Source organism: Mytilus galloprovincialis, chromosome 7 (assembly GCF_965363235.1).
Source record: "Mytilus galloprovincialis chromosome 7, xbMytGall1.hap1.1, whole genome shotgun sequence".
Classification (NCBI taxonomy): domain Eukaryota; kingdom Metazoa; phylum Mollusca; class Bivalvia; order Mytilida; family Mytilidae; genus Mytilus; species Mytilus galloprovincialis.
Genome location: NC_134844.1, coordinates 80,368,028 through 80,512,206, shown reverse-complemented (window position 1 = coordinate 80,512,206; position 144,179 = coordinate 80,368,028). Strand labels below are relative to the sequence as shown.

The following is a 144,179-nucleotide window of genomic DNA, read 5'->3' as shown; positions in this document are numbered from 1 at the left end:
TTAAGTCTGCCAATTGATATTTTATCGTATGTTTTTCTTTGTTGTGATGTTATGCTATTGTTTCAGAAAAAGGGAGAAGGTTTGGATCCATTAAAACGTTTAATCCCGCTGCAAATGTTTGCACCTGTCCTAAGTCAGGAATCTGATGTACAGTAGTTGTCGTTTGTTTATGTAATATATACGTGTTTCTCGTTTCTCGTTTTGTTTATATAGATTAGACCGTTGGTTTTCCCGTTTGAATGGTTTTACACTAGTAATTTTGGGGCCCTTTATAGCTTGTTGTTCGGTGTGAGCTAAGGCTCCGTGTTGAAGGCCGTACTTTAACCTATAACGGTTTACTTTTTAAATTGTTATTTGTATGGAGAGTTGTCTCATTGGCACTCACACCACATCTTCCTATATCTATATAAATATCCTTTACTCATAATACATGTAATAAGAGGGAAATCAATTTTACAAAAAATTGACTCATTTTTCAAGTAGTCTCTGAACCATGAAAATGAGGTCAAAGTCATGGGACTAAAACTTCATTACATAAGGCATCAAAACGTATAAAGCAGCCAGGTCTTCAACCTTTTAAAATGTCATCTACAAATAAGTAGTTAGTTAACTCTGCTGCTGGATCAATAAAATTAGCTCCCGGAATGCTATGATATGTATTTTTTCTACTTTAAATCCAGAATCCACTAGGAACAAATCAATAAGAAGAAATATACAAAAATAATTTATGTAAAAGAATAATGTATGATATCATCGAAATCATAATTTCTGTTTTGACCGACACCATTTGCTGTTTGGTTCAGGTGGATTTGAAACTAACACTTTAATTATTCTTCTGGTTTCAGAATTGCTGCTCAGTTCAATATTGTCTTTTTGACATCCGTCTCATGACCTCAGAAATATATCCATAGTTTTATTTTATGTTGTTCCTGAAAATAGCATATCCTAACAAAGACATAAGCATTTATATATCATGTCTTTGTATCTTGCGGTAATTTTTTAAAAATCCAGTAACCAGTAATTGACCAATATGCAAAAGCGAAAATTGTTAATTCTAAAACTTTGAAATTCTTCTCGGGTCATCAGGCTCTAGAATAGGTGCTCTATTTATCCCTATGGCAAGACGGACTATCGGACTGTCGGACTACTGGACTGTCGGAATTTCGTGGTGTCGGATTATAGCTACGCTCCATACAGTGTTGTGTTATTCCATCACGTGATTCATGTAAAGTGTGAAAAATAAATAGAAAAATAGAAAATAAATATTCAAATGATTGTTCTTAGTTAATCATGAAATCTTTATTTCTGTTTTAGTTAAATTGCCAACAATCTGTTAAAGATATGATAGTATTTGAAAAAGAAGTAATGCATGAAATTACACTATGTTTTGCTTAAGTAATGCATTACATTTCAATTACATGTAATGCAAAAATTGCTGCATTACACACTACATGCAATTAATTAGAAAAATGTAATTCATAACCATGCATTACAATTTCAAATTTGCATAATACCATGAATACCCCCATGGTTGGTTGTAACAAAACATTTAGATTTTTTATAGTAGAATAGATCTGTTGAATGTTGTAAAAAAAAATTAAAAACTGCCAACTTTAAACAAATTTTTCTTCTGTAAAAAGAGAAAACATGCCATGCATTTATCATATATTATCACTACTGGATTTCTTTTTAATATCAATATTAGTTTTAATGCACATGATGCATGGAGGTACAAAAGAATGATAGAATTAAAAAAAACTTTCAAATTCTGCAAATTTCCGAAAATATTGTCATTGTTAAATCTATTTATTTGAATGCTCTGTTTTCAAAGGTTTACGATAAGTTCTTTTATTTTCAGGACCAATTGCAAGAGGAGACCAATGGTAAACTGGCAGTTCAGTCCCGGTTACGACAAGCCGAGGATGACAACCAAGCCTTGAAGGACCAATTACAAGAGGAAAAAGCTAAAAATGCAGCATTCCAAAAACAAGTATCTGATTTAACATTAAAGGTTGGTACTAAAAATCTATTACAGTACATTATATCAAAGAAAAATATAAAGAATGTGATGCACTACAATATCAAAATTTAAAAAGAAAAGATATTATAAAAATCACCTTTTAAGTACTGTTAAAATCTTTAAATAAGCCGCAGGTTTTTGAAAAATAACGCTTTCACCGGCATGTTTCTATACTAGTGAACTGAACTTCCATTACATTTCTCTTCCTACCGTGCTTGGTTCGTATTTACTTTCCATTACATTTCTCCGTCTACCGCTCTTGGTTTCGTATTTACTATTTTACATTTAAACTGGAATTTGCTTTATTATGATTTTTGTGTAGTAATCAACCGGGAACCAGTTTACATACCTCCGGTCCTTCTTATTACCAAAAAGATCGAAGTGTACCAACCAATGTAGCCTGGGGTCCTGGCTAATCTTGTCCTTACGACGCGCAGCTAGATTGGGCCGGATGCCAGGCTACAACCAATGTTGTTAAGATACTCATAAATCTATTTTTATAACTTTAATGATTATGTGAAGTAAAACTAAAACATTGTTAAAACATTAAAAATCTATAATTAATCGGGGAAAACTTGATAGTCTTTTCTTTTTACAAACCACTGCCTTTTTTATAAGAAAATATAATGTGTCCGTGTTGGTCCACTTTCTATTGGTTATTAGACAGATCGAAGTACCGGAAATCCGACTCAATCTTTGTTTACAAAGTTACAACATTAGAGTCTGTAACAGACCGTATCTGTATAATATGTGACATGTGACATGTCATACAAATACGGTCTGTTAATGATGTGCATTGACATGTACATAAATTGTCGATATCGATGCTGGCTTTAATACAACGGTTTTATTGGCGGGGTGGGATCGTTCGCCCTGATCGGCGCGATCACTGTCTTACGGAATTCTAGTCAAATCGGCACTTGGTTAATTCGGCACCTGGTCTATTCGGCACCCGGTATAGTCAAATCGCATCTAGTCAAATTGGCACCTGGTTAAATCGGCACTTGATATAGTCAATTCGGCACCCATGTTAGATTTGTTTAATATATATTTTAACAGTATTTTAAGCAAAAACAGTAAAAATAAGGAATGGGTTCTGAACTTCCATTACATTTCTCTTCCTACCGCGCTTGGTTCGTATTTACTTTCCATTACATTTCTCCGTCTACCGCTCTTGGTTTCGTATTTACTATTTTACATTTAAACTGGAATTTGCTTTATTATGATTTTTGTGTAGTAATCAACCGGGAACCAGTTTATATACCTCCGGTCCTTCTTATTACCAAAAAGATCGAAGTGTACCAACCAATGTAGCCTGGGGTCCTGGCTAATCTTGTCTTTACGACGCGCAGCTAGATTGGGCCGGATGCCAGGCTACAACCAATGTTGTTAAGATACTCATAAATCTATTTCTTATAACTTTAATGATTATGTGAAGTAAAACTAAAACATTGTTAAAACATTAAAAATCTATAATTAATTAATCGGGGAAAACTTGATAGTCTTTTCTTTAAATTACAAACCACTGCCTTTTTTATAAGAAAATATAATGTGTCCGTGTTGGTCCACTTTCTATTGGTTATAAGACAGATCGAAGTACCGGAAATCCGACTCAATCTTTGTTTACAAAGTTACAACATTAGAGTCTGTAACAGACCGTATCTGTATAATATGTGACATGTGACATGTCATACAGATACGGTCTGTTAATGATGTGCATTGACATGTGCATAAATTGTCGATATCGATGCTGGCTTTAATACAACGGTTTTATTGGCGGGGTGGGATCGTTCGCCCTGATCGGCGCGATCACTGTCTTACGGAATTCTAGTCAAATCGGCACTTGGTTAATTCGGCACCTGGTCTATTCGGCACCCGGTATAGTCAAATCGGCATCTAGTCAAATTGGCACCTGGTTAAATCGGCACTTGATATAGTCAATTCGGCACCCGTGTTAGATTTGTTTAATATATATTTTAACAGTATTTTAAGCAAAAACAGTAAAAATAAGGAATGGGTTGTCCAGAAATTTTACAGTATTTACCCAAGAAAAGGTAGATAAGGAAGGGATTGGCTAGAAACATTAACCTAATTTTATCATGTTTATTCACATTTTTAAAGGTTGAATTATTTATATATATTATTGGATGCCTAATCGACTTTAAATAGGTGCCGATTTGACTAGATGTCGATTAAACCAGGTGCCGATTGAACTTGTACAATATCCCATATTATTAAGGCCCTAAAGTGAGTTTGAATATTGTACGGTGTTTTACTTGGCGGAATGTCAATACACTCACAGTAAAAGTTATTCTTTACTTGCTTTTCCACAATAATTGTTTCATGGTATTCTTTGAATTTCTCGGCAGTTATGGTTCTCTTCGGACGTGCTTTTAAGAGGAATTTGTCTGGTACAATAGCGTGAATCAGCCCCTCAACTTCTTTGTACATAAATACTAACTTTGGCTTGAACGTTTTGTTCGTCCTTGTCTGGAGATCTTGTTGTAGTTCCAGTTTGGCAAGCATTTTGGAGACTTATTCATCCTCTTTTGACTTGTAATCTCTGGTGATAAATATTGCCGTTTGACATGTTTATTTTTGTTACCGGGTAGGGGTCGCATACATGGCTTCATATTAAATTATGAGATCAGTTCCTAAAGGTCTAGTTCATTATCCAATCTGACACAAATTTCAATAACTGGAATGCCACCCAAGTTGAATATATGGTGACCCACTATAACATCATAATTACTTGGGATTGTGTTTAATACCATGATGGTTCAATGGCATACACTTAAATGGAGACAAAATTTAACATGAAAGATTGTGGATTAGTGTAAAATAAAAAAAAGCTAGCTTACTACAATATATGGTTAAAGAATAGAAAAGAATGAATATCAAATTATATGGGTCATGGGCAGAGTTGTTGTAAAATATCAATATGGCAGAGAAGTGGTTTCAAGTTTCATATAAAGGGACCTGACTGACATGAAATAAAAAAATCAAAGGAGTATTCCTGTTTGTCTAATCTTCAATGTGAAATAAAACAAGTATAACAATATTGTGTAAGTCTACAAAAATAGAATTTGCTTCAAGTAACTACATTTCTGTATGTCACTAGTAACTTATTTAATGAGTATGTGGGTAATTAGTCCTATAACATATGACCTCAGGAGCATTATTTACTATTTCTATTTACTGTTCTGATAAAAAAAAAAATACTATCAATGTCACACTTCGCATTCAAAAATTAAAAAATAATGAAAATATCAGTATAAAAACGTTAAAAATTGAATAAGAATGCAAAGTCATATGTTTATAGGACTAGTGGGGTATAAGAGCTTATTACAACAGGCTCTTCATAATCATTTGGTTTGAAAGGATACTAGTAGTCTGTATTCTTGAATTAGAAAAATGTAATTGCAAGAAAAAAAAATGCCAGAAACAAAACATTCACTCTGTGGTTTAAGTTTTTAAAATTTTTATAATGTTCCTAAACTATTCTGGACTTCTACCAAACTTAGACAAAAGCTTGTTTCTGATCATAAGATATTATTCAGAAGTAAAGTTTGCAACAAAAAAAAATCACTTTTTCCGTATTTTACTTATAAATGGACTTATTTTTTCTTCCAGTTAACATTACATAGAGTCTGCAGTTAAAGTTTATAAAACATTTATTTGATTCATAAACTATCCTGGATTTTTTTACCAAACTTGGAAGCTTCTTTCAATCAAAAGACAGTATCGAGAGGGAAATTTTTATTGATGTTTTTCCTCATTTTTGTTGAGTCTGCGATTAACATCAAAAGTAGTCGAGACACTGGGTTCCGTGGAACCCTTACGAATTTTTTTCTATCTTCATTTTTAAAACCACTAATACTTTAGGATTGCAATTTCTAAAAGTTGATTTCCTCTTTATCAGATTATGGCAGAAATGTCAATTAAAGATGCTGATATGCAGACAACACGTTTACAGAAACTGCAACAAGATTATGACAATCAGCTGACTAATTATGAGCAACTTAATGCTGACCAGCAATCCAGACTTTCAGAACTTAAGGTATTAACAATTAAATTATCAAAGACGGGCAAAAAATGAAAAAAAAAATAAAAATACTTCAATGTATTTGTGAAGACTTAACAATTTTTCTGCAACAGCTGTATTTTGAGTTTTAAGTTATTGAGAATACAACTATTTGACTTCAAGTATAATGAAATTGAATGGTGCACATGTTTTGGCGTGTTCAATTTAGTTCTGCCAAGTTTTACATAAATTTAATTAAAACAATGCACCTTGCTATTGTATAGATTTTTTGGTATCAATATGAGCCTCAATGGCAGGAGGACTCTAAAAAGTTAATCTACATTGATCACTAGCCTGTTAACTCTGAATTTAAGAGTTCTACTTTCCCATCACTTTGCGTCTGTCGTCCTGCGTCGTTAACTTTTACAAAAATGTTCTCCTCTGAAACTACTGGGCCAAATCAAACCAAACTTGGCCACAATCATCATTGGGGTATCTAGTTTAAAAAATGTGTCCGGTGACCCGGCCAACCAACCAAGATGGCCGCCATGGCTAAAAATAGAACATAGGGATAAAATGCAGTTTTTGGCTTATAACTCAAAAACCATTTAGAGCAAATCTGACAGGGTAATATTGTTCATCAGTTCAAGTTCTATCTGCCCTGAAATTTTCAGATGAATCGGACATTTTGTTGTTGGGTTGCTGCCCCTGAAATGGTAATTTTAAGGATTTTTTTCTGTTTTTGGTTATTATCTTGAATATTATTATAGATAGAGATAAACTGTAAACAGCAATAATGTTCAGCAAAGTAAGATCTACAAAGAAGTCAACATGACCAAAATGGTCAGTTGACCACTTTAGGAGTTATTGCCCTTTATAGTCAATTTGTAACCATTTTTTGTAAATCTTAGTAATCTTTTAGAAAAATCTTCTCCTCTGAAACCACTGGGCCAAATTTAATCAAACTTAGCCATAATCATCATTGGGGTATCTAGTTTAAAAAATGTGTCCGGGGCCCCGGCCAACCAACCAAGATGGCCCCCATGGCTAAAAATAGAACATGGGGTAAAATGCAGTTTTTGGCTTATAACTCAAAAACCAAAGCATTAAGAGCAAATCTGACAGGAAGTAAAATTGTTGATCAGGTCACGATCTATCTGCCCTGGAATTTTCAGATGAATCGGATAATCGGTTGTTGGGTTACTGCCCCTGAATTGGTAATTTTGAGGAAATTTTGCTGTTTTTTTTGTTATTATCTTGAATATTATTATAGATAGAGATAAACTGTAAACAGCAATACTGTACAGCAAAGTAAGAATTAAAAATAAGTCAGTATGACCAAAATAGTCAATTGACCCCCTAAGGAGTTATTGCCCTTCATAGTCAATTTTTAACAATTTTCTTAAAAATATGAAGATTTTCAATAACATTTTCCACAGAAAGTACTGTTACAGATAGAGATAATTGTAAGCAGCAAGAATGTTTAGTAAAGTAAGATCTACAAACACATCACCATCACCAAAACACAATTTTGTCATGAATCCCATCTGTGTCCATTGTTTAATATTCACATAGACCAAGGTGAGCGACACAGGCTCTTTAGAGCCTCTAGTTTTTTTTTTAATAATTTCGCTTTATTTCAAATACACTATTGTTATTTCATAGTATTTTAAAGGATATGTTTTTTTCTAATAACTATAATAAGTTAACTACCCAGATAGAATTTCACGGCAAAGGAAAAAATATCCCAGGGAAATATTTTCCTCCTGATAAAAAAATAACAACAACTACTGTGACATTTTTTCCTCCGGATCAAATTTCACCCGGATATAATTTTGCTTTACATATTCGTTACGTGTAGGTGTTATGTACTATTTTGGTGATGTCTATGAAGAATAAACAATAGCACCAGGCAGAAGCTAGCGAACAATAGCTAGCGAACAATAAGCCAGCGAACAGTAAGGCGATATATCGAGAAACCAAAAAACCGAATAAAACAACAACGGCCGTTCGATAAAAAAATATTCAAAAAGGCAGAAAATCGGTTAAAATATAGCAATTTTAACTCTATTTTGAAATGGTTTTTATCCAATCCATTGATTTAACAAGTCGCATAACTTTTTAGGCTAATATTCAGTACCACAATAACTCTGCACCTATCAACGAATTATTTGTAGATGTAGGGCCACCAATGTACCCACTTCAATTTAGAACGTATGTAAAAGTAGTCCTACCCTGTATATTATAGCACCTTTTATGTCATTGTTTAATTTAGAGCTCAAAATTTGAAAAAAATGTCAAAAAATTAGGGGGGTCGGCCTATTTCAGGGCTTCTAGAGAAAAATAATGAGGGGTGTCACGGGGAATAACAATATAGGTCTTGTAGAGGAGAAACAGGCGCTTCTTTTGCGCTAGGTATCGAAGGGCGCTATGTTCAAAAATCTGAAACTAGAAATTTGAAAAAAATGTCAAAAAATTAGGGGGGTCGGCCTATTCTAGGACTTCTAGAGAAAAATAATGAGGGGTGTCACGGGGTATGACTATACAGGTCTTGTAGAGGAAAAACAGGCGCTTCTTTTGCGCTAAGTATCAAAGGGCGCTATGTTCAAAAATCTGAAACTAGAGCTCAAAATTCGAAAAATTTGTCAAAAAAATTGGGGTAGGGTCGGCATATTCCAGGAGTTCTAGAGAAAATAATGGGGGGGGGGGGGGGTCATGGAATATGACTATATAGGTCTTGTAGAGGAGAAACAGGCGCTTCTTTTGCGCTAGGTATCGAAGGGCGCTATGTTCAAAAATCTGAAACTAGAGCTCAAAATTAGAAAAATTTGTCAAAAAAATGGGGGTAGGGTCGGCCTATTCCAGGAGTTCTAGAGAAAAAATAATGGGGGGTGTCACGGGGTATGACTATATAGGTCTTGTAAAGGAGAAACTGGCGCTTCTTTTGCGCTAGGAATCGAAGGGCGCTATGTTCAAAAATCTGAAACTAGAGCTCAAAATTTGAAAAAAAGGTCAAAAATGTAGGGGGGTCGGCCTATTCCAGGGCTTCTAGAGAAAAATAATGAGGGGTGTCATGGGGAATGACTATATAAGTCTTGTAGAGGAGAAACAGGCGCTTCTTTTGCGCTAGGTATCGAAGGGCGCTATGTTCAAAAATCTGAAACTAGAGCTAAAAATTCGAAAAATTTGTCAAAAAAATGGGGGTAGGGTCGGCCTATTCCAGGAGTTCTAGAGAAAAATAATGGGGGGGGGGGGTGTCACGGGGTATGACTATATAGGTCTTGTAAAGGAGAAACTGGCGCTTCTTTTGCGCTAGGTATCGAAGGGCGCTATGTTCAAAAATCTGAAACTAGAGCTCAAAATTTGAAAAAAGGTCAAAAAATTAGAGGGGTCGGCCTATTCTAGGACTTCTAGAGAAAAATAATGAAGGGTGTCACGGGTTATGACTATACAGGTCTTGTAGAGGACAAACAGGCACTTCTTTTGCGCTAGGTATCGAAGGGCGCTATGTTCAAAAATCTGAAACTAGAGCTCAAAATTCGAAAAATTTGTCAAAAAAATTGGGGTAGGGTCGGCCTATTCCAGGAGTTCTAGAGAAAAATAATGGGGGGGGGTGTCACGGGGTATGACTATATAGGTCTTGTAGAGGAGAAACTAGCGCTTCTTTTGCGCTAGGTATCGAAGGGCGCTATGTTCAAAAATCAGAAACTAGAGCTCAAATTTGAAAAAAAGGTCAAAAAATTAGGGGGGTCGGCCTAGTCCAGGGCTTCTAGAGAAAAAAAAATGAGGGGTGTCACGGGGAATGACTAAATAGGTCTTGTAGAGGAGAAACAGGCGCTTCTTTTGCGCTAGGTATCGAAGACCGCTATGTTCAAAAATCTAAAACTAGAGCTCAAAATTCGAAAAAAATGTCAAAAAAATGGGGGTAGGGTCGGCCTATTCCAGGAGTTCTAGAGAAAAATAATGGGGGTGTCACGGGGTATGACTATACAGGTCTTGTAGAGGACAAACAGGCACTTCTTTTGCGCTAGGTATCGAAGGGCGCTATGTTCAAAAATCTGAAACTAGAGCTAAAAATTCGAAAAATTTGTCAAAAAAATGGGGGTAGGGTCGGCCTATTCCAGGAGTTCTAGAGAAAAATAATGGGGGGTGTCATGGGGTATGACTATATAGGTCTTGTAGAGGAGAAACAGGCGCTTCTTTTGCGCTAAGTATCGAAGGGCGCTATATTCAAAAGCTGAAACTAGAGCTCAAAATTTGAAAAAAGGTCAAAAAATTAGGGGGGTCGGCCTATTCCAGGGCTTCTAGAGAAAAATAATGAAGGGTGTCACGGGGAATGACTATATTGGTCTTGTATAGGAGAAACAGGCGCTTCTTTTGCGCTAGGTATCGAAGGCCGCTATGTTCATAAATCTAAAACTAGAGCTCAAAATTTGAAAAAAATGTCAAAAAATTAGGGGGGTCGGCCTATTCTAGGACTTCTTAAGAAAAATAATGAGGGGTGTCACGGGGTATGACTATATAGGTCTTGTAGAGGAGAAACAGGCGCTTCATTTGCGCTAGTCATCGAAGGGCGCTATGTTTAAAAATCTGAAACTAGAGCTCAAAATTCGAAAAATTTGTCCAAAAAATGGGGGTAGGTTCGGCCTAAAAAAGTTTGTAAAATGTGTTATGTAAATACTGATAAAAAGAATGCTGATTACTGGCTGATTTTCCTTTTCAAGGTTATGTTGAAAAGAAAACAACGAAGATGAAAGAACTTTAGTGCGAATACCAGCTGGTATATAACCAAATTGGAATTGAAATTAAAAAAAAACACTCTTTATTTTTTTCTGATATAATTTGTTAAAATTGAACTAGTTAAACACTATTTAAATATCACCTGAGTTTGATCAATAATTATCGACTCGATAGGCTCTTATCTGCACATGCAGCTACTGTACCCGTACACAGCAAAACATGTGTTTTTATCCTCATTGTTTTCAACACTTTAAATAACCAAGTTTATAAAGCTGTGTGATTGACACCTTGAAATAGGTCCTCCACAACTCTTAACCGCAAGATGGCAGATTATCAGCATGAGAGAGGCAGGAATGTCGCTGTGACAATTGCACGTATTGTCGGTCATCACTTTTCCACTATAAGTCGTTTAGATAATAAAAATTAGGCAATACACGATATAAAAGACTATCCGAGATCAAAAAGACCCCCTATTCCACCTGCTAGGGAAAATCAAGCATGATGAAGCTTAGTCAGAAAGAATCCCATTGCCTACAATACAATCCTAAAAAGAGAGGACTGGGCATACAGGAGCCTTTTAACAATAATTGTTCGAGATTGAATCATCCCTTCTGGTTATTGTGCGATAAGACCATATCAGGGACGTTTGCTTACGAACAGACACACAGTTATCCGTATCCAATGTAGTGCAGAGCTCGCCAAAATTGGAAATTAGCATCGTGGAGGAAGATCCATTGTTCAAATTGAATTCGGTTTATGTTCCTTGGCCAGATCGTAGCCCGGATTTGAACCATATCGAGCATATTTGGGACACTATTTGGCGGAAAGTGCACAAAAAGACACACCAGTTCAAACACATCATGACATAAACAATGCCCTTCATCAGAGATGGTTGCTGCTACCTTAACAACATATTAGCCGATTTATGGCAGGAATCAGTAGACGGTGAGATGCGGTAATCCGTTTGATTGGAGGCTGCGCACAAAGTACTAATTCTTTGGCGTATAACGACCAACCATGATGCGAACAGTCATGTGAAGATTAATTTTGAAATACCTGACATTGTAAATTTCGAATACAGTAAAAGTTGAAAAATGCATTTTTTGTACAAAAAAACACTACATTTTGTTATTAAAATTGTTGTTGCCAATGTTATCATAAACTATGTTTCAATAATATCATACACATTTGTTATTATATGTCATCCAAAAAAAGAGGCTGATTTTTCAAGTTTTAAAAAATCAAGGTGTTGCAATACTTTTTTCTATGTGTATATATAATACAGCCGTGCGTAAGATGGGTCCATTAGGGTTGTTAACTACGCGTCTTTTTGAAATAAGTCACTCGCCTATTGCAAATAAACAGTCGATGCTCAACATAAGAATACAACGACTCGCAACTATGTGAGTTAAAGAACATGGGTTGTTAAATATGCACTATATAACCGACTTCATCTAGTCAACCGTTTAACAAACCTCATCTTCACAAAAGTACAAATCGGTCTAGGTGTCTCCATAGAAAAGTTTGTTAAACGGATAAAATATTTCGACGTAAATTCGAGAAACGATGCTTGATCGTTGCTCGTTTGAGTGAAACTTGGAAACTGGTACAGATTTATTTCCCCGAGGGTATCACAAACCCAGTAGTCAACACTTTTTGTGCTGACATGAATTGTCATTGATATGGTTATATTTATAAATTTACTGTTCACATATTTTTGAATTGTTTGAAATACTAAGTCTTTTCTACCCCAGGCACAGATTAACTTAGCAGTATTTGGCAAAACTTTTAGGAATTTTGGTTCTGAATGCTCTTCAACTTCGTACTTTATTTGGCATTTTAAACTTTTTTTGGATTCGAGCGTCACTGATGAGTCTTTAGCAGACGAAACGCGCGTGTGGCGTATATACTAAATTTAGTCCTGGTATCTATGATGAGTTTATTTACAGTTCTGTTTCAACAGAATAAAGAATTCACGTTTATTCTTCGCATCATTTATGTTTTACTTGCCAATATGACTAAGTGCCGCCCAAGACCAAGAAGTTGTGATGATCCAGATTGCTTTTCATACCATATTCAAGTCAAGCATTTTCATAAAACTATGGACGGAAAAGATAACCGAATTCATCAACAAAGAGATCAAAGTACTATGTATAAAACACTGCGTTGATGTCTACTCTATTGATCCCGCAAGATTTGAGGAAACTCGAGTTTTTCTCGACCACTGAGATCATACCATGATGGGGAAGATGAACAAATACTTTAAAGCCAAATATATTCGCACTTGCGTGATTGGTACTTTAGAAGATCTCATTAACCAACTAAAACACCACCAAACAGCAATCGACTTAGGACATGTGGCCGCAACTTATAAGAAATATGAAAGATAATAAGTTGAAGTGTAACTTGTATGCAGACATACTAACTATACAGCAGGGTCAGTTCCGCGTGATTACCAATTCCAGAATTTTAACAATGAGGAAAAACAGGGTTCCCGAACTTCCGAATACCTCGTATCGCATCTATAATCGTATAATTGGGGTGATGTAAATGATCTCTTGGAGGAACGGAAAGGTATTCTCCGTCATTTATTTCTTGGTTCAAACAACAAGACATGGAATCACAACCTCTATTTTCAAACACAACGGTTCGTGGTTTTATCTCCGTTTCTGGGAGACAATTTCAGGGACCAAATTTTCGGCTCTTCCTTCACACCATTTGCGAGTATTGTCCTCTGGAACAACGATAGTCTGTCAGATGGATACGCGACTGATCACGTGTTAAAAGAGAGCCATACCACTTGCACGTAAAAGACAACGTGTTAGCTTCCAAAAAAAGAGCAGGCTAATGGCGCTACAAGGCAGCACTCGCACAATAAAAGTAGAAAGGGTATGATTAATTTAATTCATAATAACTTGTTTCCAAATACACTAAAAAATAACTATGCTTAAACTAACATCTCTAGAAGGTCTATATTCTTGATGATTCTCCAGAACTGTAAAGGTTATGAGAATGTAAAGGTTACTACTAGTAACCAATGATTCAGCGGTTTTCTCTGATAAATCAGAGTAACTACTATGAATATATGCTGCATTCTATTAAACAAGAGATGTCGACGTGCATCAATTTAATTGGCGTGCCGGTGCTATTGAGAGGGGTGACTTGCGGGTAGACATTGTCTCTAGGTGAAATTATGATATGTCTTGGTGTATTAGAGGCAGTAACATGGCTACCTTAAAAAACGATAGTATTGACGGGTAAGATATCACTAGATGATTGTGAGGATTGAATAAAAAAAATTCTAATTTAACGGATTTCTTAATCTTAACGAACATTTACTGATTTGTTTGCTAAATCTCTTCCACCACCTTTTTATATGAGCAATCTTCTGCAATTTTATCATGATGACCTATAAATATCACTTTTTTGTGAGTATGAATCTAAAATTCCTCAATTTTTATATCGAAACTATCCAGTTTTATATATGTATCCAAAATTCTTCTAAAGTCTTGTAAGTGCTCGTTCATTTCCGGTACAAATGGCTTTAAGCTTTGTCTTACTTTTCCTTTCTTAAAATAGAAATAAAGGACTTCTTAACTATGGGAGAGATGTATTAATCATAGAAAGATGTCAAAGTGACGTGACATTACATTGAGTGCGGCACATAGTAAACGCCATGTGTGTGGTATTTACGAGAGGTATGAGTATGATGCAACGTTTTACCATCAATTTTTAAGGTTTCGATATCTACTCTAGTTTGTCTCAACACATCTCACTCCGTGAATCTATTCAATTTCTCTTTCTTGTTCTTCTTGTTTTGCTTACCAAACATTCATCACCTGGATCTCAGCTGCCGTTTTATTTTCGTGAAGTTAACAAATCAATGGTTCTGCATGTTTGAATTTGTGGTCATACTTGTCCAGCTTGTTCATTATTTTTTCTCACGTTCTTTTATTGCTGCATCATATTCTATTTGCATCCATTTTATATCCGTTTCATACGTGCTTTTGAATGAACCAACATTTCATTACAGCATCCGAAATGGCCCTCAGAGCTTTCAGGATGGTAATATTGTGGTCATTCATGTTCCAGTATCTGAAGAAACTACACTTGATCGTCCCGTTTTATCAATGACCCTTTCTGTTGTTATTTTCCCTGAAAAGTGTTATTCAAGTTGGATGACCTTTTCCGATGGATTTGGGCTTTTTTTGGTGAGTCTTCCAAGTTCGCCCCAAAGATGTCCCATTGGCGATAATCTGAAGACATTACTGGCCACGGCAACACTCAAATGCGATTTTTCTCCAAAACTCATTAAAATGTGTTTACAACGGGCGTTTTCTGTTAAAAATGTAGTTTAACGATGCCTTCGGAGAAACGGGAGAACTAGTGGAGCCAGAAATTCGTTCCTATACCTTTTTGCATTTAGGTTTCCTTCACTAATTGTCAGATCGGGGCATTCCTGGTAGGTTATCCATCTCATACCATTAATTTGCCTCCCTAAAGCCAATTTGTTTCCTGTACGCATGCATCAAAAAGCATGCCTTGCACCTGCGGCAGACCATGTCCCTGTCGTCGATAAATGTCAAGTTGAATTTCGATTCAGCGGTAAAAAGGATTTGTCTCCATGTTAGTCTATGTCATCGAATCAGTACCCTCTCCATTTAACTCGCGACATCCTTCGATTCTGCTTAAGGATATGTCACTTCAACGAACGACGAGCTCTTAGACTGCCTAGATGAAGTCGGTTACAAACTGTTTGCGCATATAGCCTATTTTTGTTTCTTCCATGAGTTTCTCCAAATCCATTATGGAGATGAATAATGCGGATTTGCCAATCTTCACACAACCTCGTTTCACGTGAGTTGCAACCTCGGGGACGTTAACATGTATCTCTAAGACAAGTCTTTAGCGCCTTTCAAAGTCATTCTAGAGACATTGAATAGTGCTCGATACATTTAATGATCAAAAGGAAAACTCAGTTCCATCTCTATAAAGGTAAATGGTTGACAAAATGCGTATTTGTTTGAAATCGGAAAATGGAGTAAAGTTATCTTCGAATTTAAAAAAAAATACTAAATGATCATGAATAAATTATTCAGATCATTAGTTTTAATTGTGAAAATATTACAAACTAATATATTAAATATATTTTACTCAAAAAGCAAAGTAATGTTGTTTTTTTTTTATATATATACACATGGAAAAAAGTATTGCAAAATATTGGTTTTTTTAAACTTGAATAATCAGCCTTTTATTGTGGATGGAACATGATAAAATATTTGTAAAATAATATTGAAACATAGTTTATGAAAACATTGGCATTTTAACGAACAAAAAATGATTGAAAAAAAATTATTTATCTAACCACAATTCTAAAAACAAAATGAGGTGTTTTTTGTACAAAAAACTGCATTTTACCATTTTTTACTGTAGTCGAACTTTACAATGTCAGACATTTCAAAATTAATCTTAAGATGATTGTTCACATCATGGTTAATCGTTATACGCCAAAGAAATAGTACTTTGTGCGCAGTCTCCATTTAAACGGTCAACCGCCACTTAACGTCTTATGATTTCTGCCATAAATCGACTAATTTGTTGCTTAGGTAGCAGCAACCATTTCTGATGAAGAGCATTGTTTATTTCATCACGTGTTTGGACTGGGGTATCCTTTTGTGCACTTTCCGCCCAATAATGTCCCAAATATGCTCGATATGGTTCAAATCCGGGCTACGATCTGGTCAAGGAAGATAAACAAAATTCCATTTGAACAATGGATCTTCCTACACGATGCTTATTTCCAATTTTGGCGAGCTCTGCACTACATTGTAAAGATAACTGTGTGTCTGTTCATAAGCAAACGTCCCTAAAATGGTCTTATCGCACAACAACCAGAAGGGATGATTCAATCTCGAACAGTTATTGTTAAAAGGCTCCTGTATGCCCACCCCTCTCTTTTTAGGATTGTATTGTATGCAATGGGTTTTTTCTGACTAAGCTTCAACATGCTTGATTTTCCCTAGCAGGTGGCATAGGGGGTCTTTTTGATCTCGGATAGTCTTTTATATCGTGTATTGCGCCTGATTTTTATTCTCTAAACGACTAATTGTGGAAAAGTGATGACCGACAATACGTACAGTTGTCACAGCGACATTCCTGCCTCTTTCATGCTGATAATCTGCCATCTTAATGGTTAAGAGTTGTGGAGGACCTATTTCAAGGTGTCAATCACACAGCTTTATAAACTTGGTTATTTAAAGTGTTGAAAACAATGAGGATAAAAACACATGTTTTGCTGTGTACGGGTACAGTAGCTGCATGTGCAGATAAGAGCCTATCGAGTCGATAATTATTGATCAAACTCAGGTGATATTTAAATAGTGTTTAACTAGTTCTATTTTAACAAATTATATCAGAAAAAAAGAAAGAGTGTTTTTTTAATTTCAATTCGGTTAAATACCAGCTGGTATTCGCACAAAAGTTCTTTCATCTTCGTCGTTTTCTTTTCGACATACCCTTGAAAAAGAAAATCAGCCAGTAATCAGCATTTTTTATCAGTATTTACACAACACCTTTTACAAAATACTTTTTTCCATGTGTATACATCTATTTTTATCAGACAACACCCACACGTGGACGAGGGTACTTATACCGTCTTAAAGGTTGAGGCGCTTGTATTGTCATTGATAAAGTTAACTGGTCTGTATGTAGTTTTACAATCATTCTTTTTAACAATGCAGTACTCTTTGCTGATTTTTGTTATCTGATACAAAACCTTTGATATGAAAAAAACTGTTGAAAGAATAAAAATTAGACTGTCTATTAAGTCTGTAAGTGTATATAGAACTTTAGGTTATATACCGGCTGGCATTCGCACTAAAGTTCTTTCATCTTCGTCGTTTTCTTTTCGACATACCCTTGAAAAAGAAAATCAGCCAGTAATCAGCATTCTTATTTATCAGTATTTACATAACACATTTTACAAACTCTTTTATCATGTTATTCGGATGGGGAAATTATGACTTTATATGACAAGATTTTGAAAATTAGTTTTTACTGACTCCGATATGTTGTTTTTTTTCTTTGGTTTTCGCGTTCTCGTCTGACAGTTGAGTTTTTCATTAATTTTTTTAGTTCCTTTCGACAAAATTGAACATAGCACCTTTTGAAGTCTTACGCAAACGATGCGCCTGTTTTCCCTTCACAGGACATTCACTGATATATTGTAGACGAAACGCGCGTCTGGCGTAAATATAAAATTAAAATACTTGTATCTATGATGAGTTAAAACTTAAAATGCAACCACTGAGTCGATGCCACTGCTGGTAGAGATTTATTTCCCCGAAGGTATCACCATCCCACAAGTCAGGACTTGTGTTGACTTGACTTATCATTAATATAATCTTATAAATTAACACCGCTTTGAATTTTTGAAAAAAACCTAAGGTTTTTCTACACCAGGAATAAACTGTCTTACCTGTATTTGACAAAACTGCTAGGAATGTTTGGTTCTCAATGATCTCCAACTTCGTCCTTTATTTTGGCCTTTCAACCATTATTTTCATTCGAGCGTTACTAATGAGTCTTTTGTAGACGAAACGCGCGTCTGGTATTTATGATGAGTTTTTTTTTGTTATGCCGCTGCTGGCTGACCCCCCTAATTTTTGACATTTTTTTCAAATATTGAGCTCTAGTTTCAGATTTTTGAACAAAGCGCCTATTATACCAAGCGCAAAATAAGCGCCTGTTTCTCCTCTACAAGACCTATATAGTCATAAGTCGTGACACCCCTCCTTATTTTTCTCTAGAAGCCCTGGAATAGGCCGACCACCCTAATTTTTTTTAACATATTTTCGAATTTTGAGCTCTAGTTTCAGATTTTTGAACATAGCGCCCTTCGATACCTAGCGCAAAAGAAGCGCCTGTTTGTCCTCTACAAGACCTATATAGTCATACCCCGTGACATCCCTCATTATTTTTCTCTAGAAGCCCTGGAATAGGCCGACCCCCCTAATTTTTTGACCTTTTTTTCAAATTTTGAGCTCTAGTTTCAGATTTTTGAATATAGCGCCCTTCGATACCTAGCGCAAAAGAAGCGCCTGTTTCTGCTCTACAAGACCTATATAGTCATACCCCATGACACCCCCCATTATTTTTCTCTAGAACTCCTGGAATAGGCCGACCCTACCCCCATTTTTTTACATATTTTTCGAATTTTGAGCTCTAGTTTCAGATTTTTTAACATAGCGCCCTTCGATACCTAGCGCAAAAGAAGTGCCTGTTTGTCCTCTACAAGACCTGTATAGTCATACCCCGTGACACCCCTCATTATTTTTCTCTAGAAGTCCTAGAATAGGCCGACCCCCCTAATTTTTTGACCTTTTTTTCAAATTTTGAGCTCTAGTTTCAGATTTTTGAACATAGCGCCCTTCGATACCTAGCGCAAAAGAAGCGCCTGTTTCTCCTCTACAAGACCTATATAGTCATTCCCCGTGACACCCCTCATTATTTTTCTCTAGAAGCCCTGGAATAGGCCGACCCCCTAATTTTTTTACCTTTTTTTCAAATTTTGAGCTCTAGTTTCAGATTTTTGAACATAGCGCCCTTAGATACCTAGCGCAAAAGAAGCGCCAGTTTCTCCTTTACAAGACCTATATAGTCATACCCCGTGACACCCCCCATTATTTTTCTCTAGAACTCCTGGAATAGGCCGACCCTACCCCCATTTTTTTGACAAATTTTTCGAATTTTGAGCTCTAGTTTCAGATTTTTGAACATAGCGCCCTTCGATACCTAGCGCAAAAAAAGCGCCTGTTTCTCCTCTACAAGAACTATATAGTCATATTCCGTGACACCACCCCATTATTTTCTCTAGAACTCCTGGAATATGCCGACCCTACCCCAATTTTTTTGACAAATTTTTCGAATTTTGAGCTCTAGTTTCAGATTTTTGAACATAGCGCCCTTCGATACCTAGCGCAAAAGAAGCGCCTGTTTTTTTCTCTACATGACCTGTATAGTCATACCCCGTGACACCCTCATTATTTTTCTCTAGAACTCCTGGAATAGGCCGACCCCCCTAATTTTTTGACATTTTTTTCAAATTTATAGTTTCAGATTTTTGAACATAGCGCCCTTCGATACCTACACTAGTAGCACGATTTCAGTCTGAAACGGTCATTTTGGTCTGATCGCATCTTGATTGACTGGATTTACCGCTAGAGAAATTCGTCAAGATATTTAAGGTCGTTCAGTCGTCGTTCAGATCGATAGCCTCATCAGGTAAATCAGTTCGTTAAGGCATGTCAAGACGGAAAAGACTGAATCGTCTAGCGGGCTGTTAAGATCCGTTACGACTGTGTCAGACCAAAACAGACTACGGATAGAAAATTACGTTAAGATGTTGTCAGACCGTGTCAAGGCATGTTCAGATTTTTAAAATTTGGATAAAAAACGGGTGAAACTTTCACAGTGATTATCAGGGGTTGCTCCCCTTTTAAGAATAAAATAAAAATTAGAAAGAAGACGGTTTATGTTAACTGAAAGTGTGCCATGTCCCCTTAATTAAATAGAAAAAATAATCAACTTTAATTCTTGCTTCTTCCTATTTAATTAATTAATATTTTTGATATTAAAAAAAATAAGTAGCTCAAAGTCAAACTGCTGCACAAACCGCTGCGACTTGAGTTAAAAATCAAGATTGCCGAAGTATTATTTATTTATTGAATATTAAAGCATCTGAAACTTTTTAAGTGATTGCAAATACATTTGTGCAATTACTGACTGGTGCCGTGGTGAAAAATTTGTCAACTTGACTTATCAGTTATAAATTAAAGAATTACAGATGTTCTTAAAAAAATACGGGATGTCGGGATGATCATAGTGACTTGAAAACGCGTAATCATGTTTAATTAAATTTTGATGTATTTTTTTTTTAATATTGGAAATGAAAAAAAACCATTATCACTTATTTTCTTTATGTTTTCCATATAAATTTCATTTTGGGTAAATTTGAGGCAGGAAAAATCTATTAAATAACGAAAGTTTCCAATCAATCTCGCAGTGCACAAATTATTCGGAAGACTCTTGCAATACTCTACGTAGTTTAAGGTGACCCCAGAGGAGTATCGATTGAGGCACGCTATCGTTGGCGCCATTTTAGATGCTGAAGCCGAACAAACTACAACCTGTAAATTACATCGGAAATAGTAGACACCCGTAAGTAGATTTTTCTAATAGAAAACTATCTTATATTGCCACCGGCCTTATAATATCATTTATAAATGTAAAAATGTATAGATATATTGCAATTTGCAGAGTAAGAGCCTAGAGGCTTTCAGTTTCCGCACTCCATCATAACAAATTAAAATTGATAACTTGGCAGTGAATTCCGTGCTAATAAATGTTTGAAACATCACCACCTCAGTCTTACTTGAAAATCCCTTGTATTCACACAAAAGTATATTTCTGAACTTTCTATTTAAAAAAAATATATGGAATGAGGGGGTGGGGATGGGGGTGGGGGAAATATACCTTTTTGTGTTAACCTGTTATGGCCCTTTTCAAGGTGCTGGTAACTGTTATTTGAGATCAAGTTGTTCGTTAAATGTTATCAGCATTTTTTGTGACCTGTTTTTGCCAAAATCTAGGTGTTGTTAACCTGTTAACAGACCCCTATTGCCCCCCCCCCCCCTGATGAAATATTCACTGACAGAATTCACAAAGTAGTGTATTGAATATTTTTCTACACACTGTTATACATAGATATATAGGAAGATGTGGTGTGTTTGCCAATGAGACAACTATCCGTCCAAATAACAATTTATAAAAGTAAACCATTATACATGTGGTCCAAGGACACAGTTATCGTCCTTTGGTTTTCGTTGTCTACGAATATAGTCCCTAGTGTAAACAGTGTATAACTTGCATGTTTTATTTGATACACTTTCCCAATTTATTTCTTGATATTAAATGCATGCAATATTAAGTAGGGGGATGTAATTACATGTCAAAAAAAATTGGGTGCTGAATCTTTATGTTAAGAAGTAAATTAGTCCAGTTCTAAAAGGTCAAATTTTAGCACGTCTGAAGCTGTCAAACTGAATTTTACACCCCCTTAACATAGATTTGTCAATATTTTGAGTTAGAGCTGGTAGAAGTTTGTATAATTTTGATATTATTTGTCTCACTGGTAGTACACTACACTGTAAAATCATTTTGAGAAAGAGCAGGTGCAGATTTTTTTAATTTGAATTTATTGTCTAAAAGAAATGCACTACAAAATAACTGTGTTCTCGGGCCTAAGAAGGTCAAATTATGGCATTCAACTGGGAGCCTTGTTGACATTAAAAGAATGAAAGGAAGTATTGTCCACTGTCATTGATAATTTTTTACAATATTTGAATAAGAAACTTTCTTAAGGTGCAAGTGTAATTCAGAACATATGTGTGACAAGGCAATGAATATGAATAAATTATTTGAAAAATAACTAATCTGTACTTCTACTTAAAACTTAATGTATTTTGAAAAACATGAAAAATGTATTCTTAAAAGTACATGTATTAACACAGACTTTCAATTTTTCCTGAAGTTTCATTGGTGGAGGTTGACTTTTCACAGTTTGGTGGTCAAGGGGTCTCTAGTTCTGAAGTTTGATTATTAACTTTTTTCTACCCTTTATATTACATTATAAGAAGCATAAAAAGCAGTAGAAAGTGCTTGCCTAAATAAAAAAATCCCTTTCAGAAAGCTGTAAAATATCGTCATACATGTATATGAAAATCATTATTTTCTTTAATTTAAGAAAGGGAAAATGGGGAATTTAATAGCAGAGTCTTAAATACTTAGCTATTACTCAATTGTGTTCAATTTTAAACTATTTTATTCATCTCAGCTTTTTTGTACATGTAATATTCATTTGGTGACACTGACATGACTGATAGTTGATTTACATGTATAGATATCAGTAATAATAATTATAACAAGTTACATTTTTGTAACTAACATCTAAATCACACCCAGCTTCATATAAACCAGTACTGTCCTTATGCAAATTAAAATGTTACAGATTAGCACCATCACTCAGTTGAGAAAATATTGTTGATATATATTTGTACATGCATTGATTTTCTCAGATTTAAATTTTAAGTGGTTTCTATGTATTACATTGACCTATGGTTAGAGGAATGGTTAGGATCCGGCTTAGATGTTTAACCCCGCCACATTCTCAATTTCTGTATGGTGTCTGTGCCATGTATCATGTGTATATTTGTTTGTTATTTTTTTGTACATAATTTAGGCCAATAATTTTGTTGTTATATGAAGGATTTCACTAATATACAACAGCAATTTATACCTGAAATTTCAACCAAGAAAAAAAGGTGTATAAATGCTCATTATTGAAGTCTGTTTACCATGTTCACCTATATTTGCTAACTGCTACAATATTTGATCTAGTGGAGACTTGTATCAATAGTAATCATACATATACATTTTTGTACATGTACACGTACCACGTAATTAATATATTAAAAATAGCTGGCCATTTAGTTATGGAACATGAGAGACAAACATTGTCATTGTAAGACCTTAAATTAAGATTTATTTAGAGTCTGATAAAACCGGGCTGTACTGGAGATACAAATGTACATGTAGGTGTAGAGTGGTCATTAAGGAAATGAATTGCAATGACCATAGTCAGAGCAATTTACATATTTTTGTATGTATAGTGCATGTAGTTGTTTCGTGGTAATAAGGGGAAATTGAAAAACCATCTAGTTATTAAAATGTATAGCAACACATCCATAGCATAATTTATAAGAAAACCACTTCAGATAGCATCACATTAAAAATTGTAAAATCACATTACCATGAAGTTAAAAGGCCCTTGGGAGAATACTGTGAGTAACTATAGAAAGATGAACAAAAGTTTGCTCGTTTATGGTTTTATGCTGTTCACCTTTACATTTACCTGATTTATATTCAATGTCCTTTGGTCTGTGATGGCATTGTCATATTGTAAATCATACTAGATATCTTTTAACTATAAAATTTAAACACACTGATAAAATTTAATAGCTGGCATGGAGACAGGGCTCACATGCTTCAGAATCATAGGGATACATTGCAAGTGACTCTCTTTGAAACAGATAGGGAGAAGTGGAGATTTGAGAGAGAAGTGCTCTAGTACTATAGTATTAAGTGTCTACTGGTATGATGAGTTTATATATGTAAATAATGTTCTTTTTGTATTGTTCAATTCAAGTTGGAGTATACAATTTAAGTCCAAATCTTTTAATTATCATAAAAATAAATTATGTTTCATTGACTTGTTAAGAATGATCCATGAAAGCAACTAAATAGAGAATGGTCAGGTGACAACAGCATGACTAGATTTCACTTTTGATGGTTAGGCAAAAGGAATTGATTGGAAAGCGACTTGAACACTGATGTCGCCTGCTAGCATGAGCCATGAATTAGACATTGTATTTTATTTATTTTAGAATCTGACATACATGACATATATGACTAAGATTTACTTCTAGTCAATTAGCAAAAATCTTCTGGAAATCTATTTATGCATGGCACTCATTTAGGGAGCTACCATTTGATTTTTATGGGGGGGCTAGGATGAAATTTGAAAAAAATAGGCAGGACAGGAGTTTTGCGTAAAAAAAAAGGCAGGATGAGACACTTTGCAAAAAAAAAAGGCAGGATGACAATTTAGGTAAAAAAAAGTCAGGATAAACTATAATAAAAAAAAAGGCAGGACCGAATAGAGTGAAAAATAAAAAGGCAGGACAGAGATTACAACTAAAAAAAAAGGCAGGACAAAATTTTTCATCCTAGCCCCCCCCCCCCCCCCCATAAAAATCAAATGGTAGCTCCCTTAAGACAATATTGTATTTTATCAAACTATGGCCACGTTCCTAGCTTTAGTTACAGCTAAGATAAAGAGTGACGCAATTTCACCATCTCTTATAAGGTTACCATAAGAGTCTTGTATTTTCATCACAAAGAAGTGTTACATGTACTCCTTTAAGTTAACATCAGTAAATTAAGTCTCAAATAAACTTTATTTCATCACCAAACGTAAAATCAGGACCATTTTCCCCATTTCAAGCCTCTGTAAGTTTTCTTCTATTTTCACCATGTACACACATGCGCAAAGTCAACTTTCGAATACACATCCTAATTGGAATTTTGCACATCAGGAGTTTGTAAACATTGACCAATAAGACAATGATTTAAAACATAATGAAATATTGGCAAGCTAAAAAGGTAAGACCAGTTCGAGTCTATGGACATTTCATGCTTTTCTTAATCCCACTGGCTTCATTCTTTTTTATACGGCCGCAAAAATAAAAAAAAATATGGTTGTATATTGGTATCACATCATCCGAAGACGGATTGTTTTCGAATTATAACTTTTGTATTTATATAAGTAAAAAGAAATCAAAAAATTTTAACACAATGTTTATAACCACAAAAGAGGGGTTAAATATCTATTTTTTGTATGTTAAATTAACTCACATAAACTCTTGTAATATGATAGGGGGTTAGGGGGGATATTTGTAGATCATAACATTATGTTGAATAACAACATAAAAAGAAATTTGTCTAAATATATGTAAAATTAATTCCTAACTTTTGTCTCATTTAGGTTAATACGTGTACAAAGTGATGGTTACATTACCTTAGATGAATATGGATTTTTCTGGTTATTTTGATATATGTGGTAAGTACAATATACAAATAATTAAAAATGTTAATTCGTACAACTGTATTTTTTTATGGTCCTGGGGCTGGCCTGTTATCATTTTTATACCCCATGGAAAGAAGACACAGAGAGTATAATGTTTTTGACCCGTCCATCCGTCAGTCCTGTTTCTTGTCATAGCAACTCCTCTGAAACTACACTGTAACAGAATTTAATGAAGCTTTTTGAAGATAATAAGGACATACTACGTAGATGTGCATAAAGACAGGATTTTTTTTTATATTTTTCTTACCATTATTTAATTTCTCCTATAAAGACAATGTGTGGATGTGGGGTATGTGAGGTTGTTTAATCTTGCATGAAGAGATATTTCCTGTATCACAATATTGGGTAATAAAACAAATGAAATGAAATAAAAGGGAAGCCCCTTGGGGTCATACCCATCCCCTCTTGGTTAAAAAGTTGTAAACAGTCCCCACCCTTAAACCATATATATTCTTGCATGGAACAATAAAACACATCAAATGATGAGAGTCCATTGACTGTCATTTAACCAAAACTATTCATGAAAAAAATAAAATTACGTACTTGAGGTTACCATAGTATTGTCTGTTGACTTTTGACCTTCTAATAGCACGGTTTAACTTTTTGTTGGTTTTTGGTGATGAGCGTATCTCTGGAAACATCTCTCTAACAATTCCAATTGTCTTGTGTCTATTGTCGGACACTTCATCTAGGGTTCTTATGGCTCTCTGCAAGTGTAAAATGATTTTAATTTAATTTAAACTAAAAACAAACTGGAGAAAAAATGAATGACTACTAAACATATGGCGTTTTTTTTTTTATACCCCAGGAATAGTGCAGTAGGATTACTTTTTTCAGAGATATGATTTTTGGACTAAAAATAGTCACTTAAATGATAAATTTTCAACACTTTTGGTCTTCTTTCTTGAGGATGTTGATTTGATATAATTTGTCAAAAAGTATACACTGTGACAAGTTATAAATCAAGTTCGGATTTTGTTCCAATAAAATGAATTTGTAACAGGTACCAGGGATCTCCATGGATGAAAATTGAACCATGGAGGAACTTTCATCATCATAAACTGTATCATACGCCGTACAGTGTAGCACGATGTAATGTATTTCATCCCTCCACATAAGTATGGGTGAACATGCTAATTTATTTTATTTGAATTATATTTATTTGAATTTTCATTATAAATACTATATAGAAGTATATATTTTCAATGATTGCCGTTTTTATTAACCCTTCAAAGGCCAAGCCCTCATGCCCCTACCTTTCCCTAAGTCGAGAATAACCAATAGCTGTCACGAAGGTCCCAATGCATTTTTCTTGCTATTTTTTTGTAATTGTTATGGGGGTTAAAAATCATGTGGAGCTTATTTTTCACGGACACTGTCAAATTCAGTAGTCATGAACCCATTACCAGTATGGCTGGTTTGCAGTAGTGCGGATGTATCAATTTGATTATAAAATACGAAATGTTTGCACCTGTCCTAAGTCAGAAATCTGATGTACAGTAGTTGTCGTTTGTTTATGTAATATATACGTGTTTCTCGTTTCTCGTTTTGTTTATATAGATTAGACCGTTGGTTTTCCTGTTTGAATGGTTTTACACTAGTAATTTTGGGGCCCTTTATAGCTTGTTGTTCGGTGTTAGCCAAGGCTCCGTGTTGAAGGCCGTACTTTAATCTATAATGGTTTACTTCTTAAATTGTCATTTGGATGGAGAGTTGTCTCATTGGCACTCACACCACATCTTCCTATATCTATATATTATTGTTACAATACAGCAGTACTCAAGTTATTTCTGATGAAATAACAATTACTGTTCTACGCCTTATTTTGTACTTCTTAAAAAAGGGGGATGCTGATTGCGCAAGTCAAAATAAAAGCATGTGTTCATCTTGTTAAAACTTTGTAACTGGATTATCAATTTATTTATTTGATCTCTGAATTATCATAAGCATTTGCGGAAACTTAGTTAGATAATTCGACAAATAAATCGTTTATCTTCAGATAATATTCTCCTGTCTGTTTTGTTGATCTATCTGTACAAGCTCAGGTACAAGTGATTAGCGATCTTAATCTGGTTATCCCTAATGGATTATACTATAAAAACAGCCTGAGGGTTATGCAATAACATGCATTTGATTAAAATTGCTAATAAAATGGTGTCAGGCTATAAAAACTTTCCAGTTTTGAACCATGGCAGAAGACAATTGAACGATGGCACAAGTCATTTGAAGATTGGGCAAGACATTTGAACGTTGGCGGGGCGCTATCATTAAACAGGCCATGGAGATCCCTGAGGTACATGTAGTGATTTGCAATACTCACAGAAATCAGAATGCTAAATGTTTATATATTAATTTTTTCGTTATAATGATCTGAGTTAATATCAATCACACAATTCCAAATTCACTAAAATCTGTCTTTTCTTTCAGAACTTGGGAAAAGTAAAAGGACTCAAAGAAGACAACAACAGAATTATTTTAAAACCATCAGTAATTCAATTAAGGAATCTTCATATCTGAAGCCAAACTTTTTACCGATAGAGAATAATGATGATTCACTTAGCGAAAAACTTCAAGAACCACTATATCCAGGTTGTCGTACAACACTACTTGACTCCTTGTTTAGACACTTCATAAATTTCAGCGCTAACAATGGAATGTCTAAAACAGCACTGAGCATGTGCCTAAAAAATGAGAAGACAGTATTACCAACTCCCAACTGCCTCCCTGAATCTTATAAGGAAGCATATCAAATGATAAAACCGATGATTATAGAAACAAAAAGATATGATGCATGTGTCAATGACTGCTTACTTTTCTGCAAAACAAGTGACAATGACCACTCATTAGACAGAGAATGTACAAAATGTGGAGAGCCAAGATACAAAGCAGAGTCCTTAAGTGCAAAACCACATGAATAAATATACTCTGGACATGTATAAAAATGACAGAACAAGCCTAACATATGTTTTTATATGAAAGAAAACAGTTAAGGTGGTACCTAACCCAACAGGGAGATAACTCTGTAAAATTTGAGTTATGTTGTTAAGGGAAAAATTAGTGTTTGTCAAACTGCTAAATATATATAACCAGTGTATTTTTTCTGAAAAAAAACGGTTGCTTCAAATTCTTTGTATTTTTATACAACCGCAAAAATTGAAAAAAAATTTGTCAATTATTGGTATCACGTTGGCTTCGTAGTCGTCTGAAGACATTTGGTTTTCGCACTATAACTTTAGTATAAGTAAATAAGTATCTTTGAAATTTGAACACAAGGTTTATGACCACAAAAGGAAGGTTCAGATTGATTTTGGAAGTTTTGGTCCCAACAGTTAAGAAATTAGGGTCCAAAAGGGCCTAATTAAGCATTATTCTTGGTTTTCGCACAATAACTTTAGTATAAGTAAATAGAAATCAATGAAATTTAAACACAAGGAGGACTTTCAAATAACCATCTTCAACAAGTTAACTCATACAAATAAGGCAACATCTTTAATTTTTTCACAAGATTCATTACCATGATGCATCATGAATATGCATGAAAACATTTCCACTGTAAGTAAAGCAAACAACTAATAAGTCAATACGAGATTCACAATCAAATATGGAACAAATACACATATTTAATATGCACGCAATTCAACACAAATCTCACATGGTAAAACAGGATGTAAAACAATGAATGAGAGTTGTCTCATTGGCATGCATTCCACATTCCTCTAAATACCAGTAATTTCAGATATTTCCTATTAATGTGGTACCTAACACTACAGGGAGATAGCTCTGTAAAATCAGCTAAACGTTTTAATTACGTTGTTTTGTTAAGGGGAAATTCAGCTTCTGAATGATCAAAATTACTGTCTGTCAAACTGCTATATAACCAGTGTAATTTTTCTGATAAAATGGTTGGTTCAATTTTTTTTATATTTTTGTAAATACTTCAAAACTTTGTGAAAATTAAACGAGCCAAATTAATTTTAGTGAAAGTGGTGTGTACCACCTTAAACTTATATACATTTATATTTTATGTGGTGTACTCACATGAAGCAATGAATGGGCAACATTGCCCCTGGTGAAGTAACTGTCGGAACTGTATCCGTAGCTAATGCCTGGATCTGTTTGTGTTGAGATTGTTGCTGTGGCGACTGGTTTCCAACAGCTGCATGGCTCATTGTGGGCGATGAGTTTGGCACAACATAAACATCCAATAGTACATATAGCGCGATTATAATGAGCAGGTTGAGAACCGGGTTGGCTGAAGCTAGTATCCATGATTTATGAAATAATCACGTTTGAAAATGATTGTTTATATATGAGGGGGGCTTACATCAGAGAGGCCATACCTCTGTCTTGAGTGTACGGCAAGGGGTGCAGGGTATTGTCATAAATTCTCTGGAACTATGGAACACTTACCTGTCAGTAGATGTCAACCCTAATTAATATACTTTGTGTTGTTGTAACTATTACCTTGTGTTTGTGTACACATATTAATCGGACATTCTAAAAAAGAATACTTTTAATAAACTACATTTCATAGTAACAAAGAAAATATATATTTACAATTATTAATACCATGCACTTAGGTTGAAAAAAACTTGATTTAACTTGCATGTAGCTTGCAGGACTGATTTACCTGTAACATTTGTAGGAACTTAGATTATTTTTTGTATATAAGATGACCGATAGTGCTGTCTCAATTCAGAGTTTTAACTTTAAAAACATGATTAAGTGTGTATTAATATAGTACAGAATAGTATAGAATGTCCATCTATAGCTACATCCAACGCTTTACATGTCATGATATAATGATATTCGTCACCGATATCTATTGAGCCGCAGAAATGACAAAGTCTGTCTTGAAAGGGGTTGGTTATAATAACTTTAGGAAATTATACTGAATATTAAAGAGAATTTAAAGTAGGGATTTTGCAAATTGTTGAAGGCCGTACGTGACTATAGTTGTTAATTTCTGTTTCAGTTAAGTTAATCTCGTTTCATGCTTTTGGGGAGTTGTCTCTTTGGCAATAATACCACATCTCGATCTTTTTTTATCTTTTTTATCTTCTTCTTCTTCTTCCAGGTAAGGAACCGAATTCAAATCTTGAATGTATGAATCCCGCGAAAACTAACGCAATGTCGGACAACACAGAAAGTTTTCTCTTGGCTATTTACAGGATAAAACGTTCTCTATATATATACAATTAAAACTATGTACAGGATGTTACTGTCTAAATTTTAGCAGAGCATGCCTTCAGGGCAGCTCTGAATCCATCAACTGTGTCAGATGATGTTGCGGATGTTGGCAGTTGGTTCCAGTCTCGAATGGTCCTTGGAAAAAATGATTGTCCGAAGGCGTCTGTTGTGGCCCTTTCTTGGAAGAAGCGGTTTTAACCTCTGGTCCGGCTATCGTTTGGCGTTAGATTAAATTTACTTTTCATGAAGTTAATAAGTTTTGTATATAGAGCCCGTTTTTAAGTATAGAAAGCGTACTGACCAAAATAAATTTTTCAAACAATAAAAATCTCATAAAGTTAGATTCTATTTCTCATTTTTATCGGACTTGTCCAGTAATTTAATTCCCGAGTAATACGAATGTTTGAACAAATCCGCATTTAGTAAGATTTTATTTCTCATTAAAGTCGTTCTTGTCCAGTAATACAATCCTTGAACGAATTACGATGTGAAAATAAATTTGCAACCAAACTAATGGACATTGTACATGTACAACTAATCGATTTGAAGCGTTCCCTGTATGGAATGGGAAATTATGAACTTTTCGGTCCATACAGAAGACATGTCGTATCGTACCAATGTTGGTTTTCGAAAGCACAAGAACAGCGAGAAAGACTATTTCGGAGACTGTTGATCGACACAAAATCCATCCAAACCACGACTAAGTCTTCATGCTCAGATTTTGAAGTGCCAAAACCCCAGAAGCTTGCTCGTAAGCCTAACAACAGGAAAAGACCAAGGACAGCACGCACACAGCCAAGATATTAGACTTATTTTAAAATTGTAAATATTATTATTGTAAATATTGTACATACATGTACATTATCACTGGACTAGTATATATTTGTTTAGGGGCCAGCTGAAGGACGCCTCCGGGTGCGGGAATTTCTCGCTACATTGAAGACCTGTTGGTGACCCTCTGCTGTTGTTTTTTATTTGGTCGGGTTGTTGTCTCTTTGACACATTCCCCATTTCCATTCTCAATTTTAAATGTCATCTCTTTAACTATGTGTATTGTTTATTGAGAATAAAATTTGATATTTAGTAAACATTGATTGTGTTTATTATGTTGAAATGGAGAGAAAGAAAAAATAACAAAGAAAAACAAAAATAGAACTTGTTACAGATTTTTTTTATTTTCTTTATTCATAAACTGCAGAATACAAAATATAAATTTAGCCGTCAAAATGAAAAGTAAATTGAAAAAGAACATCGAATGGGTTATCTTATTTTTTTTCCATGAACATACAATTCACTATTTTCACAGTGCATAATTTAAATTTAACTACATTAAACATGTTAAACAATCTCAACTATTTTAAACGCAACATTGTACAAACAATTCATAAACATCAATAAAGATAATCCAATTAATTTTGTTGATTGGATAATTCACGGCTCAGTAGTTGTGTAATCAGTGACACGTGCCCTCATTATTTTAAAAAAGTTAACATATCTATCTAAGTTCGATTTCAAATTCTACAAAAAAATTAATTCTTATATAAGCAGCATGTAAGGAATATATACATACATCCTGTGTGCAAATGCGACGACTATAAAGGGTCCTGAGTGCACGTTGTATGTCCTGAGTGCACTCAGGAGGTCCTGAGCGGTGTTTAGACGTATCCGACTACCGCTAGGCCATTTCAACTCAAAATATATAAGATATCGTTGCATCAGTAAAACTTTGAATCTTTTTTGACAAAAACTATTAGAATTTAAGGCTGCCCTGTTTTTACAATAACTGTTTACTTGTTATCATTTCAATGAATATCAAGTAATATTTGTCGATGGACGGTTGTTGAGTTAATGCACGGTATTGTGAATTTTTTTTTCACAATTGAATTTATAGAACCTTTTGTTAAGATTCATTGTCCTATGTATCAAATTAAAATAGCTTTCTATTTCCAGTTCTTTGGCGTTTCAACACCACTGCATGCTCATCCAATGAAAAAAGGAAAGTCATAATATTTATTTTATTAATAATATAATCTTTTATTCCTAAGCAATACAACTTACAAAAAAAAGTTATTACAAATATTCAGTTACATCAGTGAAATATATTTACATTTAAACAATTAGTCAAATAATCATATAAGTAAGTATACCCATGCATATAACAGTACAGCAGAGTATGATCAAATATAACACATTTTTAAATGAATTTAATTTCGTGCCTTCTCAGTCAGAAATAATAACCTCCCTTGAATTGTTAAGTTGCTTTATATTATGAACAGATACTGGTGAGCACCCAGCCACTTTAAAAGGGGGTCCCATCCCAGCACAAAAAAATGGGCGAGTTCCAACTATATGTCCCCATTCAAATACATTATCGTCTAAACAGTTTAAGATTCGACGGTTTTCTTCAACAATATGGTTTGATAAATTTCTTTCGAAGTTCATTATACTTTTCACATACTAAAATAAAATGATAATCATCTTCAATTACTCGTTTATCACACATATTACAAAATCTCGGACATCTCTCAATATTATGAAATCGACAAGTTTCTATATCCAAACAGTGAGCAGATATATGCGGTATTTACCATTAAATGGTTTTATCAATATAATTTTAAAACAGCTTGATCTAAACAAATTGTTGTTGTCAAATACATCTATGCAACATACATTTAGGCGAGATTTCAAAAAAATTAGTTCATTTCACTATTAAAGCTACCGTTTAATCTATCTTTGAACTCAATTAAAAACAAATTCACATTGTTTACACCCTGATGCATAACCGTACTTGTAAAACGTAGTCATCCGTATCAATAAATTGTTTCATATCAAAATTGAAGTGCATGAGTATTATTAACGTCTGGGATGAGCGTGAGAAATCTCTGTTGATGGAAATAAACAAAATTTAGCTGAATTTGTATTATTCAATTAATGAAAAGGCAAGCTAGTTTGTGTTTAAAATGATATTGTTGGAATGGATTTATAGCATGAAAAATGTGTGTAACCGATTTTACATTGACCAAGGATTTGTATAGTAAGGTCTTACTTGCATTGACTTGGACTGCGAATTTGAAAATCATATCTTTGTGAAATCACATTCTACAAGATGACATATTTTGTAAGTACGTTAACCTTTTATTCTTATTCTAGTATCTTTGAAATGCATTTTATAGCTGACTATGCGGTTTGAGATTTGCTCATTGTTGACGGCCGTACGGTGACATGTAGTTGTTAATATCTGTGTCATTTTGGTCTCTTGTAGACAGTGGTCTAATTCGCATTCATACCACATCTTTTCTTTTATATTTATATAGCTATATTTCTTACAACTGCATGTTATGTGTACATGTTCCAGGCTCGTGTCGCTGAAAGAGGTCTCCTTTCAAGTTTGAAAATATGTGAATAGCTCGGGAAAACTATCAGAAATATAGTATGATAAAAATTTTTTAGCAAAGTTCCCACTACTCTTTTTGTAAACTTTCTTGCTATTTCCGGGTGTGTTTTAATCGAAGAATGTTCTCTCTATTGACACTATGGTATATAAACTCATCATATATACCATGATTGACATTTTATATTGACGGAAGACGTGCGTTTCGTCTAAAAAAAATAAGACTCATTAGTGCGCTCGAATAAAAAATTTAAAAAGGCAAAATAAAGTTCGAAGTTGAAGAGGATTGAGGACCAACATACGTATTCCCAATTACATCCACCGTAAGGTCATCTATTCTATTCCTAAGATAGAAAAGCCTCTTGTTCAAAAATAAAAAATAAATTGTTAACTTTAAATTTATAATTATGAACATATCAATGATAACTCTTCCATCCTTCAATTGCAAACCACATAAAACCTAAACAATTCAAGTGAACTTATAAATTAAATGATGAAAAATCGAATGGCGAACAAAATAGTATAATAGATTTGGTTTGGCAATCTTCGTTTTGAGACCTTATTGGTGGGCTAGCTAGCATAAAGAATTACATGTACTTTAAATGTATACAATACATATTTTCTACAATGATATATAATTAGGAATGGCAATTAAAAGGCTTATTTAAAAACATAAAAAGGATCTTTATTTGTATATTTGAATATCCTCGAAAATATCTTTGCGTTTGAAAGCTCTTTTAATATATTTTACACGTATATCGAAATGTGTTCATACCAATTGTCCCGCTTTATACCGAACCCGCGTAACCTTAAAATTAGGACATTACACGAACAAAACATTACAATTTTGTTTATTACAGATATTTTATCATAACCACGGTTGAATGCACAATATCCCCACCAAGAAAACCGTCTACTGTTAGAGGAGGGACGACAGCCTAGATGTCGTGTGCAAAAATAATAATTACTTGGTACGGTTTCAGCTTGTGTATTGTAATTTTGAATAGTATAGATCGATTCGTGTTTTAAAATCAAATAAACGCTACTGCTTTCACTGATGACCGAAAAATTACTTTAATATATATATATAAAAAAACAATGTATTTGTTACATGTTTTTGGTATAAAATTATATATTTTGAAGATCATATTCCGTAATGTTATGACCTGAATTCTATTCGATGTCTATAAAGCAAATTAAATCTAATTGCAATGTCTTTTTCAATAATATATTAGAAAAAAAGATAAATTAAGGACTTAAATGAAAGTAATAAAATTCTCCTATACAAAAATATTAAGATTAACTTGAAACAAGAATTTTACCTAAAACATAACCATTCTGACTCCAGAAAACTATGAACAAAATTTATTATTAGCGAACTCACTCTTTTAATAGAAAAGGTCAAACATTCCTAGATATCAGAGATATGCAAATTCTGTAATGAGATTGAGGACGAAAAACACTTCTATCTCAAATGCTCTAAATATAATTTTTATAATTTTTTTTTTTGACTCAACGAAAATCAATTCGGAGTGGAAAAACACTGCAAAAGATGATACACTTAAACTTAGGATATTACTAAACGCCACATCTCGCAGTCAAATTAAAAATACAGTTTCCTTAATATGAGTCTTTAGAACTGAGGACGGGAAGACCCAAAACAATAATTTCAACTGCTACATTTTGTATTTTAATATTGTACTGTATATTTTTGTATATATGTTATGTTTGTCAGAGATCAGTTTTTTTTTATTTATATGACAATAAAAGTATTTGATTATAAAAATTCAAGGCAAACGTTTTGTTAACATTTCGTTAGAAATCATTGAAATATATAACAATTTTTAAGAATATTATTCATACACACAAAAGTCATTATAATAAAATTGAGAATGGAAATGGAGAATGTGTCAAAGAGACAACAACCCGACCATAGGAAGACAACAGCAGAAGGTCACCAACAGGTCTTCAATGCAGCGAGAAATAATGTCTGCATCAGTTGATGCATATATATTCTTACGACGCTAAAAACGGCGATTTTCCAGTAAAATTTCAAATGTAATTGTCAAATACGTGACAAAATACGTAACCCTACGACATAAAAACTTTTTTGGGTATTTTGATTTAATTCAAGATAAAATAAACACTTGATCATGACAAAATTTTCTTTGAAAATTAGTGTTATTTGTGCATAGGTCGACTTCGTTCTCTAAGACTATTTCTATTTTTTTGTGTAAAGAATGAATACAATATAACCGATTTTGTGTCAAATGCAGTTTGGTACGAAATAATAGCTTAAAACCTTTCAAACTATTCTAGTAATTTATCCATGCCGTATGGCGTAGGTTATGATTAGCCCTCGGGGAAAAACATTCAAAATTAATGTAGGGATAATTATGACAAGTACGTGTATTCCCGACAAACAATGACAATTACCAAATTCGTTTATTACGTGTACATGAATGCATTTTGTATAACCATTAAATCTGTGGCACCAAATCTATATATGTATAACTGTATAAATTACCCAAGCAGGAACATATATATAATAGTTAGATTTACTGTAACCAGATTCACCTTTTATATTTCTTGACACGTGTGTTGTGAGGTTGATTTATTTTTAATAACTAAATAGATAAAAAAAAAATTAACGAATATATGATACATAATTGTAGATAATACAAAACTGGCTGTATGACATTATAAGTAATAACACGGGCCATGCTTGTAAAAACTGTGTGATAGTGGTTAGTTCGTATAATAAGTCAACGTTCGGTATAGTCAGGGCTCGAGAGACTAGTCGGGGATTGTTTTACACCAGGAGCCTTTGAATTTAAAAACATGGAACTATGTTATTGCCAATCAGACAATTATTGTACAACTAAATACTATTTTTGACTCTTTGGCTCTCATACCACAATGCACATCTTCTTAATCTGTCTTTACGAATACGTCGCTTCTATATATCATAGTCCATATTTAGCAAACGACAGTGTGAATATTTTGTGTATGAGTGTCTGAAATGATTCGATGACATACTAGTGTATAATGCAGGCTGTAATCTTTCAAATTTCTTCCTTTATATGTCATGCATCAAATAAAAAGTAATATTATACATGTGAAAATTAAGGTGACAAATCTAAGGTAAAGTAGTGACTAAGACCAACGCGTCCGTTGTGTATATACCGCAAAGGATTTCTTAGTGCACTAAGAAGAAAGTTTAAGCACTCAGGACTCTAAAAAAAACGACCTTTTAAGGCCCCAAAAGAACATGCCAGGATAAAAGAGAATATTAGTATATAACTCATATTAATGGTATCAATAGATATAGTAATTGTGAAGTAAAAAGACTTTTCAATCAGCGTGTGCCACTCGGCACGTCACCAACGACTTAATGCAAATTCCCAATCATCACAATAAAAAGGGCTTTCAAACTAAAAGGTAGACCCGACCCCCAACATAGAATGGTTAAAATTTTGAGTTGGAGCCATTAAACTGCTCTATAATTTGACGTAATTTGTCTCGAAAGCAGTACACTACACTGTGAGTATTTGTTAGATAATCACGCGCGATTTTATTATTTAAAGCTTTAAGGAAATGCTGTACGAAATAACTAAGATCAGTTTATTTGTACTCGTAACAAAAAGGAGAAAAGATTGGGCTGCCTCTCTGCAATTTTGTCTAGTTACTAAAGTAAAATCAAACTTTAATTCTCCGGCAATGCACATGTTGATATATATATTGTATAGGTCATTCCAACACTTACACTTGTTCTTTTATTTTAGTGCCGGGCTATTTAATTACCATTTTAATTCAAAGCTTGGATTTGAATCCTTCATTCTCCAGTACGTTTGAATTTCTACATACATCACAGAAAGTAATGAAAGTTGTGTGTTAAACGTCAATGCGGAAGCAAACAATCCATTAAAGAAGACTTTTAGAAGGCACATATTTATCTTTCGTCTGACAGCACGTATACACCACAGTTATCGTAAATTATATAAACATATAAAAAAAAAATCGAACAAAAAAGCATTATTTTTTTAGACAAAAAGAGAAAAGAACTGATAAGTGCGGGTTATCCATGCGCTTTTTAGCTTGCCTCCTTTATTTATGTTTCGATATTTCAAAACTTAATTATTCTTTTTATCTATTATAACACGTGAAAACCACACCGGTGAGACCATATATGTCATAAACTTACAGCTGGTCCTGAACATGCATGAAGTATTTGCCACTGGACTTTAAACAACAATCAATCACACTACAACTTATAGTATACTAAAGTTGTGAAATACAAAATGTATATTATAATGATACAATTAGCCAAATAAATAAAAACACTCTCTAAACTATATAAGTAGAGAAGCGAAAAGTTTCCTGTGAATACTAAACAACCTTTCGAAACAGCACATGTTTTAATGGGTTTCCATGCGGCGCTCAAATATTTTGCATGGTCTTTGGGTACTATAGTGTTTAGACATATATGATATTGTAAGAACCTTTAACGTATAATAGATTCAAATTCGTTATTTTCCTCAATAAAAAAAAAACAAGCATGTATATTAAAAACTGACGGTCAGACATCACTAATACGTGTATACACACATTAATTAATTCTTTATTAACGTTTAGCCCTACGGCACCTTTTTATTAAGAATGATGATGAGAGTAATAAACTAGGTATGTACTTTCTTACGTTATGGATCAATGATTTTGTTACCTGTTGACCCGGTTGATTACTAGCACGTGCCATTGAACTCGACCATTTTAACCAAAACAGATTTTGTTTTTTAAATTAACGCCATATATATATATATATATATATTTATATTTATACTAAGTACTGTATATATATTATATAGATTAGAAAATAAATATTAGAAGGAAACATTGTTCGAATGAAAATTTGTATACGGTGATACTTTAACACCGTCCCGACAGAGACTGACTGCAGTATTATGATCAGCTTTCGGAATCCGGAAAGTCTTTTTCGAATTTCCGGATGTCGGGAATATTTTTTTCCAAGTTTAATAGAGTAACTCGCACGAAAAAAAAAATAAACATACGGTAAACTAGGATTAATCAACAGACAACGAATTAAAGCAACTGTCATATACATAAAACAAAAATATGCATGTGTTAATTTGCCTCCGCTGCATTTCTGTGGATTGTCTCATTGGCAATCATACCACATCTCCTGAAGTAACTTTTTTAGGTTACGTTAAGGATTTTCCGTTACTAATATTCAAATACGAAAAACTATTTCACCGGTGTTCACAACATTTTAAGGTTAAATTTATGGCATACATATTGGAGTGTATACAATTAACATACGCCCTTGCATTTAATTTATTTTCAATATATATTTATATAAACTAACATTTTATATTAAAAAATAAACAACATGTATAGACGAATAATTTATTTGTTCCTCAACAGAACAAGAAAAGAAATAAAGAATCAACAGAAGATTTAATCTTTTTTATTAAATAATCCGGCAAAATATACTTCAAATTCTAATATTAAAATACATAATATTAATCTAAAATTCATTATCGAGTAGAAGGGGCGCAACTCGTGGTATCAAACCGGTATACTGAACGATCTAAACAGGGTCTGAAAATTTTGAACGTAATTTTGTATCCATGGTCTGTTTTGGTCTGACACGCTCTTAACGGATCTAAACAAGCCGCTAGACGATTCAGTCTTTTCCGTCTTGACATGCCTTAACGAACTGATTTACCTGGTGAGGCTATCGATCTGAACGACGACTGAACGACCTTAAATATCTTGACGAATTTCTCTAGCGGTAAATCCAGTCAATCAAGATGCGATCAGACCAAAATGACCGTTTCAGACTGAAATCGTGCTACTAGTGCTAGCGCAAAAGAAGTGCCTGTTTCTCCTCTACAAGACCTATATAGTCATATTCCGTGACACCACCCCATTATTTTCTCTAGAACTCCTGGAATATGCCGACCCTACCCCAATTTTTTTGACAAATTTTTCGAATTTTGAGCTCTTGTTTCAGATTTTTTAACATAGCGCCCTTCGATACCTAGCGCAAAAGAAGCGCCTGTTTTTCCTCTACAAGACCTGTATAGTCATACCCCGTGACACCCTCATTATTTTTCTCTAGAAGTCCTAGAATAGGCCGACCCCCCTAATTTTTTGACATTTTTTTCAAATTTCTAGTTTCAGATTTTTGAACATAGCGCCCTTCGATACCTAGCGCAAAAGAAGCGCCTGTTTGTCCTCTACAAGACCTATATAGTCATTCCCCGTGACACCCCTCATTATTTTTCTCTAGAAGCCCTGGAATAGGCCGACCCCCCTAATTTTTTGACCTTTTTTTCAAATTTTGAGCTCTAGTTTCAGATTTTTGAATATAGCGCCCTTCGATACCTAGCGCAAAAGAAGCGCCTGTTTCTCCTCTACAAGACCTATATAGTCATACCCCATGACACCCCCCATTATTTTTCTCTAGAACTCCTGGGATAGGCCAACCCTACCCCCATTTTATGGACAATTTTTTCAAATTTTGAGCTCTAGTGTCAGATTTTTGAACATAGCGCCCTTCTATACCTAGCGCAAAAGAAGCGCCTGTTTCTCCTCTACAAGACCTATATAGTCATTCCCCGTGACACCCCTCATTTTTTTCCTCTAGAAGCCCTGGAATAGGCCGACCCTACCCCAATTTTTTGGACAAATTTTTCGAATTTTGAGCTCTAGTTTCAGATTTTTTAACATAGCGCCCTTCGATACCTAGCGCAAAAGAAGTGCCAGTTTTTCCTCTACAAGACTTGTTTAGTCATTCCCCGTGACACCCCTCATTATTTTTCTCTACAAGTCCTAGAATAGGTCGACCCCCCTAATTTTTTGACCTTTTTTTCAAATTTTGAGCTCTAGTTTCAGATTTTTGAACATAGCAGCCTTCGATACCTAGCGCAAAAGAAGCGCCTGTTTCTCCTCTACAAGACCTGTATAGTCATTCCCCATGACACCCCTCATTATTTTTCTCTAGAAGCCCTGGAATAGGCCGACCCCCTAATTTTTTGACCTTTTTTTCAAATTTTGAGCTCTAGTTTCAGATTTTTGAACATAGCGCCCGTCGATACCTAGCGCAAACGAAGCGCCTGTTTCTCCTCTACAAGACCTATATAGTCATACCCCGTGACACCCCCCATTATTTTTCTCTAGAACTCCTGGAATAGGCCGACCCTTCCCCCATTTTTTTGACAAATTTTCGAATTTTGAGCTCTAGTTTCAGATTTTTGAACATAGCGCCCTTCGATACCTAGCGCAAAAGAAGCGCCTATTTCTCCTCTACAAGACCTATATAGTCATATCCCATGACACCCCCCATTATTTTTCTCTAAAACTCCTGGAATAGGCCGACCCTACCCCAATTTTCTGGACAAATTTTTTCGAATTTTGAGCTCTAGTTTCAGATTTTTTAACATAGCGCCCTTCGATACCTAGCGCAAAAGAAGCGCCTGTTTCTCCTCTACAAGACCTGTATAGTCATACCCCGTGACACCCCTCATTATTTTTCTCTAGAAGTCCTAGAATAGGCCGACCCCCCTAATTTTTTACCTTTTTTCAAATTTTGAGCTCTAGTTTCAGATTTTTGAATATAGCACCCTTCGATACGTAACGCAAAAGAAGCGCCTGTTTCTCCTCTACAAGACCAATATAGTCATTCCCCGTGACACCCCTCATTATTTTTCTCTAGAAGCCCTGGAATAGGCTGACCCCCCTAAATTTTTTACCTTTTTTCAAACTTTGAGCTCTAGTTTCAGATTTTTGAATATAGCACCCTTCGATACGTAACGCAAAAGAAGCGCCTGTTTCTGCTCTACAAGACCTATATAGTCATACCCCATGACACCCCCATTATTTTTCTCTAGAACTCCTGGAATAGGTCGACCCCCTAATTTTTTGACCTTTTTTTCAAATTTTGAGCTCTAGTTTCAGATTTTTGAATATAGTGCCCTTCGATACCTAACGCAAAAGAAGCGCCTGTTTCTGCTCTACAAGACCTATATAGTCATACCCCATGACACCCCCCATTATTTTTCTCTAGAACTCCTGGAATAGGCCGACCCTACCCCCATTTTTTTGACATATTTTTCGAATTTTGAGCTCTAGTTTCAGATTTTTTAACATAGCGCCCTTCGATACCTAGCGCAAAAGAAGCGCCTGTTTGTCCTCTACAAGACCTATATAGTCATATCCCGTGACACCCCCCCCCCATTATTTTTCTCTAGAACTCCTGGAATAGGCCGACCCTACCCCCATTTTTTTGACATATTTTTCGAATTTTGAGCTCTAGCTTCAGATTTTTGAACATAGCGCCCTTCGATACCTAGCGCAAAAGAAGTGCCTGTTTGTCTTCTACAAGACCTATATAGTCATACCCCGTGACACCCCTCATTATTTTTCTCTAGAAGTCCTAGAAGAGGCCGACCCCCCTAATTTTTTGACCTTTTTTTCAAATTTTGAGCTCTAGTTTCAGATTTTTTAACATAGCGCCCTTCGATACCTAGCGCAAAAGAAGCGCCTGTTTATCCTCTACAAGACCTATATAGTCATTCCCCGTGACACCCCTCATTATTTTTCTCTAGAAGCCCTGGACTAGGCCGACCCCCCTAATTTTTTGACCTTTTTTTCAAATTTTGAGCTCTAGTTTCAGATTTTTGAACATAGCGCCTTCGATACCTAGCGCAAAAGAAGCGCCTGTTTCTCTTTTACAAGACCTATATAGTCATACCCCGTGACACCCCCCATTATTTTTCTCTAGAACTCCTGGAATAGGCCGACCCTACCCCCATTTTTTTGACAAATTTTTCGAATTTTGAGCTCTAGTTTCAGATTTTTTAACATAGCGCCCTTCGATACCTAGCGCAAAAGAAGTGCCAGTTTTTCCTCTACAAGACTTGTTTAGTCATTCCCCGTGACACCCCTCATTATTTTTCTCTACAAGTCCTAGAATAGGTCGACCCCCTAATTTTTTGACCTTTTTTTCAAATTTTGAGCTCTAGTTTCAGATTTTTGAACATAGCGGCCTTCGATACCTAGCGCAAAAGAAGCGCCTGTTTCTCCTCTACAAGACCTGTATAGTCATTCCCCATGACACCCCTCATTATTTTTCTCTAGAAGCCCTGGAATAGGCCGACCCCCTAATTTTTTGACCTTTTTTTCAAATTTTGAGCTCTAGTTTCAGATTTTTGAACATAGCGCCCGTCGATACCTAGCGCAAACGAAGCGCCTGTTTCTCCTCTACAAGACCTATATAGTCATACCCCGTGACACCCCCCATTATTTTTCTCTAGAACTCCTGGAATAGGCCGACCCTTCCCCCATTTTTTTGACAAATTTTCGAATTTTGAGCTCTAGTTTCAGATTTTTGAACATAGCGCCCTTCGATACCTAGCGCAAAAGAAGCGCCTATTTCTCCTCTACAAGACCTATATAGTCATATCCCATGACACCCCCCATTATTTTTCTCTAAAACTCCTGGAATAGGCCGACCCTACCCCAATTTTCTGGACAAATTTTTTCGAATTTTGAGCTCTAGTTTCAGATTTTTTAACATAGCGCCCTTCGATACCTAGCGCAAAAGAAGCGCCTGTTTCTCCTCTACAAGACCTGTATAGTCATACCCCGTGACACCCCTCATTATTTTTCTCTAGAAGTCCTAGAATAGGCCAACCCCCCTAATTTTTTACCTTTTTTCAAATTTTGAGCTCTAGTTTCAGATTTTTGAATATAGCACCCTTCGATACGTAACGCAAAAGAAGCGCCTGTTTCTCCTCTACAAGACCTATATAGTCATTCCCCGTGACACCCCTCATTATTTTTCTCTAGAAGCCCTGGAATAGGCCGACCCCCCTAAATTTTTTACCTTTTTTCAAATTTTGAGCTCTAGTTTCAGATTTTTGAATATAGCACCCTTTGATACGTAACGCAAAAGAAGCGCCTGTTTCTGCTCTACAAGACCTATATAGTCATACCCCATGACACCCCCATTATTTTTCTCTAGAACTCCTGGAATAGGTCGACCCCCTAATTTTTTGACCTTTTTTTCAAATTTTGAGCTCTAGTTTCAGATTTTTGAATATAGTGCCCTTCGATACCTAACGCAAAAGAAGCGCCTGTTTCTGCTCTACAAGACCTATATAGTCATACCCCATGACACCCCCCATTATTTTTCTCTAGAACTCCTGGAATAGGCCGACCCTACCCCCATTTTTTTGACATATTTTTCGAATTTTGAGCTCTAGTTTCAGATTTTTTAACATAGCGCCCTTCGATACCTAGCGCAAAAGAAGCGCCTGTTTGTCCTCTACAAGACCTATATAGTCATATCCCGTGACACCCCCCCCATTATTTTTCTCTAGAACTCCTGGAATAGGCCGACCCTACCCCCATTTTTTTGACATATTTTTCGAATTTTGAGCTCTAGCTTCAGATTTTTGAACATAGCGCCCTTCGATACCTAGCGCAAAAGAAGTGCCTGTTTGTCTTCTACAAGACCTATATAGTCATACCCCGTGACACCCCTCATTATTTTTCTCTAGAAGTCCTAGAAGAGGCCGACCCCCCTAATTTTTTGACCTTTTTTTCAAATTTTGAGCTCTAGTTTCAGATTTTTTAACATAGCGCCCTTCGATACCTAGCGCAAAAGAAGCGCCTGTTTATCCTCTACAAGACCTATATAGTCATTCCCCGTGACACCCCTCATTATTTTTCTCTAGAAGCCCTGGACTAGGCCGACCCCCCTAATTTTTTGACCTTTTTTTCAAATTTTGAGGATCTAGTTTCAGATTTTTGAACATAGCGCCTTCGATACCTAGCGCAAAAGAAGCGCCTGTTTCTCTTTTACAAGACCTATATAGTCATACCCCGTGACACCCCCCATTATTTTTCTCTAGAACTCCTGGAATAGGCCGACCCTACCCCCATTTTTTTGACAAATTTTTCGAATTTTGAGCTCTAGTTTCAGATTTTTTAACATAGCGCCCTTCGATACCTAGCGCAAAAGAAGTGCCAGTTTTTCCTCTACAAGACTTGTTTAGTCATTCCCCGTGACACCCCTCATTATTTTTCTCTACAAGTCCTAGAATAGGTCGACCCCCTAATTTTTTGACCTTTTTTTCAAATTTTGAGCTCTAGTTTCAGATTTTTGAACATAGCGGCCTTCGATACCTAGCGCAAAAGAAGCGCCTGTTTCTCCTCTACAAGACCTGTATAGTCATTCCCCATGACACCCCTCATTATTTTTCTCTAGAAGCCCTGGAATAGGCCGACCCCCTAATTTTTTGACCTTTTTTTCAAATTTTGAGCTCTAGTTTCAGATTTTTGAACATAGCGCCCGTCGATACCTAGCGCAAACGAAGCGCCTGTTTCTCCTCTACAAGACCTATATAGTCATACCCCGTGACACCCCCCATTATTTTTCTCTAGAACTCCTGGAATAGGCCGACCCTTCCCCCATTTTTTTGACAAATTTTCGAATTTTGAGCTCTAGTTTCAGATTTTTGAACATAGCGCCCTTCGATACCTAGCGCAAAAGAAGCGCCTATTTCTCCTCTACAAGACCTATATAGTCATATCCCATGACACCCCCCATTATTTTTCTCTAAAACTCCTGGAATAGGCCGACCCTACCCCAATTTTCTGGACAAATTTTTTCGAATTTTGAGCTCTAGTTTCAGATTTTTTAACATAGCGCCCTTCGATACCTAGCGCAAAAGAAGCGCCTGTTTCTCCTCTACAAGACCTGTATAGTCATACCCCGTGACACCCCTCATTATTTTTCTCTAGAAGTCCTAGAATAGGCCAACCCCCCTAATTTTTTACCTTTTTTCAAATTTTGAGCTCTAGTTTCAGATTTTTGAATATAGCACCCTTCGATACGTAACGCAAAAGAAGCGCCTGTTTCTCCTCTACAAGACCTATATAGTCATTCCCCGTGACACCCCTCATTATTTTTCTCTAGAAGCCCTGGAATAGGCCGACCCCCCTAAATTTTTTACCTTTTTTCAAATTTTGAGCTCTAGTTTCAGATTTTTGAATATAGCACCCTTTGATACGTAACGCAAAAGAAGCGCCTGTTTCTGCTCTACAAGACCTATATAGTCATACCCCATGACACCCCCATTATTTTTCTCTAGAACTCCTGGAATAGGTCGACCCCCCTAATTTTTTGACCTTTTTTTCAAATTTTGAGCTCTAGTTTCAGATTTTTGAATATAGTACCCTTCGATACCTAACGCAAAAGAAGCGCCTGTTTCTGCTCTACAAGACCTATATAGTCATACCCCATGACACCCCCCATTATTTTTCTCTAGAACTCCTGGAATAGGCCGACCCTACCCCCATTTTTTTGACATATTTTTCGAATTTTGAGCTCTAGTTTCAGATTTTTTAACATAGCGCCCTTCGATACCTAGCGCAAAAGAAGCGCCTGTTTGTCCTCTACAAGACCTATATAGTCATATCCCGTGACACCCCCCCCATTATTTTTCTCTAGAACTCCTGGAATAGGCCGACCCTACCCCCATTTTTTTGACATATTTTTCGAATTTTGAGCTCTAGCTTCAGATTTTTGAACATAGCGCCCTTCGATACCTAGCGCAAAAGAAGTGCCTGTTTGTCTTCTACAAGACCTATATAGTCATACCCCGTGACACCCCTCATTATTTTTCTCTAGAAGTCCTAGAAGAGGCCGACCCCCCTAATTTTTTGACCTTTTTTTCAAATTTTGAGCTCTAGTTTCAGATTTTTTAACATAGCGCCCTTCGATACCTAGCGCAAAAGAAGCGCCTGTTTATCCTCTACAAGACCTATATAGTCATTCCCCGTGACACCCCTCATTATTTTTCTCTAGAAGCCCTGGACTAGGCCGACCCCCCTAATTTTTTGACCTTTTTTTCAAATTTTGAGCTCTAGTTTCAGATTTTTGAACATAGCGCCTTCGATACCTAGCGCAAAAGAAGCTCCAGTTTCTCTTTTACAAGACCTATATAGTCATACCCCGTGACACCCCCCATTATTTTTCTCTAGAACTCCTGGAATAGGCCGACCCTACCCCCATTTTTTTGACAAATTTTTCGAATTTTGAGCTCTAGTTTCAGATTTTTGAATATAGCGCCCTTCGATACCTAGCGCAAAAGAAGCGCCTGTTTCTCCTCTACAAGACCTATATAGTCATATTCCGTGACACCACCCCATTATTTTCTCTAGAACTCCTTGAATATGCCGACCCTACCCCAATTTTTTTGACAAATTTTTCGAATTTTGAGCTCTAGTTTCAGATTTTTGAACATAGCGCCCTTCGATACCTAGCGCAAAAGAAGCGCCTGTTTTTCTTCTACAAGACCTGTATAGTCATACCCCGTGACACCCTCATTATTTTTCTCCAGAAGTCCTAGAATAGGCCGACCCCCCTAATTTTTTGACATTTTTTTCAAATTTCTAGTTTCAGATTTTTGAACATAGCGCCCTTCGATACCTAGCGCAAAAGAAGCGCCTGTTTCTCCTCTACAAGACCTATATAGTCATTCCCCGTGACACCCCTCATTATTTTTCTCTAGAAGCCCTGGAATAGGCCGACCCCCCTAATTTTTTGACTTTTTTTTCAAATTTTGAGTTCTAAATTAAACAATGACATAAAAGGTGCTATAATATACAGGGTAGGACTACTTTTACATACGTTCTAAACTGAAGTGGGTACATTGGTGGCCCTACATCTACAAATAATTCGTTGATAGGTGCAGAGTTATTGTGGTACTGAATATTAGCCTAAAAAGTTATGCGACTTGTTAAAATTGCAAAATTGAGTTAAAATTGCTATATTTTAACTGATTTTCTGCCTTTTTGAATATTTTTTTATTTAACGGCCGTTGTTGTCTTATTCGGTTTTTTGGTTTCTCGATATATCGCCTTATTGTTCGCTGGCTTATTGTTCGCTAGCTATTGTTCGCTAGCTTCTGCCTGGTAACAATAGCTGAGAAAATAAATAAAGTGTTACTTTTCTTTGGCTTTCTTCATAAGAGAATAAAGTATGTTTGATATCGATTAAAATCATATATCACATATCTCCATAGCAGCTTCTATTTTTTTACGTTTTCAGTATTTTGTACTCCGAAAATTGTCACGCCCATCATTCTAAAGGGCACACAACTCTTTCGTCGTTGTTAAACACGATTATACATGTATTGAGTCTATATAGATAACATTCAACTCAAACATGCATTCATAATTCATTTAAAGATTGCGAATGTTTAGCACAACTTTGTCATGAGGCGTGTTTGAAATTTAAATAAAAAATGACACAAGAAACGAAAAATTGTTAAGCTTTTTCACATTTAAATCTAATATAAGGTTGAGTTTACTTGGTGAGAATGGATTATATAAATATGTGAAATATCATGAGTGAACAGTTCTGATTTTTTTCAAGATATAATATATAATTATATTATTTATTATAATGAAAGCAATTAAAATAAAGTAAACTTCTTCTAAATATGAATAAATTAAAGAATTTTCTTCAGAAAAAAGTAAATGTACATAAGTTTTATAATGAAAACTATCCATTGAGTTATAAAAAAACATATGCATTATTTTTTTTGATTTGAGGTTTCTTATGGCTTTAATAAAAAAAAAAAAAGAAGAGAAATGTAGTCTTTAGAACTAACATTGTAATTACCATATAATCCATACTTCAGAGTGCCATAATTCTTTCGCTGTTATAAGCATTGCGTAAAAATTTGATAAAAAAAAAAAATCGGCCTAAAATATGTGATCTTACAAAGCCTTTTTCAATACAGTTAATGTTATAAAAAGGCATATATTTTTTTAATAAAATTGAGAATGGAAATTGATAATGTATCAAATAGACAACATTCCGTCTAAAGAGCAGAAAACAGCCGAGGTCCCGACCAACGGGTCTTCAACACTGTTCGAAATCCTCTACCCGGAGACTGACCCATAAACAAAAAATATGTACTAGTCGAGTGAATATGTTTAGTAAAACTTTACTTCTTTTAATACTACATGAAGTTGATCAGAACATATTTTCAAATTGAACATTTTGTCCTAAACATTCCTGATAAAAAAAACACTTTCAAGAATTCTACACCGAAAGCGATTAGCAGGACCAGACAAATAAGGACGGCCGGTATTGCGCGATGCCTAATATACTATAACAGTTATGGAGGGAAAAACACACCAGTTATTTAAACATGTTAAACTAGAGCAGTTTTCAAGAAGATAGAAGGGAGAAGACTACCCTATGTTATCATATCACAGAGACCTAATGATCACTATAAACCACTATTGGTATAGCTTAACCAACCAATTAAAGGCGAGTACACTAAAGCCGAGAAAGGGTCGCTTGATGAGCATGACAAATGCAATGGAACCTTCCTGAGAAGTTTTTATATGTATCGAGCAGCCAATGAAATAATAGCATCAAAATGGAATGTACGTATCGTCCAATTATGTAGGGTAGATATATTATATTTGAAAAAAAAATCGATACTTCTAACAAGTATTTATAAACGTATAATTCTTTAGTGTAAAAGTGATCAAATATAATTTAAGAAGTGGAAAATTATTTGTTCATAAAGTAACAGTACTAATGCAATGATATGTTTTACGTAAAAAAAAACCGAGAAAGGGTTTGCTCGATGAGCACGATCAATATAATGGAACATTCCTGTAAAGCTTCTGTATGTATCGAGCAGCCAATGAAATAATAGCATAAATTAAAGAATAGAATGTTCCTCCGACGTATCATCCAATTATGTGTGACAATCATGTATTATTATACAAATATAGCCTTTGTATGAGGTCGATACAAGGATATATTGACCTGAAAGAAGTATATTGACTGAGGACGAAGTCCGAGGTCGATATACTTCTTTGGGTCGATATATCCTGTATTGACCTCATACAGTGGCTGCTATATTTGTTATATTATTAATTTCCGACCATGTTTGTATCAAAATCGTCATTTAGGTTTGTTGGAACTTTATAGATATTACATTGTCTCCTTGACAATAACAACATAATAATAAGCAATAGGTCAACTATATATTGTTGTATGGAAGACATTTTAGCTGTACATGGCTGCCTGGTATAATTCACCTAACATTGACCTCATTTCATGGTTTATTGGTCAATTTTTAGTTTTCTCGGTTAATGTTAAGTTTATTTGACATTTGTTATAAAGCTTTATATTTAGGACTATAAACATAATATCAATGATTATTTTGTTTTATTTTTCGATGTAAAGGAAATCAATCCAAGCACACCAAACACGGTATGTGTACCATATTTTTGTAAACAGGAATTTCTAAATGCAGTATTACAAAAAAAAAATTTAAATATAAAAACAGCTGACAAAAATGGGGGAAAAAATCCATTTAAGTCGACTTGAGAGGTCCAAATACAATCTTAAAGGTACAACCCAGCGGCGGCGGTGGTGTAACCTATTTTCATATATTTCAGAAAGTAGAATACCTGAATGCTTTATACCTCTAATGCAGATACCTTATTTTCAGATCTTAGACCATCATACATTGTCCTTGACCTCATTTTCATGGTTCAGCGAATGCTTGAAAAAATAAAACATAGGATTTTTTTTTCATGTGAATTTCGCACTTATTATAAGTTAGGAAATATATAATATATGTAAGGTGCACATGTAGGTCGGACAGGATTTTTTGACCGTATAAAATAAATGTAACATAAAATATTGTCCCCCATGAAATATTGTCTTTCGGACAAAATTTCATATAGAATATTGTCCACTGACAGTATTTCATAATAAAATATTGTCCCTGACAATATTTCATTATGAAATAGTGTCCTTGTCCATGAAATTTTGTCACCTCCTTCTGGACAATATTTCACTATGAAATTTTGTTCATGACAATACTACACTATGAGATACTGGCTTTGAAAATACGTTTTAATCAAATTATTACACAATTAGAAATAGTACACAAGCATACAGCATGTAATTTTTAGATTTATAACTGAAATTGTTTTGAATAGCAATTGAGGAATTTATATTATTACTAATAGTGAGTTTCAAATTTGCATATAGATACATTACAAATGGTTTACATGTATTATAGATTAAAGAATTGTCTAACGTATGTTTCATTTTATTACAGTATACTGTACAAACATAAGTAATGAACTGACAATTACTTATTTTGTAAATATATACACAGGTACATGTCGCAGGAAAACAATCCTATATACCCTCTCTAACATGAATATATGTTGATAACCTCCCCTTCATGAGACAAAATTCCATGACAATCTGTCTATGAAATATTGTCTCAATACCCACAAAATATAACCAAAATATAACCTTCCTTTAATAGGACATAATTTCATTGTATTTATCTGTGAAATATTGCCTCAATTCACACAAAATATAACACCTCCCTTTAACAAGACAAAATTCCATAACATTCAATATTGTCTTTAAACAGACAAAATTTCGCTATGAAAATTTGTCCTTCTCTGGACATTTTTCCATAAACGAGCACAATATTTCATGCTACATAGTTATGAAATAATGTCTTGTGGTACAATATTTCATAGGACAATATTTTGCTTTACATAAGAACATGTGATATGATTGCCGATTGATTTAGATCACCGTATGGGCCTTAAACAGTGGGTAAAATTATACCGCATAGTCAGCTATAAAAAGTCCCGAAATGACAAAGTGTACATATACATCCAGACAGCAAAAAGACACTCAGAACAGATATGTGAATACCCGCAGTTACTTATATTAGGCCAATCACAACTTGTCCAGACCATCTTTTGAAACAAACTAAATGGAATATCTCCCTGTTCTTTTAATATTAGGCCAGACGCTGTACATATAAAAGCTTAGAGACATTTTTTATTTGACCTGGACCATTTCTTTGGTGTATTTTCTCAAGTACTACATGGCATCTCTATCAGCAGAAGAAAGGTTTTCAAGAAATTTAAGGCTTCCTAAAACGTTCTCAACTGATTCAGTTGTTACGTATTATAAAGTTGTTGTTTTTTAGTCCAGACAATGCACTTTGGTTGCTGAAATAGTTCTTAATGTGTAATTTCCTTTTATGATTCGATTGAAGTTGTCAGGTTTTCCCTCTTTTTACAAAAATGGCTATCTTTTAAAAATCTGAGAGGTTAAGTTTGTCAATCTCTTCAAATTTTTCCAAAGCGCATAACACAGCTTTATTCTAACAGGGAGTCCGGTACTAAAAATATATCCATGATATATTTTGATGACAAATGCGACTATGCATAGTACCAGTATATAGGACACAGGGGCACGATCACGATGATTAATTTATTGTGGAAGGGAGAGAAGCAACACACAAAATTTGGCCTTCTCGTGTAATATATAAAATTGAGAATGGAAATGGGGAATGTGTCAAAGAGACAACAACCCGACCATAGAACAGACAACAACAGAAGGTCACCAATAGGTCTTCCACGCAACGCACCCATAGGCGTCCTTCAGCTAACCCCTTAATAAATATATATACTAGTTCAGTGATAATGAACGTCATACTAAACTCCTTCTCGTGTAAAAGTATAGAGTCCCAACAAAGAATGGCCAGCTGAAGGACGCCTCCGGGTGCGGGAATTTCTCGCTGCATTGAAGACCTATTGGTGACCTTCTGCTGTTGTCTGTTCTAGGGTCGGGTTGTTGTCTCTTTGACACATTCCCCATTTCCATTCTCAATTTTATTCTGTCATGTGTTACGAAATCTCTACAGCACATGGTAGTGGCAACAATAGATGTTTTATGGAATTCCGCAAAAAGCCATACTTTGGTCCACGAAGGTAAAAAATTGTCTGTGTGACCATCGCTGACGGCTTTTGGTACACATATGAAGGTTGTTGGTTAATCTTCGTAAGCCGGACGGCCATTAAAATATCACCAAGGAAAGGTCGCCGTGCTTTTTAATAATTTTCACGCAAACTGATATAGCTCCAAATGTTTAACCATGAACACCACTAGTGCTAATAAGAAAGCCACGCGGAATCAATATCAGAGATGTTTAAGACAAATGCATCGGTCCTGCTGGACGTTTGTTGCTTTATTTCTCCCTATCATTAAAATATCCCTTCTGTGGAATATTTGATCAAGTATTGAGGGTAAATACAGCCTACGAGCAATTAGATCCTTGGAAACCCTCCTTAATTAACGCTCCAAAGTGTTTGTCATTGGTTGTCAGAAAGACCTGGGATATAGTCTGCTGGATATTGAAGTTTTTTTTACAATAAGGGTGTGGAATTCATGGGTGTTGCTAAACGATGGAAACGGAAAACGGAACGGAATACGGAACGGAAACGGACACAGAAAGAATTAACATCTTTTATTTTGGGTAATTTTATCTACATATATATATAGGCATGTTTTATGTAGTATAACACATGTTTACAAGAAAGAAAAAAAGAGGAATAAATTGAAAATAAAAGATTTAAAAGCATAACGTATTAAAATAATTAGCAGGAGATGATGAGACTATGTTTTTGTTTTTAAATATTTGATAAGGTCATGCGAACGTCGTTCATGCGATTCATTATAGTCTGTTAGACTTTTCTTATCTTAAACACATGTTGGATAAATGTCAATAAGATAGTAACCCAGCAACACAAAACCAATCTACACCCGGCCTAAAAAGATGGACATTCAACTCGATCCTAGATAGGCTGGGGAAATGCTTTTCAATGTTTTTTCTTTGATTCTTCTTTAATTGCTTTGAATCATGATTGGTGTGTATTTGTGACTTACGTTGTATTTTGTCTTGTAAAATGAAAAGAAAACGAAAAAGAAACCTAATGGGAAAGAGGAATATTGACAACAACCGATAAGGAAACCCGGGAACTGGACATATTTTGTATACCCTTTATTTTAATGTAAACACTGATGAAATCACTCACTATACTAAGCCTTTTTTCACCGATTACAATACTGATGTACGATGTTAAGTATTAAGGTATTAAAGCATTACATCTCCTAGATTTACTATCAATAAATACGAATTGATGTGAAACGAGTGGCGGAAAATTAGTAGCCTACATGGTTAACGATTTGCACAGTGCCCTTATCAAGTTAGCCGTCGTCTTATATTAGGATTTTTAAAATCAAATTGTACACACTGCTTTAAATATCAAGCCGCTTATTTCTTCTCTGAAAATCCAATCCTTAGTAGCCGTACATTTTATTTTATAATATTACAATTGAAAATAGTCTCAGTATGCTGTTTTTCTATAGTTGAAAACATTAAAAGATAGGCGAAATTAAGATTCCAAAGGATTCATACTCACAAGTCGATAATTAACTGACAACGCCATCACCAAAAAAAGAAGAAAAAAAGACAATCAGACAAACAATAGTTTACAAAACACAACATGTAAAACTAAAGTCTGAGCAACACGAACCTGACCAAAAACTGGGGTTGATCTCAGTTGATCCGGAAGGGTAAGCAGATCTAGCTCAACATGTGACTCCCGTTAACATAGACATGAATTTATATTCATTCTACTAAAGAAATGTTGAAATTTGAAAGTTAATCTTATTTATATTGGAAATTTTTAAAGATTTTGGTCCTATGCCAAGACAACTGAAAATTCATTCTCTGTTGGTTTTTCTATGACGAAAATGATACTATACTTTACATAACTTATCTGATCGCCAAACACCAGATTATAAACAATTGATGTCATTTACTAAATAACACCTTACCCTGAACAGTTCCTTGCCATACCACAGCATCAACGGCCTGGTGGACCTGTTTGATGTTGTCCAATTTACCATGACTCTTTGCTTGCAAAAGCATAGGAATGAGTAAATCCAATATTGTGTTTTACCTGGTTTCCTGTAACTGTTTAAATTCGATTAAAATAGTTTATATGGGGTTTTTCAAAATGTGACATAAACAGTGGCGGATACAGGGGCGAGTTCCGGGGTGTTGGAACCATTTTTTTCTGACGACCAATGCATTTGAATGGGGACATAAAGTTGGACCCCCATCCACCCTTTTCTCCTTGGTTGGGACTTCCCCTCTACTTTTTTGAAAATGGCTGGATATATCTGTAACGTGTCCTTATCGATATTTTTGGGCGCAATCATTGAGGACAGTACATATAGTTGCAACTGTGTTATTTACCAATAGTATTGATGATATTATAATAATCTAAGTTACGCATTATGTTGGAGCATACTATATATTAGAGCATCTTGCAGAGAATGCATGTTTGAGATGCTTAGCACAAATGCACAAATATCTGCTGTTGTCCATTCATCGGGTATTAAGCTGGTATTGATGTTTGTTGAAAAATTGGTGAATAATCATATAATAGCAACTAATTCATTATATTTTTTTTTAGATATTCTATGGCTTATTTCTTCTGGCTCTCATACTTTTGTTGAATTGAGTCCGTGTATTCTATTTTTTCTCGCCCCTACTTAATTGGATATAGGAAGATGTGGTATGAGTGCCAATGAGACAACTCTCCATTCAAGTCACAATTTATAAAAGAAGTCTGGAGCTGGCATGTCAGATAACTGCTAGTAGTCTGTTGTTACTTATGTATTATTGTCATTTTTTGTTTATTTTCTTTGGTTACATCTTCTGACATCAGACTCGGATTTCTCTTGAACTGAATTTTAATGTGCGTATTGTTTTGCGATTAGTTTTCTACATTGGCTAGAGGTATAGGGGGAGGGTTGAGATCTCACAAACATGTTTAACCCCGCCGCATTTTTGCGCCTGTCCCAAGTCAGGAGCCTCTGGCCTTTGTTAGTCTTGTATTATTTTAATTTTAGTTTCTTGTGTACTATTTGGAAATTAGTCTGGCGTTCATTATCACTGAACTAGTATATATTTGTTTAGGGGCCAGCTGAAGGACGCCTCCGGGTGCGGGAATTTCTTGCTACATTGAAGACCTGTTGATGACCTTCTGCTGTTGTTTTTTTCTATGGTCGGGTTGTTGTCTCTTTGGCACATTCCCCATTTCCGTTCTCAATTTTATTATAGGTCAGGGTAAGTTATTATGTCTTTCAATTATGGGTATATAACGGTTTCTTTAGTGGTACATATTAGTTGGTTCTTCTAAACTTAGAAGATACAATTATAGTGAATTATTCATTCAATATTTCTGTGCTGTAATAGTCGTTTTCTGCTTGTAGACCTGTCTTAGTCTTTAGTGGTGGTATACTTTGAGAGTTTTTTTTATCTGACTTTGCCATACCAAGATGGCTTTTTAGGTGTCCGTCGTCAGTCTTTGCCTTTGTATTCTTTTACAAAAATGTTCTCCTCTGAAACTACTGGGCCAAATGTTACCGAATACAAGTCAACCAAGATAGCCGTAATGGCTAAAATTTAAACATAGGGATGGAATGCAAGTGTTGTCAACTGAAAACCATTATGAATAGCGAAAACCTGATGTGAAAAACATGTTTAGAATGCTGAGCTGTACCTAATGTCCGTTCACGTCTAAATGGTCAAATGATTTCTTATATACATGTATATGAGTTATCACCCTTATATGACGAATTTCACCACTTTTCATGTTTGCCTAATTTATATTGAAATATATAATAAATAGATGGAAATTTTTAAAAGCAAAAATTACCAGCAATATAAGATTTTAAGAACTTACAATGGTCGAAATAGTAGTCGACTCATTATTGGAGATTTTGCTCTTAATGATTTTATAAATCTTTGGTATCTTTGCCAATCATCTTGAAACCTATTAGCGATAGCTAGAAACTTTTATAACAGAAATGTTAAATGGCGACTTTTTTATCCTCTCATCCTCTGTTGTGTTTTTGGTAAAACTAAAGAAAATAGAGAGATTTTTCTCATGAACTATTCAAGTCTATAATATACGTGGCAAAACAGCATTATGTGGTCAGAAGCAAAATCAAATGATATGACAGAAAACAATATGCGAGAAGATGGTTTTTAGAAAATGCTTTGAGAATATCAATAGATAAGATAAAGTCACGGTGCGTTTTTCCTGCTGAAATTAAAATGAGCAAAAGTTCTTTTAGACTCTTTCAGAAAATGCCCTATTTCAGAGTTATCTCCCCTAACAATGCCAATTTAAACAAATTTAAAAATAAAAAAAAAATCTACGCTTGAAAGTTATTTAGATTTATATGTTCAAATCTTATAAATATGTTCTTTTAAATGAAAATTCACAATAGTAATCTTCATGTCTGCATCAAATTTTGTTACATTGATTAAAAATTGCTTCTCTGTATTTATTTTTTTTGCAATGCAATTGAGAATTCAACAATCTCATATTCAGAGAACGAGAGATAGAAGGGACCGATAACTCTGCATGGGGGGTTGATAATGCGAAAGACACACTGCATTAAAGGGCAATAACTCCAATTAGATAGTAGGCAAAACATAAAATAAATAGTAAAATTTGTCATTTAAGGGCAATCAATCATATAATAAATGGGAAATGAGTCCATGGGATGCAGATAATGCCCCCGCTTGGATCTTTAAAAAAACATCGCCGGAATTTTGAAATAGCAAAATTGATATGAAATTACCTTTTCAATCGTAAGCAAATCTAGACAAACAGTACTTATAGAACAACATGTAAAAAGATGCAGACCGGATGATGTCATTCATGAATATATTGAAATTTTTGCTGATAAGTGGTGCAATATTTTTTCTCTCCTTATACCATGTTTAAAATAAACTTCAGATTTATTAGAAAAAGGTTTCGATAAAATGTGTGCATGTTTTTCGTAGCCAATAAGATTGTTTTTAAGAAAAAATAACTCTCTCTATATATATATTTATGTATGTTCATTCTGTGAATTAATAGATTATTTGCCAATTTTTCATGTTGTACTGAAAAATACCTCTACAAATTGGTTTCCGAAGGTTACAAAAATAACCATCAGTTATGCAAGTCTAAGATAGCAATTCATGTTGTTCAGCATGTTTGCCTCTTTCAAAAAAAATCAAAATCAAGTAAATCCCTCGAATTTTGGTTTCCTATTAGAAACAGGAACATACGTTAACGATATATATATGTCACTATACTAAGTTCTATCCTATTACCTTTTTATAGCGGATAACCGTGAGGGCATTCCGGTGTATTGCTATCGCCTAGATTTCCATCATGTTATATTCGCTTTGGGTTTTTAATCGATCTATAAACATAATGAATACGTTGACACAATCAAGTGCAAACTAACATTCCTTGTCGCTTAATTTCTTCAATAAATACTCATCACATACCTTTTTTAAAGAAGATAAATTAATAATATTAAAAAGTTTTGTTATATGTATATATATTACATATAATTTCTTTTCCTTTTTTTGTTTTTGGTGTTGTTGTGTACACTTTTTTAGGCGTTCATATAAGAGATATGTATATAATATAAGTAAAAAATCATTAATAGTCATGCACACGCATGCGGAAGAATATTTCAAGAACATTTACAATCTCAAGTAACCGGTCAAAACTCTGCATGGATGATTAAACAGTTTTGCGGAGAAATATCAATGCCCACTCAAAACCATTCTATTTGAAAAATCGAATTATTATAGAAGAGTGACGATTCCACCATGCACTTGCACTGCACTATTATTAATATAGTAGAATAGAATGATATACAAATGCATGAAACTTATATATACACGTAACTGTAAAATGCAAGTTTTAATATAATATATAACAATAACTGAACCAGAGTATACTGATTTGTATCACTACAATATAATAGTAATTACGGTGAGGATGAATTCATACTTGTCCAAGAATATAAAATTATTTCTGTACGTTAACCTCATTTTCATGTATAGGCATGGGATTTTTTCTGAAACAAGTGCTTGTTGCACCATCCACAAGAACTTGCGGTATTCCGATGTTCAGTACTTCAGTACTTTGATTGTCTTTTCTGTTACCGATAGCATTATTGCATCTGAAAATGCTAAATTGCAAAGATTAAAGGCATATCCAACAGATTATTTCTGACGATGAGATTTTAGGCTATGTTTTACCTGCTATAATTCAAATATGTAATTAAAAAAAAAGATATACCTTCATGTACTACTTTTTTTAGTAAAATAAGGGCGAATTTTTTTCAAAAATATTTTCTAAATATTTTTCAAACTGGAATAAAATTGAGAATGGAAATGGGGAATGTGTCAAAGAGACAACAATCCGACCAAATAAAAAACAACAGCAGAGGGTCACCAACAGGTCTTCAATGTAGCGAGAAATTCCCGCATCCGGAGGCGTCCTTCAGCTGGCCCCTAAACAAATATATACTAGCCCAGTGATAATGAACGCCATACTAATTTCCAAATTGTACACAAGAAACTAAAATTAAAATAATACAAGACTAACAAAGGTCAGAGGCTCCTGACTTGGGACAGGCGCAAAAATGCGGCGGGGTTAAACATGTTTGTGAGATCTCAACCCTCCCCCTATACCTCTAACCAATGTAGAAAAGTAAACTTTCACTTTAGGCCTTTGGTTTTCTCGTTTGAATTGTTTTACTTTGTCATCTCGGGGTCCTTCATATCTGACTATGTGGTATGCGCTTTCCTCATTGTTGAAGGCCGTACAGTTGTAAATGCTCTTTTGTTCCGACATTGGAAAGTCCGGGCGGAAATAACTACCTAGTCGAAAAGTTCCGGAGGAACTTATTAACTAGTTATTTTGTTCTCCTTTGGTTTAAAAGTTCCAGCGGAACAAAGTGACTAATTGAAAAGTTCCAACGGAACATATTTCTACTGGCAAATAAGTCAAAACCGGAACTAACAAACTAGCCCAAAAGTTCCAACCAGTCACAAAGTTCCATTTGGAGAATTGATGCAAAGACCCACATGAGGAGGGGGTATTCTTCCCTCTCTTGAGGATACTATGAATACTAAACTTGCATGATAATGCAACTTATTCCGTTTTATGGGAGCTATGAAATAAAACTTAAATTTTGCTGGGGGGGTGGGGTGTTCTTCCCCTTCAGTACATCAAAATTTAAATACAGTTTCATTATTTCCCCAAAAATAAAGATTTTTTCTAATACAGTTTCATTATTTCCCCAAAAATAAAGTTTCATGACCTTTTTTTCTATTTGTCCCCAAAGAAACCTCAAAGGGTATTCTTGTAAATTAATGATTTGCTCTTATATATACTGATACTCGTTCTATCCCCTCTTTCTACAAAAAGGACGAAATATGGAATATTCAGAACGATGTAGCTTGTTATTCTGTTCCGCCAGACTTTTCAACTAGCTACTTTTTTCAGGATTTCTTCGAAACATTGAAACAGTGAAACATTTAATTCACTAAATGCCTGACCTCACATGAGGCATGATAGTACAACAATATAACAAATAAGAAATTATGCATGAACAAACATATTTACAAATGCATGAATAAATGGGAAGGTAAATAGAATTTGTAAATTGACATTACAATTTTACAAAACTTGGCTTAGCCAACCAGAACACATTCATCTTTGCTGTTCATTAATTATATAATTGTTCTTGAAAACTGGATATTGTCGTGATATATGGACTGCCCACAGGACAGTGGTATTGACTAAAATAGTGATAATGACTGAGCCTAAGGCGAGGTCATTATCGCTGTCGCAGTCAATACCACTGTCCTACGGGCAGTCCATGTATCACGATAATGACCAGTTTTTCAAGAACTATTATGTTTATTTCATTGAGAAACCATGTTTTGGAAAATTCTCATACATTCAAAATGCCAACAGTGAACTCGAGTAGTTGTACGATTTCTATGGCAAAGAGTGAAGACCAGTCGTAGTAATACTGCCATTCATTTTAGTGCAATTTTTCAGTATATAAATACTTAATCAAGTTATCTTTAATTTTATAATTATCGAAAACATATAATAAACAATTCAACAACTTAAATATTATATTAAAAACAGGAACATGTTTTATAAAAGGTACATCTCTCCCGGGACATCTCTCTAAACAGAGAAACCACGCCCAACCGGTCATTAACAGAGAAATCACGCCCCAGCGGTCATTATCAGACGAAAACCACGCCCCAACGGTCATTATCAGACGGAAACCACGCCCCACCGGTCATTATCATGTAAAAGTTCGTTAACGACCGGTTTACTGGTCCGTTTTTTTTCTGTTAATGACCGATGGAATTTATTACTGAAGAATAATGAATGTCATGTGACCCCTTTTAATCCAATAAGAGAATCTTATTCTCAACCGATATGAAATAAATTAGAGATCGAAACTCATAGTATTTTAAACTTTACTAATATCTGCAGGCAAAAATTTCAGCCGTTCAGCATTAAAGAAAGTACAATCATATATGTAATTATACCCCACGCAACGAAGTTGCGAAGGGTATAATGTTTTTGACCCGTCCGTCCGTCAGTCCGTCCGTCAGTCCGTCAGTCCTGTTTCTTGTCATCGCAACTCCTCTCAAACCACAAAACAGAATTTCACGAAACCTTTTCAGATAATAAGGACATACTATGTAGTTGTGCATATGGTCGCATATCGACGGGAAATTGCGATTCAATTTTTTTTCTAGGAGTTACGCCCCTTTGAACTTATTTACTTTAATGTAGTACTGCAACAGGTTGTCATCGCAACTCCTCTCAAACCACACAACAGAATTTCACGAAACCTTTTCAGATAATAAGGACATACTATGTAGTTGTGCATATCGACGGGAAATTGCGATTCAATTTTTTTTCTAGGAGTTACGCCCCTTTGAACTTATTTACTTTATACTTCTGCAACAGTTTGTCATCTCAACTCCTCTGAAAACATACAACATAATTTCATGAAATTTTGTAGATAATAAGGACATACTATGTATATTGACAGGAAATTATTATTCAATATTTTTTTCTTATACAATATTTTTTTCTTATACTTATTTAATTTCTCCAATGACAATGTGGGGATGTTGGGTATGTGAGCGTGCTCACTAAGGTTCTTTAATGAAATACATTTCCTAACACATTTCTGTAACATAAATCACATAATCTTTCTGATCTATCAATGCAATAAAATCTACCACATTCAATAAGTAACCTATGACTACTGCACCTATATTGATATTTAATACACAAAATCGACTGCACTCGTAAAAACAACTAGTTAAAGTTCCATCGGAACGAAATAACTAGTTGAAAAGTTCCCCCGGAACAAAGTAACGGACGGAACATAGTGGCTGTTTCACAGTGACCTATAGTTGTCAATGTCTGTGTCATTTTGGTCTCTTGTGGAGAGTTGGGATCTCATTTGCAATTATACCACATCTTCTTTTTTATATTTAAGTTTAGGGTCAGTGTCTTTTGCCATGGTTATCAATTTTATACTTTTCCGAGATTTCAGAAAATAACATATATGTCGCTTTTTACTTAGATTTTTCAAATTGGAAGGTAAATGCTTGATTTTTTGCTTAATAATTTTGATCAATTTTATGATCCTCAATCTTGTATTCATTTAATATGCACTCTTTGACATGTCAGGGTGTGTGTTCTAGTCTAAATAAACCGGTACATTTAATAACATATGTATTTTATATAATAATTTCAACATGTATTTCATATTCATGATTTCGTAGAGCTCTACTTTCATGTTGACATACACCTTGTGCATAGGTGCCCGTTTATTTTAATAACGTGTGACGTCATAATCAATATTTACAAATGACGTCATATACGTTGCGTTTTGAACAATGGCGGATGTCTTTGACACAGATTCGTCAGAAGACGTCATTCCATCTAAAAAGACAGATTCTTTGGTAGGATATGTTATTCAGCATGCTCTCATGGATTCTGACGAAGAGGTACCAGAAGCGGGAGATGAATTTTGGAAACCCGTGTCTCAGACACGCTATCAAGAAGTAGGGGACATATCAGTTTGTGCAACGGAAGCAATCTACGGAAACCTGAATCTGAACAGACACAATGTCTCAAATGTGAGTTGCAGCAGTAGCCAAAGAATATCCGATACTGAAGATTCCTCAAATTTAGATAAAAGTTCCTTGAGAAAAGCAGTGAGTGACGAAAGTATTGCTTTCAAAAGACACGAAATCATGAAGAAAGAAATTCCTGATGAACTTTTTCCAAATTTTCAAAGCGAGAAAAGCAGTCCAGAAATTAAGCGCGACCGTGATCGACGCCACGCACTTGATGAAAGCGCGGAATTTGAATCATCATCATCTGAAGAAGAAATTGATCCAGAGGAGGACAAATTTGACTTTTTCCGTGAATTTGAATTGAAGGTTGATGTTCTGGAATATTGTGACATGGCTGTGGAAGAGTCATTCGAAATGCTCAAACTCCATATCTTAGATATGGTTGACATGTCAAAAGAAAAAGAAATCGACGAAGAACAAGTCACTAACGAAAACGCAAAATGTCTCCAGCCGGATGAAACAAAAGTAGAAAGATTGGAAAATGTAGATGATGCACAGCCTTGTCAACCAGATGAAAAAAATCCAACAGTAACACAAGAAATAGAAAATACTCAGATTGAAGAAGTTGGCAGCAGAGATGAAAATTTTTCTACTGCTGAAAAAGAACCCCAGAAAATGCAAGAAAAAGCTTTGATTGTTACTGAAATATTACAAGTTTTACATGACAGATTTGAGAAATTTATCTGTGAAGTTAGTGGTAGGTGAACAATTGACTTTACTGGCGGACTATGTCTGTATGTTGTGCACGAATCGTTAACTTATGAATAAAAGATAAAAGATTATGTCGGGAAGCTGCGGAACCATAACTCTTATTAAGGATCCTTATGATGATTTTTACATGATCCGCAATTAGTCAAACAAAATATATCTTAAGAACCCAAGAGCTCTCAGTAATGTCGGGGACACAGAAACGCTTTATTTCAAAAGCAAAGACATGTGTTAATATCATTGACAGTAAAACGAACAGCTGGTCAGAATTACGATCATTTTCACTAGCCAAGGCTAAGGGTTACAAACGAATATGCAGTACAATCTGCATAAAAAATGACAATATTAAATGGGTTAACTTTATAAAATCTTAAATTAAAAGAATTCATGTGTCCTTTAAGGTAGAATACGAAATGTTTATTAACCTTAAAGGTCTGACAGAGCTGGAAATAGCATACTATAGTCTATAGATATGGTTTGTGGTTAATGTGAAACCTTGTTTTATATATATATAAAAAGAAGATGTGGTATCACTATGATTGCCAATGAGACAACTCTCCACAAGAGACTAAAATGACACAGAGTCAGAAATTAACAACTATAGGTCACATATGTATGGAAAGTAGTAACATAGTAGTAATATGAACTTTTTGGCGAGCCAATGATAAAAGCAGACTAACCGTAGTGAGATACTTTATAATGCTCGTGCTTAAAATCTCAGCTGGTAAAACAATTTGATTTCTTGTTCCATTCATTAAGTTTTTATTTTAATTTATCTATGTTACATGTACTATTTTTATACTTTATTGTGTGTTTTTTAATAGAAATTGTACATCTTGGTGCTTTATCTGTCAGACATGCGCAAAGGGTGGATCAATGGGGAGCAGAGGTGCAAAAGACTTACCAGAAAATTTATGCAGATCATCAAAAAATGAAGGTACTTAAAAAAGAGCATAGACATAGTAATCATATAAAGTCACATGTTTTGAAACAAATATTTTGAAGACTTTGATTGTTGGATTTTAACAATTCGGGTGTTGATATATGCAGTATACTATTATGACTATAGTCTGAAGTATATTATTTGGATTTAAAACGTTTATTTTCATGGTTTTTTTTTCTCAATAATATCTTTATTGCAAAATTACACCCATAAGGGTCAAGCAATACAATTATACACAACACGATGCAATATAATGTAAAAAACACAATATATAGAATAATAGAACATATTTAAAGAGTTCAATCATAAATATATGTTAACAACACAATCATAATCTTGTCTGACATGGGTCCGACTCCCTCAGCAGTGGCGGATATAGAAATTTTCATAAGTGGGGCCCACTGGCTGCCTAAGAGGGACCCGATCTCGTCACGCTTCAGTGATTCCCTATATAAGCAACCAAATTTTTTCTCAAAAAACTTAAAAGACGGAATGAAATTCGTCATCTAAGACTCCACATTTTTTACATTATCTTTGTGCTCTTGGAATGTTTCTGTACTAGGGATTGACCACTTAGTCTAAATTTTGAGAGTAACTGCCCTATGTATAAAATTATTAAAATTTAATATTCCACAATCTGGCAATTATTTTTTAATTTCCCATAAAGACAAAGTTTGGATGAGGACTTCATTTTTAAAAGTTTATTTAAAGTAGTTTTTTCATATTCCTCTGACACACACTTTTTCATTTTACATTTTAACACGTTTTTTGATTGCTTAAAATGTACATTAATATAAGAGTAATTTATTTTGTTTATTTTCATATAGATCTTTTAAAACTTAATCTGGAAATGAGTACGAAGAATAAATTCCTGCAGAATGTAAATTTATGTTTGTTTGTAGAGATTCTTTAACCAGGGGATTAATATCATTACAGTTTACTTTATTTTATAAAACACATGAGTGTTTGAGTTTTTATATAAGAGTCCGAAGAAAATCTACCTAATTCTGATCTAGCACCTATGTTAGTGACTGTCTTTTTCAGTCCTATTACTACTTAACAAAATTTGGAATAAACCTTCTCAAAAGGATATTTTTCTGCTAATGCAAGAGTATCACAAAAAGTATTAGTTACAATAGCTCTAGAGTGGGGCGCACATATTCGCCGGGGACACAATTTCGCCGTTTTATGATTTTGGGGTGTAAAAACTTCAAAGGATGGCTGAAATGGAAGAAATATGCCGGTAAATTAAATTTTTATAACAAATATGATTATTTTTTAAATTGAGACAAAATTTCGGCACTTACTGCAAAGGACCAAAAAACAGACAACGATTTTAGGCCAATTTCCTGAATGAGAAACACGATTTGAAAGAAGTATTTCTTAGTCATAGGGGGACACATATTCGCCGTTTTTGCACATCTATTTAAAACCAAATAACTGCAACTTTAAACAATATCTATCAAACCAATTTTATCAAAGATGAATAACAGACATTTTAAAGATGTAAAGAACTGAAATTTAGGGTCAAAAGTCAGATGACAAAACATCAGGAAATTTCAAGCACCCTTTAATCCAACTTTTCAGATGATTTTTTTTCAAACAAACACGTTTTCAAGCTAAAAATATTTAACATATGAAGTTGTCTTCATATAGAAATATCAGTATACTTCAAAAACATAAAGACCTGAACATAAACTGCAGAAAACATGGAAAGATATGGCGAAAATGAGCACCCCACTCTATTAGATGCCCTAAAAGCTGACTGAAAATTATCCATAAACCAAATTTCAGAGCTGTATGTCAAAATAGGTCATATAAGAGTATCAAATAATTTACATGACAAATAAGTTGGAACAAATTAAAATTTGACATATATTTTCTCAATAAAAATAATACTTTTATAATGCCTTTTTTAGACAGCTCTTCAGTAGTTTTCGAAAAACTCTCCCTGTAGTTTATAATATTCCCTAGAAATTTAAAGTCCTTAACTTCAGTCAAAAAATTTATCATTGCACAAGAGGGGTGGGGATTGTTTATAAATATTCTGAAAAACAAGAATTTTAGTCTTGTTTATGTTAGTATTAACACTAAGCTGCCATATAGTGCAATATTTATCTAGTTTGTCCAACTCATTTTGGAGCCCCTGGTGTGTCTCAGACAATAACACTAAATCATCTGCATAGCTGAGAGTTTGGATACTTGAAATATCAAGAACTGGAGGGTTACAAGTTACATCAAAAATTGAATGTAAATCATTTATATAATAATTAAACAAAGTAGGACTTAAACTGTCCCCTTGTTTTACACCTCTGTGAACACTAATATCCTTATCAACAATTAAAATATGTAGCAAATTACGCGACAAATATGTTACTTGTGTTTATATCATAAGAAAATGAAACACTGATGTTGTTATGTTATTAGACTAGCGTAGTTTCAAATAGATGTTTTATACTTTGATAAATCTTATAAAAGCTAATAAGATTATTAAAGCGGAGATAAATAAAAATACTGAAAAATTTAAGAATGTTACTTTTAAATTTACGATTTTAAAATATATTGAAAAAAAACGCATTTTATGACATCAAACAACAATTTACATGGAATTACCGAAAAAAAACGATACATTTTAATTTAATTATAAGAAGTTATTTTAAGCATGGTATTTATTTATGATAGGCGTACTTAGAGGAGAGGGAGACTGACTGGATCGAAACACGTGAGCAGTATCAAGCAGAAATAGTACGACAAGGACAACAAATTACCAACATACTACAAAGATTGCACATATATAATGGTAAGTAACAAAGATTGCACACATATAATGGTTAGTAACAAACTTTGTACATATATAATGGTAAGTAACAAACATTGCACATATATAATGGTAAGTAACAAAGATTACACACATATAATGGTAAGTAACAAAGATTGCACATATATAATGGTAAGTAACAAAGATTGCACATATATAATGGTAAGTAACAACAATTGCACATATATAATGGTAAGTAACAAAGATTGCCCCGTCACAGTCTATGTATGACGCCTGTCCCAAGTTGGGAGCCTATAATTCAGTGATTGTTGTTTGTTGACGTGTTACACATTTGTTGGCAATCATACCAAATCTACATTTTTTTATATTGCACATATATAATGGAAAGTAACAAAAATCACATATATCAATAATAGTAAGTAACAAACATTACACATTATCCACATATATAGGGAAGAACAAAAAATATTTGCGAAAGCAAATTTACAGTTCTAACATTGTTGGGATGATGTTTTTTTTTTCTTCCCTCGCCGGGATTCGAACCCATGCTAATGAGATATCGTGACACCAAATCGCCTGCACTGTAGCCGTCCCGCTAGACCACACGACCACCTGGGCTTCCCAATAATAAAGCTTTCGGTGGCCGTGTATTGCCTTTCCACGTCAGTTTTAATCTAGCGTCGTACTACAGTACATGGCGATGTTATTGTTACAGATCTGCTCAATTATCTAAAGTAAAGGATCCTACAAATTAATGCAAGATACAGTCACAGAAAATAATTATTTTATAAGTACGTCTGAGTCAGTGAGAACTATATATATATATTTTGGCAGTTTGGCAATTTACACAAATGAGTTTTAACTTTTTCTCAATATACAAGTGTGGACACAGATACGTGTGGATAGTATATTTGGATGTTTGACAGTGTTTTACTGTATGACAAAAGGAGTTCTATGTTTTTCATATGGTGTTATTAACTGTGTTGCACAATGACAACCAATCTGAGCATTTGGAGTGTTATTTATTTAATATCCTTTTTTATGAGGCATGGAGGAAACAGTAATTGCATTAGTTACCAAATGGTTATGATAGAATATGTTCTACATCTTTGATTTTGGATACATTTTGTAGCTAGGAGAGCAACACATAATCGTTTTCTTATTTTTTCTAAATGGGAGATGATATCTAGATTTGAGAACATGATATAAGGAGCCTGTAATTCAGTGGTTGTCGTTTGTTTATGTGTTACATATTCGTTTTTTGTTTATTTTTTTAACATAAATAATGCCATTATTTTTCTTGTTTGAATTGTTTTACATTTGTCATTTCCGGGCCTTTTTATATAGCTGATTATGCGGTATTGGCTTTACTCATTGTTGATGGCCGTACGGTGACCTGTAGTTGTTAATTTCTGTGTCGATTTGGTCTCTTGTGGAGAATTTTCTCATTCAGTCATTGTCAATCATACCAATCATTTTATATGTTTTTGCTTACTATTTGTATGGTTCTATTTAATATTACTTTGTGGTGGATCGTCAGTCATTTGTAATTTTTTTTGTTAAAATGTCAAATTGTTCCTCAGATTAGAATACATTTATTGGTATTTAGTATCAAATGACAATGCCTGACATGTTGCTTGGGGCTAGATGAGCAAGGAAGTAAAATTCTGTGCTGATTTTTATCAATTTTTTATTATATCTCCTCCAAACCTGGTCGAAGCAAAGTAACATTTTGACCAATATGAAAATGATTTCACCAAAAGAATCTTTGTGATGATGCTTCAAAGACTCATAACTGCTCCAAGAGTAATCTGATAGAATTTCAAGCATGTCAAGTGGATATTATCAACATCTACTTAATAAGTCTTAATATGTTTAAATATCTAAAAAGTTTTAGTATTCAAAAGGTATTGCAAAATTATTCCTATTCATTTTTTTTTGGTTATATGGATACAAATATAAGTGATACATGTACCAATACAGAATTTGTTTGTATGAAAGTGTAGTAATTAACATTTACTGTAACAATGTTAATTCACACAAATGAATGAAAAATGTTGAACATGTATGATGAAATCAATTAGGCTAGATAGGCCTTATAATATTTTTTAACATATTTGAAGGACCATTTACACTCAGGACCGAGTCATCAGTAGGCAGTACAGATGTATTAAAACAATCTAGCATCCAGACTTGGGGTAATTGTAATTGTAATCGTTAATCAGCTGTACTTGATTACAATTTTTCAAGTAATCAGTGTAATCATTAATCAGCCAAAAATCTGATTACATGTAATTTAATTTAATCAATTACTTCTCAAAACACCTTGTAATCATGATTACTTTTTGATTACATTCTGATTACAATGAAAAAAATCTAAAATTGTGTTTTTGGTCATAAAATGAACCTCTTTGTTATTCATATTTGATAAATTTTTAACATACTAAAATGGTTTGGTTACTTTAAGCATGTCTACTTCAGTAAAAAATAAACTGTTACAGTATTGAAAAGTCATCATTAGCCTAAGCAGAGATATATAATACAATTATATACCTTTTATCTTAGTAAAAGATTATGTACATACATGTATATTCATCGTTTTATAATGATCTTCATATTAATATTTGATAATAAATGTTATATATTCAAGTAATACTTTTCTTTAACCCTGAATTATAATCTTTTGTTAATTTTTGTGATTTTTGTCAACTTTGAATTGACAGGTAGGAGACTAATTAAGGTTTGTTTTTATTGCAATTACCAAAAGAGTATAGCTGTAGGGAAATATATATGATAAAAGATAAATCAGACATGAAAATTTATCTAATTAGCACAAACTATATTAAAAGTTGGACAAATATGTTGTTCAAAATTTTTAAAAATGTATTTGGAGTGGACATGTAAAATGCAATGATTTTTAGTACTTACATATTGTTTACAATTTGATTAAACATTTCTATTAAAGTTTAACATAGTTTTAACTTGAACAATTGGTTTATTTATACAATTATAAAAGATATGTTCCCTATTGGAATTTTGAAAACAAGGATAGTTTTAACTGGTAATATAAAAAAGAAGTTTTCATCCATATTTAAACTTCCATAAACTGAAACTTGGAATACATATAAATTATGAAAGAGGTCAGAAGACAAACAAAAAAACTCTTGATTATGATATATCTTTATTAGATTTTATTCAAAATAATTCAGAGATCATTGGTGATAAAGTGTAATGTATATATATGTAGTGAAATTTGGTATTTAGTTAAATAGATGTGAAGTTTAATTTGAAGTTATCATTTTATAATTGAACCAAATAAAATACTTTCTCAAAAATGCTATAGTTATATATATATTGAACGTTAATTCATTCACATCATTCAAAATGTTTTGTTTTTAAATTCATTGTAATCAGATGTAATCATGATTACTTTGCCAATGTAATCATTAATTTAATCAGATACTTTCAGAAATGATGTAATCATTAATTTAATTTAATTTAATCGTACAAATGACAAAGTAATTGTAATTTAATCAATTACATTGAAAGTAATCGGACCCATCTCTGCTAGCATCATATTGCTAGTAGCGGGAGTAGCAATGTCGGGTAAATTTTTTTTTTAATTTGGTCAATGGACATATGTTTGGTTCAAATCGAAATAGGATGCTTTTATCTCCCTAATACTTACATTGTACATAGAGGTGATACTACTTTGACAAATCCTTGTACATGAGAGTTGTCTGTCAAATCTTTATTTCACAAAGAATGAATTGCATAACAATGAACTGAGCTCAAAGCAAAGTACTTTAATAATACACTTAGACAAAGAGCTAAATCCAGTGATATACTTTGTACTATAGGTCCTTCATGAACATCCATCTATCAAAACCATATCTCAATAACATTCCATACTTCATGGTTGGATTCAGAAGTCCTGAAAAAGACATGATTTTTTTTTATCGTACTTTTAGTATATATGCAGAGGTTAAAACTTTATTGTGGTATAATCATTCAGGATCTAGCAACTATCAATTTGCTTCATGCACATATTGATATAGGTTGAGTGCCCCTCTGTTAGAAATAAGAACACACCTCCTCCTAATTTTAATCATCTGATGAAGAAACATTCAAAACTATAAAGTGTTATCTTAGACTTGTCAGTGTCTATTTACCATTGCCACTTAATCAGTAATATATGTACACATAATTATATACATGTAAGACTAAAATTTTAAAGTACATATATAAGACTAAAACTGTCATTTGGTCTTCACTACATCTTCATTCCCCAAGACATTTTCAAATCTGACTTCATGATAAAATAAGATGCCATAATTATCTACAACCAATGAAAATCAAATATCAAATTAGTATGGCGTTCATTATCACTGGACTAGTATATATTTGTTTAGGGGCCAGCTGAAGGACGCCTCCGGGTGCGGGAATTTCTCGCTACATTGAAGACCTGTTGGTGACCCTCTGCTGTTGTTTTTTATTTGGTGGGGTTGTTGTCTCTTTGACACATTCACCATTTCCATTCTCAATTTTATTTAGCATTGGAATCCCAGTTTTCTTAAATGGTAGCTAGGTGGAATCTAAAACTAAAAAAATTGAAACAATATATCTTTAATATTTCAAATGCACGTACATGTAATAATATAAATTCTCTAAAATTCACTATATTTTTCCTTTTTTGTCTTCTATTCGAGACTGTATATTGACCTCTAGATGTCTTTCAATTACATTCAATTTGGTGTGGGTTGATGTTTGATTGCTGTACATGTTACAACCAGTTGATCCGCAGGGGGCAGCTTTATACGACCGCAGAGGTCGAACTCTGAACAGTTGGGGCAAGGATAGACACTACATTCAAGCTTCGGTTTTGAAATGAGGGAATAAATGTTTAAAGAATAGTCCATGATGATACATGTTATTAAAGAATTCATGAAATTTACACCGATTCTGTCAGTTGAATGGACAAGAATGAGATAAGTTATATAGACATAAAGGTTTTTTCCAATAGTTGTGGTGTAAAGATAATCAGTTGTATTTTATGGTTGACATATTTATGTATATATATACATGTATGTAGATCATTGGCTTTTCAACCCATTGATAGTTTACATTATCGATTAATATCTATTTTTTGTTCTATTGTTGGTATATTTCAGCTTCCTAAAACAGTTTTAACACAACATAAACGCAAGCTTGATAGGGTGTCCTCACACATTTTGACGTGGCTGCAAAATTTTGGTTGACATACGTATCCTCTTCTCATCGGTTATTGTGCTATTAAGAATGCATTCTTGAGTCTATACATGTACATGTATGAGGGTAAAATTTGGGGTATGTTATTGAGGTATCAGGGGCGGATGCAGGAATTTTCGAAAGGGGGGTGCTAACCCAGGGCAAAGGGGGGGTGCAGGGGGGTGCTAAACATATGTCCCGATACAAATGCATTGATCGGCAAAAATAAAGGGGGGTGCGCACCCCCGGAACCCCCCCCCCCCCCCTGGATCCGCCACTGGGTATTCATGCAAAATGAAGTCAACAGTAATTTTTAGACATGACGATACAATGTACACTTTTTTTCAGACGGTAAAAACATCAGCTGAATTTGACGAATCACGCTATTTGTTTTCCCAAAATAACAGTAATGATAATTATTTGAGACATCTGACATTAATCACCTTAAGGATATTTTGACTAATCACAGTTGAATTTTAACCAATTTGAAGCTAAAGGTAGCCGAGAATGACCATTTGACGCCCGACAGTAAAGGGCTCAACCACCCTCATGTATGTACATGTTATCAGCTTTCTACATACAAGCCAATGAGCCGCAATGAACATAATGGCGAGTGAGTGCAGCTAATGAGCTAATGTGAATCAAATTGTGTACTCAGTGGGGGGTATTTTAAGGGATCTATGCGAAGAAAACCTGATTATCTGTTTATCGTTCTGTTATATTTTTTTTACTGGATTTTTCACCTCCCTAACTTGGCCTATGGCATTTTTTACAGACGAAAGCAAGCTTCATAACTATACTCCTCACACACATGTATTGATTATAGGCTTTTCTATACATAATAATCATGAAATATTTGCCAGTGACCGAAATGAAAATTTTTAGCGAGTGAGCCCAGCTAATGAGCTAAAATGAATCAAATTGTGTACTCAGTCAGAGTTGGTGATATTTTAAGGTATCTTTACAAAGAAAACCTGCAAATCTCAGATCGGATCCCCCCTCTTAATAATGACTTATTAAGACTTGCCTTTTAATTCTATATGAAAAATCATAACTCCGAACAGGCACTATGTCTAATTTACTTCGACTACTGATCAGCTGATACCCAAACCTAGTCCAAATAATTATGCATCTGGCAAGGCTATTTTTTTTTTTCTAGTACGCCTTCCTGAAAAAAAAAATTGAAATAGCCTTGCCAGACATCATAATTATTTTGACTAATGCAACCTAAAAACAGACACAAAAATAACATAAAATAGTGATTGAAAGATTGATTGCACTTTGAATGTATAATTCAGACACGTTTTACACGAGGAGCCGGTTTGTTTACAAATAATAATGTCACGTGAAGGCGCATTCACTGACGTCACAATTTGCATTGATCTTGCAATTCACTAAAGTTCACTCATACTGAACCCATTATCATGCAAACATGCAACGTGAATGTGATTCAAATTATACAGACATAATGCATGTACAGTTTTAGAAGAATTTAGTTCATCAACAAATGTGAGTTAAAATAATTCAATTCAAATTAGGTGTGAACTCAGTATGATTGTCAGGTAGTTTCAAACTGAAAGATACTTTTAAGGGAAGGGAAAGAAACGGTATAAAACCATGTGTGTTACAAACACTGTTTATTCAAGTCAGAATCCTGGATCTCAATAGTACTTTCATAATGTCAAATAAAAACATGAATATGATAGTTACATACAATACTATTTATTATGTATCAAATGACATTTATTTTAGTGATTGGTAATTAGGAAAAATCTGAAATTCAGGTGTAAATTGAGACAAACATTATCACTGAATGCATTTTCTAGTCAAGTGACCAGCAAAAATGAAAATCTACCTTTTGAATGAAAGGAGAACTCTTACATTAAAAATGAATGATGAAATCTAGATTCTAATAATAGCCGAAGGGAGCTCACATTCACAACAGTTAAAGCTTTGCTGAGTTAGTGAACAAAGCATTTTCCTCATTAACTTGAAAATTCACCTATTAGAATGGATAAAACCCGAATTTTAAGACATAAATTATAAAATTCCTGATAAAAAGCGGTGCTGAGCATACATGGTATGCTCGAAACATATTCAAAGAATAAAGTTTTATAACTTCCTAATGTCATATCCAAAATTTATCAAAACCTAGAGAGGAGCTATCTTACTGTGGATTCCTATATTTATTCGTGGATGTCAATTCTCCTGGATTGTTGAAAACTTGCATATTCATCGATATTTGATTTTGTGGTTTTAACAATCCAGACAGACAAATAGCAATAAGGTGTTTAGGAAAACATGACCTAAAACCTCCTTCATATAAGACAATAAACAGCTGCGCCATGAGCGCATGATACGCCCGACGTCTTGTGTGGAAGTTTTATACAATAATCATAAATAGTTTCTGAGAAAGTTTTAAGCAATAACCATATATTGTTTTTGAGACATGGCGGGACATGTGAAACCCCCAACCCTGTTTTTTTTTTACAAAAAACTAAATATCACTAAAATAAAGTTTTGAATCAAAACCAAAAAGTATACAGATCTTTAGATTAATATAACAAAGAAGTGTTTAAAGTTTTAAGCAATAATCATACATTTTTTTTGAGATACGGCGCGACATGTAAAAAAAACCTCCCCTGTTTAACAAAATACTCAATAACTCCAAAATAAAGTTTTGAATCATCACCAAAAAGTATACAGATCTTTAGATTAATATAACAAAGAAGTGTGTAAAGTTTTAAGCAATAATCATAAATTGTTTTTGAGATACGGCACAACATGTAAAAAAAACCTCCCCTATTTTACAAAATACTCAACAACTCAAAAATGAAATTTTGAATCATCACCAAAAAGTATACAGATCTTTAGATTAATGTAACAAAGACATGTGTAAAGTTTTAAGCAATAATCATAAATCGTTTTTGAGATATGGTGTGACATGTAAACCCCCCCTTTTTTTTACAAAATACTCAATAACTCAGAAATAAAATTTTGAATCATCACCAAAAAGTATACAGATATTGAGATTAATATAACTAAGAAGTGTTTAAAGTTTTAAGTCATAATCAAGAATCCTTTTTGAGATACAGTGCGACATGTGAAAAAAACACACTCCTGATTTAATTATAAAGTGCTGTAACTCAAAAAGTTTAAATCTTATTTTCACCAAAAAGTATACAGATCATTTGACCATCAGGCCTAACATCATTTTGAAAAATAGGGTCGGTAGGTCGGAATTCTTTTTTTTTTTTTTTTTATCATGGTTTTTCCAAGTCCGGATCCGTAATTAGTTTCAAAAACCGGAAGTGTGCCATTTGCAATGCACCTGCTGTGCAAATTTCTTGGATTTTAACCTATTTGGAATACCTTTTGACATTGATAAAATGTTTTACTGGCTTTCTATGCAAGTAGAAGCAAGAGAGAAAAAATATTATGTCTGACATCTATCAGAAATATGTGTCAAAAACGGGGTCGGTTGATACAATTTTTTTTTTTTTTGAAGATCCAATAAAAAAGTTAGGGTCGGGGCTAAAAAACAGGGTCGGTCGGGTTACCAGAAACATCGATCTTTTTTTTCTCGGCCTCATAAGAAACAACTATATTAAGTTTCATGAAATTTGGATAAGTAGTTCTCAAGTTACGGTGCGACATGTTTACGCCAGACAGACGGACAGACAGACAGACGGACGGACACTGGACATTTGTATACCATAATACGTCCCGTCAAAATTTTGACGGGCGTATAAAAACACACCCCTGTTTTAGTTGCAAGGTGCCGTAACTCAAAAAGTTTTAATCTTATTTTCACCAAAAATATACAGATCATTTGACCATCATAAGAAACAACTATGTTAAGTTTCATAAAATTTGGATAAGTCGTTCTCAAGTTACGGTGGGACATGTTTACGCCGGACAGACAGACAGACAGACAGACAGATGGACACCGGACATTTGTATACAATAATACGTCCCGTCAAAATTTTGACGTGCGTATAAAATACATGGAAACTCATACTGAATGGTCAAATGTGTTCAATATGAAAATTGCAGCAAAGATGGTAAAATCACAAATCAGCCGTTACTGTAAATGGACTGAAAGTATGACTTTTGAGCAAATTTAAAGGGAAATGACAGGGAAGGGGCCAAATTGTGTTCAAGGGGAGCAAATGCCCTTTAATTTGGTATGCAGGTTTCAAAAATAGAGGGAAAATTAGAGGGAAGGTTGAGTCATCTTTTTAGACTTCAGTTAAATAATGACTTATGAAGTTATGTAGACTTAATTACCTTCTAATTCTAAAAAAACACACACACACACTACTCAGAACTATGTCTAATTCACTTTGACTACTGATATGCAAACCTAAAAACAAACAGAAAAATATATCATAAAATATTGATTGAAAGATTCATAACACTTTGAAAGGATAATTCACACGTGTTACACGGGGAGCATGTTTGTTTACAAATAATAATGACACGTGATCGCGCCGACCTCACATGTTGCATCGCCCTTACAATCCACTAATACATAACCCATTATCATGCAAACATGCAACGTGAATGTGATTGGTTATCAAATAATACAGAAATAATGCCTGTACAGTTTATGAAGAAATTAGTTCATCAAATATATGCGATTTTCACTTTTGACACGAATAGGTCGGGTTGACATTTCTGTCATGGGGGATAATATTGAGATAAATTGGATAAAACTGACCGTCAAAAAGGTCTATTGAAGCACATCAGTAGAACCTTAACATTAAGGTAACACGATACCGAATGTCATATCTCCCGATTTCAAAAATTTTTGGTATACGTGTACTTTGAATCGAGTTACATCGGAATATGTTATAAAAAATGGGGGTCACCATTTTTGTTTTTTTGTAATTTTCATAGGAAAACGTCAATTTTGGCGACAAATTTACTTAGGTATATAGGGGAAATGCCTTTTTTTCGGCTTACCTTTTTAGATTTTCGGATGGATGGCTATTTTCTTATATACGAAGAAAAACAAAAAACTAACATAATATCCAGGATTGCATAGTGAATCCATACACGTATAGAAACTCATATGTCACCATCATTGTTTTTCAAATAAATAGCTTCAAAGTTGATCGATAGGCCTAGAATTTGACCAAAAACGTCTGACGTTATGGTGTACGGAATATAACGTTATTCCTTCTCAGAGAAATGGAGAGAAAAAAATGTGTCTAGTAATGCAATATAAAATTCTACTGAATCAGATATAATTTTATTTCGTCCTGCACATGGAATTTCACTCATATGAATTAATATTAATATCGTCTGATTTTCACATCAAACGAGCATATACTTGAAACTTGCGTGAACAGCTTCCATGTGAATCTTCTGATAATAGTTCATGCATAAATCACCGGAATTTTGTACACGTTAAATTCACGTAAATATTTGAAATAAAATTATTTAAATAATATCTTTGTTCTAAAATTTGATTAAAACCATAAAAAATACCTTCAGATTTTTGTTAAGTTTACGTGAAAATTAAATGAAACATTTAACGTGAGATTCATCTGAACTACTGATTTTTAACTCCATATTAGCATAGACAATGGTGGTATCATCACTGCATCCCGTGATACAGAAATATAGTTTTTTTTTTAAATTTGATTCATTTAACAGTTTTTTAATTGCTCGGTTTGATGGTTGTTTAACGTTCAGTGGCAAATAGTTCATGCATGTTCGGGACGATACAATACAATTTTGAAAACAGTTGTTTATAAACATGATAAAAGACACATTTCATGCACAGGTCAAAAAAGGTTAAACATTCTGTTATTTGTGAAAATTATGAGGAAAAATAATGATCCTGTTAAAACACATTCCAAAAAATAAAATAACAAAACTCCAAGAAAAATTCAAAACGAAAAAATCCCTTATAAAATGACGAAATCAAAAGCTGAAAAACATCAAAAGAATGATAAACAGCTGTCATATTCTTGATTTGGTACATACACTCTGCGTGGTGTAAATGTGTTACTTTTTTGCTCAGCAAGTCGGACAAACCTTGCAAACTGTTAACCCGAATAATTCAGTCATTATATTTCGCTTACTACATTAAGTAAGTAGGAGAGATCGATTACGGGGAGGGACTGAATTATTCGGTCAGCAAACTGTATGCAAAATTTCACAAATTTCAACATTCTGTCATTTGTGAAAAATTATTGACAACAAATCTTGAGATCATATATGCATTCTTTATATAAGTAAAACAATTGCGAAATTTAAAAGTTCCAGCTTGAAATTCAACCGGTATCAGATGTAAGCCGGAGTCTGTACTCTGTGTGCCTTTGTATTTTATCAAAATGCCTAATCCAGCAACCTGTCATGAAACAAAAAAGAAAATCCAGACGATATGCGCACCTATAATATGAGTAGTAACACCAGGTACATATAGTTTTAAAGTTGAAGCAAAACGACTGTAGTCCTAAATAATTAGCCGAATTAACCCTATATATACTAAGTGCGGAATTAACGGTCGAATGGAAAAATGTTAAACAATATGATGATACGTGCTCTATAAGTATTTTTGAATATGCAGTTCATATAATGGAATGGTAATTTGGAGATCTGAAATGTAGTAGCAATGTAAGAAGGCTAGCATTTCCGTAATTTGTCTTTGGTGGAAAGTTGATTAATTGGAAATTTTACCGCATCTCCTTATATTTCATTATGGTTTGTATTTTCTAGAGAAGAGCAAAAGTTCTAAGATCGACTTAAGGGGGTAGACCTTGGTTCAGGGAGATAACTCTTTAAATCAGTTAAGCGTTTGTAAAAGTCAAGTTCATCCATGTATTTTAAGCATTTACCTGAAACAGATTGAAAATAATCTATGTAACCTAGAAGCTTAGAATATATTCTTAAAAAATGGTTGACATAAACGTACTGATGATTTTAAGAGTTATTTCCCTTAACCTAGGTCTACCTCCTTAAACTAATATTTACCAAGAGACTGAAATGTCACTGTGACAATTATACTACACATACTGAAAATTTTCCAACGTTTTCTAAAACTACAAATAAGAAGTGTAAAGATACTATTCCAATTAGCATAAGTCACGATTTTCTTGATGTCTTTGGTGTTGATGTCGTTTAATTAATGCCCAGCTGTTGCTATCTTATAAATTGCATATCACATATCTCCATTTATCATTCTATCAGCCAACTTTTGTACAAATAACATGTACATGTACACTTTTTTTTTTATTTGTACTAATAATGAGCAAGCGGTAACGTAGATACTTAGTTTTGCGTAACTGTTCAATTTTAATCTTCCTCGCGGTCTGCGTTTAAACTTTGTCGATTTTTTTGAAAAAATTAGAGGCAAAGATTTAAATTTTAACAACTAAAGTTCTAAGTGACGGGTGTAGATTGTAGGATTGATTGCTTTGATTATTGGTTGCTTAACGTCCAGTGGAAAATATTTCATGCATGTTCAGGACTAGAACAAGTTATCAATAAATACAATAGGTAGGTTTTGCAATAGAGGCAGGGCATCCGCGATGATGGTCGGGAAAATTTTAACTGACCCTATTCATGTATATATATACATGTACTTGTATACTTGTTCTAAAAACTAATTTTAAGAAAGAAACTTTCCGGGCCTTTTCCGACGCCTAGTATGCGAGCAATATGGCCCTCAGAGCCCTAAAAAGTAACTCGTTTTGTCTCCCAACTTGTACATGTACATTATTTCCAACTCAAAACTTAAAAAAAACACCGAATACCCATGCAAGCGTAAATTAACACGAATATAAAATCTAAATGATTTCAAGATCTAGCTTTTTTACAGTCTCTCGCCGTTTGAATAATTAAAAGTCAGTCGTTTGCATGTAAATTTCAAGAAACAAATTATAACGGAATCAGGGAACACGAAATCGGTCTGACTAAAGCCAGCCCCAACTATCAACTTGCGTTTGTAGACGCAAGTGGATACTCGGGCCTGGCTTTATTCAGACTGTAACAGAACCTGAATTTTGTTATTTTATTTCTGCCGAATCAAGTGCCCATGTATTTCTCAGCCTTCGTTAACTTTCTAATGCTTCATTCCGATGTTGCTTTCCGTCCTGAGTAGACCTGGTTTATACGATTACAAAACTGGCACTGTATTTTAAAATATTTTCAAAACTATATCGCATTTACTCTGTACAGACCAAATAACCACTTTTTTACATTCCATACAAACAAACTATTTTCTGTATGATTTTCAACGTCTGCTCGTATTGTGCTTTTCCCCCTAATTATATCCGTATTTTCATCCAAATAAATTTCAATTTTGTCCGAGCGGTGTTTTTGATAACCATTTTAAAACGAATTTTATAGTTGTAAAATTCCCCGGGGTTTTTTTCACACATCATTTCAAAACAAAATTTCACGGGGATACGGCGTGAATCATGAATAAGTACTTATTGCAAAAATAAACCAAGGTTTACTTTTATAAATTGTTATTTGGATGGAGAGTTGTCTCATTGGCACTCACACCACATCTTCCTATATCTATACAAGAATAAAAATTAAGTGATAAAACTGTGTCTGTTATGCATAAGAACATATAAAGATAAAGCGTGCAGATGCTTAAATATCAAAGAAACAGAATATTTAAAAAGTAAAGTAATACTTTTTACAGATTTATAACAATGAGCAGAATGATTGCCGGAAAACGATAAAACAATCTATGTCAAATAACCGCTACGTATTGCGTCAAAACTCTCGGCACTCTGCATCTAGGGAAAGTTACCGTTAAAAATGTCACACAAAACACGGTGCATTGGCTTATATGTGTGAACGTTATTCGATAACGTCAGGAACGATAACTCATGGCGTAACGTCATTCGGTATCGTGTTACCTTAATTAGTAAAACTTACCAAAATTTCTCTAATTAATAAACTATATAACTGAAATTTCACAAAGATAAACGGTAAATAATTTTGATGATGGTGATGATGCTGGTTAAATTGGCGCGAAATAATATTCTTACTCCTATTGCTTTACGTAAAAAAAAATGTATAGAATTGAATTTGACTAAAGTTGAGCATAAAAAAACGTGAATATGCAAAAGCCTGGTAATATATTAATGATAAAGTGTGTATAAATTTCCGTAAACGAATTTACCCGTATACTTCACTATGAATTACATTGGAGCGCAAGAATCTTTATTTGTGAATCGATTTATATAACCCCGGTTGAACAGGGTCGAAGTTCAACATGTTTATATTAACGGAATTTTTTGCGTTGCTTTTAAATCATGTTGAGGCCATCTATTTTTATTACGGGTTTCCACATCTTTAAATCGGAATTGAAAAAATGGAATTTTGTTAGCAGAATCAAAACAGAAATGATGAACACTGCAACATTTTCAGCAAAACATAAATAGGATGGAGGATCTGTGTATTCACATTATTTGTAAAACTCTCCTTATTCCCGTGAAGCGTGTGCTTTACATCGAGGCTTTCTATGCTTATCATCGACGCCACAGTACTTCAACCAATCAGACAACGTTTATTTGGGGCATTCGACCTATTTTAACTCAGATTTTGGAATTTTTCAATCGAAATTATAGAAAAATGGAATGTTGTTAGTACATATAAAATAGAAAAAGATGAATACTATTAGTTAAAGCAAGTTTGGATGGGGTTCTGTGTATTAACATTGTTTGTACAACTCTCCTTACTGATGCCATATTTTGGAATTTCCGTGACCTAAATGGTTCGCGAAAATTAATATTTTCATATATAGTATAGTAACTATTTATGGGGTTGGAAGCTTGCTATTTTGATACAATTTTCACGGACAGTGCATTCTAACAAGCAGATCTTTTTTTTTAAACTTACAGCCCGTAACAGAGTAGTGATCGAATTCGCGTTTCTTTACCGTCAGAAAAAGTTACGTTATCGACAAACTTATTTCAGAAGTGACATAATTTAATTTTCTTCATCGACAAAATATTTCATGTCCAAAGTGTAAGTTTTCATTGTTTAAGTCGAAGTTTTTTTTAACACAGTAAAACATTTTTTATAATCAACCTCTGTCATTGGCATTTTCATTTTAACGGTAAAGGATCAAATACGGGATCTCCGAAATTTCTATCATTTGTTACGAGGAAATCATTATTCAATCGAACATATGTCTTTGTTCATGACACATATTATGAAATACAAAGGAGTTGAAATGATCAAATACTTTCGAACTGACGGAAACAAAAATACATAATCTAGAATGTGTGTTCTGTCATAAATAATGGCTTCGTCGTGCGAATCGACGAGATCATGTTACATGTAACCGATCTTAGCTGTAGAAACAGTTGGTGCGACCTCCATAAAATCTTTATCAATTTAATATAAGCGATAAATATTCATGACTACAATGAGGCCGTTAGTTTTCTCGTTTGAATTGTTTTACATTGTCTTATCGGGGCCTTTTATAGCTGACTATGCGGTATGGGCTTTGCTCATTGTTGAAGGCCGTACGGTGACCTATAGTTGTTAATGTTTGTGTCGTTTTAGTCTTTTGTGGATAGTTGTCTCATTGGCAATCATACCACATCTTCTTTTTTATATAATGAATTTATTGGAGTAACATCAACTGTTTCTACTGTAAACATGAACTCGTCGACGGTTATCGCAATGAAGACACTTTTAAAAATTGAGATTGTTGGTTTATTCTTTACACCTTCGAGGTATTAAAATTATTTCAGTGTTTATTTAAAGTTAAATCTATTTTGAAATCTCATCTGTTTAAAATTGTCGAAACTTCCGTTTAAGATTTCTGTAGTAAACTATCTATTCTATAGTTAGGACCATTTTATAATAAATACCCTTTTGTACAAGAATACTTTCTTTATAGAAGTATAGATCTGCTGGTTATAGATTTTTTTTATAACTTTCATTATTGTGACGACGCGCTATGAAATTCAGATTAATTTATAAATTAAGTTGTATATAAATTTTTGGTCATAAACACAAATCTTTTAAACAGTTCGACGAGTGCGTCAATGTTACAGTAGTCTGTTTACTGTAACTTACTAAGCTTGGCCCGATTCATCTGTCATTTATGGAAACTAATTCACCACTTTCTGAGACATTCATTTTTATTTCACCATCAGACATGGAGCTACATTTGTAACTAAAGGAAAACTCTCAAATTAAAGAAATTTGACATGATATACTGAAACTTTCTTATAATCAATTAAACGACTGCTTTTCTTAGATGTGTGATTTTTCTTGGTCAAACTTTTTCATTGTTAACGGACATTTTGAGATTTTTTATTGTAAAAAAATGGTGTTTTTTAAAGAAATCAACATTCAAGATTTAGAACTTCATGAACATGTACAGGAAGCTGAATTATTGCACATCTATGTACTACTTAAAATTTTACTTCGATCTGTTGCGTCCTTAACATGTTCTGACCGTCCTAAGATTTAATGTACGGAAATGTTTCGGTAAATTAAATTCAAATCCGAATTGAATGTTTATGACACACAAAAAGAGAAACCAGAATCTTTTGATGACCAAACGTATGTAGTGAGATTCCAGCCTTGTTGAAAGCCTTGTGAAGACCTCTAGATTTTTAAATTCCCTCCGTTTTTCTCATGGATGGAGTGTGGTCTCTCTGTAAATTACCCCATATCTTTTCATTTTCCTATTTACCGAAGGTTCCATGTGAAAATTTCCATTGGATCATATCTGTTAAACTAAATGTACAAAACAGGCTCAAGAAAAGGCGAAATTTCTTTTTCAAACCCGAACTAGAAATCATTTTTTTTTTTCTAATAGAGCACCTTACATTATCGTCAATGAGTTCAGGCATGTGAAAAATTATATAATCATACACAAGAAAGAAACCCTGAACAGGCTTTCAGCAATAATTTTTACCTATTTAATACTAAGTAAATATTAACATGTACATGTATTTGATAAAGTACAGATATAACAAAGAAACTGCCCGGTATCCGACGTAAGAGTACACTTTTTACTGCACGCGTAGTCGGGTGCGTTCACTACGAGGACACTTGTACTCAACTACGCATGAAGTATGAGTACAGAATCGTCCCATACAGGACATTTTTTTGTGTTATCCTAGTATATTATCCGACAGTTAAGAATAGAATCTGATCAAATTTTGAAGTTGAACATGTGGGAATTTTTTATTTTTGCCACGGACCATTTAATTTTCATGGAGGAAGGGGCCTGGTAGTTTTTAGAAAACAATATTCTGACCCTGATTTTGACTTAAAAAATCTGCTGCCTCAATATTTTGTCATATGAAAAAAAAAATTGTCAACAAAATTTTCCTGCATAAACTGTAATAGAAAATAGAGAAAATGTGTCTGAGACACAGATGCCCCCGCCAAACAGGAAGTAGACGAATGACAGACCTGAAAAGGGGAGACACGGTACGATTCACCTTGATAAAGCTTCAGACCAAAAAAGTTTGGCATGTGAAACGGACGAAGACATATTCTAACAGAAGTACAAATACCAGTCCTCCCTTTTGTGTATATGTTCCAGACCGTATGAGTATTTGGACCGTACGCGTACGGTCTGGACCGTATGCGTATATTTTCAAAATACGCATACGGTCGGACCGTACGCGTACGGTCTGACTAATATTAAGAAGTTGGTCACGTTTATCAGATACAAATGTATATAACAGATCAACATAGCTTACATCTCAAATTAATGTAAAAAGTTCAATAGTAATTGAAATAAAACAAAATAATGTTATAACTATTTTAAAAAATCACGTTTATTTAATCTGTTAATCTCCTGTATTTAGCATGTCAGTAATTCATATATTGAAGCCAAGTATGCTAATTAAAATTGAAGTTATCGGAAGTAAACTTAGAGTGGGAGGACAATCGTTTTAGAATATTAAGGAACTTTACAAAAAAAAATGCAAAGCAACGTGCATGAACAAATTATGTTACTGTAAAACAAATATGACGTTCTTTGTGGAAGTCAGTGTCACCTTGAGTACCAAAAATAGGAATCACGGATATAAAAATAAACACATATTTAATTTCAATTGTTCGCTTAATCATTTCATCCATATACATGTGATAAAATCAATTTGTATAACTAAAAATAATGATTTTGATAAATAATTGTTTGAATTTAACCAATATGATCCCAAAACATCAGCTGGACCGTACGCGTATACTCATACGGTCCGACCGTACGCGTATGGTCGGACCGTACGAGTATACGTATACGGTCCGGACCGTACGCGTACGGTCCAAATACTCATATGGTCTGGAACATATACATATGAGAAAACATATCAAAGTTATTGATTGAATTCAAATCCATCACACATACGGTACACATTGTAGTCCGTAAAAATAAAGGACTTCATTCCTATCAAACACCTTTTTAGTTGTTTACCACTATATTTCTTTTAGTTTTGGGTAAAATTGTAAAGGAAATAATACTATCAAGACGTCCTTCCATAAATCTTTTTTTTCTGTTCTGACTTTGAAGAAATGACTAGTTTTCGCCCAATCGAAATGGTGCATGGACATATTTTGTTTCATATGATTAGAATTATTTTCAATATTATCGGTATTAAACTTGATTATCGACACATGAAAGTTTGTCAGCATTGTCAATCTTTTTAACGTTAAAGTACCAATAGTTCGGTCACTACTCAATTAAGTTTGTCGATAACGTAGCTAATTTTGACGGTAAAGAAACATCAATTCGATCACTTCTCTGTTACGGGCTGTATGTTCAAATATTTCAGATTTCAAATGTAACAACAAAATACTGCTTTTTCTATTTATATATGAGCTAATATTATGACCATATTCCCGCAGTTGTTTGGTCCAACATACATTATCAGTAAAAGAGAAACTAAAAATTATATTTTGATATCTAGAATTAAACTTTTTATCCAGAACGTCAAACAGATAGAAGATGTGGTTTGAGTGCCAATGAAACACCTCTCCATCCAAGTCACACTTTGTGAAAGTAAACCATTATAGTTATTTTACCACGATGACCGTTTCGTTAATGTTCAAATGGTGATTACTGACCTAAAGATTTTTTTCTGGTTTAAATTCCTATGTTATATAAACTTCACATTGGCTCATTAAGTTCCCGTTTCAAACATATCTATGGGTATATTTATATAGACATACCAGAAACTCCTAGAAGACACAATGACAAACACAAAACAGCTGATGTCGTTAACAGTGTTCTGATGAAAAGACGGTGTCAAGAAGAACAAGCCATGTCACTAGATTTTGCTAGGCAGGCTAAGGTAAGGTGGTTCAACCATAAGAGGGATATTCTATATTACCAGACTTGATTCGATAGGAAACCCAAACTATAATGAGGCACCAGGAAAAAGAAGCTACTATTTACTGAGAGCAGAAAAAAAGAAAAACCTGATTTTTCCTCTTTACCCCATGAAAATTCTGAAAAATGCAATTTTGGAATAAATTTATTTTATTTAGCGAGTACAAAGCAATACATAACATTCTAGCATAACACATTTATTAAAACAAATTACATAAATATAACAGCCATTCATACAGAATTATGAGAGCAGCATTTTGAGTTCACAAGCCAGAAGCTCATTTTTTTGAAAATTTTAGTTTCTGTTGGCTTGTAAACAAGAATTTTACAAGCCATGGCCGTAGGACTTGTAGTTAAACGTGAAGACTGTGAGAGACGATTATTTACACATTAGAATCAAACCAGTTTTTTATAATTTGTTGAATTGCTTATAAAAGAATTATGCTCGGAAGATAATGCATTACATACTTATGATATCTGGTACAAACATGCATACATGTGTTGGTTTCCATATTTACAGCTATTAAAATCTGTCTAGGCTGTTATTTAAATAAAATCGTGTTTAGTCATTGGATTAAAGTTGAAAATTACATTCTATTTGTAACTTTCAATATTATATGGTTCTCTATTGATAGATTTCAGAGTTAAAATTACTGATAATACAACAGCAAGGCTACATTCAGAGATTGCAACTTAAGAACGCTGAACTAAACAGCATCATCAGAGACGTCCTGCATGCTAAACCTTATGTAAGATAATATGTATATAGTGTATCACGTCATGCATGTTAAACCTTTTTAAACGTAAGATGTCTGACAGTATGAACATTTAGCCGCTAGTCCTATGCCCCAGACTAGTAAAATTCGATTCGGACTGGCTAGTATTTGTAAATCTTTGGGTGGACAAATAAGAAAAAATCAGAATATTGGTCTTCTTTCAAAAGATTTTGGTGCAGGATGCCTGATGGTATCTATTTTATCAGAAATTTAACACTTCTATATTTTATTCACAAATTTTAACTTTCTACTGAAGCCCTTCAGAAAACTAGAGCTAACATATTGTTTAAATTAGAATTTAATATTCTTGCAAACAGTACTTTTAGGATGAAACTATCAAAATTATAATTCGAGATTCTTGCAAAACTGCCCTTCACATTTCTTGTTTATTTTAAACAGTTTCAGTTAAAAGTGCTATCAAATAACTATAAACGTTTAACGGAACAGAACGAAATTAGCTATACAGTCGTAGGACAAAAGTGAGTTCCCACTCAAAAAAAGTCCTATCATTTCAACTAAAATCGATATTTTTCAAAAAATTATTACCAAGTAAATCTATGAGCGATTTTTATCAAATAGATACCATTAGATGCAGAAATGTCTGAAGTTTTATTGTTTATTTGGCCATAATTTTGGTGAGTTTCATTTTCATTATCTATTGCGTTAACCACAAATGCAATTGTTTAGGATTTAAATTTGGTTAGAATACTTAGCAAACTTTTCAAGCCATATTTTTCTTTGTGTTCACCTGGTCAGAAATTTAAAATAAGAATAAATAATATCATGGCCAAATAAACAATAAAACTTCTGACATTTCTGCATCTTATGGTATCCATTTTATAAAAATCGCTCATAGATTTACTTGGTAATATTTTTTTCGAAAAATATTGATTTTAGTTGAAATGATAGGACTTTTTTTGAGTGGGAACTCACTTTTGTCCAACGACTGTAGATATGAAAAAAAATGTGGTAAAATTTCAAATGAGACAACTCGCCACAAGAGACCAAATGAAGCAGAAATTAACAACTATAGCCTTCAACAATAAACAAAGCCCATACCGTATAGTCGGCTATAAAAGGCCCCGAAATGACAATGTAAAACAATTCAAACGAGAAAACTATAACGACCTAAGTAGATCATTGAGATAGTATAAATTACATTTCTTTTGACTTAAAGGCAACAAAGTTAGTTGGTACACTTATATTTTGATTTCAGTCTGAAGAAGCAACTGAAACAGATAATATCAATGGTGAAGAAGTTGAACGTCTCCAGAATGTGTCTGCTGTTTTATCATGTGACATGGCTGGTTATCTGCCAAATAAATCTGTAGACTCCGACATTGTCAGCAGGCAGGTCTTCAATATTGGTATGTTTGGACAAAATTAATACAAAACCTGTTGGCTTATGTTGTAGATTAACTGTTTTTTTCAGTGCATAGAACCATTTGTCGAATGTAACATTTAATTTACTAGTAGTAGCCCGACTTGAACTATGCAGATGCCATTCTTCTCTTTACATGCCAAGTGTGTAAAATGAATGAAATTCTCTCTGCTATCTTGGAGATGATAAATCGTTTTTTGCTAGTTATTTAGTACCGGTGAAAACTACAGTCGTAGGACAAAAGTGAGTTTTCACTCAAAAAAATCCTATCATTTCAACTAAAATCGATATTTTTCAAAAAAATATTACGAATTAAATCTATGAGCGATTTTTATAAAATAGATACCAAAAGATGCAGAAAAGTCTGATTTTTTTTGTTTATTTGGCCATAATTTTGGTGAGGTTTAGTTTCATTATCTAATGGGTTAAACAGAAATGCAAATTTTTACGATTTTAATTTGGTTAGAATACTGTAGCGGGGTTGCTTCCCCTCCTTAGCTGTAGAACATATAACGGCAGTCTTAATCAACTGAGCTAGGGAATCGATTCTTTGGCTCTGTGGGTTAACACACTGACTGTCACGCAGGCGATCGGTGGCTCGAATCTCGGTGGTAACGATATAAATAGAGTAGCTACATGCTCTCCGGTTACAATACATAGCAAACTTCTCAAGAAATATTTGTCTTCGTGTTCACCTTGTCTTACATCCCAGCTCCTTTGTTCTAATAGGGGTGATCTGAGCCGGATCACCCCTACCAGATCACCCCAGTTTGAGTTTTTTTGTTATGCATGCTTTCCTTTGTTCTGTAACATTTTGGCGGGAATGTAAAATCCACTATAAAACTTATAATTAATTATACGACTATCTATTAAAATTCACGTAGAAAAAAATCCAGTGCTGGGATTCGAACGCAAGACCTTTAGCATATCAAGCCACGACACATACCACTACACCAGGACGACTTGATACGAAATAATAGTAATTTGACATATTTAAAGGAAGCAAGATCTTTTTATAAGTGGGGCGAGTTGTCAAACCTTTATTCAGTGGGGTTTTAACCATTTTCGTTAATTAGTGAGTTTTCAGACTGATTGTTCAATTTGATTTCACACTTTTTCAAAGTGAGGCAAGTCGGTAAACAAGAGTGGGACGATATTTTTAAAAAGTGGCGATATAGTGTGGGCCGATTGGCAAGTGGGGCGAGTTGACGTTGTTTGATATCTACTCATCGTGTTTGGGGTTCAAAATGGGTATACATCATATAGTAATATATAAAGTATATTGTTATGGTTGTGTCGCGTTCTAAACTAGATTTTATGAATTGTAAATGGTTTTTCGTCTAATCTAAAACAGCTGGGATGTAAAATAGTTATCCCAGTCGGACTTGGTGTGTCAGTGTTAGATCACCCTCTGGCCTCCGGCCATCGGGGTGATCTTACACTGACACACCGCGTCCTTATGGGATAACTATTAAAGAAATTTAATCTAAGTATGAATAATAAAATGGCCAAATAAACAATGAAACTTCAGATATTTCTGCATCAATCTATAATTTAATATGGTATCTATTTTATAAAAATCGCTCAAAGAGCTACTTGATGATATTTTTTTGAAAATCATCGATTTTAGTTGAAATGATAGGACATTTTTTGATTGAGAACTCACTTTTGTCCTATGACTGTATATATATAAATTAAAAATCATTACTTCCAGCAATTGATCGCGACAAACGTTTTTTTAAACGTATTTGTATATATACAACATAAAATGTCCCGAAGGCTCAGTAAACAAGTTGTGAGAAAAATTAAAGACATGAGTAAATTTGATATTCTAGCAATGATTGATAGTAGCCAAGTGGAGAAGACACATTTAAAATTTTGCAAATATGTACTGGGGCTTAGTAAACAATCTGTCAATATAGCTGCAAGAGAAGAACTAGCTCAGTATCCCATAGATGTCTTTATTAAAGTACAATCATTGAAGTACTTAGCAAGAATTTCTAGTGATGAAAATAACCCTTTATTATATGATGCTTTCTGTTTATCTAAATGGCTTAGCACTAACGGTATATTTTCATGGTTCTCATATGTAGAAAATAGAGCCAATGTAAATAAATTAGACATAAATAAAATACAGGATATAAACTATAAACAAGAGAAGAGTTCATTCTCAAAAAATATTAAAAAAGAACTAAAAGATAACTTTGAAAATATTTTCTTTGAAAAATTAAAATTAACTAATGAAACCAGTAAAATATAATTGTACAGTAAAATAAAAACAAAATATGAAATAGACAAATACATTTCTAAAAATAGTTTTGAAAATAGAAAATTATTATGTAAAATGCGAGTAAGTGACCATTTCTTGGAAATAGAGAGGGGTAGATATAAAAGAATTCAAAGAGAAAATAGAATATGTAAACATTGTAATATAAATGCGGTTGAAGATGAAACCAACTTTTTCTTAAAATGTAAAATTAATAAATCTTTACGTAATCAGCTTGAAAAAGATATAAGTAATATATGTCCAGAATTCTTTTAATTGTCTGGAACAGATAGATTACAATTAATTCTATCTTCATTTGATATTATGCAGCTTACTGTTCCGTTCATTAAAAAGTCATTTGCACTGAGGGGAGTGGACACAACGCTTGCATAAATATTACTGTTTTACCACTTTATATATGATGTTTAATATGTTCATTTTTCCATTGTGTATATTGTATTGTATTGTTTGTATATGCCTTCAACCCCCAGGGGTATAAATGTGCATTTCATAAATAAATAAGGATATATGTAAAATCAATGTCAATTTATACAAAACTTGCAGCAAAGTGAGATTTCAGGGGGGAAAATTGAATATCAACGGAACAAAATTGGGCTAAAAATGCATATTTTAATCGTATTAATTATTTTCAAATACAAATAAATAAAAAATTGCCAAAATCTATCAAAGTTGTGTAGCTGTCACATTGAGTTAAAAAAAATATGAAAAACTTCGGTTTTTTTTTTTAATTTGTCGTGTTTCTTTAATGAAAACATAAAGACACAAATGAACGATTATAATTCATTTTATTTTTAGGTAGTACAAAAGGTTGTTATGGACAGAAAAGTGTACCACCCACTGTATATCCCGTATTTGATCCTCATAAATTGTCCTACATTTGTCTTGATGCCCTATCGACACAAAACAACGTAAATATGGCAGGATATGAAGATGGAGACAAAAGCAACGCCAAAGAGTTATATGTCGAAAAAGGCAAGGACGATAAAGAAAATACAACACATTTTACTGAAGACAGTGAACTACAAAACGATAAGAACAAAGTTAACGACAACTACTATGATTGCAGTACGACAAACGCTGGACAGGTTGCAGATCAAGAAACGACAATACCGTGCCCAACAATAGTTTCAGCTTAGTGCATGAACCCAAATAAAAACTAAAGCATCTGTATAACCATTTAGATTCTACCACCTTTATCTACACTTCGTCCGTATTGTGGTATTTGGCTGCATATTCCAAACTTTGTTTATCATGCAATTTAAACCCGATAGATGATAAACATGATAAAGAAGTTCAAGAATATATCTTTATTGATGCTTACATTGTTAGCATTTACACATACTCATTCAGCATAGTATGGTGTTATCACTTGAGCATCTTCGTGTTTATTTTATTCAGCTTGACTATATAAACTAAATGAACACAGCTGTCGAACATTCTCTTTTATCAGAAAATGAGTATTAAAAAACTGTACTCTTTACTGAAACTCGAGCTATCATCCATGAGAGTTTGTTAACTACTATCTGTGATTTTGAATAATCTGTGATATGTACTTTGTTACCGGGAACGGTTTTTAAATTATTGTATATTTGTGAATTATAATTCATAATAAAATTATAATGCAAAAATTTCTATTCTTAGACATAATAAAAGAGCCATTACATAAACATAAATGAAAATTAGTATAGTCATTTTAAAGTAATATTGAGTAGATTTTCACATGGCTTAAAGAATAAAAAGCTTGTTTTTGTACATGCTATGAAACTTTTATTCCATAGTTCATTATCTGGAGTTTGAGACACATGCTCTTTAAAAAAGAAATCTACTCCCCTGACTGTCTGATTGACTTATTCTAAAGTTAGGTATGGAAAAGTTAAATTTCAGTTCTTTTATGAGGAAGTTCCTATCGGTCTTTGAGAACTTTAAAACTTGGGAATTTGTTCAAATTGTTCGTCTTGAAATTCACGAAGACTAACAAAACCAGAGACTCATAACTTGGAACAGGCGGGGTTAAACATGTTTTTGATATCTCAAACCCTCCCCCCTATACCTTAATCATTATGGAAATATAGATTCTTACACTGCAACAAGTGTATTACGATATTTCTCCACTCGAGACAGTTAAATTTTATTATTTAAAGCGTGAGGCTTGCCGAGCCCTTTAAATAATAAAATTTAACTGTCGAGAGTGGAGAAATATCGTAATACACGAGTTATAGTGTCGGAATCTGTTTCTCTAATGCTTTTTATCGTTCTTTTTCAAAGATTTTCAGAAAATTGTGCACTTTATATGCGACGTCATCAGGCAAGTCGCCTCTTTTCATGACGTCACAATAGGAAAATTGAGAAGAAAACAAAACATTTTGACGTCATAATCAAATTTCGACTAATCATTTGCCGAGAACAGATTTTTCACTAGTGAGGAGAAATATTTTTCTCACACCGGTCAGGAAATGTGAAAATAGCACAAAAATTAGAGAAATGTAAATCCGTTAAAAAATATTTATTTTTTTTGCTTTTGTGAAGTTTTTTCGCGATTTTTTTTTTTAACAAAATTCACATAAAACGACAATTTTAAAAACAGAAGTTCCAACTAATGATGCCAACCTCTCATTTGAAGGTAAAGAAAGTGTTTGCCATCAATTTGTTTTTAAAAATCATACAGTTTCTTCGTTTATTTGTTAAGCAAAGTTCGGTCCCACGAGAAATCTTTAAAATGTATACAATATCAATTGATTTACCATAGACAGTATGTGTAAAGTGATATTCAAAAAGCGGTAGCAATCTTAAAACTAATCCGAAAGGTTCCAAATTTACTGTGTGTTGTTTTCATATCTAAAGCATTGATTTGAGACGAAAATAAAAAAAAAAAAATTTTGCACTTTTTGAGATTTAAAAAAACACTTTTTTTACCAAAACTTTGAAAAATCAATATTTCAACCCATTAGTTACATCATGAACATAACTTGATTAGCATATTGAATATTTTTAAACAAATTTGAAATTTAATTTAGTGCTTAGACAATTATGTGTCGATTTTTGTTCAACTTTCCGCAAAACTAATTTGCACCCTTTGATCATTTACACGGCATTTAGATACTTTCCGACAAGTTTTGATTTTCATTATCACATGTGCATACATTGCAAATGAAAGCTTTTTAAAAAAGTATATCTCATTTTGTTTTATATGAAACACTTTTTGATAAATGTTATTTCAAAGTCGTGTATCGTTTCTTTTGTTGATTAGTATATAAATGATATGACAATGATACATACATTAACAAAGAACTACTAGCAGTTACTGACATATCAGTTCCAGACCTCAATTAAACTGATTGAAACATTATGTCTTCATCATAAGAATATCAAGCAATATCCCTCCCGTTAGGGATTTAGTATCACACCATCATAAAATATACGAGAGGAACAAAACCCGTACCATGTCAAAACTGGTTTTAGAATAAATGTGTTTATTTCCGATGCAAAGACCCTATAAGTGAATTGATATTAATGCCATTTTCAGGTGTAATGATCTGACAACAGTTTCGGAACTATATTCATTCTTAAGTCTTTTCAAAGGTTTTGTTAGCTTTTGAGATAAAGGCCGATATTTTTTTTACCATAAAAGATTGGATTTGAAATATTTTTCGCAATTAGTGGTGCACAGTTAGTCCCCACGGGAATTCCGAATGTATATAGTTTTACAATATCAAATATATTTCTATAATATTGAATAAAGTTCTATGATATGAAATATATTTAAAAAAAAAAAATTTAGTAACTGTTTTACAATATTAATAGAATTTTTAAGCAAAGAATCCATGACAAATCAGTACAGGTACAGAAATAAAGCATTTTATCGCTGCTCTTCATTTCAGTCGCAGTGAGGCCTTCAACACGGAACAAAAAACTTCTCACCTCACTGAAAGTTTGAAACCATTTTTGTACCTGCTTGCCATACTTAAAACTTCCGCCGAAACCTTATCGACAAATTTCATAACCAGTCTTTACGATGAACTGTTAAATCTACAGGCCCAGAGCTTAATTTTTAATTTTTTTTAGTTAGATTCTGTTGACCTGTAGATATGATTTTTACAGGCCGAAGAGCAATTTTACAAGCCTGGGCTGCCACTTAGCGTGAAGACTGTATAACAACATAACAACAACCTTATGCTTCAAATTACGCTGTAGGCTGGAGACCATGAAATCGCAGGTTCTTTAAAGAATCCTTTTAATATATTTTAAAGTAACAATCAAAGAAAAATTAAAAATAGCTTCACGACCGTTTTAAAATATGTTGTGCACGGTTCATCTGGAGTTCTGAAACAAATAGAAAAGAAGAATTTTAACGCAGCAAACTGAACTGATTTAGATTTTTCTTAACTGATAACATCTTTAACAAGTTAACACGAACTGAATGATAGAAGATATATGTCTCTGGTTTCAGTTATTAAAAATTGTTGCACTAAAATATTGGCTAATTAAGTTAAAATAATGATATTTAAAAAAAATATTCTCAAATTTAAATTTCAAATATTTATTGTCATATAAACTTAAACAGTAAGTTAATGACAAATCGTAATTATCTGCATTCCAGTTTTTAAGTTAAACGTTTTTTAATATTTATTTGTGTACAAATTACCGAGACATATTTTATATTATGGAGCGCGATAGCATTTACAAGGCTTTCAACGTTGTTGTTTTTCCCCACTTGAAACATATTTTATTTAAAGACGATCGATATAAGAATTTACCATTGAATTTGTGCACGTAGTTACAGATTGAATCGTCGCCTTCTTCCTTGCTGCATTTTCTGCATGAAAAACTGTTGTACACCAACTTAAATTAGAATAAGAAAATACAGGTGCATAACATATTTTTAATTGACAATAATGACACAAAAAGGATAAACGAATATTGTTCGACATATTCCCTTACTGTTCATATTCACAGTGGCGGATCCAGAACTTTTTTTAAAAGGGAATGGGCGCTAACTGACCTAACTGGCTGCATTGTATGTAGGTCTTTCGGGGAAAATAGGAATTTTAAATGTACACATCAAAGGTGAATTTGCAAGACATCAGTAAGGAGTTCAAGATATACATACCATTCTTTTCATGTATTTTATTGACAATTTTACAAAATATAATGGTTGACTCATGTTTGTTTAACATACAATGGCAATTATTTCATGCATAAAGAGGACGAACAATATAGATTCTGACCTAGAAACGTGGTATCGAGATTTAAAAAATATAAAAATACTAAACAAAGTGTATCTTATATTATATATTTAAGTACCAAAAGAACAGTTACCATGATCTGTATAAACAGACAAACATACAACAATTGTAACGATAATAAAACACAGACTGCAAATTCAATCAGCACAAATATAACTATAAAATCTGCAGGTGAATTCGGATGCTGCGGATATTAAGTAGTTCATATACTTTTAGTTGTTGCATGCCTATTATAACACATGTATATATTTTTCATAAAGAATTTTGAACTTGAGTACATACCTTGCTGATTTAGTGTTTGTGGACTGAAATCATTTGCACCTGGAAAGAAGAACACAAACAATTATAGTCGACATGAACTTGTGACGCATAATGCAGATTCACAATTTTGTATTTGTGTGAAACCAACCGTACATTTCTTTTATAACACAATTGTATATATTGCATTCATGTTTCACCAGAATGTGTTGTAATTTAAGATACTTATTTTGCTTTAATTAATATTACTATACAAGAGCCAACAGAATGGAATAAAAATTGAAGAAAAATTGTGAACACCATTCTCCATATTAAATTGATATGCCTCTTTTAATTTACCGAGTTAATCATCCCGTATCCCATTACTGCAACTTAAAGATTAGATTTATTATGTATTTATTGAGGTTTCACATCTATCTACCTACTTACTGCTCCCACTGCCGCCACCGCTTCCACCCAGTGTATTACTCAATCCTCCTTTTGCCATCATTGCATTGAGACCAAGATTTGATCCACTCATGAAATTTCCAAACATTCCGTTTATTGTCTGCGTTAGTTTACCAGTTGCAGAGCTTCCTACACCTAAACTTGCTGATCCTGAACCGGAACCAGATGTAGACCCAGTTTGAGACCCTGAGTTTTGACTTCCAAGATTAAGGTTTACACCACCAGTTTGGCCGCCTGAACCACTTGTCAAACTTCCGGTAACACTTCCAAGAGATCCAATATTAGCCTGTCCATGTACCCCACCAGAAACCTGACCATTTGTCACGTTTATATTGACACCGACGCTTCCTAAATTACCTAGATGTGCATGACCTTGTGCCCCGCCACTTAATTGTCCATTTGCAATGTTGACATTACCGCCCATGCTTGCGTTTCCAAGATTTGCAGTTCCTTGAACACCGCCTGACACTTGTCCATTGTTATCTACTTTCATATTGCCACCGACGCTTCCTAAATGACCGATATTTGCATGACCTTGTGCCCCGCCACTTACATGTCCATTTGCCATGTTGATATTGCCGCTAAAACTGGCATTTCCAAGATTTGCAGTTCCATGAACACTGCCTGACACCTGTCCGTTTTTGTCCACATTTATATTGCCGCCAACACTTCCAATAGAACCCAGTTGAGCCTGTCCATTCCCACCACCGCTTACTTTCCCGTTTTGATCGACATCCACATGCCCACTTACGCTACCTAACTTGCCCAAACTGGCCTGTCCATTCACACCTGTAGATACTTTTCCATTTTGGTTAACATCAACATGAGCTCCCACGCTGCCAAGTGGACCTAAATTTGCATTTGCATCAACTCCAGTGCTGACCTTACCATTTTTATCTACATCAACATGAACTCCAGCGTGAGCTAGAGGACCAAGTTCTAACCCAACTTCACCACCGCCACTGACTTTGCCGTTTTTATCTACGTTAACGTGACCTCCAACTTCGCCAACACCTAAGAAATTGACAGAAGCTTCTCCACCGCCACTGACTTTACCACTATTGTCAACATTCACGGCACCACCTAGACTACCAACAGCAGGAACGTCAACTTTTCCACCAGCGCTGACGCCACCCTTCCCTGCTGAGACATTGAACCCACCGAGGGGAGTGTCCACTTTGGCCTTGACACCATCCTTGTTGATACCTACACTACCGAGTGCTGTGTTTACATTTAGGCCATTTTTTCCTATCCCAGTACCACCGGCTAATGTGTCGACATTAAGGCCATCCTTCCCTACACTAACACCACCGACCGCAGTGTCCACTTTTATTCCACCTTTTCCAATATCAATGTCTATCAAATGTGGTATGAAAAATCTTTTATCTAAAATGTCAACAATCGAAAAATTGGTTTTTTTTTGTATTTTCAATAATTATAAATTATATCAAGCATTTTAAAATAGTTTTTAAGGATCCTTAGTATGACGTCCATTATCACTGTACTAGTATACATTTTTAAGGGGCCAGCTGAAGGACGCCTTCGGGTGCGGGAGTTTCTCGCTACATTGAAGACCCATTGGTAGCCTTCGGCTGTTGTCTGCTCTATGTTCGGGTTGTTGTCGCTTCGACACATTCCCCATTTCCTTTCTCAATATTATTGTTTGCCCAAAATAGAAGTTTTGCTTTGAATTTTTCTATACATCCATCCTAATAATGGTCATATTTCAATGTTTGCATTTATGAGTGTGAATATAGCAAACAGAATAATAGGCTTATACTAGTACTAAAGAAAATGGAAAAACACTACAGAATAGAAAAAAAAGAATTTAAAGCTAAAATATGAATAACACAGAATAATGTACAAATTATGAAAATAATACAGAAAATGACATATGTTTTTCTTAAATACAATAATGTGGTATTTCTTCGATCGTCTTTGTTAAAATTACACTTTTTTCCGAAATGAATGAAATGTAATGTACCAGCTCAAGCGAGAAAATCAATCTCGTTGAGATGATCAACGATAATCTATAAATATTAGTATCGAACTACTTTATGGCTGTACAATTTCACGACAAAAAGAATTTTAACCAGAAAGGGCATACCTTTTGATGGACGAATTGTACGTACAGCACCAACACAGTTACCACCTGCCTTGACCTTTGAACTTGACAATGGAATTGCAATGATCTATTAAAAAGTAGGAAAGTTATTTGAAAATATTTGGAGTGTTCTGAATACTTTGAAATTGATTTAAGAAAGATTTTAATTATAGAAACAAGTGTCGTCATGAATTATTATTATTTACATTGGCGGATCCAGGGGGGGGGGGTGTTCCGGAGGTTGGAACCCCCATTTTTTTTTGCTGATCAATGCATTTGAATGGGAACATATAGCTGGAACCCCCCCCCCCTGTATCCTGGGTTGGGACCCCCCTTTTTTTTTAAATGGCTGGATCCGCCCCTGTTATATAGCTATATAGTTTATGTTGATTCAATTTGTATCATTCAAATAACGGAATGGTGTTGCGAAAAGAAAAGAATATGAAAAAAATGTTTAGTTATTTAATTTAAAAGTTTGCTGTTAAAAAAATCTCTCAAATGTTTATTATTATTTTATTACAAATGTAATGCTGAAAATCACCAATGCTATGAATTCAAAATCGAAAAGAAGCATTTGGCCAATATACATAATAGTAGGTATTTTACTTTTTAGGCATACTCTTTTTGATGATGATAGTCATTTCAAATAAAAATGAAAATGTCACGGCAAATTAAGTATCAAGAAAAATAGAAATCCTTACCGATTCATCCTTTAAAACAGCAATTAATACATTGTTCCTTAGTACAAAACCTCCATACGAATAACAGATGGCTTTATAGTCTAAAAACAAAGAAATAAAACAGAGTAAAATAATTGCTCGATGCAATAATAAAGAAATATTCAATAAAATTGAGAATTGATTCAAAGAACAATGTGTCAGAGAAACAACAACCAAAGTGAATCCAGAAAACAGCTTACGGCCAACAACAGATCTTCAACACAGAGAGAAAATCACGCACCCGGAGGCGGACGTCAGACGACCCGTTAAAAATACTGTTTAGCTGTATGTATATATGTAAAACAAGGGAGATGTGATATGATGTGACATCTTCTTCAGACCAAATGCCGGGAATCGTAAACAAGTATAAAGCCATGTGTGGCCTTCAACAATGAAACAAACTCATATCGTAGTTAGTTATGTAACTCTCTGGCATGTTACAATTAAAACAATACAAGATAGAAAACCATCTAACTGATTTATGATTTAACAGACTAATAACAATTGAGGTTAACAGCAACAAGTTATGGTAACATTACAGGCAACTGATTAAGGACACACACATAATGGGTGTGTGTGGGGAGGGGTTACACATGTTTGTAGGAGCTCAACCTTATCTTACCACATGAGATATAAGGTCAAACTATAACAATCAGTCCGGAAAGACTTGACTCATCAGATCGGCACTAAGTACTCAATAAGAAAAGTCCCCACAAAAAAGTTCAATGTTCAAACGAAAACAAATCTTGATAGCACTATAATTTTTTAAAGAGAACTTTTGATAGGAGCCACACGACGAGTCAGTATACGTAAAGAGCTTTTACATAAAGTCTTTATTAAGAAGATCCGATTTATATATGAATATAAATTAATCAGTATAGACAAAGAAAATTTCTATATCTACGTAGACCTGTCCCACCTCGTTCAAAAAATTTGAGTGGCAGGACTTTTAAAAGGGAGGGTGTCGGCAGTCAAAAATAAAAAAATGGAGTCTCTATGACTATATGCTATGACCAAGGGCAAAACTCCAGACAAGTTGATAACCTTCGATCAAACATATATACAACTCGTCTAAACATCAACCCAACAATGTTAGATCTGTAAATTTGCTTTCGCAAATTGTTTGTTCTTCCCTCGCCGGGATTCGAACCCATGCTACTGAGATATCGTGACACCAAATCGCCTGCAATGTAGCCGTCCCGCTAGACTACACGTATATATATATATAATAAGGATCGTAATGGTGCTTTGTGGATAAATTTATCGGTTTTCAAGAGCTAAATCGGCAGCGCGTCATCCCTACAATAGCTTCCATTTCTATGGTTGTAAAACTAAAAACAAACTGGCGTGATGGGAGATAATTTTGACGAAGTAGAATCCTGACTAAGTCATCGTGGATAATTGAACTGAAACGAAACTGGCAATGCTATGCTAAAAATAAAAACAACCAAAAGACAGACAAAACACATCATTTGAAACTAAAGGCAGAGCATCACAACCTCCTCCCCTCCCCCCCCCCCCCCCCCCAAAAAAAACAAACAAACCCCGGGGTTGCTATCAGGTGATCCGGATAAAAAAATTTCCTATATACCTTTATACAATATAAAGGTATACATAGGAAAAAAAATTCTGAGACGAGTGCCTGTGGTTGTTGATGAAAAAAACGGATATATATTTGCGCAAGCTTACATTTGATAGAGAACATTTTTGACTAAACAAAATTTGATATTGAGAATTGAATACTCACTTCTACGGAAGCGTATTAGCGCCACACATTTTTTTTTTTCTTCCTATGTTTGCGTTGTAACGCAAACGTTATAACGCAAACCTTTGCGATATAACGCAAACCTTTGCGTTTTAACGCAAACCTTTGCGTTAAACGCAAACCTTTGCGTTTTAACGCAAACCTTTGCGATATAACGCAAACCTTTGCGATATAACGCAAACCTTTGCGATATAACGCAAACATTTGCGTTGTAACGCAAACCTTTTGCGTTATAACGCAAACCTTTGCGTTTTAACGCAAACATTTGTTTTATCTTATTTCTTATTTAAGATTCAAAGGAAACAGTAGTTATTAATGGAGGAGGCTGTATATAATAAAATTTATCACCTTTGTAGTAATTGCAAAGTTAACTGCTTGAATAATTAGATCATATCAATGACTAATAATGAGCAGAATAATGTAAGAAGATGTGGTATGAGTGCCAATAAGAAAACTCTCCATCTAAGTCCCTATTCGTATTAGTAAACCATCATAGGCCGAATTACGGTCTTCAACACGGAGCATTGGCTCACACTGAACAACAAACTATAAAGGTCCCCAAAAATGATATCCAAGTTACTACTAGTATATATATTACAAAGAAAATTGAGTAAATTGAGGTTATACCTAAGAAAAAAATCAACCCTGCTAATAAAGCTATAACCGAATATAAATATACTTCCAAAGTAAGCTCTCGTTTGAGAACTGTGTAAAGTAGGTTAGATTCAAACAAGCTACCCTTTGGCAATAAATGTATAGAATGAAGATATTTTATTAATAAAATTATGTTCTCTCTATTCAAATTGCTACCCAAGCATCTTAAAAATACTTCATTATATTGAAATGAAAATTCAATGACTTTCTATCAAAGAATCTTGATCATATTCTGAGATTTAAAAAATTGTTTCCTTATTAATAATTCATTTTAAAGCAGAAAGATCATTTTGTCTATTTGACTTGAAGGTTTCACAATTGTATGACATTATTTTTTATCTTTCAATTTTAATATGACTATATACTAAACTATATCTATTTTCTTGTTAAATAGATATAGTTTAGTATATAGTCATATTAAAATTTTCTTGTTAAATTATATACTTTTCTGATGCACAAATCAGTCTTAATTTATGTATAATTGCACTTCAATCATTCCATTATTCCTATACATATTTATTATAATGATTTGGCCTTGTATGTATGTTTCTTTTTTTATCTACTAGTAAATCACATCCGAAATGAATGACAGACGGACATATATACAAAACTTAATGAATAATTGAAATCAAGATATTTGCGTTATAACGCAAAGGTTTGCGTTATATCGCAAAGGTTTGCGTTATAACGCAAAAGGTTTGCGTTATAACGCAAAGGTTTGCGTTTAACGCAAACATAGAAAGAAAAATAAAAATAAAAAATGTGTGGCGCTAATACGCTTCCGTACACTTCTCCTTTAATAGAGAATTTTTTAAATGGTTTAGTCTCGGAAGTAAGACTTTTGTATATACATGTAGGACATTCTTACGATCATTTAATTCTACCAATGATTTTGATCTAGATAACAGCTGTAGGGAAAGTTAGGGATAAACCAGGTGAAAGATAAATGGGAACTAGGTCTGAAGGTTGCAAAATTAAGTCAACGGACAATAGTTTATTCAAATTTAAAACAAACTGTGAACGTGTTCGATTCGGTAGTTTGATGTTTTTATATATAGAGCGATACTGAACCTCATGTTAGTTTTGTCTTAGCTAGTCAAAAAAACGAACAAGATCTTATTGATTGTTATTATTTTTGTTGTTTACGAGTTAAGTCAAGGAATATTGTTTAATTTTCCCCTTAGGGAGCTACCATTTGATTTTTATGTGGGGGGGAGGGGGGGGCTAGGATGAAATTTGAAAAAAATAGGCAGGACAGGAGTTTTGAGTAAAAAAAAAAGGCAGGATGAGACGTTTTAGGTAAAAAAAAGTCAGGATAAACTAAAAAAAAAGGCAGGACCGAACAGAGTGAAAAATAAAAAAGCAGGACAGAGATTACAGCTTTAAAAAAAAATGCAGGACAAAATTTTTCATCCTAGCCCCCCCCCCCCCCCACCCCCCCCATAAAAATCAAATGGTAGCTCCCTTAAATTAACCAAAAAACCTTCTTGTTTCGACTACTGTAAAAACTATTTTTACAATATGATGAATAGATGCATGGTTGGTGTTCTTTGGTACCAATATAGCAAACAAGATCGTAGTAGTAGTTCTTCATTACTTAAGTCTGATTCAAGTTATGACCTTTTCGGTTGGAGCTATTTATAAGGTTAGAAGGTATAAAAACAACACCTACCGTTATCATTTATACAAACACAGACCTTTTCTAAAAAGGCCCTAGTCGTTGAAATGACGACTACAAACACAAATAGAGCGATACTGAACCTCATGTTAGTTGCGTCTTACAGCTAGTCAAAAGAACGAACAAGATCTTATCGAAACTTTACGTATATTTATAAAGAGGTCGTTTTGCTGACACAGAATTTGGCAGTGATTTTGAATTCTACAATCTTATTGGACAGACAAACTTCCTTGTAACGTAAGAGTGTATCATTGAATTATGGAAGCTTATTATAGTCACGAGTTCATAAGGTTTACAACTTGAAATTGGCAGTAAAGTGCATTATAACAAACCTTGTGAACTTAATTTTGTGAACTTATTTAGTTATATTTTGAACTCTCCGACTTTCCAAAAGTGCACTTGTTTTAACTTCTTCTGTATAAGTTCCCTTTGACAAAGTGAACAAAAAAGTATAGACTAACCTTGTGTATTATACATCGTCTTTACTCATTTGTAACATACACTTGTCTGATAGGATTTTGTTTACTTTAATTTGTTTACAAGTGGAGTGATTTTCGACTGTCTAAAAGTGCACATGTTAACTTCTTCTGAACAAGTTTATATTAACAAAGTGAACAAAATATTATCAGATTGTAATGTTGTTTTGTTCACTTTTCTTTCTTATAATGTTTACTTGTCGAGTTGTTTCTCAACTTTATCATTTACTGAAAGCATAAAATAAAATTGAGAATGGAAATGGGAAATATGGACAAAGAGACAACAATCCGACCAAAGAGCTGAAAACAAACTTTTAGTGTTTATATTTAAGCCTCAGTCACACTGTCACGTTTCGACAGCTAGGTTTTAGTACGTGTAGAAATGCTACGTTTCATGGCATTTTTTTTGTCATTTTTAACGGTCCGTACGTTTAACTAGGTTTACGCCACGTTTTGATACGTTCTTCTACGTATTGTTTCGTTTTGTTACGATTTGCTAGGTTTTTTTTATAACTACAAGGGGTACGTTCTACTAGGTTTTAATACGCTTCAGTACGTATAAACTACGTTTTACTACGGTTTACTACGTTTCACTACGTATTACTAGGGTTTAGTACGTTTCTAAATCGGTTCAAGTACGCTTTTGCACGATTTCCTACGATTTAGCAAGTTTATTGCACGCAGTATCACGTGTCACTACGCTGTGATCACTTATCATGAAACGGCATCATTATTCAATAAAATTTAGAAAGGACAGAGATGCAAAGAGGGAGCAGAGTAAATTATTAATTATACATCTGTCATTGTAATTAAATTATTTTGTTCCCATTTTATGGTCTAAAAATTTAGATTTTTTGTACTCAAAAGAAAGATTTTATTGTTTTTTCTTTCAGAAAAGATTTTTGTTGAGTGGATACATGAATCATGAAAAAACATTTAAAGCTTTGGTTAGAACATTGTCAATGCTTTCCCTTTTATAATAATTGCTCTTTTGAAATATTCTACGTTGCACATTGTCCGTTTTAAATCCAATTTTCCTCTTACCGGTATTTGATTTATCTTTTAGTGTGTTTCAAACCAGACCGTTCTGATGAGGACCAGAGGCAGAGGAAGGGGTCGTGGTGGGCGTGGCAGAGGCCGCATAGTTAGTGTGGCGCCTGAGACTGAAACAACTAATACACAAGAAACAAATGAGCAAACACAAAATAGTGATACTGAACAGCCAGCTAATACCAATAAAGAGAAGCGCAAAAGAAGCAAGCCATTAGAAATACCACAAGAAAAGCAGGATGAGTTGGCAGATTGGTATAGAGAAAACGAACCTCTATACAACAAAGGTACATGTATTTATTTGCTATAATTTAAAATATTAATACGGAGAATAAATGTCAAAAGATGTTAACCCCACCAGTAAACATAGATAAACTTACAGCATGGTCTTTATATTTAAAAATCAATGTGACCGATTTTTTTCTTCTCTTTCAGCTCATTATCAGTACAAAGATACTGCTCTCAAAAATACACGATGGCAAGCAAAAGCTAACGAGCTAGGGGTAGAGGATTGGAAGACTCTCAGGACATGGGTTGAGTCAATGAGATCTCAGCTCGGAAGACTGACACGAGAAGGCAATAAATCTGGTTCAGGCAGAAAAGATGATACTCAAAGAGACAAATGGATCAAAGAAAAATTTGGCTTCTTGGGTCCACATATTGCCAGAATAGAAACCAGAGGAGGAATAAACGTGTGCAATACAGTTTTCTATTACTTAATATTTCAGTTCACTTTTTTTACCTTTTATTGTTATTTCCTTTGTTGAATTCCCGTACCTTTTTTCTTTTTCTAAATGATACTTAATGTTCTGATTCTACGAAATTCATTTTACAGCTGTTTCATTTCAAACGTTTGACTTTATCTCGATATATCTTGTACGAATACATAAATAATGTTCCGATTATGTCTGAATATTTCAGCTGAAAGAGAAACTCAAGGCAAAATACGGAACAGATGCTTGCGTCGATTCTCCCAGTGAACATGAGGACGAAGAGGAAAGTCAAGAAGACGATGAAAGAAGGTCAGTAACCATTTACTTCTTTGTATAATTAGTTAAATTGAAACTATATCTTCACATCAGGACTTATTATAATGTTTTGGTCCGTCCGTCCGTCCGTCCATCACACTTACATTTGTAAATACTTTTCAGTTAAAAGTAATTGTATCGGATTGATTGTGCTTCCGGCATTTCTTGTTTTCTTGTTATGAGATAGGGTGTCAAGCCAGTCAAGGTCGTTCAAAACCCACCGTAGTAGTAGAGATAGGGTGTCTTTTTGTATTGTTTAGAACAAAAAATACAACTTTCATCGTTTTTTTTTCTTTAGATCGCGATGTAATCTTGAGGAGACGTCCAGCACAATAGATATTCCCTCTCCTATAGTTACAACAAAAACGAAAAAGAAATACCAGAAGATGCAATCTCCAGTTGAAAAAGACATCCAGGAAGCAATAAAACAGTCTTCTCAATTACAGAAACAAGTGCAGGCTAAGCTGGCTAGTCACGCGGACATGACACCCGAAAGGCAGAACTGGGGACATTGGATGGTCAGCATTCTTCCAGGTATTGACGACAGATTGTGGGGGAGGTATGCTATGCTTTTGTATGTTAATGTTTTGTTACTTGATGAATGTGTACTATACACGGCCGAATACGCTATATAAAAATCGTGTATCATCGAGCAGAGGGTCTATTCTGATTTTTTAGGAGGAAAAACATAACTCCACGGTGCAGTGCAACAACTTTTTGATGTACTGTAGCAGCTTTAAAATTGAACACCATACAAATCGTTTAAGCCTGGTACCAACATCCTGTGTCCGATGATACGCTATGGTAATGACATTAGTTTTTATACCCCGCCACACGAAGTCGCAAGGCATTGTGTAATACCCTTCGTAAAAAATGTTTGGTTGAGTGTCCGTTCGTCTGCGTATTGCCTGTCTGTCTGCTCTTTCGTCCGCTTGTCCATCTGTCCGTCCGTCATCGACTGTTACCAAGTAGTCATTTAAGAACGAATCCATAATTTTTATTGAAACTTTGCTCAGTTGTTGAGTACTAAACAGAGAGCTTTTACAAGTTTAATGTTAAGATATATCGAAAACTTCGTTTTTAAGTTAAGCCGTTTTGAAATGAAACTTTGAAGTTATTGAGAGATTTTCATGAAACTTTGCAAAAATATTATATGTAAAGATTGGTGTTTATCAAACTTCAGTATGATTCGTTTTCAATTATTTTCCTCACACTTTCTCAAAAGAATGAGATGTATCAAAAATAATCCATTATAGCTATATTTTACATTAATATGATATTGATTCTCACTTTTTAAATGAATTTATATCAAATTTTTGCTTTCAGGTTTAAAAGAGAGAGTATGGATCTATTGGACAGATTTCAAAATGAAAGTAAGGAGCTACGCAGCCGTGATAAACAACGTCTTCAGCAACTGCAGGTATATTATCCACATATTATTTACTAGTACTAGTATTGTGTTAAGACTGAAAGGTCAGAACATGTTTCGAAATACACATTTCTTTAGTTCACCTGCATATTTTGGATGCCTCGTGTTGTAATTACTCTCAGGTAATTGCTGCATTTTGAAATTGTCATGCGTCCGGTCATATATATATATATATATTTATATATACTACGTATATTAAAACGATATGGTTACAGAATTGGATCCAGGAATTTAGAAAGGGGCGTAGACTATATTTTGTTAGTGAGCGGAGCGAGGCGAAATTGTTTTTTTTTGTGGCTAAAATCACGTAAAAAGGGGGGGAAAAAGTACAAATAAAGGGGGCGTACGCCCTCTATGCCCCCCCCCCCCGAATCCGCCACTGCTGTGTATCCTTGACTTAGGAACTGGGATTTATTTATCTTTAAGAAATCGGCATTACCGAACAAGGCAACAGTACCCCGTACAGTTATGTTAATTATCCTTCCTTGAAACCCCGCATAACCCCAGTTCTAGTACCTAATTCCAACGCCGATGATACACAGTTGATCAAACTTGTTTATATGGTCATGTTTTTTTTTGTTGCAGGGATTCACTGGTCAACAATCTGCATTGGATGTTCCCATGGGCAGCTTCTGTAATCAATCAAGTAATGTTGGGTACCTACCTGCATGGCAGCAGCAATATCAGCTACCTGGACAGGACGTCGCCTTTCTGCAAAACCGGTCTAAAACTCAAGCAGACATTGAACCTATAAGAGCACATTCTGCTCCACCTGTTACATACAACATCAAGTATTGCCAGTGTAATAATGCAATCGGATTCAATGAACGTTGATTCACCCTCATCGTCACTTTTCTCATTATAAACTTATTCATACCAGGAACCGTACAGGTGTTTTAAAGTTTTATATGAATGACATTAAAAGACGACTCTATTATGTAGACAGTTTGTTTATTTCATGTATTATGACAGTTGTCTGTAAAATTAAAAGTTTTTTTGTTTGAGTGATTATTTTGTTGGTTAATATAAAAAAAGAAGATGTGGTGTAATTGCCAATGAGACAACTCTACACAAGAGACCAAATGACACAGAAATTAACAACTATGGGTCATCGTATGGCCTTCAACATTGAGCAAAGTCCATACCGCATAGTCAGCTATAAGAGGACCCGAAATGACAAATATAAAACAATTCGAACGAAAAAAAAAACTAACGGCCTTATTAATGTACAAATAAATGAACGAAAAACAATATGTAACACAGCAACAAACGACAACCACTGAGTTACAGGCTCTTGACTTGGGACAGGCACATGCATACATGATGCGGCGGGGTTAAATATGTTAGCGGGATGCCAAAGTTTTTTTTTGATTTTGATTTGTCTTGTTGTTTTAGTGTTATAATAATGAAATTTTCAATTTATCCTAAGTATGCTGACCCATGCGTGCCATTGTTTTTAAAAGACCAGAAAACTGGTATTGATAGAAGAATTTCTTAAAGTTTAATTACATGTATCATGATAATATTTTTTGATACATTCAAAGTTAAATAAACAAAAGTACAAATCATATACTTATCATTCAAATATACTACGATAAGACAGTTAAAAAACGTTATTGAACCATTCGTTCTTGCCATGGAACTTTTCCTGCAGGTGACGAATAATAGTGTTTAAGATACAGTCTATGTTGTTTTGCTGCCTTGCTAGGATAGTTGCGATCTTGCACATCATCAATGTCCTTCAGGTTTGTTTCGTCTCGCCAAGCTCCAGGTAAAAGATGGTGGTTCTCGTCTTCTCTGTCTAACAAAATGTTCTGATCACCTGGATATCTTATCCTCATTATATTGTGCAGACAAACACAGGCCAGAATAATGGATACGACATTGTTAGGCTCTTGCTTTAAAGTTGAAAGTAAGCATTGAAATCGATTTGCAAGTATCCCAAATGCGTTTTCAACAACTCTTCGTGATCGCGATAGCCTGTAGTTAAAAACTCTCTCTTCAAGGGTCATGTTCCTCCTAGAAAAGGGCTTCATTAGCCAACTTCTGAGGGCGAACGCGTCGTCACCAACGATGAAGTACGGAATGTCTTTGTCATCATTCGGAAGAGGCTCTGCTTTTGGTATGTGCATATTCTCATCAATTATATGATTTTTTAAGTCTGACTGATTCCAAATTTGTGCATCAGAGCAAGCACCTGGTGCGCCAACGTTAACCCATTTGAATTTATAATTAGCGTCTACTAAGCCCATTAAACTATAGAATGGAATCCTTTATAATTATAGTATTTAGAACCACCACCAGCCGGACATTTGATAGCAACGTGTTTCCCATCTAGTGCACCTAGCACATGATGAAACTGCCACATATCACTAAATTCTTGCGAAATGGCTAGCCATTCAGCTTCTTCCGTAGGTGTGTTGATAACATCTTCAGCATACTCGGAAATAATTGCTTCACAGACTTGTACTACAAGATTGGATATCGTGTTGTGCGGCACTCTAAATAAATACATAAGTGAATGATAATCCTGTGGCTAGATATCGAAGGGTTATTGCTACTTTAAGACCAACTGGCAATGCCTTTCGGTACCACGTGTCTTTCTTTTGTAGCCTTGGTGTTAATCTATTAACAATTTCCTGAAACATGGTTGGATCAACTCTCAAAAAGTTTTTGAAAGAAACGGTGTCTTCACATCTCAATTCATCCAACAGCTGTGCATAAAAACCAAACTGAGATCTTCTACCTATCCAATCCCTTACCCATACCGTGCGCACTCTGCGATCTATTCGTTTATGTCTGTGTCTGTTTAACAACATTCTCAATTTCAAAATATGATTGTGTATCAATAATCCATAATTTGTCATTTCCATCCATTGTCTGTCCATCTTGCTGTAAGACTGACAAACTATTTTAGCAAATGGCGAGAAATATAGATACACGTGGTTTGATTATACGTAGAAGAAGGTAATCATGCGTAGTAATACGCATCGATACGTAATAATGCCTAGAATAACGTGATGAAACCTATTAATGCGTACCATGAAGCGTAATATACCGTACAAAAACCTAATGCAACGTGGCAGATACGTACTTAAACGTAATAACACCTAGTGATTATAATCAAATACGTTTTAGAACGTATCAGGTACGTTTCTAATACGCATTTCTACGTTCCTTCTACGTTTTACTATTTGATCGGTTATTTATTTTTGAAAACTAAGAGGACATGTTATCTATTTTCTGCACTATTGAAGCAAGATTTTTCATTTTCATTAAAGCAAGGGACTGATTATTTATTTTCACAACTATATATATATTTATAATATTCGAAAACATACAATTTTTAAATTATTTGTTTATAAATTATAAATAAAACATGAATAGTTAAGTCAACATGTACCATTTAATCAGAATTAATCATCATCCTCTGCAGAAATGAACCTTCTATGTTCCCAACTGCATATTCATGCATTGCTTCCAGACACTATATTAAAGATTGATTGTATCTAGCCTATTTTAAAAGTATTGGCAAAAACATGTACGCCGAGCGGAGCGAGACAAATTTTTTTTAAGGGTTTTGGAGCAACTGAAGGCACAAGAAGCTTTAGAAGAAATGAAGCAAAATCATGCTTTCTGGGTGTTCCCCAGACCCTTACTTATTTTTGGTCTCAAAGCAAAATGTATACATTCACTGTAAGACTCAAGTGTTTAGGGACAACATCAATAGATCAATATGCATGATAAATCAAAAATGTAATTCACATAGTTGAAGTCTGGGGCTTCTGTTCTTTAATCTATGATCAAGTTAATAACAAAATTACTAAATTACAAAAGGAATGCAACACTAACAGAATACAGAAGGGCAATCAATGAACAAAAGACAAATAAATAAGAAACATTGATCCCCAAAAATCAGGGGCTACGTCTTAGGGATAACAGAACTTGCTTCTTGCAAGGCACTCGACGTAAAAACAATTTGATATGGAGACAAGTGTTTGGTTTTGACATTTTGACATGAGGCATTTGCCTCAATGTAGTTACGTGCCTGTTAAATAAAAGTGAGGTAAGTGTTGCTGAGAAAACATACCTCAAGTTAAATGAAGCCAATTTACAGACATTTCAAGTATATTTAAATACTATTTATACTTATATTATTAAATAATTTGGGCAGTGTTTGCCGAAGGCGATTTTTTTTTTTTTGAAAAAAGATGAATTCATGAAGAATCTGGTGCCATCTCATACTTTCGATTAGACCTGCTGAGTTATTTATTTTCAATACATTGCAAGTCAGGTAATTTATTTTCAAACTACCACAGAACATACCATTTATTTTGGTGATTATCAAGGCTGAGTTATTTATTTTCAAAATCCTCCTGCCCCCCCCCCCCCCCCAGAATATCAAATGGTCGTCCTAATATCAAATGAAGATTGAAATAATTTGTAATCTATCTGTTTCAGACAATTTCGAGAATTCTGGACATACATTACTCATCTTCAACCTCAATTTTTATTTCTCTTTAAATTCTTTTATGTTTACTCCTCTTTATTTCCAAGAAACGATGACTTAATCGCATTTAACTTTACTTTCCGCTATGTAGATGATGTTCTCGTACTGAATAATTCTAAATTTGGTGACTATGTTGAACTCATCTATCCCAATGAACTAGAGATAAAGGATACTACTGTTACAGTTAAGTCGGCCTCATATTTTGACTAACATCTAAAAGTTGAAAAGGGGGGTCGGTTGGAAACAAAAAATTACGTTAAAAGAGATGATTGCAGCTTTCCACTTGTGAACTTTCCATTTCTAAGTAGCAACATTCCAGCCGCAACTGCATACGAAGTATATATATCTCCGAATTGATACGATATTACCGTGCATGAATTTCCTATCATGATTTGCTTGATAGAGGGTTGCTGCTCATAAAGAAGCTTTAAAACCAAGAATTCCAAATGGTGAAGTTGAAATCATCCCTTAGTAAATTTTTATGAGCTGGTTGACCGTTATGGTATAACTGTTTCACAGATCGGAAATATCGGAAATGTTCCTTACTTTGTGACTACAACCCCAATCCCTTTTCATGAATGTGACCTACCATACTATTTACCGGGTTTGTAAAAACATGAGTATAAGCTAGGGTGCTACATGTGGAGTAGAATATGCTTACCCTTCCGGAACACCTGAGATCACTCCTAGTTTTTGGTGGTGTTCCTGTTGCTCAGTCTTTAGTTTTTATGTTGTGTCTTGTTTACTATAATTTGTCTATTTGTCTTTTTCTTTTTTGGCCATGGCGTTATCAGTTGTTTTTATAATGGGGGGGGGGGGGGGTACTGGCTATCTTTTCTGGTGTAACTATATAAGATTGTGACAGCTTAATCTAAGTAGACTGATAATTGATTCATTCAACATCACAATCATATATACCGATGAAGGATATCTGTTATCCGAAATATTTACAAATAATTACATTTATAGTTACCTTTTTTGTATTTGGAGTTGTTGTGTACACTTTTTTAGGCGTTTATATATGTATATAATTACATTAGATGTATGTTTCATTATGATACTTTATTCTGATTGGCTAACTGCACATCACGTGTTATTCCGTAAGCAATTGCATTGCTCAATAAAACTTTTCATTCATGATAACACGCATTCATCGCTTTAAATCTCCGCCCACTGCCGGACTGAGTATTGTTTGAACCTGTGTGACCTCAGAATGTGTATTCCAGTTGCATTCCAATGACGATGACAATTGTCGATTTCAAACTTGAATGTTACAAAATCAACCATGTCAATTTCAGCATGCATGTTTTAGTGAATGTCAAGTCTGAAGCGTAGGAAAACTCGTACACTTCTGTTTCAAATTTGACAATGTTTTGTTATTTGTTTTTACTGTTGACATTAGTTGTTATGTTTAAATAGATAATTATTCACCTTGAGCGATTTATTGTTGTTGACCATTCGAGATTGTTTTTTTGCGAACCCGTCTTCAGCGTAATGTGTGATTTTGATATTACTACTCGGGCCTCAAGGGATTACAAATCGAAAATAAGTGCTAAATATGTTAGTTTTTGTAACTTTCAAAACACAAACAATATACAGAATTAATTGCAGGATAAAGACAATAACTGTTTAGTGTCTTTAAATATCAGCTGTATTTGTACTCGGCTCGAAACAGGTGTAGTAGCTCGCTAAAAGCTCGCATACACCTTGTTTCATATATGCCTCGTACAAATACAGCTGATATTTAAAGACACTAAATAGTTATTGTCTATTTATCGGTTTACTGATAATACAGGTATCACAAGTAATAGCTTTTCTAAAAAGCTTACCGTATTTTAGCTGATTATATTGAGATCAGTGGTTTGTGAGTATGTTATTCTTATTGGAATATTGCACTCCAAGCAATATGAATGCATAGCGCTTTTTTTCTACTAATTGTATTATTGGTGGACCAGGGTTATATTAATGGAAGGAGACTTAATAAAATGGGGAATGATATTTATAATAAAATGCATACTGTGTCTATAACTTGATAAAAAGAGCTTATAACCTACATGTACTTTTGAGGATTACTACTTGACAAAATGGGCTACTACAAAAGGCCTTTCTTTTGGTTACATCTTATACTTATTTGTATAGATATCTTTAATATCTGACTTTTGTCTTAGAAGATGCAATTAGTTTTGACGGTACAAGTTAAGTGTTGTTATTACTAATTTCCAGATGTTGTAATACTTGAAAAAGATGGTTTTATGGTAATGGGATTTGAATGAGTTGGCCGATCAATGCATTTAAATGGGGACATATAGTTGGAACCCCCCTTTTGTCCTGGGTTGGAACCTCCCCTTTTTAAAATGGCTGGATCCGCCCCTGATTTCTGTAGATGAGAGCTTCATATTAGTATTAGCCTTTTATAGTGCTTTATATTTGGTTGCACTTGTAATCAAGCTTTTGTTACTTTGAATATTTATATTTTCATTTCCGATGGCAATCATTTCATGTAATACATATAGCCAGGATTATTAGTTAGTTTTACTTGTTAATGTTTATTGTCATGATCAGTGGCGGATCCAGATATTTTCATAAGTGGGGGCCGGCTGACTGCCTAAGAAGAGCCCGCTCCCATCACGCTTCAGTGATTACCTGAAAAGGGGGGCCCGGGCCCCTGGGCCTCCCTAAATCTCTGACCTCTGGTGATATGGAATAAATAGAGTTACTGTTTGGTGTGAACCAGGCTTTGCGTTGAAGACCATACTACATGTACAACCTATAATGGTTTACTTTTATAAATTGTGACTTGGATAGACAGTTGTCTTTGTTACTTTAATATGAGATCCAGTTATATCTATCTACAAGATTGAGAACATTTTTTTGTAATAAATTTAAAACATATATATTTAATTCTGTAATACCTGATAATATTTATCAGTTATTTGTGCTTTTTCCATTTGATGTTTACTCTCTGATAATGTCAGTTTAATTTGATTGGTTGTGATAAAAAAAAATGGGTCAGTTTGCAATTGTCATGTGCGGGTACAACACATGTGGATCTTCTTTCCCCTTTCATTCATAAAATTGCACATGAAATTTATCACAAAAATGCACCAGTAATTTGGTGAATGAAACACTTGTCATATTGTTTTAAAGTCAGAGGCTGAGTTACAGGAGTTTTCAGGGGGGTTGGGCCGCCCCTTTTGAAAGAAAAATTTGGTTGTTTATATAGGGAATCACTGGAAATTTGAACAGAAAATAAATGAAAAACCTAATAAATTAAAAAAAAAATGCACTATTATTAAAAGCTTTCCTTGCTTATTCACAAGGACGTAACATATCCTCCATGCTATTCCGATTTGAGTTTTTATTCATACATAGTCTGGTGCTGTTCCAAGTAGTCTTCTTTTTTCTGTTTCTTGAGAAGTATTTGTTTTACCTGTTCAGTCACTATAAAGTGTTACAATTCATATTTAAACGCAACACATAAATAGTGACCAAAAAGGTACCGCTATCACATGAGAGAAGCTAGGAAAAAGTAATATGTATACATTTTAAATATCTTTGTGAGACCATGAAATGTGGTATATAGATAGATATTCATAGACCATACAACAAATAAGCAAACAAATTCAAAGGAGATGTACATGTAAGATGAATAACTAGAGGCTCTGAAGAGCCTGTGTCGCTCACCTGTTACTGTATTTACTGATGTTGGCCATCTTGGTTGGTAGATGGGTCATTAGACACTTTTTCAAAATAGATACCCTAGTAATGATTGTGGCCAAGTTTGGTTAAATTTGGCCCATAGTTTAAGAAAAGAAGATTTTTGTACAAGTTACAAAAATGACAAAAAGTTGTTCAATATTGACTATAAAGGACAATAACTCCTTAAGGAGTTCTCTGAAAATTTTGGTCATGTTGACTTATTTGTAGATCTTACTTTGCTGAACATTATTGCTGTTTGCAGTTTATCTCTATCTATAATAGTATTCAAGATAATAACCAAAAACTGCAAAATTTTCTTAAAATTACCAATTTTAGGGCAGCAACCCAACAACGGGTTGTAGGATTCATCTGAGAATTTTTGAGGGGATATATCTTATTCTCATGGACATTTAAATCTTGAAAAATTTGCCGTAAATGTCTTAGTTTCAAAGATATAAAGCAACCAGATGCTCCGCAGGGCACAGCTTTATACGACCGCAGAGGTTGAACCCTGAACGGTTGTGGCAAGTATGGACACAACATTCAAGTTAGATTCAGATTTTTTTTGCCTTTAAGCAATTCACTATGCTGTTGAAAAAATGTTTGAAGAAATTTTCTTTTTATTTATGAAATCTGAAATAAGAAAAATTTAACCCCCCCCCCCCCCCCATTTTTTTCACATCCCCTTTCCCTTTTTCTAAAACTGATCTCAATTCAAATTTCTAATGGAGTTTGCAACAATAACTACTCATTTAAATACATCATAAAATATTAAAATGTAAAATAAAGTGCTTGTTATCACTGAATGGTAAAGATTGTTTTAATTTATCAGTTGGTAGTAAAAGTGAATATACATTGTATATTGTATAAAACAATGATTTAAGTTGATTCAACTACTATTCTGGACAAAGAAAGATAACTCCAATTGAAAAATTCTTGCTATTGCACAATATTGTGCAATTAGATATTTCATGCTATTGCGCAATACTGTGCAATTGAAAATATTTGCTATTGCACAATACTGTGCAATTGAAGATTTCTTGCTATTGCACAATAGTGGCAATTGAAAATTTCTTGCTATTGCACAATACTGTGCAATTGGAGATTTCTTGCTATTGCTGAATACTGTGCAATTGAAAATTTCTTGCTATTGCACAATACTTTATATAATAATTTTGGATCCTGATTTGAACCAACTTGAAAACTGGGCCCATAATCAAAAATCTAAGTACATGTTTAGATTCAGCATATCAAAAAAGCCCAAGAATTCAATTTTTGTTAAAATCAAACTTAGTTTAATATTGGACCCTTTGGACTTTAATGTAGACCAATTTGAAAACGGGACCAAAAATTAAGAATCTACATACACAGTTAGATTCGGCATATCAAAGAACCCCAATTATTCAATTTTTGATGAAATCAAACAAAGTTCAATTTTGGACCCTTTGGACCCCTTATTCCTAAACTGTTGGGACCAAAACTCCCAAAATCAAAGCCAACCTTCTTTTTATGGTTATAAACCTTGTGTTTAAATTTCATAGATTTATATTTACTTGTACTAAAGTTATGGTGCGAAAACCAAGAATAATGCTTATTTGGGCCCCTTTTTGGCCCCTAATTCCTAAACTGTTGGGACCTCAACTCCCAAAATCAATCTCAACCTTCCTTTTGTGGTCATAAACCTTGTGTTTAAATTTCATTGATTTCTGTTTACTTATATTAAAGTTATTGTGCAAAAACAAAGAATAATGCTTATTTGGGCCTTTTTTGGCCCGTAATTCCTAAACTTTGGAACCAAAACTCCCAAAATCAATCCCAACCTTCCTTTTGTGGTCATAAACCTTGTGTCAAAATTTCATAGATTTCTATTTACTTAAACTAAAGTTATAGTGCGAAAACCAAGAAAATGCTTATTTGGGCCCTTTTTTGCCCCTAATTCCTAAAATGTTGGGACCAAAACTCCCAAAATCAATCCCAACCTTTCTTTTGTGGTCATAAACCTTGTGTTAAAATTTCATAGATTTCTATTCACTTTTACTAAAGTTAGAGTGCGAAAACTAAAAGTATTCGGACGACGACGACGACGACGACGACGACGACACAGACGAAGACGCCAACATCATACCAATATACGACCAAAAAATTTTCAATTTTTGCGGTCGTATAAAAACTGCATTTTACCACTATGTTCTAATTTTAGCCATGTCGGCCATTTTGTTTGGCAGGTGGGGTCATCAGACACATTTTTAAAACTATATACCACAATTATGATTGTGGCCAAGTAAGTTTAAATTTGGCCCAGTAGTTTCAGAGAAGAAGATTTTTGTACAAGTTGAAAAAAATGACGAAAAGCTGTTAAAATTGACTATAATGAGCAATAACTCCTTAAGGGGTTGACTGACAATTTTGGTCATGTTGACTTATTTGTAGGTCTTATTTTGCTGAACATTTTTGCTGTGTACAGTTTATTTCTATCTATAATAGTATTCAAGATAATAACCAAAAACTGCAAAATTACCAATTCAGGGGCAGCAACCCAACAATAGGTCGTCCGATTCGTCTGAAAAATTCAGGGCAGATAGATCTTGACCTGATCAACAATTTTACCCCATGTCAGATTTGCTCTAAATGCTTTTTAAAGATATAAGCCAAAATATACATTTTACCCCTGCGTTCTATTTTTAGCCATGGCGGCCATCTTGGTTTGATGGCCAGGTCATCGGACATATTTTGTAAACTAGATACCCCAAGGATGATTGTGGCCAAGTTTGGTTAAATTTGGCCCAGTAGTTTCAGAGGAGAAGATTTTTGTAAAAGTTTACGGACGATGGACGACGGACGCCAAGTGATGAGAAAAGCTCACTTGACCTTTCAGGTCAGGTGAGCTAATAAAAAAAGAAGAGCCATGGTCAGCGGCCCCAAACTTGACAGCATTTTGTGTTGAACAGGTAAAATGTCTGCATTGACAATAAATATACCGGTAGCCTTTGTAAGAGGTGATCCAGGTCAGTCATATTAAAGGTAACCGCATATTTCTGGGCTGCCAGGGTTGAAAAATAAATGAAAATGATTTGAAAAAAAGCTAAAATTTTAAGCTAAAAGAACTACACCAAATTGGGGAGACATCAATTAAAATGTTTGAAATAATAAGGAAGTTGACAAGAACTAAGTTTTTCAGATAATATACAGATTATTATAGTCAGCCTAAAGTCTCTTTGCCTCCTGAAATGTTTGCTTACACAGTGCTTTCCTCAAATGATTTAAAATCAGTGTGATAATTTTCATGAAGAATGCTGAGCGTACAGGTATAATGACAATATAAATGTTATGTTACATGTATCTACCCAAATAAGGAAAATATAAAAATTCTTGACTTCTTAAACAATGATTAATCTCTTGATTTATAAAAGAAATTTGACTTATCAGTATGCTTCCATCCACTGATGAAAATTCCATCTGAGTTGATTTATTATTAATTATTGTGCTTTGAATACACCTTATTGGTACAATATGTACATGTACACCATTTCTAACTGTACATCACAAATGTTCCTAGTCCAAATAATAATGACCTCTGGCAAGGCTATTTTATTTTTTTCTTGGACATCATAACACTGAAGCCATTTTTTACATCTGGACTTTGAGAGCAAATTTTGGGGGGAACTTTGCGACCTAATTTATCGTAGGAAGAAAAAAATTAAAACAGTCTTGCCAGCCATCATAATTATTTGGACTAAAATGTTCCATGTAAAATTTTCATGTTATAATAATAAATATCTGATGCCACAATGGAAAAGTAATTGTGTATTACGTCAATGCTTGAAGAGGAACAGAATCTCAGGTCAGCTGGGACAATTAGGGGGGAGGGGGGAGACTTCTCCAGTCATGCTTCAGTGGTTCCCTACATAATTAACCAAATAATAATTATATCATCACGAAAAAATGTACTAATTGAAAGACCTGATGATGTGCATAAATTGAAATCAGACATATCAAATGCGCGCGCCCTCTAAATCCGCCTCTGACAACCGCTCAAAAGAATAAATCATCATGTACGAGTATACGTCAAACTGTCTACCCCACATGCGAACATCTTATGGGAGCTCGCTACCCACGCTGTGTTGCAAGTATTTTGGGTTTGAAGGAAATAAGATGTGATCGTATAAATTGCTGCCTTCAATAATATATCATCTATAGTCGAGGACGTCAAGCTAGAGGGGTTAGACATACAACTGTATCCAGCTATGTTGATGTAAAGACGTTCACCTAAGGACATTTTTTTTCTTATTTTTTCTGTAGACTTATAAAAAAGAAGATGTGGTATGATTGCCAATGAGACAACTATCCACAAAAGACTAAAATGACACGGACATTAACAACTATCACTGATATTGTTTGCCTTAAATTAGTGGAGAATAAAGGCTTTTTCCCCTGGAGAAAAATCCCAATTCGAAAAAAAATGGCTTAAAATTATTCCCAAAAAGACAACTTTTTTCCCCAAACAGTGCAGTCTCAGTAGTAATTGTGCATGAATACAAACTGAAACCCACTTATTTAAACAATTTTCTTGCCTAAAATGACTATATGTGCACATTTGAGGGTCCATTTATGTATCATCACTGACAAAATGGGGTCTTATTTTAAAGCTGCAGGGTTTGACTCTTGAAAATGGGTCTGTAAATTGAAGTTTCAGTCAAATTCATGGTTTATTTTAAATTTCCCAATTTGATGAAAATGACGCATATTTTCCCAATAAAAAAGGGCAGAGGTAGTTTTGAAAAAAAGCCAACAATATCACTGACTATAGGTCACCGTACGGCCTTCAACAGTGAGCAAAGCCCATACCTCATAGTCAGTTATAAAAGATCTATACTAGCATGGCTATAATACTGTGTTTCTCTATTTCAATAGAATAACCCCCTAACATGTGTTAACATGGTATACCATACCCTATATTGAACAACGTAACCCCACTAACATAAGATCTATTTAATAGGATAACCTCAGTTGCATCGGGTGCCTTCATCAATTGGATTTAAAATTAATTCGTATTAAACTATGATTATTTTCATAATAATCTTCAGCTTTATAAAAAAAACCTTGTATTATTCTGAACATATTCTGGTGTGGGACACATTTTTTGACATATATATTAAATCTATTTATTGTGTACATTATCATTATTTTACTACAATCTGACAATTAACTAAATAAGATAAAATAGTTGACTGCTATCTTAACATTTTATATATTATATATTACAATATTAGCAAAAGTCTACAGATTCATCTTTAAACTTTAATATTTTTTTTATTCAATATATACAGGTCTTACTTATGAGCAACAAGAATAATAATTTAGAAACAAGAAAACTAATTTACAGACAAGAAAGTAGATTACATTTAGCGTCAAATTATCTAAATAATGATTATTTGAAATAACATGACTGAAAGTTGCACTTCGTAATTACAGCTCTTTTACCGGCAAGCCTAGCTATTTATGCTGCTTATCACATAGCAGTATTACTATGCATTTCTCACCTCAATAAGTCATTTAATACTCCTGTTTCCTATTTTCCCCTGTCATATGAAATGCTGTGTTTTTCACAATGAATTTAATTGCATTTTCTTAAGTTTTATAAATAAGAATATATTTTGTATCAATAGTTGTGTCTATGTGTTGAACTTTTGAGGTGCTTTTATTCTTGTTAAAAGTTTTCCGAAAAGACTAATTTTAAACCATATTGGAAGACATCCGAAATTTCCAGAAAAATATTGGCAGTGTTAATTCTATTAATTAAGACAGAGTAAGGTTGCGTAGGTCGTGTTATAAAGCCTTTACATGTACAAGAAGAAAACCTTTCGATGAACTTGAATTAGGGAAAAAAACAATATGTGTGATGCTGAATCAACTTTCGTTAAAACATGTACTCCATTGCATTACCATGACTGGTAAACATGTCTATTATGGAGACAAAAGTCATACAACAAGCTAAGCAATGAAAGGTATGTCATGTCATGTGAGCGTACTGATATTGTTTTAAGTGACGCAAATTATCCGGCAGGCCATCATGTAGTGAAATTACTCCTCAGAAATAATTTCAAGGACAAGCTACTTCAACATTCAGAATGCATTGTTAACTACTTGATGAAATTAGAAAAAATGATTCAGATGCTTTAAGATTAATCGGGGCATGATGCTGCTTTAAAAAAATAAAATAATCGAAAGTCTACATTACATATGATCTGTTTGCGAAAGAAAGAAAAAAACAATTTTCGTTTTCGTATAGTTTGCCAGTTTTATTTGTTTACAGATCTTCCGTGACGTTACACACAGTATTGGTGAACCCTACTAGTTCCGCGTTTTTTCTTCCTTATTTGAGCATGTCTTTTAGAATAAATGAAAACTGGTATGATATGTAATGTCTAAAAGACTATAGTTTTATAGTAATATCTTTGAAATAATAAAATTATAACATAAAATTAAATCAAATAACCCTAAAGGGAAAAAAAAACGTCAAAAAATATGAGCGTCACTGACGAGTTTTATGTAGACGAAACGCGCGTCTGGCGTACTAAATTATAATCCTGGTACTTTTGATAACTATTGTAACATGGAAATCGAGTTTTTTTTAGTAATTTGAATCAGAAAATCTTATTTTTGCACGCAAGTTATAGGGAAATGCTATGCGAAATTTTAGCACAATTCGCTATGACGTCATCCGACGTTTTGGGCATTTTTTTCAGATATGCGAGTTAGAAGATGCATTGAAATGTTCAAAAGATGATGTAACAAGACATATGAAATAGGGGGAAAAATTACAATGGATTCTACGCCAAGAAATTTTATAGAATGCAATAATATATAAACGAAAAAAAAACATATATTCTTAATGTGCTTTTAATACCGTTTACAATTAGTACAAAAATATGGTTTGGAAGTGGAATTTTCTAATCGAATTTTAACTTTTTGCTTGTCTAGTCCGTTTTGTTACCGTGTGCTAAATGCACAAATTGTGTACGTTTTCGTAAAGATGTTGTACATTCGAACGTAAATATAAATCAATTGTGTATCTTATTCTTTAGTTTGTGTATTGTTGTCGTAATGTGTTTTTAAAAGTCTTTCTCATATAAAAGGAATTTTGAATAAATAATGAAAGACAAAAAAAAAAAAAAAAAAAAAATAAAATCGAAATGTCTAGTCTGATTTGTTACCGTGCAATCTTGTAACGTTTTTCCGTGATTTTCAACGTAACATTTATTTTTTCATTTTAATTTTTTATGCATAAACTAGGCAAAAACAAATTTAACCACCACTGAAAGAATAAAATAAAGAAAGAAAGAAAGGAAAAAAGAAGAACAGTCGGACAACCGGAAGTCCCTTTTAGGGCAAAATGTGATCCGTCTCTAATCAGTGACCTTCCGCCGTTTGAGATCTATTTCGTGCACTTTGTAAGGAAAAGAAGGTAGCCGCGAAAAGTAACCTGTTATCTTTTTGTTACGACTGGAGGCTACTCATGTCGTTATTTGCAGAGAAAATTAAAATGACCAATATTTATATTCTCAATAATCTCCTCGTTGCACAAAAGCATAAACAAAATAAAATAAATTATTTTCCAGAGCATTTTTTTGCCGAGGACATGAAATAAAAATGTGACTATAGGCGGTTCCATGTTCAATGCGCGAAATAGGTACAAAAAAATGTTATCTTATGAAACTCTATGACAATACACATATAGAAACTACAGAATCTGGGCGATAATTTAAGATATGTTTCTATGTGTCTCTAGCATGAACAAAAAAGTGTACCTGTTTTTTATTTGGGGTGAAATATGTGTTGACATTTTACGCAGATGACTCGCATCTTTTCCGATTTTATTTCCTTCGTTATTTTCTTATTTGAAAACTTTTTGTTGTGAATTTTTAATGCCTATTAAATCTTGATTTACAGATTGGGATTTTATAAAGTTTTATGAAAATATTTTGAAAAAATATAACAAAAAAACATATTTTCTGAAGACGATGACCATCAGCCATTGCGTTCTTTTCTTCCGGGGCGGGCTCAGCGTACAGACGTACATCCCATTTCTGCAGTGAAATCAAGAAAATTTGAAGGAAATATAAGTTTAAATAGTACAAAATTGTATAAACATTGAATAACTTGTCACATTTTCCAATATCTTCTACTTTTTAGGGCTATTTTGTCGATTCCCCGGGTATTAAATTTTGATCGAAGAAGATTCCAGAAAAATATAACTGCTTCTTTATAAATAATTCATAATGTCAGTGTTCAAGTATGAAGAAGAATTTCCACTGCTATCAAGCCCAAGGGGGGGCCTTGAAATAAAACAGTTGTTGAGTAGGCCGTCGCTTCAACAACATCTACAAATTTCAGGTTCGAAAAAGCCATCTGACATGTCTGAGCAAGTGAGGAGTAGTGAGGCCTCTCAAGTGTCTGTTCATTGCAGACCCCTGGGTAAAACATACAAGCACAAAAGTTCACACAAAAAGGATTCCGCACCTCTTACAAGCCCCTTGGTACATAATGGTAGCATCTCCTGCAAGAAATCCGTGTATACAGGCAAACAAGTCTCAAATAACATGGCACACCTCAGTACAAACATGTTTTCAGTATTGGCTAACTTGGACAAGACATCTTGTAGAAAAAAACACAATAAAAAGCAAGACACAGCTATGCCATCAAACAAGGGTTTACAAGAAGAATGCATAAGTAAACAATGTAAAAATGATGAGATTTTACCACTCCTAAAAGTTCATATACATGTTTTTGGTAAGTCATTTACTTTTATTTCTAAAACAGTGCAGGTTAAAGTAAAAGAACTGAAACAGTTTATTGAAAAGGTTTCAGGTATTAAACAGAATATGCAGTATTTACAGACCAGAGCTGGAACATGTTTGTCAACCAATGATGTGATAGAATGTACAGATAATGATATCCTGAAATTGTACCAACCAGGCCTAGGAGGTGTAAGAGAAAGCCCAGTTCATCCTGGTGATTATTGTGGACCATGTTCTCTCTGCAAAAAGGACAGTAATTATGGTTACTTACACCTAGGTTCTAAATCTTATCAATTAGAATTTGTTGACTTTGTTAAATCTAAACACAAAATAAGTGAAAAAGACTGCATATGCAAGTCATGTATGTTAAAACTTAATAGGAATTTTTCACATAAAGCTCTGGCAGAGGAAAGCTTACAGACTGCCAAAAAACCAAAACTGGAATGTGCACTTGCTCTGTGCAACTCCTGTACAAATACATTTGTAACAAGAAATTCACCATTAGATACTGATGAATTAAACACTTGCTTTTCAGTCAGTCTTCAGGAAGCTCAAATTGAATCCATATTTCTTTGTGATGGCCATTACTTAAAAGCATACAATTATTATAAAAGTTGTAAAGCTAAATGTAAAATGTGCAATTTATCATTATTCAAGAAATATTATGCTAATTTTGACCAAATTTATTTGCAGCAATATATGTATCAACAAGGCACAACTGACAAAATATTGACAAGAGGTGATGTAATATGCAAAAAATGTCATTCAATTCTTTACAGATATACAGGCCAACAGCAACATGATAAAAAGGTAGAATGTGTTAGTCCTAGAGAGTATGTATCATTAATTTTGAAGCAAGCAGTAAGTGGTACTTTAGATATTGATATACCAGCTATCAATAAACTTGCTTTAACTGAACTTATTAAATTTGTGTGTACTGAATTAATGCAGGACAAAGCTTTGCTTCTTTCAGAAATTGTTGACAAGTTTCAAGAGTTTGGAGGTTGTTTTTCATCAAATCTGAGACAAAACCAGACCAGATTTATACTTGACAAACTACAGTTAATTTTCAGTTCAAACATTGACACAGACAAAATCGATAAAATTGGTACTATGGTGAAATTGCATGGAGTTGAGGACCGCAGATGCTTAGTCTTGGCACTTCAAGGACACCAAAAAGAGAAGTTATGTAATGCAAAGTCAGAAGTTGTCAGTTGTCAGTCTAAACAGGGAAATGATAATACACTTGAAAAAGCCTGTGTAATTCTTAAACAAATGATTAAAGACTGCATAAAAAATTTGAATTTTGACTTTAAAACTGTAGATGATGCTAAATTGGTTGACATTGTGAAAAATAGTTGTCCTCCTGATCTTTGGGAATTTATTACATCTCTAACATCATCTAATAAATTTAAATCTGCTGCAGAAGTAGATAAAACTTTTGAAAATATTGATTTTAAACTAATTAACATATTGTTTTCATTACTGTTCAAGTTTGATACAAAATGCAATACTTTCCAATTAATCATTTCAGATATAATTGATAAGTTCACCACATCTTCCAGTGATTGCATTAATATTCTTAACAAATTTGGTATCTGTGTATCAAAACAAACTTTGGAACGCAATCAAACAATGGTAGTTGAAAATAAGGTAAATAAGCCTGTTGACAAAATACCATCAACACTTACAATTGCTTCAATTGATAATGTCAATAAAAGATCTAGTTATGCTGCAGTAAAGTCCACTGATGTGCACCGTGGATTTGATGGGACATCAGTTCAGCTAGTAGAGCCGAAACCACAAAGTATTTCCTTAAATCTAGACGAAAGACTTGTTGTCCTACCAGGTGAGACTTTTACTTATGGTAATACTGACTATACATGTATAAACCATAAAACATCACAAAAAGTGACATCTTTTTTCCAGTCTTTTGTAATTTCTTCTAACTTAAACTTACTAAACGCTCCCAGGGATACCTCTGGAAAGTGCTGTGATGAGATCAAAGATAGCCTTGAGACTGACTTCACTCAAAATGTAATTCATGAATGTTTTACAGCAGTTTTAAATGACTCACAGTTTCTTGAAGAAAAGAGATTTTCACAAATGACAGACTATAACATTGATGAACATGTCAACCATGAGCTTTACTTATATGATTTAAATCGTGTAGTAAATTACTTAGATATGACTGCTTTGGTTTATGTCACTGGAAGTGCAGTTAATATTTTTGAGGAACATGACAACTCTATAAAACCTATTGTTCAATTTAGAGCAAATCCTGATAGCAACCATTCGATAAATCTGTTAAATAAAAATGGACTTTACTTTCCTCTTATTTCTCGCCAAGATTATTTTGATGGTGTTTTGTTTCAAGAATCAATTGATATAAAGGATACAATAACATTGAGATCTGTTAATAACTTCAACCAAAAGCTTTCTAGCATTGTAGATATATACAGCTCATTAAACAGTGGTCAGGCATCTGTAAAATACCGTAGAAGGACAACAAAATTGCCACACTATGCTATACACAACAGTAAGATTTGTACAGATTTAGTTGATGACATGATAAAAGACAGCGCTGCATGTTTGTCAAAGAATGTTGAAAAGGTATCTTTTGATTTGATTGATTTTGAAAGCACAGTGCCAGAAAAAAGGGCTGCAGATTCTGTAAGTACAGTATTATTTGAATTCTGTTATAACAATTTACTCAGCTTGAATGGTTCAAACAATTTAGGCAAGACCAATTTGCAAACATTTATAAGCAAAAAAAATAGTAACATACCCGTAGAAACAGCCAATGTGAAATATCACTCTTTACTTAATGAACAAGCTGACAGTAAAGAAACATTGAAAACTATTTTAGATACACTACACCAGGACTTTAAAATTGGTAGAGAATTAAAGCATTTGGTAGTGGTGGGTGATGGGAAGACTTATGATCTTTTGGTTAAATTGAAGCTTGAGTTAAAGGATGATTTAAGTTGGCTTTTACCTTTTCCTGGGGATTGGCATATCCTTAAAAATTATCAACGTATGATAATGAAATTATATTTAGATGCAGGACTAAAGGAACTTATTGAACTCTTTCATCATGGTGCAGTTGGTGCTTCTGTGATGCAGGCAACAAACTTTGACAAAACTCATCACTTTTTGATGCAGGTGTGGGAAGCATTTTATTTACAACAAATTAGTGCTATTCTTAAATATGCAGAAGAAAATGACTTAAATGATCAATCAGAAGAAAATTACATTAAAAAGGTTTCTTTCATTTTACAAAATCAAGAACTAAGTCAGGATGAGAAGATTCAGCAGCATCTTGCTTTAATGTCACATTTTTCATTGCAGTTTAAAAATTTATGTTGCAGATTGAGTGAACAGAATGAAAATTGGAAATTTTGGCATGACTTCATTCACTACCATGGATTCATTTATGTCTCTTACTTTTTATCCATTAGAAGTGGTAACTGGCATTTAAGGAACTACTGTTTAAAACATGTTGCAAAAACCACTCAAATAACAGATTGTAAATTTTATTCAAGACTTCTACCATTTCATATTGCAGATTTAAAATCTTTTCCTAAATCAACAATTGAACATTTTGAGGAAGGTGGATGGGTTGTTAATATTTTGGGAAGAAACATGCATTCTCAGGGCTTAGACGAGGCTCATGAAAGTTGTATTAACAGAGAAGTTAAAAATGCAATGTCTAATTTTTTCACCTTATCTGCTTTGACAAAGTTAGTTCATTACATTCCATTTCGAGCAAAAGTGTTGGGTAACATAAAAGATCAATTAGAATGTAAGCAAAAAGATTTCAATAATTCTGTAAACCGTCCATCTTTTGAAATACAAAATATTACATCATATAGAGAAAGCATTGAATCTGGATTATTTTTTAGATGTGAAAATGGACAACTGAAGCATGCATTCAACAGAAAGTTGTATTGACAGATATTCAGAGATCAGACTTATTAAATCTGCAGAAAATTGCACAGGAACATCTAGGAAAATATATCAAGATTTGTCAGTCAGATGGTATTTTTAGATATAATAAGACCAGAAAAATAGCAACTTTCTCTACAAAAACACATAGCATATCAAAAGTAAAAAGAGAACTGAAAGATCAAAGGACTGAGAATTCACTTTTAAGAAAACAAATAGCATGGTCTAAAGAACAAAACACACCAATATCAGATTTGCAACAATTTATTTCATTGCCACGTGCAATTGTTGACCATGACGGCTTACCATACAAAGGTGATAAATCAAAAACTTTAGGCATATACCATTCTCGTTACCCTGAGGCATTTGAAAACAAACTACATTTTAAACCAGACTGTGTCATCATAGATGGCATGTTTATTCTGAACTCTAAACCCCTAAAATCTTCAAATCGCTTATTTGCTCATTTCTTAGTTTCATTATTCAATCGCTGGATAATTCCTTACATCCAACTCAACACAAAAGAAGTACACATTGTATTTGATGATCAATCACCTCAGTTATCACCGAAAGACATTGAGCGTAAACGAAGAGATGAAAAAGCAGAAACATCAGCTAAAATATTAATTTCAGAGACCACAAAAATACCATCAGATTGGCAAGCATTTTTACATAACAGAGAAAACAAGAAGCAGCTTGTCCAATTAGTCAGTGAAAAATTTTTGCATTTTGCAAAAATAGCTTTGAATTCTGGTCGGAGCTTTGTAATTGGTGGTGGCTTTGAAAATGCTTCCATAACAAAAGTTGTTGAAGAAAATACTGAAAAGATTGCCACAAACTTGCAGACAAATATTTCTGAAGGTGATAGTCGAGTATGGTTTCATGCCTATAATTCACAATGTAAAAATATTTTAATTTATTCTCTAGATAATGATACATACCACATTGGATTACCCATTATGCAAAAATGCAGTGACAAAAATATAGCAGTTCAGTTGTCTTATAAAAATGACTTAATATTTTTTAGCATGAACAGATTTATAAGGTGCCTTGAATCTGATCCAGATCTTCACAGCATTGAAAAAGAAGACCTTCCTCTCATCATACAAAATTTATTTATATTAACTGGTTGCGATTATGTTTCATTTTTCAAAGATCATGGTAAAACATCATTTTTTAAAACATTCTTCAAATACACAGAATTTATTATAAGTTCAGTTGAAAATAATGTGATAGGCAAATTATCTCTCACAAACTCTGATGACATTTCTAGTTTTCTATCATTTATTCGTTTAATTGGATGTGAATACTGGAGGAAGTGTTCTTCAGCTTTTCTAAGAGAAAAATTAGAGACCCCAGAGCAGTTATATAGAACAGTTTATAGTTCTAACCTATCACCTGAAGAGAATCATATTGCTTGGATTTCAAAAATAAGAGAGGCCCTTTATAGTAGAGTTCCATCAGAAGAATTTTATTTGCCATCTTTTGATGCATTATTTCTTCATTGGAAAAGATCTTATTGGGTGAGTAGGGTATGGATCCAAGCATACCGTGAGAATGTTCAGTATCCATCATTGACAGACTTTGGTTGGAAATTCGAAATTGATGGACAGTTGGATGTCATTTGGGATTCTCCGGAAAATTTGCAAAAAGTAATCAATAATATAAAGCTTTGGACTGCAGGCTGCAACTGTTTAAAATCAGACTGTAATAGCAAAATATGTGGTTGTAAGAAAATTAATATGGCATGTGGTCCAGGTTGTAAGTGTGGTAGTTCCTGTAAAAATAAGAATGTTAATTCACAGGTGTGCAATACAGAGGAAACAGAAGAAAATACTGCTGAGGCTGTTGCCTCTACTCAAGTGCTCTACAATTCAGAATCTGATGGGAGTGACTTTGGTGATGATACAATGGATGGTTCGGTTTTCTTTGAGTTGCAAAATGTAGACGATGATGATCTCGAAAATATTATATTTAATTTTCAGTATCAACAATTAGCATAAATATTTTTCTGATTTCATTTTTTTTTTGTATTATTTGAATCAAATGAAACATTTTTATATATTTTATTTTTAAGTATTTCAAATAACCGATATTTTATTTATTTTGCAGTTTTGTACTTGTGCTGTAATACTGTTGAAAATTGAAATGGCTCATTTTAGAAAGAAATCCAACAAACAATATCATGATAGGTTGTCCATAGGGTTGGTCATGTGATCTACTATGATATTGGTAGTTTATTAATTTATTTTCAAATTCAAAATTCTTTACTATTAATCTGCACACAGTATCCTGATATGTTGTCCATAGGGTTGGACATTTGACTGTTCATGATATCTGTAGCATCATTTAAGCAACAGACAAGTAATTAATTATTTCAAACACACAAATTTTCAGGCAATTGTTAATTAGAAAGATCAATAAAAAAATAAATTAAAAGTACTAATTTTTAAATATTTGATGTCTCCAGGAAGATTTATAATTTTAAAACTTAATTTACAAAGATAATCTGTTTTGAAATTTATTTTTGTCATTTTTGAAAGTAGTTATATGATCTTTTATGAAATTGAGTTTTTCCTAATTCCTTTAATACTACAAAACACATTTTTGAAAGTAATGTTTAAGAACAAGTACATGTCTTCAAAACATTTATTGCATATATTATAAGGTAAACCGCATATGAAGATTTTAATATTTTTAATTTGTCAACTTTTAGTTTTTTAACACTTAAAAAAAAGAACTTTGAACTAATTAAGATTTCAAACAATGTACCTTTTTAAGAGCTAAAATTTCACTTTATATAGGTAATGTGCATGATTTTGTTTCTTAAGTTTAAGTGCTCTTCCTAGTCTGGCTTTTTGGGTAGATTGTACTTTTGAAGCTTGTTTATATTTTTATTTTTAAGCCAGGGGCAAAACTCTGTGAAAGTCCAGTGCACACATTTAAAATGCTTATACAGTGTATGTATATCTCCATGTACAAACAAATACTAAAATAAGATAAATTACCCCTTAATTTATTTGAAAGGGAAAAAAATGTAAATAATTTCATGGCAATGTATGAAAAAATTCAAAAGTAACATGTATTTGCCAAATCAGGATATAGCATAATGTTGTTGCATGATTTACTCTAATTTATTAAGTAATATATTTTGTAAAAACAAAACATTTAAATGTACTGGTTTAATATTTTAAGAACCAATAAATAAAAAAACTTCCCAATATCCAAGCTAAATTTCTAAAATAGAATTTTTGTGAAGAGAAACTTGTTTTCTTCCTCTTTTATTGGGGGGGGGGGGGGGGGAGGGGGGTCTAACACTGGGTAACACGAGTTCTGCTCAAGAGTCATTACGAGTATGGAAAATAATTACAACAGAGCTTTTGATAAATTGAATATATTTGATCATGAAATTTTAAATTATATGCTCGTGGTGGGTCGCTAGAGGGCGCTGTACATGAATGTTCAGTGAATTCACCAATAAAACCGGTGGACGTGTTTCATTTAAAATCCCAAAAAGAGGGTTTAATGCAAAATATAAAAATATTAGTGACAGCATTTACAAAAGTTTTACTGAAATGCTAATAAACCCTTTATAGGAGTTGTTGCCCTTTAAATGATTAATTAGAATAGTTGATGTAAAGGAGAAGTAAAAGACTGGGACCATCTAGCCATAATTATGATGTATTTACTATTCTTCTTCGACCTAAAAATGTAAAAGTGCTCAAATCCATTTTACTTCTGTACTGTAGAATTTATTTTCCTTTAAATATGTTTTTCTCACAAATTTGGGCATTTTTTTTAGATTAAAGTATTAAAATTGATTGAAATTTTAAGCAGGAAAAAAAATCACCCGAACAATAATTGATGTAAAATATTATTATTTCCTCTAAATCAACACAGAAAAACATTTTTCTCAAGATGAGTTTAATATTCAGAATGCTTTTTAGTTCATAAGAAGGACAAACTTTTGGCTTGTACATTTTCAAACAATTTCTTCTCAAAGTAAAGCTTCTGTTTGGAAGATCACAAACTTTATTTTAAAATCAAATTAAATTGTTTAGATTCAGAAAATCAATATAAAATTTTACGGCCTATAAATAAGTTGTTGGTGTATCAGGGTTCGATTCCCTGCCTAGGCTTAAAATTGTGCGGCTGATTGCCAAAGTGGGTAAATTGCCTAGTGGCCCCGCACCAACTCTTATTTGTTAGTCAACAGAATTTTTTATCATTAATAAAATTTGTGAAAATCTTCCAATGGATAAAATAAAAAGTAAAATCTTATATTTTAAGGCCTATAAATAAGTTGTTTAATTCTTAAAATTATTTTTTTTAAATTGACAGATATTGATACACTTGACAAAATAAAGATTTATTAATTGTACTGAGCTCAGTCTGTTCTCAGTCCTAAGTCCTACATCTTCAGAAATATATGAATAAATATACTTGTACATATTTGTGTAGTACTAGTTAGAACCCCCAGTGTCCATAGTGCTTGGAGGGACTGGTTAGAGATCCATATGTTATAAAGCACTGTACAACATCCACCATGCAGTTATGTTATAAACTAACTAGCATACTACAGGGGGTGGTTAAGGATCAGAAGGTGCATATACTAAAGAAAAGCATAATAAATATATTGCAGATTTAGGAAAGCAAGCTAATGTGTAAACATCAAAATAGAATGCAGAATTAGTAAAGCAAGCTATTGTGTAAATGTCAAAATAGAATGCAGATTTAGGAAAGCAAATAATGTGTAAATATCAGAATAGAATGCAGATTTAGGAAAGCAAATAATGTGTAAATATCAGAATAGAATGCAGATTTAGGAAAGCAAGCTAATGTGTAAATATCAAAATAAAATGCAGAATAAGGAAAGTAAGTTAATGTGTATATGTCAAAATAGAATGCAGATTTAGGAAAGCAAGCTATTGTGTATGTCAAAAATGGAATACAGATTAATGAAAGCAAGCTATTGTGTATATGTCAAAAATTGAATACAGATTTAGGAAAAGCAAGCTTATTAATTATTGCTGCAAAGAAATAAATATATTAAATGCATACATGCATGCTGTATCAGATAAATGCATTATTAAAATATGCTGGTTAATGTATACAAGTTTAGCAAAACAAACGAGATAAGTACATAATACAAACATAGATTGAAGTTGAGAAATAACAGTCCTGTCAGGATACCTGTTGAATATTTGTTAAAACTTGAAAGATTGGTATTTATCATGTGTTGATTGAAGAGTTGGAAAGGGCAAATCAATAATTTTTGTAAGCAGGCATCAACATGGCTTCATTATTTTTATACATGCATGTGCAAATGTATTTTTGATAACAATTTAATTGTTAATGGTTGAAACTTCATGTTTATGGTCATAACTATTATGACTTTATTGGCACTCATACTACACCTTCTTATTTATATAACTATAAACAAGAATTTTGTCCATATTAAATTTTCAAACTCTACTTAATGCAAAGTTTCAGTAAATTTATTTCAGTTGTATATTTTGAAATGAGTTACAATGAGTCAACCAAGCTATAATGCTCTCCATTTAAGCAATTATAGGTTACATTACAGCCTTCAACATGGAACATAGTCATATCAGATAGCCAGCTATAAAAGTTCTTAAACCGACTGGTTTAAATTTGAATTGATTATGGAGTTGATGAAAAATGTAAAATGTCTGTTATAAATGAGCTTTTTACTTAAAAAAGACTTCCGACAGATTTATATGGCAACAATCAACAGATTAGGCTAAATGAAAAAATATGTGTGTTTTCTATTCCCCTCATTATAGCTTAGAAATAGCCTACCTTCATGACCTTAAAGTGTTTTTTTTTTGGTCATTTTTCAATAAGCACTGTTAAAGTCAGAATTTCTTTCTCATAGACTCAATGTAAAAAAAAAGGTAAAAGAAAAAAGATTTGATAGGAAACACATATTATTTTATTTGGCCTTATTCTACACCCATATCACCCTCCTGTTGCAGAGAGTACCACGTCCTGTGCATGTTTAAGATCCCTCTCAACAAGCTTAATTTGAGTGGTCCATATAAAGTGGTCGGTTTTTATATTATCATACTACTATGATATTATTACGTAAGTATTTCTGTATTGGCCTTGTTATTGGTCCGAGGCTTGCTGTATTGGCCTGAGGCGAAGCCAAAGGCCAATACAGCTGGCCGAGGACCAATAACAAGGCCAATACAGAAATACACGTAATAATATCTTTATTAATTAACTACAGTGTTACAATATCTTTTTAATTTCATTTCAAAAGAGATAAATATTTTTACCTTGAAGTGGAACTATCCAAATCTGTTTGTTTCTTTTTATTAGATGCAATACATAATGATCTGGTGCTGTTTCCAGGTGTCTTCAGCATTTTCTCATCTGATGAATTTTTCTACCCTTTTCAGTTACTATAAAGTGTTACAACTTAAATTTAGACGCAACACATAAATAGTAATTGGAAAGGTACTGCCATTGCATGTGTAATGCAGAAACTAATTTAAAATCGATGTGTACAATCGTGAAATTATGAGGTCGTCAAGAAATGAACTTTGTTATAAATTCTACTCGTTCCCCAAACCTGAAATAGTTTTATCGTCACGTCACGTCTGCTTTCAAAATACCTTTTAAATGAATGTGACCGTCTTTCGCCTGAAATGTATGCCATACCATGGAAGTATTAATATAACACTTCCATGAGATAACTAAATGACAACTGCGTCTTCAAAACAACTGTTTACTTTCAATTTGTGTTTATCGTGACTTTCGATGTAAAACCTAGAGACGTTCCGAAATCCTGCACTTGTGTCAACTCGGCCAATATAGAATAACTCGGCCAATACAGAAAAAATCTGTATTGGCCTAGTTATTCTGTATTGGCCCAGTCTACACATTATATTGCATAGGCAGTTTTTATCATATTAAGTCCAATAACAGTGCAGTTAATTAATAAAATGTTGTATTGTTACCCCAATGTCTCGGGCTTGGGTGAAGGTTGGCACCAGTTAAAGCAGCAAACTAACTGCATTTATTACATGCACCTGAGCCTGTTGTTCAGTGGTTGTCATTTGTTGGTTTCTTGCATAGGTTTTTCTTGTTAAGCAAATAGATTAGACCGTTGGTTTTCCCGTTTAAATTGTGTATGTTTACAATGGTAATTTTGGGGCCATTTATAGCTTACTGTTCGGTGTGAGCTAATGCTCAGTGTTGAAGGCCGTACTTTTTTATACAATGTGATTTGGATGGAGGGTTTGTCTCATTGACACTCATACCACATCTTCTTATTTATGTGTAGGCGAGTTTTGTTTTGTCAGGAACCCATGACTACTCTTATATATGAATGAAGAAGAAGCAGCGAAGAAGAGGTGGCATTTTCTAAATATGTTAGTTCTACATGTTCTAAGTATTTTTAGCATCTTACTTGCTCATGGGTCAATTTATGATGACTTATAAATATCAGTTTATCTGGCTGCTGGTTTCATTTTGTGTAAAAATTTTTGCATTGAAAATCATCAAAGTTTATAACCATGCAGGGACCTTACACAGTAACACTTGGTCCTTACTGATAGCGTGATAGTTATATATATATAGTGTTAAGCCAACAATCTGTCAAGTTAGTGCATATATTTGTTTGACCACAGCCACAGGGTTTAAGCTTGTTATTGTTTGCCTTGAAGTTGTTTACTACCGATATGAAGCCCATGGTTTGACAGACGCTATTCATGTATTACAAATCAAATTATGCGAGTAATTAATAGTAACACGTTCGGGTGATACTCTAGTCTACTCTGTTCAGTATCACCGACACGTTCAACATTAATATTTTCTACTAGTGACGAATTTAAGAGTTGAAACCACTTAGTGATGCTATGTAAACTTGAATTGTCCGGTGAAAAAACAAGGGACATAATAAAGGAAACGATGAATTATGTGTAAGCAAAAAACGCTTTCAGGGTAAAAATCCGGGTTTCCGAGCAAAAAACCCAATATTCAAAATAGGTACAAAAAAATGTTCATTTACCGATTTTCACAAATGAGGGCACATTTTAAAGCGGAAACACTCAGTTATAAGAATATAGCAATCGTAAGGTGTCTCTCGGAACTTTCTCGCTTCGATTTTTCACATAAAGGAAAAAATGACAATTTTTGAGCTTGAAAATTTACACTGAAAAAGTTGATTATTGTCGTATTATTCAATCGATCTGCCCTTTTTTATCAAATAAATTAAAGAATAGCAATAACTTGTATTGAATACCATCTGAAAACTTAAATAAATTTGAAATTTATCATTGAAATTTAATGAAAACGTTCTTTCAAAAATAACACCAAAATTGGCGGCCATTGCAACTTGTCTGACGGACACTTATGATTAAGATATTCCTACTCAGAGGCTTCCGGTTGTCCGACTGGAAGAGAACAAAAAGCGGGATGCTACATAAAAAACCGTTACAAAAAAAAATAAATTATCTAAGACTAAAGCACTAAGTGAAACAAAGAGCGCAATTAAACAAAGACTTTAAAATGAAAGAAGAAAACAGCAAAACCGGCAAAAAGATAACAAGAAGGAGAACAGAAGGAATTACATGAATAATTACAGAAAAAGAATACGTGCTGATTTAACAAGTACACCAAAGAGTGACAAGGGAATCCCATTTTCTAACAGAATGGATAAAGCGAGGTAAAAAAAATGAAAATAAAATAGAATGACATAAAACAAATTGTTAACAATTAAACAATCAGTGTATATAAAGTGCGAATCCAGTCAGTTCATTTTCACTGTTGTATGCGAGTATGTTCATTGTAGAATAAATGATCATGGGAAAACTTTATTTGTTTACGTTTTGAAAATACCAAAATAATTGATTTGAAACTAAATTTTAACATATTTTCATTATGATGTGTCTTTTTAATGTAAAATAACAGTATTTAAGTTCAAATATGTGTAATAAAAGCAACATAACATAGGATATCAGTTATTAAAAGCGATCCATTTTCACTATAGATGCGATGAATTATCACTGTATGTCACTCATTTCTGATGTAGAATTTTCGAAAATGCGACTGAATTTTTATTGTAGATTAATGTAATAATTAAACTTGCAACAAATGAAAAACTTATTTGATTACTTCAATATCTATATCTATTTATAACTTGTATATGTCTATATAGAAACTGGCTGGCCATTTATACGTTTTCCCACAGTATTGACATGTGTGAACTGTAAACTGAAATGTTTTCCCGCAATGTTTTTTTTTTCCGGTTCGTATATTGCTATGATGTCGTTGTCGTCTGCGTCGTCCGAAGACCCATTTGGTTTCCGATCAACTTTAATTTAAGTAAATGGATCTATACAAATTTTAAAGAAGGTTCAATACCACAAAAGAAGCATATTTTTAGTTTTAGGATAATTACTTGTGTATAAGAATTTTGATTGTTCTGAAATTGTACCACAGTGTTCAATACCACAAGTAGAATGTTAGGTTTCATTTTGGGGTTATGGTACTAACAGTTTAGGAATGAAGGAACAAAAAGGGACAAAAAACAATCATGTTTGTAGTTTCCGGATAATTACTTGTTTGACGTTTTTGGATCTTTTTCGCATTATCACAAATGGAAGACTGGGATTTTGTTCGGGGATAATTGCCCCAAACATGCAGAAATTAGGGGCAAAAGAAATGGCAAAACAAACATTTTTCTAGTTTCCAGACAATATCTTGTGTTCAAGTGTATGGACCTCTCTAAAATTGTACTACAAGGTTCATTACCAGAAAGGAAAGACTGGGTTTTGGTTTGATGGTTATTTATCCTAGAAGGAAAACAAAATGTTATGGGCGGGAAGAAACCTTCAGTTGCACTGTCACGGAATAGAAGTGCCTTCATAATATAAGTTCCAAAAGGAAAAGATATTCTGGAATATTATTTCCACAGGAAGAAATATTACAATATATGTTCCTAACGGAATAAATGTTATAGAATATTTGTTCCAACAGGAATAGATATTATGACAATGTTTATAACAAAGTTTCCATTGGAACTTCTGTTAGGTGGAACAAATATACGTTGACAGCACAGTATTGCGCATACGATTTAAGATCTTCGACCACATTTACCTTGTGTCAGAAACCTGTATAACGTCATAAATTTGATCACAATCCAAATTCAGATAGTATCAAGGTTTGATATTATGTCCAAATTTGCCCCAACTGTTCAGGGTTCGATCTCTGCGGTCAGCATTTTTTAATGTTTTACTATAAAACGAGCAGATGTGATTAAAAGTTCCTGTTGCTTTCTTCATATGGTAAGCTATGCCAGCATAGGCGTATCCAGGGGGCCTTGGAAAATTTGGTTGATTATATAGGGAATCAATGAAGCATGACTTGAGCCCCGTCCCCCCTTTTTAGGTCAGCCATCTGGCCCGCCTTACAAAAAGTTCTGGATCCGCCACTGCCCAGTTCTGCTTTTGAAGTGTTTGGAACAATGAGTACAAATCAGGATTTCTCCATGCTATCAGTTGTTATGCTTATTGAGAAGTCTTAAAATTTTAATTCACACTGGTCACATTTGTTTAACCCATTAGTGTGGATCTTCTTATGCCTGGGAAAACTAGCTACCCATTTTGTCTTGAAAGGACAATACGTGCATTGGTATGAAGACCCCTCCTTAACTTTCTTTTTTCTGTGATTCATCTTCACTTGCCTCCCCTATTGTTGAGCCCCCAAATGCCTCAACATCCATATTCTGAAGGAAAGATAGTGTTTAGCTCGATTGTTGCTTGCATGTTCTTTACTGTATAAAATAAAACGACAATGTGACATATAATTATCCAAAGTCATTAAAGCTTGAAATGCAAGTCAAGTTGTGTATGGCAAATTTTATCTGTCAAAAACGTATACTGATAAAGTTGCATTGGAACATGATGTACGTGTTGTACAGCACCCTTGATACTACCACAAAGGCCGAACCCTGAACAGTTTGGGGTAAGTATGTACACAACATTCAAGCTAGACTTAATTTTTGATGAAATCAAAAAAATGTTGAATTTCGGACCCTTTGGGCCTCAATGTGGACCATTTCGATAACTTGGCCCAAAATACCAAAATCCCAAATTTAAAAACACGGTAAGATTCAGCATTCCAAAGTACCCCAAATATTCAACTGTTGTTGAAATCCAAAAGAATTTATTTCTTGACAGTTTGGACCCCACAAACTTGTTAAATGGGCCAAAAATTAAAAAAATAATAATAAACACAAACATGTATGGATTCAGCCTACCAAAGAACCTCAAATTTTATTTTGGACCCTGTGGGCCAATTTAAAACCGGACCTAAAATCAAAAATCTTATTTCAAAACCTCATTGAAATTGGTCAAGAAGTGATTTATAAAAAAATATTAGAAAGTATTGTTGTTCTTATCCCATTCTATTTCGATAGACATGCGAGATGTACGTATTCAGTGATGAAGTTTCAATGCATTGGATAAATATAACTACACTTTAAATAAAGATTCTGATGAATTATAGAAAATTCTATGACATGCTTCTTCCGATTGGTAAATAGACCAATACTCGAAATCCAATGATAAAATTTGTTTGCACATGCGTGTAATGACTACTGCAGAAACATGAATTTTATCAAATTGGCATGCATTTGAAAATATTTTGCATTAATCTAAGAAACACTTTCAACTCTGAAATGATCCACATATTGTTATATTATGACAACGATGTGTTTTATTTGAAATAAATATTAATTCTATTGAATTTATTGGAGTGTTCAATCAAACTTTTCATCTCAAAGTCAGCACTATCAAATCCTTTTCTTACTTTAATTATTGTTTGTGCAAGTCGGCTGAATTTGGAATTTAATGTATAAAAATTAATGAAATGCACCGCATATACAATACTAATGAATCGCTCTACAGTGAAAATAAAAGTAAAGTATCATTATTCAACAGTAAACATGACTCGTATAAAGATAGCATCATAGTGAAATTCAATACAATATGGGCAAACTGAATAACAAAAGCTATTCTACGTTATACAACATTAATAATTGTGTTGTAATGAATATTTTTTTGCAACTACATCTTCCCTGCTAGTTTTTAATCACCTGCACGATTTGTTCGTAAGACGTCCTAAATATTCACCTATTTCGGTATATATTTCACGTATGGATGGCTCTCGGCGCGTTAAAAACCCGTTCCCATCTCTTAATTTGTATAACTTGTATTATTTATTACTAAATATAGTACATGTGAACAATTTTCTTCATTTTCTTCAAAAATCATAATTTTTTCGTCTGTTTATTTACCATTCTACATCAGAAATGCATGGCATATACAGTGAAAATGGTATTTTAGGATCCGCACTTTACATACACTGAACAATTAAATATTCAAAATCTTAAGACTCATTCTTTTACCTCTATTACCGCATTTATTTGAATTGGGATTTATGAAATAAAAATAACTACATGTACCAAATAAATGGATGAAATCTATCTTAAATTAAACCCGAACATTAAAGGGGATCTGACAGTATGCCATTTCTTGAATTAAAAAAAATTATAAAAATAAAGTAACTTTAAATAGTTTTTTGTATAAAAAATTAGTATATCGAAGCTAGAAGCATTAACTAGTCCAAATACACATGAATGTGGATTAAGACAAGGGAAGAAATAGCTCCCCTTTTCATGGGAAGAGTTTTGTTATCAATAGACACAAGGATTCGTGTCTGCAGGTTATATATAAGGATATATAAGGATAATCCTTATCACATACAAACCGCGAGCATTCCTTTTTTTGTAACATATTTAAGCGGAAGTCAAACTTACGACAGCGGTACAGGCTACATTTATTTAAATCAGACCCTCCCCCCCCCCCCCCCCCCCCCCCCAATGCATTCTATAATTATAAATACAAAAAAGCTTCGTAAATGTCTCGTAAAAATCATCATGGGTTTATTCAAATGAAATGACCTGTCTTCTTTTTTTTCCAGGTCAATCAAAAAATTGAAACAAGCACTTCCATAACTCCAAATAAACGAGCGACTGTACTTTCTGCATACGTTGACTGTAACCGAATTTTAAAATCACCAGGAGTTAAAAAATTTCATGATTCGTTTGAAGAAAGCGTAGAAAAAATGGCGATTCGTAATGTACAAGATGTAATTACGTCGGTAAAACACAAGAGAAATGGAGAAGCTAAAGCTGCATTAAATATTCTAACTTCGTCTATTAGCGGTGAAAATATATCCGATAGAAAGAGAGCAACGAAAAGTTTGGCAAATATATTAGGCGTACAGGGCCGTAACTAGGGTTCGAATTCAGGGGAGGCAGGGGTATGGGGGCCGCCGATTGAGGCCCTCAAGAGAGGGGGTTTGCCCCCCCCCCCGCCGATTTTTTTCTCAGTAAAATGGCTAAAAAAGACCCATTTTCCTTCGATTTCCTTTAAGAAACGTCAGTATTGCTTGAACCTGGAAGCAATTTATATGCAAAAAACCTTTCTTTGACATATAATTATTAACATTAAATAATTTTTTTCTCAATATGTCTAAAAATCACCTGTTTTCCTTCGATTAAGAAACATCAGTATTGCTGGATCCTGGAAACAATATTTATGCATACAATTGTTATCCGTTTTATAGATATTTTTGTTAGAAATCAAACTTGTAAGTTAAAAAAACATATAAAGATATTTCTGTTAGAAATGAAACTGGTAAGTTAAAAAAAACATATAAAGCAAGATCATAGAACGCAAGATATTTTTTTTTTATCGAGGACCTTGAATTTCAATATTATTGAAAGCTGAACAGACATGTATATAACTACAACCAGGGACTTTCTATATATACTATTCAGCTGGTAACGAATTTCCGATATCATAAAAGATTCACAATAAAAAAGGAACTTACTGTGCTTAATTGAGCCCCTAAATAAATGTGAATAGTTGAGTTTTATTCAAAATTGTCGAAAGCAAAGTCTCATATGTGTTCTCGTACGAATACTGAATAACAGCCGGTCGACCACACGAATAAAAAATAAAAAAAATACTGAAACGGTTCACTTTCGATCAAAAATCCGCAAAATGACAGATATATCACATATCATGATAACACTGTTAAAACTGTAAACTTGTGTTGTTTATGATATTAATTCAATTTTTTCGTGTACATATTGTCAATATTTCATTTTATTACTTCAAAAAAAAAATTGGTATAGAAAATTCAGGTCGTTACGGCCCTGGACATTGCATGGGAGATGTAAGTTATTCCTGCTCCGATATGGCTATGGATATGCCGCGTGAAAGATTCTTCGAAACTATTTCGAAACATCTCATGCGCGTGGTCCACAAGATGCAGCAGGCGGGTTTATAAAGAAACAAGCTGATCTAGCCGAGTTATTCGTGGTACACATGTGATACAAAGTTCAATCGACCTATTTGATTACGCGCAGAGTAATTTGTCCACCACGGCAGACTCTTCTAAATGTTCTCGACGAATTTTTCGATATGTAGACTCCGTTAATCGAGATCGGGATCGGAACTTTCTTCCCGTTAAAGAAAACCGAAAAATTCACCAAGTTCGATCATTCGATGACGGAGAGATTTTTGTCATATGCAATTATTCCAGTCATAATTACGTTCGATAACTCTGCATGTTACTGGTTTAATTAGGATTATGTAAAATTTACTGGTTACCCGATGAATGATTTAAAGAAAATTAAAAAATATATTTATTTCACCTT

General features: G+C 33.7%; 3 protein-coding genes and 1 long non-coding RNA gene across 7 annotated transcripts; 3 read left to right on the top strand and 1 right to left on the bottom strand.

Moving 5' to 3' along the window:
* The first annotated feature begins 20,842 nt into the window (after positions 1-20,842).
* LOC143082000 (uncharacterized) lies at positions 20,843-28,444 on the top strand. Its single transcript, XR_012980209.1, has 3 exons — positions 20,843-21,002; positions 25,447-25,521; positions 27,976-28,444. It is a non-coding gene; the product is annotated as an uncharacterized LOC143082000 (long non-coding RNA).
* A 34,427-nt stretch (positions 28,445-62,871) lies between these two features.
* LOC143083770 (uncharacterized) lies at positions 62,872-93,237 on the top strand. The gene is made up of 7 exons (XM_076260083.1): positions 62,872-63,844; positions 64,680-64,792; positions 67,481-67,598; positions 87,000-87,127; positions 87,801-87,914; positions 89,158-89,308; positions 92,405-93,237. The coding sequence occupies exons 1-7, from the start codon at positions 62,905-62,907 to the stop codon at positions 92,743-92,745; spliced, it is 1,905 nt and encodes a 634-aa protein (XP_076116198.1). The 5' UTR covers positions 62,872-62,904; the 3' UTR covers positions 92,746-93,237.
* Positions 93,238-95,823: 2,586 nt separating this feature from the next.
* LOC143083769 (uncharacterized) lies at positions 95,824-104,608 on the bottom strand. The gene is made up of 7 exons (XM_076260082.1): positions 104,472-104,608; positions 100,363-100,442; positions 99,665-99,749; positions 97,540-98,943; positions 97,135-97,173; positions 96,364-96,448; positions 95,824-95,929 (listed from the first exon to the last, which is right to left on the bottom strand). The coding sequence occupies exons 1-6, from the start codon at positions 104,563-104,565 to the stop codon at positions 96,384-96,386; spliced, it is 1,767 nt and encodes a 588-aa protein (XP_076116197.1). The 5' UTR covers positions 104,566-104,608; the 3' UTR covers positions 95,824-95,929; positions 96,364-96,383.
* A 1,247-nt stretch (positions 104,609-105,855) lies between these two features.
* On the top strand, positions 105,856-109,464 carry LOC143083768 (uncharacterized). 4 transcript variants are annotated; one of them, XM_076260078.1, is made up of 6 exons: positions 105,856-106,290; positions 106,439-106,695; positions 106,925-107,025; positions 107,330-107,590; positions 108,358-108,451; positions 109,046-109,464. In XM_076260078.1, exons 1-6 carry the CDS (start codon positions 106,044-106,046, stop codon positions 109,292-109,294), a joined length of 1,209 nt encoding a protein of 402 aa, XP_076116193.1. In that variant the 5' UTR covers positions 105,856-106,043; the 3' UTR covers positions 109,295-109,464. The 4 variants fall into 4 exon arrangements, 3 of the variants coding, with proteins under 3 accessions (XP_076116193.1, XP_076116194.1, XP_076116196.1); XM_076260079.1 differs by having other exon boundaries at positions 107,330-107,565; positions 109,046-109,401; XM_076260081.1 differs by lacking the exon at positions 106,439-106,695 and having other exon boundaries at positions 106,103-106,290.
* Positions 109,465-144,179: the final 34,715 nt, after the last annotated feature.

Coding starts and splice junctions, on each gene's coding strand:
- LOC143083770 (XM_076260083.1), top strand. CDS start 62,905: ATGGCGGATGTCTTTGACACAGATTCGTCAGAAGACGTCATTCCATCT. Junction 67,599..86,999: donor AAGATTGCACATATATAATG/GTAAGTAACAAA, acceptor ATATTTATATAG/ACATACCAGAAACTCCTAGA. Junction 87,915..89,157: donor TCCTGCATGCTAAACCTTAT/GTAAGATAATAT, acceptor TTTTGATTTCAG/TCTGAAGAAGCAACTGAAAC.
- LOC143083769 (XM_076260082.1), bottom strand. CDS start 104,565: ATGAGGTTCAGTATCGCTCTATTTGTGTTTGTAGTCGTCATTTCAACG. Junction 98,944..99,664: donor TACAATTCGTCCATCAAAAG/GTATGCCCTTTC, acceptor TTGACATTTTAG/ATAAAAGATTTTTCATACCA. Junction 97,174..97,539: donor CGGTGGCGGCAGTGGGAGCA/GTAAGTAGGTAG, acceptor TCTTCTTTCCAG/GTGCAAATGATTTCAGTCCA.
- LOC143083768 (XM_076260078.1), top strand. CDS start 106,044: ATGAGGACCAGAGGCAGAGGAAGGGGTCGTGGTGGGCGTGGCAGAGGC. Junction 106,291..106,438: donor CGAACCTCTATACAACAAAG/GTACATGTATTT, acceptor CTTCTCTTTCAG/CTCATTATCAGTACAAAGAT. Junction 107,591..108,357: donor GACGACAGATTGTGGGGGAG/GTATGCTATGCT, acceptor TTTTGCTTTCAG/GTTTAAAAGAGAGAGTATGG.